This window comes from Falco peregrinus, chromosome W, assembly GCF_023634155.1.
Source record: "Falco peregrinus isolate bFalPer1 chromosome W, bFalPer1.pri, whole genome shotgun sequence".
NCBI classification, from domain to species: Eukaryota; Metazoa; Chordata; class Aves; order Falconiformes; family Falconidae; genus Falco; species Falco peregrinus.
In genome coordinates, this window is record NC_073743.1 from 995,483 (window position 1) to 1,119,348 (window position 123,866).

The window sequence follows — 123,866 nt, forward strand, 5'->3', positions numbered from 1 at the left end:
AGTTTGCATTCCAAGTGCCTGGTCTCATTTAAGTCAAAATTAAAGCAGTCTGTGCCACCAAGCACTGGATTAAAGAACTCTCTATGCCCACGTTAACTCCCACAGGCTTCCACTGGACATGACTAGTTAGCATCAGCCATCCTTCGTCTCAATAAAGTGGGGTCATCATTATCTCCACCCACCCTGACAATTGATCAAAAACAACAAAATGTGAACCCCATTACTTTAGGTATTTCAGCATAATCAGTCTGAAGGTTTTGTAAAGGATACTTTGTTGCTGGAGGTGGCTTTCCCAGCAGTGTCTTCATTCTTAAAGAGACAGATTCTTTACATAGCCAACCACTCTCACAAATTTGGCTGCTGCATAAATTCCAGGGGTTGCCCACAATCATTGGATTTTAAGAGCAATACTTTCTGGCTCTCTCTGAAATCTATCATGCTGCCAGCGAGTGATAGGTAATAAATACCTCTTTGGAAGTAGTGGTTTACTTCCTAATAGCCACTGTCCCTTGCATTGTTCTGCTCCCAGTTTCTCCCAGGTTTGCGTTTCTTCTTTGGGTAGATCTTCGTAGAGACTAGTTACATCTGGGAGTTCAGCCTTATCCTGTTCAGTCAGAATCAAGAGTCACTGCTCAAATCACTTGCCATGCAGCAGCTTTTGCTGCTTGATCAGCCAATGCATTTCCTCAAGATACATTGTCTTGGCAGTTGGTATGAGCCTTTACATAAATCACTGCGAATTTGTGCCCTGGGCACTTGCATTGCCTCTAATAATTCTTCAGTTGAAGTTCCATGTGCTGTGGTCTTACCTGAGGAGGTAAGAAACCCACACTCCTTCCATAGCATACCTGTAGCATGACAAGCTCCAAATGCATACTGAGAGTCTGTGTAAAGGTTAACTTGCAGTCCAAGTGCAAATTTTGCAGCCTCAATGACAGCAAACAACTTCTGCACCTTGTGCACCTAGATTGGGAGGTAAAGGTCCAGCCAATAAAACTTGAATCTCTGTGGTAACTGTGTATCCAGTACAGCACCAGCCGTTTTCACAGTATGATGATCCATCTGTAAAAAAACTCAAATCTGGATTACCTAAAGATTGATTTGTTAAATTGTCTTGCTGCTTACTCATTGCGGTTACCCCTTGTTCACAATCGTGATCATCTTTTTCTCCCTCTGTAGCCAGTGGCATTAAGGTAGCTGGATGAAGGCTATTACATCTTTCAAGTCTCACATTGTCTGCAGGTAAAAGCACTACTTCATATTGATGTGCCCTTTATGGAGAAAGCGCTTTTTCTGTACATTGTTTCAGAAGTATTTTCACTTCATGGGGTACACATACTGTCAGGGGGTGTCACAGGACAGTAGTCTGAGTTCTTTCCACTAACTCAGCAGCAGTTGCTATAGCCTGTATACAAAAGGGGAGTTCCTTTAATTACTGGATCTAGAGTACAAGAACAATAAGCTGTCGTAGACAAAGTTGTCATTTGGATATTGATGCATGGCACTCCTTTTTTGCAAGTCGTATACATAGGTATTCAGTGTCTCTCACACATTCTTCTTCTGTATGACTAGCTAGAAAGATTGTCCACATATTGAACCAAAGTAGAATGTCCCAGAAAAATTAAGTCTTTAAGATCGTTAGAAGGGTTTGCCCATGGTGGTATCTGAGTAAGTATTAAATTAGGCTCTGGAATTATTGGGTGAGGTAACATGCTCATTCACCACACAGAGATCCTAAGCAAATCTATACTCTGGATCCCCATCTTCATCTATTCTGTGCTTACTTACAGGTAAATTTGGGGTATTATAAAGGCTTTGGCATTCTCTGAGAACTCCTCTTTTTTCAGGAAAAATTCAAGTTGTTTTTGAATGCTTGGGATTGTTTCTGCAACAATAGGACACTGTTTAATGGAGGGGGAGTCCCTCCTTTTGTTTTCATTACCACCGGCTCAGCAATAAGCTCACATCCTCACTTGAGGTAATCCACAATTCCCAGGGAAGTGCTTCCAATCCTAATGGTATTTCAAAATGAGGTTTTTTATTTTTTAAAACATGCACAGTTTCAGAACCCATAAGGATTAAGCAAATCCCATCAGGTGCTAGAGATACCAGAGTACTACATTCCTGCAACAGGTCTCTCCCTAATAATGATATAGGTGAATTAGGAGAAATTACGAATCTTCCCCATGCAATTTTCCCAGCTAAAACAATTGGAAGGGGTGTCAAAAAGGTATTTCACCTCCTTGCCTACTACCTCTTTAGCAGTTTTTCTTGTGATAATAAATCAAATAGAATTCCATTTACCTTTGCAGCAGTTTGTCCGTACTCATTTACCTCTATTCCTTCTGGATTCATTCTCTCCTAGGAGCCATCCAGCCCCACCCCACACACACCCCACACACACACAGCGGGACTTTCCCTGGGAGGCCCTTTGGCAAGGCCCACCACTGCCCTGGCACCTCCCCAGCACTGCTCACAGGTGATGACAAGCTCCAGCATGCAGGCAGCCCCACACGTCAGCCTGCAGCCTTCCCACTGTCTCTCTGCATCCACCTTCCCCCATCCCCTCAGGTTCTAGGCCACCTGTAACCCCAACGCCACACACACCCCTTCTCAGCCCTTCCAGGTCCTCCTGGACCCCATTGCTGCGTGCCCAAGCCTCCCGCTTCCCCTCTGTGTCACCTTCCATGGGATGCTTCTGGCTGCATGGACCCCCCTGGCCCTACTGACCCCCACTCACCGCCCCAGTTTCAGCATGTGATGCTCAGCAATGGCCTGGTCTTGCCTTACCCTGTTGGGGTCTGCAGCGGGTCTGCAGACAAGTTAGCTGACTTCAAAGACTTAGCCGTGTACCTTTAAGACAGCCACAGATTGTCAGGTCTGTAAACAGGGTGTGAAGAACCGGAACTTAGAACCGCAGCATACGGGCACCTACAGCAACAGCAAATAGCGAGCAAGAAGGACACAAAAACCTATCAGGGTCTGACACCTGTACTGTCTAAGATATATAAATAGTTTGTATAAACAATAAAGGCCATTTTGCCAGAACCCAGCCACGCAGACATAGTGGTTTTTTCAGTCCGCCTCGACTTGCATCACATTACCCCACTGCAGCAATGTGACTGTCAGGCTTGTGGTGGCTCAGCTTAGCAGCCCCTGGCCCACAGCTGCAGCCCCTGGGACATGGGCATCATCACCAATAGTCCTGCTGGCCACACTCCAGAAACTTGTCAGCCCCAGGCCTTTGGTCCACAGCTGCATCCCACAGAGAACTTGGGCTGCTGGGACAGCAGAGGCATGCCCTGAGGGCATCTTGCCAAAAGCTCAAGGGAGCATTCCAGGATGCACAGGCTGTGAAAAGGCAGGGAGAGCTCTGGAGCACAGCGGTGGTGGCAAGGAGGAAAACACCAGCATGTGACAAGGAAAACGGGATATAGATAGAGATATCAGGATATAGATACAGGTATCTCACCACAACCACTCACTGTTACTGTGATGCAGGGGCTGAGCAGAATACTAGTGTATGCACAGTGCTGGCCCTTTGTAGAACACAGCTGACCCACTTACAAGAAGCAGGGTTGTCTTAATGCCCTAACTTAGCCCTACAAAGACTCCTTCCCTCTTCTTTTCATCTACCTTTAGTTCCCACAGACCTTCATTAGGAAGGTTTCAATCAATTGCTGTTGACATACTTGAATTCAAATATTTGTGCTATTCACAGCAAATGCATGGCCGTTCACTCTTTTGATCAAACTGAATTAAAGATTTGACCAGGTATTCTGCATAGCCCCAGGTCATACAAAGGAGCTCACCAGTGCAGGGACGACATGCAGGATGCAGCATAAATTGTACCCAGGGTTCCAACAGGCAAGAAGGAAGGATTTTGCCAGGGCAGAAATTGATCTGACTTTAGAAGCCTTTAAGGGCACCATCTAAGTAAGTGGAAGGCAGGGAGAGGTAGATGAAATGTATCCAAGCAGAACTGTTCTTATGATCCAGAGAGTGAAAAGCAGACTGCACACAGTTATTCATTCATTGTGGATGTTTGGGTTTTTTCCCCTTTCCTGAGGACCGTACAGAAATTTGGTGGTGTATTGAACTCCCATTGCCCACCGCAGTGGTGAGATACCTCAGTGATAGGATCCCCAGCCGTCCTACACATCACTGTCCTCACAGCTCCTTGCTCCCTTCCCGCAGGGAGCAGCTATCCCTGCCCACTTCCCGACACCTTAATCTGGAGGATGGGGAAGACAAGGAACTGGGCTGTAGAGAGCAGTATGTGCTCCCACAGGCAGAACTGCCAGTTGTCCCATCAGACAGAGTGCCTAGCTTCATCAGACCCAGTGATATTTCTTGCGTTCTTACACTATGCGAGATAAATCTTTCATCTCTTCTCAGACTCTGCTACACCTGAGCAATGCATTACCCTACAGCCTGCTATTACACTTTGGCCATTTTTATGGCCAGAGTAATGCAGAAAGAGGTTCTGCCTGTTCACCTTCCTGTCCTATGGTTGTATGTGTCTCTTGACTATCCTTGGGCTGTTCTTCCAGTGTCAGTGCTTTGTAACTTGCCCTTCTGGCTTCTTCGGCCTCGCCTGCTACATGCCGCTTTTCTCCACTGTAAAAGTCATCTTTCAGTGCTGTGAAGCCTTTCTTCTGTGCACAAGTCCCTTACAGTTCTGAAAGTCTCAGAGCAAAAGGGGGCACTCTTGCACCACAGACTCATCTGCACGAGCTATGCTAGTTCAACAAATACCCGTCTGGAGTTTAAGACCTCTGACCAGTAATCACTCATCAGCAGGTAGTTAATTCTCTGGTTTGCAACTGACTGCCTATGCTAAGAATCCTTCTTGATAAATGGATGGCAAAGACATGCTCCTCGGGTGTGTGTCCTTCCTTAAAGCAGGTTTACACTGTCTCCTACTCAAGGAGAGATTAGCATTTCCATCAATGGCTAAGATGCCTTCAGCCCGTCTCATCCTTCTCTGCCGCTCTTTCTGGTTCCCCCTGCCCAGCCATGCCAGTAAATGGATAGGGGAAAGTGCAATGAACTCCTACAAGGAATTTAAAACTAACCTGTCAATGAAAGGGGGAGTCCGGGGTGCTATTTTTAACCTAACTCATTTCCTGGTCCCACAATCAGTTTAATGCTGCAAAGGTGGTGGGAGCAAATGGCAGCTGTCAAGAAGCATGCCACTGCTGCCAAACACACCATGTCTGTGAAGTGCTGCCTGCACATTTCTCTCAAAGTGTGTGTGCTGTGGGCCACCAAGGACAGGCCCAGGCCAACTCTGCTATGCTTTCATCTCTCCTGGGCAGCGCAAGCTTTCCCAAAGACCCCTGTGCCCAGCCTGTGGCCTGAGAGCTCTGATGGCCTCTTACCCTGTATACACCTCTCCCTCATTTCTCTCCTTAAGTCTGGCCCATAAACCCAGATGCTACTGTTTCTTTTTGTTCCATACTCGCTGAGGAATGAAAATGTGTTTGAACTGTTACCTCAACTGATCCTTGCGGTTTTTTGGTTGTGATTCTTGCTGCTTGTACCTAGTGCTTCCTTTCGTCTACCTAAGCATAAGCACGGGCATCCACCAGAGGTTACACCCCTGTGTCCTACAGTGTCTTCGGGCTAGGGAAAATAAGGCTTGGGATCACCACCCAGACCAAGCCCAGTTTTCCACTGAGCCACTATCTGTAGCCACTCAGTTTTGCCCTGGGTTCACCACATACAACTTGCTCTTTTGGTGAACTGGCTCTCTAATTGCTCTCTACAATCTGATACTCCCCAGAGTAGAAGGAGCAGAAGTTGAGCTCTTTAGTGACTCCTATGATCATGATGCCCTGCAGCAAGGATGGTCACCTTGGAGGACTCCTGGTTCCTTGTCTCTGTTCCCACTACCTTATTAATTTGCTAAATAACCACACAAGCATAGAATACGGGGACAGTTCTTGGAGCAGAGACCAAACACAGCTCTAGCTCCCAGCCTGAGGGTCTTGTCTGCTCTCTCTGATGTTTCTTTTCTGCACAATGCCATGTTTCAGAGGGAAAGAAGTAGACAGCAAGAACTGTTCCTTCCCCTTTCTCCTAGAAAGACATGGTGTTGTGATTTGAAAAGTTCCTACTTCCTGAAGACGAGAGAATTTGGACTGGCTACCTCACTTCTTGAGCATACATTTCAGTCACTGAACTGAGAGGCACCTGGGGAAGAATGCTGTTGGATGTTAGGAGAAGCCCAGGTTTGACAGTGCACATTACACTGAGAAAACTCCCTGGACCAGGCTATGCATATGGCACAAAGAAACAGTTAGTATCCAGATAATGATTGGACTTAAGCCAGCTCTTCACAAGCCACCCACACTATTCTTACCTGACCTAGAACAGAAATAGGACTTTATGGCGTGTTCTCACTGCAAAATAAGCTAAAGCCAGAGAGCTAGCTCAGCATTTGGTCCCCGGTCACTCATACTTGTGTAACTGCTAGCACAGGTTGGCCCCTGCTATGTAGCAATTTATGAGGGCTTTGGCATACCATGGAGCAATAGCACACACTGGGGATCACTGACAACAAACAGGACAGATGAGACAGTATCAGAACTGGTTCCCTGAACCCTTTACAGCCTTCCCTGTGGGTTCTACACTTCAAAACACAGTATACACCCTAACATCATGCTGCGCAACAGGCAACACACACTCTCGAAGCTTACAGTGCTTTCTCCATCTCAGGCGCTCTGAATTGGAAAAACACACATGCAAAAAAAGCTGTGGTGTCTTCCACATCTTAGGGCCAGATGGTCCTCACATGAAACCCAGCAAAACCCAGAGTTAGGAGTCAGATAATGGGGACATGTCCAGTCTGTGCTGCATGGACTCATGGCAAAAAGCAGTTCCTTGCACTGTTCCATTTGGACTACAGATGTAGTCGATCTGAACCAAAAGCTCAAACAATACAATACCAAAGTGCTGCAAAGCATGGCAACAGAAGGGATTTTTTTGCATGACAGTGCAGGGTTCATACCTGTGCTTCCTTTCTCCCTTTCCTGAGCCACCAACAGCCATCCCAGCCATGTCCTCATTCCACACAAGGCGAGACCTGAATATACATACTCTATAAGGAAAGTATAGAGTAACCTGGGAAAGGTAACCTGCACACTCTTATAACAGATTTATAAAATATAATCTTATTGTATTATTTAAGTTAACATAATGAAATAATCACATAAGTGTATAATATATTGTACAAGTATATATAATATGCACTAAATATATAAAATATGTATTGTATAATATGTAATACAAAGTTATGATTTGTTATTTATAAAACATTATCATATCAAATTATCATATTTAATACCTTCATTGAAAATAGAATAATTTCCTTATAATTACATAAGGAAAACATCACCATGGATGTGGGTAAACACTGGAACAGAGGGCAGAGGTTGTGGGATCTCCATCCTTGGAGATGCTCAAAACTTAAATGTCCTGGGCAGCTGGACAAGACTGTGAGCAAGCTGGTGTGAACGTGCCTGCTTTGAGTTGAGGGTTACATTAGAGCCCTCCAGAAGTCCTGTCCCCATGTTATGTGACTGATTTTTGACCTCTGCCAGCACTGCAGCCACACAATAAACTGCAACACGTACATGCCAAGCAGACTAGAGGTTGCTCAAGTCTTCTGACATACATGTTTCTCCACAATACATCTCATATTTTGTGATGTAAGTTGCAAATGAAGGAGAAGAGCAAGAGTTAAATATCAAGGATCAGATGTTAAATCCTGCCTGCTCAGTTGCTGGTATCAGAATGATTTGTAACTGCATATTCACCCTTAACAGCAGACATACTTTGTGCCAGTGTACTCTACAAGCAAATAATCAGCATGGTCAAAAGCAGCTAAGGTTGTTCCCATTTGATAGTAGTAGTTCTTGCAAATAAAAGTCCTTATCCTACTGGTAATACATAGGCAAGTCCCCAGCTAGACTTTGTGAAGTACAAGATGAGACCCTGCGTTAGCGGTACTAACCAGGCAATGAGGTCAATATAGGATAATGGGAAAAAATGAACTCTGCTACAACTAAATGTCATGTTGATAAATGCAACTGCACGGGGTTTATAAACAAAATTAAACTTAATTTGCTTTACAGTAGCTAATGTGCCGTTAATTCAAAACCCACAGAATAACTCACTGGACACAGTTAATAGTCAACAGACCACATAGGCCAGGCTTTGAAAGCATTTAATATTCACTGAAGAGCTGCTTGTATCCAATTATAACTCACTACTTGCCATCTTAATAATTTAAATCTGTCCACTCTTTAGAGAAAAAAAAAAAAAATCACTAATCAAAGACATGAATGCACCTTTTGCTTTTGACAGCATTAAATCAAAACTAAATGGTAGATCTTGAATGAGTTACTCTGCAAGAATAAAGGCATTAATGAGGTAATTTCATTATAGAGGCTCATCCAAGCCTATGTGAAAACAAGGGAAGTAAATGGAGAGGAAAGCCACTGAGGAAATTAGGGTTCCTTCCACACTAATTAATGTTTTGGGGCATTTAGTACAGGCACCAAATTAACTGCTCCAAAGAACTCCATTGAAAAAAAAAAATACATTGTTGCCCTGCCATGTAATTAGAAGACAGTACAAGCAGAACACTTAATGAGTATAAAGCCAGCCTTTAACTTACTCTGCACAGCTTCTGAAAACACGCCATTATGGAGGCCTAAGTTTAAGGAAGCACTAGGCATACAATATAGGATTGTTTAGGTCCTTCTGTTCCGTGAGCTGTAAACAGGTAGCCCTGAATGAGGGACTCTTGAGACTCCTGGGAGGCCCAGCTTCCCAGGAGGGAAAAAGAAGAAGAAGAAAGGGGAGGGGGGAAAACAACAAAAAAAAATGTCTTAAATGCATCCACAGAGAAGAAAAGAAGGTGAATAGGCCCGGCACAGCCAACACAGTAAATGCTCACTGCTGTCTTAAGTGACTACACAGTGTTATGCCACTCCCTCTCATTGAATTATCTTTACACTGCTTTTGTCTCCTCTAATTGGAGCTGATGAGGTGCTAATTGGTTGCTTTTTTAAAAAAGCACTATTTAAGCACTAGCAAACAGAGTAAGACAGCGTGAGTGGAGTTAATGAGGACTTAGGGGGAAGCCTGCCCGTCTTCCCGCCTGCCTCACAAAACCAAACCTAGCCCGCCCACCCGGTGCTGGGTGCGAGCGAAACCGTGAGGGGAGATGGCTGGATGCCGGTGAACGGCAGTGCGGGGCTGAGTTCTGTGACAAGAGGGGCTGCGCCGGGAGTCACGGGGCGTTCTGCTGCGGCCGCTGCCCGCAGCCGTGCTGCCGTACACCGGCAGGGTTAAAGAGCTCTGCGCTCCGCCTGGGCAATGGTGCCTGCCCCCGGCCCGGCCCTCTGCCGGGAAAAGTAGGGGGCGGTGCGGGCGCGAAGCCGGCCCGGCTCCGGTTTCCGCTCCACGCAGAGGCGGCCGAGGCGAGGCCTATGCCCGCTCCCGGGCGCGGGCCCGGGGAGGTGTCTCCTCGCCAGCAATTTAGTACCTTTGCTTTTAAATCGAGGTGCGCGCTGGTCGGACGCAGACTGAGCATGGGCGCCAGTCCCGCAGCCGCCACCCCCGGCGGGAGAAGCGCTGTGCGGCGGCACCGGGCCCTGGCCCGGCCGGCAGCCATCGCCCGCACGCGCGCTCGGTGCAAGGCAGGGGCTGGCACCGGCAGCGCGCCGCGGCGGCGGGGGGGAGCACCGAGACCATCGGTGAGGCGTCTGCCACCGCGCTCCGGCGACTACGGCCATGGCCGGCCTGAAGGTACTGGCGGGTATCGGGGGACGCTCCTCGGTGGCCCCGTTTCCAACACACGGGCCTGCGCTGAAAAACAGACCTGTAAAGCACTGCCTTTGAAAGTGTCAGAATGCTTAGTCTTTTGGTAATTTTGTGTTTTGAAAATGTTCTTAGTATAGATACTTATTTTGGGTATGTAATTAATAACTTTCACAATGTTTTCAATTAGAACTCGGATGCAGAAACACCCTGAATATTTTGAAGCCCATGAAGAAAAGGATGACTGTTTTTAAAATGCTTTCATAGTTCGACTTTTTTTTTTTTGCCAGCTTTTATGCAAATTATTGTGATTAGCGTATATAGCCTTAAACCTGCTGCTACTACAACTGGATCCAGAAGTCCTAGTTTTGCCATACCCGTATCCATTTCCTAAAAAAGGTTTGGAGTGACATCAGGTACTCTCTCTGGACATCACCCACGCTCTGTAGGTGGGCTGCCTCCCTCGCGCATTCCTGCACCACCGCTGAAGTTCCCTGCTATACTGAAAGTACTTAGAGCCCTACTAGGGGGAGTACAGAGAGTATCTGGTCTGTTGTTGATGTTCCCTGGCAATACACAAAAACAGACCTGCAAGCTTTTTGAAAATGACACTACAAATGCCTGTGTTAAACAGTCTCCTGCCGTTTCTGAATTTGTTTATGCATAGTCTACCCAGGCATGTGGGCACAGAATGCTTTTTCAGTACCTGCTAGGCTGCGTGTTTTACAAGTGATACCTTCGTGGCTCCAGGAAGAGCTTGCCCAATGATGACAAATTTGTCTTCTCTGTCACGGACACAGTACTACCAGGCAATACTCAAAATTATTCCAAGACTTCTCTGCTGTGCAGTTTCATAGTGGACAAAAAGAAGAAAGTGGAGCTGAAACTATTAAAATCTACAGTCAGCTCAAAAAGACAATACACCTTTTATCAAAAGAACTCAGATGGTCTGTTGATGCTGAAGAGAAATAGACAGTCCCTCACTTCTGGTTGTGTTTTTTTTTTTCCCTTTCCTTTCTTGACAAAATTTATTAGTTCGCAAACAGCCAATTACTTGGGTATGTGTTTACGCTTGGTAATTTGTACCCCCATTCACATTCTAAACCGGATTCCTTTCACTGTAATGCATGGTCACTTGCTTTCCTTTCCGTTGCCATGAAAACGAGGGATTTCTTGCTGGCTGGTAGAAAGAAATTTCCAAGTTAACATAGTTACAATTAATTCCTCTAAACGTGTTCCGAGAGCCATCCACCCATAAAATAGGCAACAAAGCAGAGCTCCCTGCTTTAAGAAGTCCCAAAAGATGCAGAGCTGAAAAAAAACCCCAACTTTGGATCCCTTAAGGCTAATTGAGCAAATATATATATTTTTTTTTTCCTTTTGTGATTCATGCACTTGAAAATCTTCATGTGTTTTCCAAGGTAGGTATTATTGTGCCCAGAGAGATCTGCACTCCTGTTCCTGCTGCCTGCTATGCTCTTACAGAATGCTTGCAGGAGGTAGTCCCTCGGGTTTCCTTTGTTTCCCATGGGATTAACAGCTTCTGGTTTACCACAAGCCAGCGTGACAAGAGTTGTGAAATTGCATGCCGTGCATGCTCAGATGTAATCCTTAAACAGGTTCTACCCTTTTTCCACTTTCCCCTCCACTTTTTGCCTTGCTGCTGTTGGGAATGATGCTTCCCAGGCTCCCTCCCTTCCTAACGAGCACAGCCAATTGTGCACCAGCTTAAATAGGTGTGACCTTCATTTTCTGAATGTGAAGGTGATACTATTATTAAAGAACAAAGAGGCAAGAGGGCTGGGGTCCTTCCCAGCTCCTTGTGTTCACAGCTGAGTGGTGGCTTCATGATGCTGTCTGCTGCTTCATCAGCTACAGCTTAGGGGCACATGCAGGGAATGAATGCAGCCCTTCCACACCTGAGAAGGGGGGAAGGTAGGAACCAGTTACCTGAGCCCATGGGATGGCATATCTCATCAGCCCTGCTAATAAGAGGACTAAAGGTGCCTTAAACACCCTCCTCATCTCACCTGCAACCTCTGAAAGTGAAAAATTGCTGTTTCCAGAACAAATACCTTAAAAGTATCACTGAAGGCTCTGAAAATACACAAAAGTTGGAAAGAATCCTTCCTGGGGAAGGGTGGACAGGTTTTCACCCCTGTCCTTTCAGGCCCCTGTTCTGTCTAGGCTGCAGGTGCATTAGGCCACCAGCTGCATGCCGCGTGCTGTGGCCCGAGACACCACAAGCACAGCGAGCAACTGGAAAAGCTACAGGACTGATGGCAATGCAGTGAGCCAGACTCACTGGATTTAAAGGAAGGCATAGGGATCGGGTGGCCTGAAATTGATGAAAGCAAGAGAAACAGCATAATGTCAGCAGAGTGCACAAAGCAAAAGACACCTGATTTTTCTGGCCCCACCTGTTCATACTCATTGGCTATGCCCAGCAGGGCTGTACTTCATAAGCTGAGGCAGTGCTTGTGTGTGGGCTACTGCCTTCTCCAGAGTTCAAGTACAGCATCAGGCAGGGCACTACTGTTAGAGCCTACTACACCTTTGGGTTGTGATGGTTGGAAACTAATGTGCATACTACTAATAAGGAACATGCTTGACAGCTTAGGGGTCCAGTTCTATGGGATACTGCAAGTACCACTAGTCACAAGCTTGGCACTCTAGAAGGAGCAAGCAGCATCTGAGAGAAAGGCGAGAAGGGGCTCCTTTGATGCAAGATCAGTTATGTTCACTAAAACGATTCTGGTAACAGAGAATAAAAATGCAATGTTGGGAAATGCGTGTGACCTCTTTCTTTTTTTAATGCTGAAAGAACTAAGACATCTCTCCGTCCTTTAGGCCATACTTGATGCTAAAAATATGAGCTGTGTGAACCCATACTAAAATAGTTGCTATGTAGGCTGAAACAGGCTTTGTAGCTTTCAGTGTGACTGAAGAAAGATCAGGGAGATGTAGCCAAGGTCAGTGGGAATCAGCTGCAAATGGAAGATGTGGGCTTTGAATGCAATCAGGAAAAATACAGCCTGAGTCTAAGTGGGATCAGCTGAGCAGGGGTAGGGTGTACAAGTGTGGCTGGCCAAGGAAAGTTGGGGATGGACTCTGGAATCTTCCTGTGGGGACTCATGTGGCAGGCCAGTGCAGCGATGGGGAAGGCTGGGGCAGCCCAGTCGGCCATGCTGTGTGTTTTCTGGTGTTGGGAGCCCTAACATCCTAAATCCTTGGACCTGGCCAGTCATTTGACCAGGATGGTATGAGTGTGTTTCCCTTGAATTCTGAACATTTCTTCCTTCTATGGGCTATTGTTCCCAATAAAACTAAATTAAAGGGAGCTTTTATCTGACTGGTTATTTCTCTGGGTACTAAAATCATTGAGAACTCCTTCCTGCTGACATATAAAAATTAAATGGGAAAAGCATGCAGTACACATACTTGTGATGAAAATTTTCTGGGTGGTTCTCCATCCATCAGCTGATGCTTTAAGGATCATTCCTTATATTGTCCTCCCCATTGAGACTGACAGTGGTATTGCATTGGAGAAACAATTAAGTATCTGAACACAAGTTCAGCTGCTGAGGGAAGGCCTGTTGTCAGGAGGCAGATAAATACACTGGAGAAAGTAAAAAAGAAAGATAAGGGAGGTAAGGGAAAGCAGATGAGAGAACGGAAGATGTCGCGACGGAGGGAAGACACAGTCACTCAATATGAGTGATCAGCAGACTTCGTTTATTGAACCTTACAGTCACCTTTTATGCCTTGTTATAATTAGCTCATACATATTACAAAAGTTAAGCTCATTATTGGTTAGTTGCCTAAATACCAAGCCCGCCCCTAGTTTCTCTTCTGTAGTTTTCTGTTCCCACCTGCAACATTCTTTTCCCACCGCGATCTTCCTGTTATTAGTAACAAGGACAGCCAAAGACAGTGTATTTTGCTTTACTTCAGATAAGCTGAGAGCGATGTGCATTTTTGTCCAGCCAGCTGGACTATGTCTATGTGACCCTTTTCAGCTAGCCAGTTATCCACAATTCCCCCGTTTTTATTTTGGGCGACATAGGCCTGGTTGACCATTTTCAATAACAGCGTTTTAACACAGGAAAATACACAGCCAACTTATAAAATCTCAGTTCAGAAGTATAATTCCTGAAATACTTGAAAAATAAAGTTAGCTTGACGCTTTAATTTAGATGCTCTTTCTGTTCCAGTGATATAAAAAGTTTAAAAAATTCAAAGGTAATTTTAAAGTTCTGAACATGGACTAATGCAAGCTCAAAACCCCAAAAGAAACCAAACTGATGTTTGACTAGGAATATTTGCAAATATTTTAGTGGAAAATCCCTGACCATTAACAATTTTCTGTCCAAATAACAACTGCCCTTATGCAACCAACCAGTCCATACAGTTTCTGAAGAATACCTCATTGATATCAAAGAATTAACAAAGGGAAAAAATTAGTTCTAAGCTATATACATTCATAAGGGGATTTTTCAATAGTTACATACAGATTTACACACTAAGCCATAATGGCTTGTAGGTGATACACACAAGAAGAGTACGTTGCTTATCTGTCTGAATGTCTATGCTAAATTTGACAACTGTGCCACAAGCCAAGCCTACATGGGTGCTGTGTGTTATGCACGTTCCTTAACAAACAGAAGTATAATAGACAAATTCCCAAGATCTAGTCCCCAACCTAATTATATTATTTTGTAGCCAATTAAGGAAAATAACACAAGTGTGCATATCTACATGTGCACACACCTTTTAGTTCAGAACCGATCTGTGATAAAAGGCCTTAGCCTTATGGCATCATCGAATCTTAACGAGTACAGTAATTAAAAATGCAGTCTTACTGTAAGTGCGATTTATGCTGACATTCCCTCAAATGCTACACGTGAGTATTTCTCACTCAACTGCCTCAAGTTAAAATAGTAGTATTCGTTAATATGTATTAAAAAATCATTAATTCTCTACAATAGCAGTTGACTTCCATAACACTATGTAAGCAAAAGAGGCCTAAGATGGGTTTTCTGAATACTAACAATTTATTTTAGACTGTCTAAACTCAGGTCTTGAAAGATTTCACTCTGCCAGACATAGAAACACTGTTGCACTCCAGTTGTGATATCCCTTTTCCCAAGTTGTCACATGCACATCTCGCTCAAGCAACAGCATTGTTAAAGTTTCTCTCTGCTACATAAAAGCATATTGCACTTGTAGACATAAAAGACAGCACCCTTACTTAGATTATTACCTTATTACCTCATAACTCTTAGTATACCTTGTATCTCTGATTTCATCACTTCAAAAATTCACCAGAAGCAGATAAAACCACAGCCTCAGACTAAACTACACCTTAACTGCTGATTCAAACAAAGGCATTCTCTTCAGATATGCCTAATGCTTACAAATAATTTTGGCTGGTTTTGATCAAAAAACTATTATTACAATAATGATCATAAATAATAATCCCGTTTGCAAAATGCCTTTAAGCCAGCCTCCTAGTCCCAACCAATTTCCACATTCAGAATACAGCATAAATACAGAATACAGAATAAATTATCTCCATCAAGGCAAAAAGGCTTCTCTTTAAGCACAGAGATGTTTGCTAGGTCAAGGCAGAAACCCATTTCTTGTAGGGGACATCTGAAGCACTTTTTTTGGTGGGTTTGTAATCAAGTCCGTATTTTTCCTTGAGAAGCTTAAGCTGTTCCTCTTGTTTCAGGAGTGTTTCCAACTCTGATTTGTCGACTAGGTCCGTATTTCCCAAACATATCATACATTTCCTCCGCTGTGATTTCATACGGCAGGTTCCGAATATAAAGGACCCGACTGACCTCTGGGGGCAGCCGGATGTCAGCTCGCTTGGCCGCTTGCATCGCCATGGCGCCGATCGGAGGGGGGGGATGGTGCCGCCTCGGAGAGAAACCGCGGCCGGGAAGGGGCCTGCCGGGCTGCGCCGCCGCTCGCCGCTGCCGCGGGGGACCCGGATGCTACCCCATACGCTAATAACCCGGGTAATGCCTTTTTACAGTCTATGTCCCGAACGCTCCGCTTTTCTAAAAAGCATATGAGCGAATCGTACGTCGCTTGTCTCTCCGTACCGTCGTCAGCGCTGTTGCAGCCTTTGCGAGACTTCGGCGACGCGTGGCCGGCGGGACCCTCTGTAGGTGCTCCCGGGCGCGGGGACTGTGCCCTTCCGCCTCCTGCGCTGCTTTCAGCACCGGTACCCGAATCTCCGTCGAACCGTGGCTCGCAGGTTCAGCCCTCTCTAGGGTCCCTGTTCGGGCGCCATTTGTCGCGACGGAGGGAAGACGCAGTCGCTCAATATGAGTGATCAGCAGACTTCGTTTATTGTCTCTTACAGTCACCTTTTATGCCTTGTTACAATTAGCTCATACATATTACAAAAGTTAAGCTCATTATTGGTTAGTTGCCTAAATACCAAGCCCGCCCCTAGTTTCTCTTCTGTAGTTTTCTGTTCCCACCTGCAACATTCTTTTCCCACCGCGATCTTCCTGTTATTAGTAACAAGGACAGCCAAAGACAGTGTATTTTGCTTTACTTCAGATAAGCTGAGAGCGATGTGCATTTTTGTCCAGCCAGCTGGACTATGTCTATGTGACCCTTTTCAGCTAGCCAGTTATCCACAGGAAGAGGCAGAGGCAAGGCTCAAAGTCTGGGGTAGATATCTAACAAGCAAAAGGGATTCGTCACACAGACAGAAAGGAGGTAGCAGCGAGAAAATTGGTGGTTTGAGCTGTGCTGTGCTGAGGATCACATGAGCAGTTCCCCCAGAGGCTGCACTCAGGAAGCCAAAGTTCAAAGCCAGGGATGCTTCCATGTTTTTCATGGTTCAGTTCCAGGTTATTTCATTGAAAAGATTCCAAATTTGACAACTTCTAATGTTCAAAGGGGCTCAGACATTTTTAAATCCATTCAGTTCATCCCTGCTTGAGATAAACATGAAAACAATTATTCATTTTAATAAAACTCAGCTCAGAAATAGCCATTCAGAGCCACTGAAGGGTGTTAGCAGGAGGTCTCTCACTAAAGAGGGAAGTGAGGTTCAGTTTTTTAAATGTTTCATAAAATCAGGGAAGAGCTGGCTGAATGTTGTCACTCTGCAGCCCTAGAGCTGAGTAAAGCCTACAAGAAGGTAAGTATGAGACAGAGGATGAATCATAGAGTGACACAATATCTCAAGTTGGAAGGGACCCATACAGATCATCAAGTCCAATTCCCTGCTCCTCACAGGGCTATCTAAAATTAAACCATATGACTAGGAGCATCATCCAGACACTCCTTGAACTCTGACAGGCTTAGTGCCCTGGCCACTTTCCTGGGGAGCCTGTTTCAGGGGCCAACCACTCCCCCAGTGAAGAACTTTTTCCTAATGTTCTGACAGCTTTACACAGGTAGTAACCTCTGCCAGGACTAACCTCAGGAAGAAATGAGTGTCCAGCATGTGTTAGCAATGGCAGTTTACATAAACATTGACAGCTTCACACTGAGAAGCTGTGAAATCCATGAATGATGACTAAAGTAATTTTAGCTTTTAAAAAAAAAAGAGGTTTGTCAAGCGTCATTGTTTTGGACTTCTCCTGACCTCACTTAGCAGAATGGTCCCACTGCCTGTAACCTTTGTCTCCAGTATTTTCAGCGATAACTAGCTTTGTAGGCACTTGTTTTCCATCATCAAATCATTAAATGGTAATGCAATTGTTAGTTTCGTTTTGGTTCTAATACATTTTGCAGCCAGTAACCATTCCCAGTTCATTAACTGACTGACCTCAGCATTAACACCCCCTCTGCTAGGGTTGCCTTGGAAACAAAGCTTCCTGTGCATAATCCAAGCTTATCTAGCTCTTTATCCTACATGTGACCCTTAATTACTTGCTAAATTAGAATGGTTTTCTGAAAATCACAAGAGGAGGTTAATATGTTCTTCCAGAGCTGGTCAAGCTAAGATGACACTAAATTCACAGGGAATTCAAATTACATGATCCCTGAAGGCGTCTCTTTCAGAAGGAAGATGAACTTTCCCAATGGGAGGCAGTGTGCCATGATAATGCTCCTGTCACTCACTTTCCTTGCCCTGCTTGTCCAGCTACAGCTTAATCCAGTATGAACAATGTAGTAAGTAAATATCAGGTTGACTAATTATGGTGCAAGATTCAGTAACCACTTGTCTTCTGCAATTAACATTGTAATTGAAATTAAGTAATACACTTCACAGACAGATTTCTGGACTAGGAGGAACAAGAAAGAATCCTCAAGGCTGGAACAGGGAAATTAAGAAAACAATAACAGGGGTCAAAATATTAATTGTCTCTTTGGAAATTGAGGTACATTTTAAGAAACTCTTCAGCCAAAAAGAAAAATTACTCTATTACTTCCAGATTTCTTGGAGTAGAGATGAAATCACGTTGGTTTGTCAGAATATTGCTTACAATTTCTGAAAATACACCTTTCCTTCACTGCTTTGATAAATGGAAATTGTGAGAAAAGGTGATGCTTTCTAGGATGCCCAGTGGTTTTCCTCTCCATTTTTTCCAGTTTCACATTACTTAAAGGAGACTGCGTCTTTTGCTTGCGAGAACAGCTTTATAATGCTGTGCTAAGGCTAAAATGCTATCACATGGTCTCAGAAAAAAATAAAACCTCCGTGTATCCCAACTGGAGAACATAGGCCAGGCTGAAGAAACTCCTTGGTAGAGCCAAAAACCAGACTAGTCTCCTCACTGTGCGCAGCTGGCCCAGCCCTCGGCACTTCTGCATCAGTCCAAGCTGGACTTAACCACACCATCTTGTTTGCAGAGGTGCTCTGAGGGTGACTTTCCCAGGGGAGGCACTCCGGCGTTACAGACACAGTTTAGGGCATACATCTGTCTTGACAGACCAACACTGAGCCATTCAAAAGCAGCACTTACAAGTTGCTCACTTGTGCTCCATCTTTTATTGACATAGCACAAGGTAAATTTTGTATTTTTTTATACTGTCACCTAAATCTGTAATTGCTCTCTTTACTACCTTACATGCAGGGCACAATCATATTTCTGAAAATAAATAGTCTACGGATGTGTCAGTACTTTATCACTCACCTCTCAATGTGCTCTGGATCTCAACCTGCTCCGAGGACGCAATACTGTTTACTTTGCTGCCTTTACAGTGGTCTGTGTCAAGCTTGCAGCCTGCCCAGGAAATCCTGCAGGCAAGACCCTAGCAGGAATGGATCCTTAATCACCATCTGACGGTAACAGAAATGCGCCCTTCGGACAAACACAGTCTGTGCTGCCTATCTGTGCCTATCTCTGTGGTTCCCCTTCATGCTGTGTATTTGGGCAAACGTGCCTGGTCAGCTGTTCACCACAATCGCCTTGTGGAAATACCTTTCCTTGTGCAGGGCTTCCTTCTCCAGGGAACAGCATTCTGTGTCATAAGTCAGTGGAATGCCACGGTTTCACAAAGCTCACTGGAACAATATGATTTAATGGTTCTTTTCCATCTGACATATATACTGCCTCTCTGCTGAGCTGCAGCACACTTGGGCCCTTGCAGATCCATTTTCCCATACAGATGTCACAGAAAAGGAGGAGAAAGGCAGCTTGAGGTTGGCAAAAACATTAGCCCTGGAACAAGCTGCTGTCTTCCTCAGGTCCTCCAAAAGTTCATGCTTCTGACCTTTTTGGGTAGTGATAGAATCCCTGGGTTCTGTGTTCTGGAGATGTCAACATCTATATCATTACTGATGTAGCATTTTCACCAGGAGCCTAATGTCTGGTTTAGCAGTTAGAGGTTTCTCCTAGCTAGTCACAGTTTCTTTCCATGCAGCGTCTCATTCACTACACAAAAGTTTAAGCACAGCCAATGCAAAAACCACAGTCTGTTTCAGCATGTCCCTATCTACTGTGAAACAAAATAACTTGGGTCTGTGTACAAATGCTTGCTTTCATGGATATACATAAAATGCACAGACTAATCATTAAGGTGGGAAGAGACTAGACAAGTAAGTACAGTCTACCAGCTGTACTGCAGATTTCTCTTGGTATAAGACGTATTTGTATTTTACACTTTAGTTACAGATGTAGTCGCCTCGTTTCTGCCTAGAATTCCTAAGCTCAACACAAGATACCTCAGCAGTTTGACAGCATGATATGCAATGGTTCCCCCACCCTACTGTTTAGAAAGACTTCACTGTGGCCTCATTTGTTTTCTCCCTTTTCTTTCCTCTCTCACCTTTCAATGTGGTCTTGGTTAACGGGTCCAAATGCTCACAGCATTGGAGGCTGAAGGATAGATTTGTAGGTACTGCATACCCACAGGGTCTCTGACTTCCCTGCTGAGACCTCTGGAAAATACGATTTTTCTATGAATAATGACTGAAAAGCAATATATCATTTATTGCTTGGTAGGATATGAGACAGTTAAGGTATTTAATTTGTTATGGTTATACAGAATTCATCATCCTGCCAATGGGTCCCTGCCCAAGGAAGTTATCTTACAAAGATGCATTCTAGATGCATGAGAGATCAGCAAGCGCTAAGCAAGAACATACTCGCATCTTTGGTGTTTCTGCTAAAACTTCCAGCAAATATGATTATACTTTTCTATGTAGCATCTATCCATTGGTAACTGGACTCATGGTGGCAAATACTATCTTGGACAGAGAAAAATGTCAGTCCCTGCTAATTCAGGCCAATAAGCCATTTTCTGTTCTCTCTTTGCTGAACCATCATTTCCCCATTACTGTATTTGACTTCAAATGTAATTTTCAGGACAGAATTCAAGAAAGTTCTTACAAACGAAATGTTTTTTGTTTCCTGTAGTGAGGTCATGTAGTCAAAATAACTTGAAGGAACAGTTCCCTGTCTCAACTGCTAGTTTCTATAATTTGGGAATCTCTGGATGTTTTCCTGTGTCACAGTGGATTGTAAGGCATCTTTCCATGCTTGGAAAGAAGACTTAAAGGAGTGAGTTTCCATTTTCAAATGAGGTTTTAAAAGTCCTCCATGCACAATTGCTAATACAGCCTAGTAACCATGATAAAATCTTTGGATGCCATCCAGATTCCTGAAAGCCACCTAGGTTTTCATGTGAGCAGACATACACAAATAAGCATACACCCTTTCTCCCTCCAGTAGAGTACTAGACTTCATACATTTCAACTTCACTGAGAGAAACACTTTATTATCAGGACTGGTGAGCCCTATGACATCTAGGGTGGGAGGTGGCTTTCCAAGCATTTTGCGTATTTTTTCCAAGAGTTTTGATTTTTGTAAGAACATAGAAAGCATTTTCAGACATTGACCCCAGATATCCACCCTTCCCTTACTTCAGTCTCTACTTTCAAGATACAGGGAATTGCAGGGATGGAAAACAGGATTACTGATGTACAACTGTCTGCCCTCTCCCTTCCAGCCTCCTAGAACACTGGGAACAAGGAGAAGAGCTTCCCTTTTCCAAAGGGTACACTTTGGAGAAGGGTCAGTTTGGAAACATGGGCCTGATCTTCATAGTCATTGTGGGAACCTCATCAATACCATAAGAAATCAGACAAAAAAACAATTAGAAGCGTGCTGAAAAGACAGAGAGAAATGGAGATCATGGTGTCTGGTGGCCAGAGAGGCCTGACACAGATTCCCTTGGGAATGAAGGAAAGAGACAATTATCTTTATCTCTCACTCCAGTGATGTGTCCTCTATTCTTCCTTTGTGTAGGTAGGAGGAGTAGAAAGGGAGAATATTTTACCATCTAAAAGAATGCTAAGCTGCTAGGTTGCAGCAAGCTGTGATTAGTTTCTCTCATAGCAAAACCAAGGGGGGAAATGAAGGCATCTGAATAAGAGACCTCTTCTAAGAAACTGACTTTTTTGTACCATTAGACTGACATTGTCACATGGAATGAAGATAATCAGTTTGAAAACAATTCTGGAGATCCCAAACACTTGAGATTTGTCTCCAGCTGCTCTTGAGCTATTTAATCTTTATCCCTTATTTATTTCTTTGTTTTATATCCTTTTGATCTCTACCTTGGAACAAGAAAAATAAGTAATAGTTTCACAATGAATGCCGTAGTCCGTGGCATATTCCATTTCAGGATCCTAACAAAAGGTAAATAAGAAGATACATAGCAATAGTTTCAGCTCTGGGTTGCGATGGAAAAACTTTTCAGTTTCCTGTGGCAAAAGTTAACAGAATAGTTCAGAAAAGAAAGAATATGAAAACAAGCAGATGTAGCTGTCTAAAAAGTGAGGTGAGATTAATCTACTGTGTAACTACAGACAAGCTACTTGCTACCAATCTTAAGTTATGACCACACTCCAGAACTGCAACACATGATAGGGTTGTGTCCTCAGCAAACGGTTATACTGGCCCACCTTCCCACATATGTGCAATTTTAGCCTGCAAAAACCTCTTTTGGCAAGTTTATATAGTTTACGCTGTTGAAGATGATGGCTTACATGCATTGGTAAGAATCTTCGTGCTGGTATGAACTGTGTGTTGTATTGTTCATTCTATAGAAAAACTGTGAATGCAATAGCAGACTTGATGACAATTAGGTCCACATTAACAGAACATTGCACAAACTGCAGTATATACTCGTCGAGCTAGCCTGCTGAGAGACATCTCTGGCAGAGAGAATCTTTTCTGAGATAGAAGTTACCTCAGTGAGACCACAGTGATCCTGACAGTAGGCACTGCAAACAATGTGGGCTTTAATGAAGATTTTTCATGCAGTTTGCGCTGCTGAGGGAGCTGCATGGTGCATGGGTCAAACTTCCTGCGCACCAAGAGGGATAAGAGTTTGACAGTGTAAGTGCAAGGGCCACAAAGGGAAGAGATGCAGAAAATTGGTCATTTACCATCTTTTAAATTCCAGTATTTTGAAGTTTGATATCCCTAGACTTTCTGCCACTTAGCCAATGTATGTTTAAAATACCTATTTATACATATGCAAGTTTGTATGTGAGCATATACATGGGCATACAGTTTGATTACTTCATTTTCTTCTTCAGCTGAGGGAAACGAGTAGCTGAGATAGTTATTGCAGTATAGAATAGCCATTCAGTACAAAGTGACTATACAAACAAAGTGGAATTTTCCTTTTTGGAAGTATGGTAATCAAGAAATAACCGTATCGTGACCTGGGAAATCATGTTACTTGATTACAGACTGCTGTTAAGTACTCCAGAGTCTTGCATGCTCTGTGACAATTATGAAACAACTATGAAGTATTACATAAAATAAAGGGGCACAATCATCAAATGAAAGAAGAGTTGACAGCAAGAACGACGTAAGCAAAAGTGGCCACAGGATGTTCTACTTTACCTATTAAGTTGAGACAATTTAATATAAAATCATAAAGTTACGCAGTACAGCATCTGTTCTATTTAAATCATTCATTGCTTCTATGCTAGTGCCTCTAAGTGGCAGAATTTCAGACCTGCTTATATGTGTGTGTGGGTAAGAGAGAGATTTGTTTCAAGGCTAGTGCTTTTGGTTTTCTCGTCTCTTTCAGTGTGGTTAAATTATTTTATTGGCATGCTAAGTTCCAAGATTACTGCCAAATGTATGAAGTGGACAGGACAGGGCTTCACGCTGTTCTGTTTGGATTCTGACGCATTTTATCCTCCTGAAGTAACTGCAGCACACTGTATTACTCCAGCATTCTAGAATTTTACTTGAAAAATTACTTTCTGGAGTTTTGAAGAACAGCAAAACAGTTGTGTTTTCTGTGTCTAGTTAGCTGCCATGAAGAGGCTCCCAATTCCCTTGACATCGCCCACAGATGTAGTCTAAAACCCCAAAATATATTCTCCAATTATTTGGAGATATTTTAGAATATAGCTGGGTAGAAGACACTATACAAAACACCAACTACTTCTTCCCCTGTGTTAACAAGTATTAACTTAGCAAGAATAGTCAAGATACTTACAGAAGTTCTTCTAAAATTTATCTCAAAAATATTTTGCTTGCATGTCTCATCCGAACAGTACATTTGTTTAATTTTTTCTGTAACCAAAAGACTGTGCCTCTCCCAGTGAACATGTAAAGGTTTTACTTTCATCGATGCCGGAGTAGATGTGTGCAATCTTAAAAGAAAGAACTTAATGTGCCCTCAGCAGCTCCCAGGATCCTCCCCGTCTTTAGCAGGCTCTGAACCTACTTACTCTTAAATTGCTCATACTGGCAGATTGGTAAGGGAAGGGATGTCATCAATAAATGGGCATGAAAAAAGGTAGCACAAAACACAAGGCGGGAAAGAAACAGAAAAAACCCGCTCTCCTGCTAACTGTTCTCTAGCGTGAGGCGGCCGGAACGGGATAGGTGGCGGTGCGGGCTGCGCGGCCCAGCCGCGGCCTGCGGCGCTGTGAGGACGGCCTGCGCCGGGCCGCGCCCCCGCCCCCGCCCCTGTGGCTGCCGGCCGGCCGCCCCCCCCGGCTCTGCCCGCGCGGGCGGCACCCAGGGTTCGCTCTGCTCCCTTCCGCGGAGGAAGGCTGGTCCCCTGCGCTGCGAGGAACGGCACCGGTGCTGCTGCAGGCTTCCCGACGGACAGAGCCCGCGCAGGGGGTGTCTGCCGAGGGAGGCGGCCGCGCCGATGGGGACCGCAGGCCATCACCCCGCCCCCGGCACTCTGGAGACGGTGGGTGGCACGCAGCCGTGCGAGAGGCCGAGGTACGACAGGCCGCACGGCCGCGAGGGCTCCGCGACGCCCCGGCTGCCGGCGGAGAGGCGCGCCGTCGGCCGAGCCGGCTCCCTGCAGCCGCGGCCCCCGCGTGAACGCCCGAGGGGACGGGCAGCTCTCCCCCGGCAGCGCGCACGCCTCCGTGGCTGCTCGCCACTGCTACCGGCCAGGCTCCCTCACACGCACCACCTCTCGGGCTCCCGGACCCCGCCGCCTGCAGGGCGGGGCCCCCCGGCGCGCCGGAGGGAGGCAGCCTGGCCCGCCCCTTGCCCCGCCTCCGCGCGCGGCCAATCGTGTGGCGCCCTGTTGGCTGTGCCCGGCGTCCCGCGGCACGGGCCAAGATGGCGGTGTGCGCGCAGCGGGGTGGCCTGGCTGCGACCCTCTTCGCCGCTACCCTGCTTGCCCTCGGGCTGGCAGCGGAGCGCCCGGCGGCCCCTGTGCCACACCGCCGCTTCGAGTACAAGTACAGCTTCAAGGGGCCGCACCTAGTGCAGGCGGACGGGACGGTGCCGTTTTGGGTGCATATGGGCAGTAAGTGCTGCGCCGTGGCGGCGGGTGCGCAGCCCTCGTGGCCCGAAGGGAAGGTGCGGGAAGGAGCCGCCCTGGCCGGGAGCCGAGGGGCGCGGCGGCTGGGGCAGGCGCCAGGGGTTCCGGCGGGCGTCTTGCGGGAGGAGGGCCAGGGCGAGCGGGCCCAGCCCGGCGGCGCGCCGCGGGGCACGTACCGCGGTGGCTGTGCGACGCCCCCGAGCCCCCCCCCCCCGGCGCCTCCCGCGCGGCCGTCGTGGCGGCGGCGGTGTGGCGCCGGGCCGGGAAGGAGGGGGTTCGCCGCTGCGGTGCGCCCGGGGCCGGCTGCCGGTCCCCGCGGCACAGCAGCGTGTGGTGCTCGCGCAGCGCGACGTGGCAGACGCGGCTGCGTCGTCCGTGGGCGCCGTGCGGGCCTGGCCTGGCTCGGGAGGCACCGGGTCATCCCTCAGGCCATCCGCCTTTTAAGACGTATGGGTGCTGACCCGTGCACTGGGTTCCGCCGCAGCACAGTTCCTCTGAAGTAACTTATGCCGTGGTTTTATTGTTTGGTGGACTTTAGTTTATATTGGTTAATTCACGAGTACCGACTTTTGACCTTATTTGACATTATGCCACAAGCAATGTGGAGGAAACTGTCTATAGACAGATTTTTCCTGCTTTTTTAATCAGATAATCACAAAAGTAAATGTTATTTAATGTAAGTTAATTAATTTATCTAAATGTGTGACTAATTATTTTAATTAGAGAATCAGAACCTCTGTCTTTAAAAAGCAGAACAAAAATTTGTCACTTGTGAAACGGTATGTGGGATACAGCAGAAAGCTAAGCCTGAGGTTTTTTTGTTGTGTTTGTTTTTTTAATTAATATGTATCTTAACAGCAGGACCAGCATTCTCCTTAAGCTTTATGTTGTGGTCCCAAATCGAAGGTGATTAAGCAGTAGTAAGGAAGTTATTGAAAGTAAAGGTGTGGGGATTTGGGTCCCGTCCCCTCCCCCCCCCCCCCCCCCTCAAAGCAGTTGAGTACTTCACTGAAAAGTTTGTTTTGAAAACTGTTTGCTAATTGAGGAGACCAGAAAATTTGAGTTTTGAAGATTTGTTAATTGGCTAGTTAAGCACTTGCAATACTTTCTCTTTCATATATTCATTGTTGGTTTCTTTCCTTTCTAGATGCTATACCGAGTACAGATCAGATTCGTGTAACGACATCTTTGAAAAGCCAAAGAGGGTCAGCGTGGACAAAAAACAAGTCAATATTTGAATATTGGGAAGTCAAAGTGACCTTTCGAGTTACAGGAAGAGGCCGCATTGGAGCTGATGGATTGGTATTAAAAATTCAAGCTAACAAAAAGAAAAAAATTCGGCATGCTTTAAAAAGTTATTCTTGACTTACAGCTCTTACTTGCTTTCTGTAATAGGCAATCTGGTTTACAGAAGAGCAAGGCTTGGAAGGTCCTGTTTTCGGGGCAGCTGATAAATGGAATGGTGTTGGAATTTTCTTTGATTCCTTTGACAATGATGGAAAGGTTAGTTGGGAGTAAAGGTTATAAATTAATTTCCTGCCTGTTTTGTACATATAACCTCGGGGGGGGGGGGTGGGGGGGGGGGGGGGCAGGGAATGGGGTCGGAGCAGGAGAAGACGTAATTTTCCTCCTTCCCCCTTTTCACTTTGAAGGGATAATTTAAAATAGTCAGGTTTGTCTTGCAGAATTTCTACTAGACTTTTTCACACTCTTTTCTTTTTTCTTTCCTTTTTTTTTTTTAAGCTTGAAACTTGAAGCATAACACAACTAATTGGTTTGTGTGTTAAATTAAATACATACATAAAAGCTGAAATTCAGAATGTCCATACGCAATTTGAAATGTTGATATATCTGAAGATGTGTGGTTTTGAAGAGGCATATTGTACAAAAATATGACACTGTGGGAACACAAATTTCTGTGTTTGTCTTCAGAGATGCTCCTTTTCCTGGAGCAGATCTGCTTTGAGTAGTTCAGCAGCAAAAATTCTGTAGCAGATGGGGGTGGCAGTTGCTGTTTTGAATTTCCAGTTTTCCAGTCCAGAATGATCCTGGGAAACTTTAACAATACATAGTAGGTTTGCTTTGCTTTTTTTTGCAGTTCCTGCACTACTTCAGCTTCCTTTTAGATGTATTTTTGTAGGTGTACAAGCTTTATTCCTACAGATGGCTTTTGATATACAGCAGACTTCTTCATATATCAAAGTTGGAAGGCTGAAGGTGACAATTGTTTCTGATCTTCAAGGACAAGACGTAGAATTAGAGTATTGTTCAAGTAATGAAGAATTTTTTAATCTTTTTTTTTCTTTTTTTTTTCTGACTTCTGGCATACATATGGGCACTTGCAAAGTTTAACTGGCAGAGGATGCCTTCTACCAAAAACTCATGTGGACAACACTGTTCACCAGAACTTTGATAGCACTGGGGCTCTTGATTGTGACAAGTTTAGTTGGTGTGGTGTGAAACTCTTTTTCAGAAAGTGATGATGTGTCACTTCCAGTCAAAATGAAAGTCCTCTGGTCTGACGTGTCTTAAATACTGGAGTTTGTAAGACTCATTTTAATGACAACCTGTTAACTTTCTTCGGTGCCAGTATGGAGTAATTCTTGTTGCTGTTTCAGTGTGTTTGCTGGAAGATGTTTGGTGCTGTAACTGGTCCTCAGCTTAATATGCTAGCATCCAGAACTAGACTTCATCTAGTACTGCCAACTCAAAGCACCCTGCTTATGAAGCTGATTAAAAACTCCAAAGCCTTTTTTTCTCTTCCTTCTAAGACTGTAGATTATACTAGAGTTGATTTTTTTTTTATTTCTCTGTAGAAGTAGTGACAAGAGCTTCTCCAAAAAATAAATACACTTTCATAGCTGTGAACACCTGAAATTGTACAAACCGCACTAAGTATCACAAGAGTTTACAGCACATCTTTCCTGTGACCTTTGGAGGAGGCAAAAAAATTAGAAGTTATTCCCTGCTTTGGATTCTCTACTGTCTTTCAAGTTCTTGTATGTGCTTGCATCTAGACATGATCCCCAGTGGAAATTGGTCTGCCTGTTGACCACTAGGATTGAATACTATACTATATGTACTAACACTATATGCAGATATGCTCTGAACTGATTCAGTATTACTGTTGTTAAACTGAAATAAATGGTAAGATGATTAGACTGAAGTATTCCAGTGGTACTGAATAGGTAATACTAATGATGTAATAATTAAGGTAACCAAACTCCATTGCTTGAGAAGTAGAAACACTGATATATTTCTGTATACCAGTGTTTTGTTCAGTGGTTGCGATCTATGTGATAAAGGAAAAGAAACAGATCATTTGGTGGTTGTGGTTTTCTGTGAAGACAAAGGACCACCTGCCTCACTACTGTGAACTGGGAAGGACATTATTTCTTGAAGTCTTGGAAGTCTTGAGGCTTTTTTTCTTAAGAGCTAACAATCTGTCTAGCAGGACGGTATATTCCTTTATGTTGTGTTTTAACCCTGGTAGGCAGCTGAGCACCGCACAGCTGCTTGCTCACTCCCCCTCATGGGATGGGGGAAAAAATTGGAAGGGTAAAAGTGAGGAAAACTTGTGGGTTGAGATAAACATGGCTTAACAGGTAAAACGGTGTGCTCAAGCAAAGTGAAACAAAGAATTCACTGTTTTCCATCATCAGGCAGGTGTTCGGCTATCTCCAGGACTCCATCATGCATAATGATGACTTACAAAGACAAATGCCGTAATTGTGTCCCCTGCTTCCTCCATCTTCCCCCGCTTTTATGGCTGAGCATGATGCCATATGCTCCAGGTTATCCCTTTGGCCAGTTTGGGTCAGCTGTCCTGGCTGTGGCCCCTCAGAGCTTATGCCCCCAAGCCTGCTTACTGGTGGGGAACTGTGAGAAGCAGAAAAGGCCTTGAGGGCTGTGTAAGCAGTAGCTGAAATGTAGCTGTGTTATCAAGACTGTTTACATCATAAAGCCAAAATGTAGTCCCTTAAAATCTACTAGGAAGAAATTTCACTCTATCCCAGCCAAAACCACTACGCTTGAGGAGACGATGAATTGAAACATTGAAGGGGGAAGGGAGGTTAACTGTTGAAATCTTGTGCTCTTTTAGAAACTGGAGTTTATTCATAAACTCCTGGAAGCCACTGGGATAGCACTGCAAATCTGTTCTGCCCTATGTTAGCTTGTCCTCATCCTGTAGCAATTTAAATAACTGGGGGTGTGTTCAACAGACTTTGTTTAGTCTCTGACAGATAGTTCCTGAGGTTTTTGTCATGACTGTGGCAAGGTCAGCAGGCTGTCAACATAGTGTCTGTTTGGATGGTTTTCCCAGTGTTATGTTGCCAAAGTTGGATGTATAAGTCGCCTATTAGTTTCAAGATCTGTATCTTCACTACATACGAATTTCTACTGTCTGTGGCTTTTGCATTTCTGTATTTGTTAGCATATACAGGAACTTAATTTGTATGAGTTTTTTCACCCCTAACTATTCAAAGAATATAGCAGTCCCTTGCAAAGCTCACAGTGTGATGCTGTGACTCAGTCATTTTGCTTATGTAATCCTGAAGTATAGAAAGAATAAAAACATCTGTGCTTTACTTGTAATGACTTTGTTTCATCACAGAAAGTCTATCAGTGATGTTATTTAAGTTTCACTTCAAATTAAACTATTGTATTTGTTTGCTGGTTTTTTTTTTAGAAAAACAATCCTGCAGTGATCGTTGTAGGCAACAATGGAAAACTTCTGTATGACCATCAGAAGTAAGTTTATTTTCAGTGGTAATGATAAATTTGCATGAAATTCTTTGAGAAACTTTATAAAGGTTTCTTTCACATGAAACTTTGTTGTTTCCTTTACATTTGAATTTTTCTGTTTGCTAAAACACTGTTTTGTTAGTAACAGCACAGAAACTGGCAACTGATGGATATTTAAATGGCCTGTGTCCTTTGGGGTGGGTGAACTCATAAATGGAGGTACAGACTTTTTACCTCTTCATTGCTTAAGGATATTTTCCACACACAGCTAATAACTGACAGAAGTGACTAGCTGAAAGCTAATTGCCTGTTACTGAAATTATTTGATTTCTGTTTGTTTATTGTCAGCAGCACGCGTGCCACCTTTTTGGATTCTCTGAGAAGAGAGGTGTTTAGCTTAGTTGGTTCAGCCTGGACTATAGCTTATTTCCATCTCAGTTCACAGGGATGGCAATATTCCCCATTACTGCATTCTATCTATAATTTGTCCTGTGTAGAGCATCTAGTCCTGTTGACCCCAGGCTTCAAAAAAGCTCAGTGCAGTTGTGGGACAGTTTCTGAAAAACTTGCATATTGAAAAACTATCGTGATGTTGCTTAGTGATACACTGATGCTTTTTTGTCTTAGCTGATAAATCATAAGATATAGTTTTATGCAAGTTGTCTTCTTGCATAGTGATGGTTCCACACAAGCATTGGCATCCTGTCAGAGGGACTTTCGTAACAAGCCCTATCCTGTTCGAGTAAAGATAACATACTACCAAAAAACGTTAACTGTAAGTACTCTGAAATAACATAATTGCTCATGTCTTTCAGGTTAAGTGTGAGATTGTTATGAAAACCCAAAGACCCCGTGTGTTAATTCTAATATTCTTAAAAATGTTGAGCTTGGTAGCAGAAGTTCGAAGGAGGTACAGTATGTTCAAATCCTAGATGAGTTCTTTTAGCTACCTTAGTGCATCTAATTTCCTGAGCTGACTTAGCAGGTATTACTGTTTTTTTCTGATGTTACTTAGGTGTCATCTTGCTGACATACTCGTATCTGCTCACACCCTCCTGTTGCTTTTATTTGCCTGTAGAGGTGTCCAAAAACCAGCATCTGTTCCTCAGCTTCCAAGTGGTTGAGCAGCTCCTTAACTTTGAACGGTATTTCTCAAGCTGATCTGAGAGCTGCAGAGGGCTTCATAGCTGATTGTAAGAGGTTCTTGAAATGTGACTAAAATCTGAGGCTCACTCTTTGACAGTAGATTTAGATTTGCTACTTGAGGCTTCCCACCTTCCAGAAATAACAGGACTTTAAAGAAGATAGAAACCCATTGGTACAAGGGAGCATTCAAGGGTTCTTGAATACTGTTCACATGACTATGAATTCCTTCTAGATAAGGAAAGAAAAACATTGATGTGGTGTTGGTTGCGATGGCTATAAAGCGTGTGTTTCTTGGCTTCTGATTTCTTAAGAAAAGGTGCCGATAGGTATTAGCTGTAAGTCACACAGCTGTCATTTTGTAGTATAACTTTTTCTAAAAGTAAACATGAATGCACCTAAAAGAGGGTAGACCTTGCACTGTGTTGTAATGATAAAGGCCATCTGTTACTCTTCAATGAAAATAAAATTTCAGACTCCAAGGCTGCTTTCTTTTTGAATGTGCCTGGTCCTTTCTTATCTAGGAGCTCCTCTGGCCCAAACTGCTAACATTAGCAGTTCAGTAAATGCATCCATAGAGAAGGAGAGAAACTCCCTAAGCTTAGAGTCAGCCTAAGAACAATAAGGGATGAGTCTTCTAGATCATACCAAAAATCTGTGTTGCCTTTACTGGGATGCATACTTTTGATAGACTGGTCTTTAATGATCCCCAAGGCAGGGATTTCTTGAAACACAGTTGATGTTACTACGCCATGATCAGTTATAGAATAGATTAATTCTGTTTGGAAGGGACTTAGAATGGTCATCTAGCCCAACTGCCTGGCCCCTCCAGGGCTGACCAAAAGTTAAAGCACCTTGTCAAGGGCATTGCCCTTGGGCCTCTTAAATGCTGACAGGTGTGGGGCATCGACCACCTCTCCAGGAAGCCTGTTCCAGGGTTCAAGCACCCTCTTGGTAAAGAAACGCTTCCTCACATCCAGTCTGAACCTCCCCATGCGCAGCTTTGAGCCATTCCCAGGCGCCCTGTCCCTGGATCCCAGGGAGAAGAGCTCAGCACCTCCCTCTCCATGTCCCCTCCTCGGGAAGCTGCAGAGAGCAACGAGGTTGCCCCTCAGCCTCCCTCTCTCCAAACCAGACAAGCCCAGAGTCCTCAGCCTCTCCTCACAGGACATGCCTTCCAGCCCTTCACCAGCTTTGCCCTTCTCTGGAGGCATGTGAGTACCTGAACATTCTTTTAAAATTATGGAGCCCAGAACTGCGCACACTGCTCAAGGTGAGGCCATACTGACAATAAATACAGCTACAGAATCACCCCTCTTGAGCCGCTGGTTCTGCTGTGTTTGGTGCACCCTAAAATGCAGTTTGCCCTCATTGCTGGATCATATTGAGCCTGCCATCATCCAGCACCCCCAGGTCCCTTTCTGTAGGACTGCTCTCCACTCTGGCATTACTCTGTCCCAGGTGCAGGATCCAGTGTTTCTTATTCAGTTTCATGCCATTGATGATGCCCAATGCTCCAGTCTGTCTAGATCCCTCTGCAGGGCCTCTTGTCCCTTGAGTCAACAGCACCTCCCAGTTTAGTATTATCAGAAGACTTGCTAATGGTAATTCAACTCCTACATCCAGATCACTGATAAAATTGCTGAACAGCACTGCCTCTAGAATTGAGCCCTGAGGAACGCAGCTGGTGACTAGTCACCAGCCAGATGTACCCCAGTTCAGGTCAAGCCTTTGAGCCCTGCCATCCAGCCAGTTCTTCACCCAGTGCACCATGAACCTGAGTATCTCACAGCTGGACAGCATGTCCAGAAGGATACTGTGAGCGATAGTATCAAAAGCCTTACTGAAATCCAAAAGAACTACCTCCACCACCTTCCCTTCACCCACTGGGTGGATGGCCTTCCTGTAGGATATCAAAGTAGTTAAGCAGGACTTCCACTTCATGAGCCCGTGTTCACTGTGCCTGGTGATTGCATTGTTCTTTAGATGCTTTTCGGTAGCACTCAGTATGATCTTCTCCATATTTTTCCAGTCACTGAGGTTAATCTAACAAGTGTGTAGTTTCCTGGGTCTTCCCTCATGCCCTTCTTGTAAATTGGAATAATGTTTGCTAGCTTCCAGTCAGTGGGGACCTCCCCAGACTCCTAAGACCTTTGCTAGATGGTTGAGAAGGGTCCTGCTGCAACATCCACTAGCTCCTTCCACACTCTGTGATGAATACCATCTGGCCCTGTGCACTTAGGAACATTCAGCGGGTACATCTGGTCCCTTACAATTTTAATGTCCACAAATGGAAAGGTCACCGCTCCTGCAGCCGTGGTCCTCTGACTTGGAGGACCAGGCAGCCCAAGGTCTATATTGGTACAGACTAAGGCAAAAAGAGTTGAATGCTTCTGTCTCTTGTTCATCCCTGTTTGTCAGGTGACTATCTTCAACAAGTGTTGGTCTAATGTTTTCCTTGAACCTCCTCTTACTATTAACGTACTTCAAAAAGCCTTTCTTGTTGTTTGACAGTTGTGTTGACCAGTCAGTTTCAACCCTTGTTGAGCTTTTGCCTTTTGTGTCTTCTCCCTGCACGTGCAAACCACGACTGTAATCTTCCTGTGAAGTATGAACTTGCTTCCAGAGATCATACAATTTCTTTTTCCTCTTGAGTTCCAAGAGGATTCTGTGTTCAGCCAAGCCCTGCTTGCTTGACTTCTGACACAGTGGGATTGCCTGCTGCTGTGCAAGCAAGGCTCTTAAAAGAAGAGGAAAAGAAAAAAAAAAAAAGTGGCTCTTAAAAACTGACCAACAGTCATGGACCCCTAAGCCCTCAAAAGCAGTTTCTCTGCTAACTACTTCCTGGGTAGCTTAAACTTTGCTCTCTTGAAATCCAGGTTAGCAACTCTGGTGATGTTTTTTCTCATTCCAACAAAAATTTTAAAATCTACCATTTAGTAATTGCTGTGGCTAAGACAGCCATCTACCATCACACCTCCCATGAGTCATCCTGTGTTCACAAATAACAAGTGTAGGAGGGTGCCTTTCCTAGTTGCCTCACTGAGTACATGTGACAAGAAATTATCTTCATCTTCAGGAATTTCCTAGACGTGCGCACCATGGTATTCCAAGTTGATGTCTGGAAAGTTGAAATCTCTCATAAAGACAAGGACTGCTGATCCAGGGATTTCTCCTAATTGCCTATAGTGCTAACATCCTGGCTAGGTGATGAGTAGTGGATGCCCGCAATGACATCTGCTGTTCTCCATCTCTCTAATCCTCACCCAGAGGCTCTCAACCACATCATCTCTTAACTGTAAGGGCTGTACAGTCTAACCTGTCAGTTATGTATATGTGCAGCTTTTCCACCTTGCTTGCCCTGCCTGTGCATCATGAACAGCCTGTGCCCTCCATCCCAGCGCTCCAGCTGTGGGACTCATTCTCCCAAGTCTTACTAATACCAATGACATTGTAGCTCTGGGAACAGACCAGGACTTCCAGTTTGTCCCATTTGTCTCATATTGAGTGTGCTGGTGTATGAGCATCTCAGATGTGCTCCTAAACCCTCAGTGTTCCCTGGTTTAGGAGGACATCTTAAATTGATGGCTTTTTTTTTTAAAAAAAAATAAGATAGTTAACAGCATAAATGTTCCCATTGGCACCCTCAGGCAGTGCTGTGCCACCCCTTGGCTTACGTTCACCTCTCCTGATAGTATCCCTTTCCCCATATGTTCCTTCCCATGCACTAATTTGCCTTGCTGCTTCTTTTAACTGAAATGAATACATTTTTATATGTCTCAATTCTGTGCAGTGTGTCCTCCTAGGTGCTGGATGTTGAATCAGGCCTTTTTTTCCTTTTTAAAGTAGAAAGCTTATGCATTTTCTTTGTATAATGTGTCTTTTCAGAAAAGAAGTAAGTTCTGGTTTCTAGTATCAGCTGCCGAGTTACCTGAAAAGTTGTAGTTATGAGCATTACTGTAATCTGACAAAGCAAGTAACACAGATTTATGTAGTAAACATTGTAAGTGTTTATCCTTTTAGGTATTAATTAACAACGGGTTTACTCCGGATAAAGAAGACTATGAATTTTGTGCAGAAGTGCAAGATATAGTATTGCCGTCACAAGGATATTTTGGAATATCTGCAGCAACAGGGGGCCTTGCAGGTAGCAAATGTTAAAAATTGTGACAAATGATGTGGGAACTTGCAGGGCTGATGAGAGAGGTGGGTTTTTTACTGCTAGTGTTAATCCGTTATACCAGCTTTTTACCACGATGATGTACTTAATCCTCTCCTATTCCCAAATTACTGATATGCGTAGGCCTTTTCCTAGCTGGAGCAGAAGGACTTTCAATGTGTCCCGACAAAGATACTGTGTAGTCTCATTCTCCACTAGATAAACTTTTGGGAGGACTTTGGGAGGATGTTGTTGCCTGAAGATCCTTTGGAAGTGCAGGGTTGACTTGGGAATTTGTAATGTTTAGCAGTAGCAATTAACAGTGGGGTTTTTTGTTCTGTTTGTTGAATACAGATGATCATGATGTCCTGTCTTTTCTGACCTTCCAGTTGACTGAGCCCGGGAAGGCAGTAGTAAGCATTTTTGTGCATAATACAGTGTTATTATATGTGTTTTGTATATAGCACCGTATAACAATATTTTCTTGGAAGTCGTATTTGGCATCCCTGTTTCAGGAATTTTTGCATCTAGTTGTGCTGTCATCTGTTTTAGAAAAATGAGGCTAATGCTGTAATGTTTTGGTAATATTGTAATAGACATTTGCAAGACAAGAATTCTTGAAGCAACACTGAATCAACAAAAATCCTGGTATTTAATCAAAACACGCAGAGAAAACAAACTAAAAAATACACTTTGTTTGAAAGCAGACAAATAATGTTCTTGCTTTCAATTTTGCATACCTCTAGAACAGTTCTGTACTGCTAAACAGGATCTATCCTTGTAAAACTTAGTTTCTTTTTAATCGCAGAAAGTACGAATGTATCAGGGGAAAAAGCTGTGGGTCTCCCTAGGAATGTCTGGTTTCTCACTTCAACTTAATATATTAATGTGCTCCACTAATTGTGTTTCAAATCTGAAATCTGAACAGCCTTGCTGGAGAATAAGTTACATAGGAGTGGTGGAGAACATGAAAAAATATCTCCCCCACCCCTTGATAATGTTTTAAAGTCAACACCAGATGCAGAAATTCCTCAAAAAGATAAAGAGAAGTATCAAGAAGAGTTTGAACACTTTCAACAAGAACTGGATAAAAAGAAAGAAGAGTTTCAAAAGGAACATCCTGATGTGCAAGGGCAGCCAGGCAAGTTATTTGAGCAATTTTTCAGTTGACAAGAAAAATGTTTACTTTCTGGGATATTCAGAGCTAGGGCCTGATACTCTGATCTTACTAAGCTCCTGCTGATCTTACTTACTTTATTTAAGAATCTTTGGTCTCTCGTTTGCAAAGTGTTTTCTGAAATACAAAGTCCCTTTTGTCATGCCTGGATTGAGAACAAAACAAACCACAGAAACATGATGGGAACGATGAGAATCTGTATGGAACAGTGGAAGAGAGAGAAGGTCATGCATCCCTGGCTGTAAAGTGATGATTAAGGAAGCACAGCCTCTTTGGTTATTTGAAAATTTATTTGAAAGGTCATCTTTTTGGTCTGTTTCTGCACATTCATAGCAAAATGGTTTTTTCCATCTTGTTTTATGGATGGTTATTAGAGGTGGGCTAGTGGATATGCTGAAATGTCCTTCCTTGGAAAATCTTAATGTTTGCCTAATACTGGATATATAGTGAGTTCGGTCAATTTCAGGACCACAGCATTAGCTGGAATACAGTGTTTATTCATGTTGGCTAGTAATGAAATTTCAAGCTTGATATTCTTAAAAACTGTGGCTGTTATTTTTACATTTTAAGCTATTGATAAGAAATTTAACGTTGGCTGGGTAAGGCAGAATTGCCCTTTCCACTTGCAGCTCTCAGCAAATACTGGTTTAAAGATATTTCACAGTGGAACACTTTTTTACACTGTTTTCAAATGATACTTAATTTAGGAAGATTGCAATAATGACTCTTGCCCACTTTTTTTGAGTGTTTAGCTAAAGTGCTTTGACTTTGTTCTCCTATGGAACATGGTGGGGGTTTTGTTTGTTTGCTTGGATAGGTTTATTTATATTTTAGAGCTAGGCAAAAAAAATCTACTGATCTGAAAATGTAATGGAAGCTAGTCTGTATCTTGCTTTTGTGGATTGAATTGGCTGTATTTGAATGCATACATATCAGGAATGTACTGTGGGCATCTGGACCTGAAATCTCAGGTTGTCATTTTTTTTTGCACAGTGGTAAGTTGTGACTGTTCCAAGGGTCCTACACCATTTTATCTTCATCTGTGCTTTTGGAATATTGTCCAGCCTTCCATTGAGAAGAACGAACAATCTTTTTGCCACATAGTCTTTTGGCCTTTCTTTCTGGATGTTGAAGCTGTAGAGGAACTTGCTCAAAATGTGCAGTCACTTGTCTATTTCAAGCTACATTTTACACCTTACTTTTTGTAAAAAGTAGCTGTTACTTAATATCTGCAAATCTCCTCTGAAGGGTAGTTGGTAATGCAGTGCTAGCTTATGCAAAAAATTATGCCTCCTAGTAATAACAGCATCTTGTTTCCATTATTCTGCACATTGCCACTGTATTAAAATAGGAACACTGAGATGGAGTCTGGGTTTGAATGTGTGGTTATCTCTGTTCATTTGTTGTGATCCCATTTGGGTATCCTTTGCCGTGGCAATGGTGATAAATAAACATCAAATACATGAAATTATCAGAAAAAAAGTAATCCGTGTGGTAACTTGAAGGGTGCAAGAAAAATGATACAATGCAACTTAAGAGGAATGCATGTATGTTAAGAACTACCTGTACTTTTTCCTTAACAGCAGATGATCTTTTTGAAACTGTAAGTGATCGTGAGCTGAGACAAATCTTTGAGGGGCAGAATCGAATTCATCTTGAAATCAAACAGCTTAATAGGCAATTGGACATGATTCTGGATGAGCAGAGGAGATATGTCTCTGCAGTCACAGATGAGATTGCTAAAAGAGGAGCTGGTTTTCCAGGTCAACAAGGACAGGTAAATTAGAAAAACAACAACAAACAAACAAAAAAACCAAACCCAAAAAACACTGTGATTGACAGCTCAGCCTAATTTCAACAGCATGATTGATTTGCTTTTTCTGAGATATGCTGATCTTTTTCTCACCCACCCTTTACCCCCTCCAGGTTTTGCAGCAAGAGATTGAGACAGTTGTGAAAACTCAAGAAGAGGTCATTAGACAAGTAAATGAAATGAGGTAAATACTTCCTAAATATTAAGGCTGTGTTTTGAATTTTATGTTATTTTCCACCTTTTAAATCCTATTTATTATTTCAGTAGGAGAATACTGACAAACTTCTCTGTGAAATTGAAATTTCTGTCAGTTCTGTAGTGATAAATTTCTGCATACATTTAATTTCTATAACTAAATGAACTCAAATAATATAATTAAGTTCATGTCCCTAGGGTGGCTAAGCCCCCTAATTTGCCTTTTTTAATTATTATTTATTTTTTATTGTGATATTCTAGTTGAACAAGTAAGTCCAGTCCCTCTAAAAAAAATCGATTTCTGCTAATGTGATAACCTGCTACCTCATGAAAGGTTGTTGCTCTGATTTTGAAGTATTGATAACACAATGAGCATAAATGCCTTCAACTTAGAGCTAGTGAACCAGAAAAAAAAAAGTGTATTGGAGTATCTTGTTGATATACTCAATCTACTCCTGATATCCTGATTTTATTTTTTATTATTATATTATTAGTCTATAATATTATACTTGGACAATATTATATGAGATATATTTGAAGTTTTGCTTAATGTAAACAACCTGTAAAGGCATGTAAGTAATTGTGAGAAGTAGTTCTGTACAAATGAAATTGTATATGCATTTAATAAGAATTGTTGAGATTTATTGCTTATTCCTCTAATTACATTTGGGGGGGGGCGTTAAAGTAGTTCTTTCTTCAATATACACATATATTTTGTCTTTGAGTTTTTTCCCTTATTCTGTTGTGACTGCCTAAAGCTCATATATTGATTATTGCTCCATAGGGGTCTCTTAAGTGTTAGTGATTTGTGTATCACAAAAAGTATGTATAGTTTTATGTCGAGTCTCTCAGAATTCCAGTGTGTATAAGCATTGGAGAGGCCTCTTCTTTTTTTTTTTTTTCTTTCTTTTTTTCTTCTTTTTCCTTTCCCTTGTAGATTAACCTTTTTCTATCAGTAGGAGTAGGGCTAGGCCTTGAGAGAGTGTTGCTTCTTGATGGCAGCTGAAACAAGGGTCAGATATGGAAAATATTTAATGTCCTCTCTTGGCCTGAACTTTGAATAATAAAGGGACAAAAAGTGCAGTTTCCACAGTCCTGCACCAGTGAAGGAGTAACTTAGCCCATCAGTACAGTCAGGGGACTGATCAGCAGGAAAGCAGTTTTGCAGAAAAGAACTTGAGAATCCTGGTGGACAAGAAGTTGGATGTTGGGCAGCAATGCACTTGTACAGGAAAGGCAACCAGCAGCATCCTAGGCTGAGTATTGCCGGTGGGTCGAGGGTGATGATTCTTCCTCTCTACTCAGCACTGGTGACACCACATCCGGAGTCCTGTGCCCAGTCCTGGGCACCCCAGTACAGAAGGGACATGGACATACTGGAAGGAGTCAAGTGAAGGATCATGAAAATGATTGAAGGGTTGGAGCATTTGTTGTATAAGGAGAGGCTGAGGGAGCTAGGATTGTATAGCCTGGAGAAAAGGCTTGGGGGTATCTCATCAGTGGGTATAAATACATGACCTTGGATGTGGTGAGGGTGATAGAAACAGACAGACTCTTCTCACTGGTACCCAATGACAGAATGAAAAGCAACAGGCACAAACTCAAATACAGGAAATTCTGTGTAGACCTGAGAAACTTGTGAGAGTGACGGAACACTGGAATAGGTTGGTTGCCCAGAGAGGTTTTGCAGTCTCCATCCCTGTAGATACTGGAAACCCAACTTGACTAAAAATTCTGTGGTTTGTTAGGTGCTAAGACACACTGTCATACAGCACTTAAGGGGAAAAGAAAAAAAAAAAAAAGGACACTAATACTAAATTACTGTAACTTACACTTAGATTGTGTAGTAAACACACAAATGTGTTTTTCACGTCCCAGTGTATTGTGTAGACTGTTTTAGTAATCTTATCCCCATTTCTTGTAGGTTAGAGAAAATTTGAGTGTGTTGATTGGTTCTTTTGTCAGAGGAGTTTCTGCCAGCGAACTTCCTCAGGAAATCCTGTATCTGCAGGGACGCTTGCAAGTTCCCAAGTGATTAATAATGGTGCTTTTTAAGATGCAGTTTTTAAAATTGATGGAGAGGTATGCTGTAGCTTTTCAAACTATGTTACCAAATGAAGTGAAAATCTTATCTTCTAGGTGCTATACTGCTAAAATGTATTTGAGAAAATTCCTGTGTTTGGTAGAGGTGCCTGTGTACTGCTTCTAAGACATTCTACAATTGCTTTCTTTAGCAGGAATGGCTTTAAGTTGGTTTAACTCTTCATTTATAGTAGTTAAAACATTCCTTACCTTGGGCTTAAAAAAAAGAGAAAAACAATTACTACAGTTGTTTTTTTCCTGGGCAGCTCTGAGTGATTTATCTAAGTAGGTCAGGTTTTTTGTAGAATGAAGATTAGAGTGCTTCCATTTTTGCACTTGTTCTTCCATGAAAGCTTTTAATGTTAATATTCTTGACAAATCTTTATGCCTTGCAAGCAAATTAGATTTTCTTGTTAGCATTGGCAGTCTGTCCTTTTAGTGACTTACTAGGTATGAGTTTGCGTAACATCATCTTAATACTTTTCTTAGATTAAAGAAATGTTTTATTTATAGATAAAAACAAACAGCCTGCTGTTGCATTGCTGGTCATCTTGGAAAAGGACTTACTAAGTAATTTTCTTGTCAAGATTTGTGGATTTCTTAATCATCTGATTATAGAAGAATCTTGCATGAAAATAGAGTAGAAGCTATCAGCATGGTATTGTTTGTGCAAATGTAAATGTAAATTAAATTTGATATAGACCACGTCTATTTAAGGAGTTATTTTGCTTTTAACAAACAGTGGATCAGTCTGGGGGAAGGTGGCTGTGCAGATTTCTGTTAATTGCATAGGGTGGTGGTATTAGGAGGGAGAGGAACAAAATGAGTGTCACACATGTTCTAGCACAGAAAATAGCAGGGCAAGATAAACAATATGATGGATGTGGACAGGCAGAATTGGTGTCAGCATTTATTAGGCAGTGGTCATGATGGTGGTTGCATGGGTTTGCATGGGTCTTTTAAGAAAAAAAACCTTCTGGTGAAAAACCTACTTCTAAAATAAGTTATTGTAACACTAATTCCAAGTACAGGTAAATATTAATAAATAATTAATAAAACAACAATACAAAAAATAAAATAATTTCTGGGTAATTTATATGCTAAATTAAGTCGGATACAGAGGAGGGTTTTTTTGAGTTCATTTTGTGTTCCAAACCAGAAATGTAGAATGAGAGGTGAGAGAGCTGCTTTGATTAGTTTTGTTTGAAGAGGCTTACAGAAGCAAACAGCTGGGTTTTGGTAACTTCTTTTGATAACTTTGCAATATTAAAACTGAGCTTATTGAGGCAAACATTGAGAGTTTTGCAGAAGTCCATGGGTAACTCCATCTGGCCTAGAGTGCAGTATATTATCCAGAATACCCAAACACGTAACAGTGGAAAGTGATTGATCTAATGTGTGCTTGGAACTAGGTTTGACAGGAAAGGGTGAATTCTTTGATCTTTTTGTTACTGAAGGTGAAAAGAAAATATTTTTTTGGTTATGTGGGAAGTGTGCAGAATCCTGTTAGTCTAGTATATTAAGTTGATTTGTATGATTAAAGTGATATTTTTAAGAAAAAATGGTAGTCTTTAGTGTGAAGAAAAGTATATTGTTAATCCAGCATTTAGTAGGGGCCATAATTACTAAAAGCCTTATTTTTAAAGTGGTGTATCTCCAACTTGATATAATTGTGTAGATGAATTTAGTGTGTGGCTTTGACTTAGTTATGTGACTGCTTCAATTGATTTAAACAAGCTGCCTAGTTCTTATAATGGAGCAAAAGTTGCTGTAATACTAATACAGTATACCTATGCTTGCAATTTTTACTTCTGGAGAGTTACCATTCTATGGTAAATTGCTGACCACTGTACAGAGGGTTAGGACTGCACCTTGAAGGCATTGAAGTAAGCTCTCATCTGAACAAAATATAAAGTTTTAAGTAAATTAAAAAGAAATCCAAATACATTTTCATTTAGTCTGTTAATAATGGAGAGTTTAACATTAATATGATAAATATTTTAGCTGTAGAATAATCCTCTTTGCTACTGAAAAGAAACATCACTGTAGGGGAAAAATATATAAACATTGATTAGAGATTAAGGGTGGTTTTTTTCTCTCATTGACTAGTTTACCTCAAACAAAATTAGTTATGGAGCCTCAACTTTTTATGGATTTAATTTGATTTGTTGTAGAAGCAAAATTAATTCACATGAACACAATATTAAGTATTATGACAGTGCATATTCAGAAATGAGTTTCTCATATAAATGATAATCATGAAACAAGGATGTATCTAAATCTTTTCTTATCCCTAAAGCCTCTTATTTTTATTTCTTACATGACTGTTTTTATTTATTTATTTTTCAAACAGCTTTTGGTTTTCTTCAAAGATTGCATTAAACTCTGCTTATCCTAAAGCCTTGGCAAGAGCCTCAGATAAAACTACTTGTCTTAGACTTCATCAGTCAGGCAAAGCAGATGTCTAGCAATAGAATATTTGCCAGATCTTGTTTTCAGCATGACTTTGGGAGGTGGTGCACTGTACAAATGGAAACTGTGTGCAGAATTAATTATTTTTTAAAAATAATAGCTTAAGGAATTATTTCTTGAAGGTGTTCTTCGAAGCTAGAAAAAATGTCTTCTGCTTTTTGGGGCAACTATGCATTTCAAACTAATTTTAAAGGACTAAAAGGTGTCCAGAATAATTGCTGTTTGTAGAAAAGCTGTTCTGTGCTGAAAGATGTTTTGTGGTTTGTTTCAGAAATTCCATGGCTGATACTCTGAAGTTGATCAGTGGAGCTCAACATCCTGGCTCAGCTGCAGGAGTCTATGAAACAACTCAGCACTTCAATGACATGAAAGAACACCTCCATGTAGTGAAGAGGGACATTGAGCATTTAGTACAACGAAATATGGTAATTTATGTGCTGGTAGTGTAAAGCGTGACTGTAATGCTTCCTTATTTGGCTGTTAGTGAAAAGCTAAGATGAGCCAGCATGCAATTTACAGAGCAATTAATACTTCATTAAGCTGCTTCGCTAAAACTGCACTGCCTTGACCTACCTGCATGATCTGTGTCTTGATGAGAAGTCTTGCACAAAGAGCATGACTTTTAGTCTAATTTCCTGTGGAAACAAGGTCAAGCAATTAGGTTTTCTGCATGCTCTTTTTTGTGTTTGGCCCCCTATTTTGACAGCTCTGTGCAGAGGAGATTCTATGTTGCTCTTGCACAGAAGGGAGAGCTTTAATCAGGGGAAGCTCTTGCAGATTCTGCTTAAGATCTCAAAGTGTGACAGGTGACTGCATTCATGTTCAGGTGCACCTTAGTCTAGCCTGAGTAGCATTTAAGCTGAATTAGCTTGTGGTCCCATAGAAGGTTCTTGATTTCCGGGTTAATTTACTAATGATTTGTTCTTTCCCCTGTAACCTCAAATTAACATTGGTCAGGTTATCTGAGAAACATAAAGGTGAAAAGGGGAAAATGAGACCAGGAGTAGGTTTGATTTTTCAGAGTAGTGTCATTTCTGTCTTGTTTTCTGCTTGTGTTCCAATTTTTCAATCACGTTGCAAAGGCCTTTTGTTTCATTTCTTACATTTAAGTCTTTTGATGGCATGCATGTCTTGTTTGCTCTTTTCTCAAATACTGTTTTTCCTGGTTTTTAGCCATCTAGTGAGAAATTGAGGTGTCCAGACTTGCCACCTTTTCCATCGTGCTTATCTACAGTGCACTTCCTCATATTTGTAGCAGTGCAAACAGTGTTATTCATTGGTTATATCATGTATAGGTGAGTATGTTTTTGTTTAAAGACAACAGGGCAAATGTTTTTTAAAACTTCTGACTGGAAATGCAATTATGATGATATGTTACATTAATCTTTAAAACATTTAGATTGGAAGAGATTGTGGGAGGTCTGTAGTTCAACCCCTTCCTAGAAGCTGGGTCAGCACTGAATTCAGACTGGGCCACTTAGTGTTTAGACTGGTCAGGCCTTATAAACCTCCCAAGAATGGAAATTTTACCAGTTATGGACCCCATCGGAAATGTTAAATTACCATAGTGAAGTTTTTATTCTCCCCCCACCCCCATGGTTTATCTAGAGTGAACCTGTCTGGTTTCAGTTTGACTGTTGTATCCGTAAAGAAATGGTCCTTGTCTCCTCAGTAGCATCTTGTGGGTATTAGAAAACTGCTGTTAGACCACTTGAAGCTGCCTTCTGTCCAGGATGAACAAGCTCACCCGGTTCCCTCGCTTTTCTTCTCTTTGAGGCATGTTCTTCAGCTCTGGACCAGCATCTTTGTGGTCCTGTGCTGGACTTACTGAAGTTTATTAATAATTCTAACAAAATCTGATGTGATTTTTTTTTTTTTTTTGCTATGTGTATCTACAAGCTATTTATCCCCTCTTACAGATTCCTTAGGGAACTTTTTTTGCGATACATATCCTTTCATCCCTCTCCTACATATGATACTGATAGTGTATGGACTTTTTTTTTTCTTCCTAAACTAAAACTAATTGGGATGTTTGCTCTCTTCCTCCTTCTTGCAGTGGTTGTAGTATTAAAATTAAATTTGTGCTGATGGAAAGGAAACCCTACTGAGAGTAAAGACTTACTTGGTCATCTTCCCTCCTGATTCTTACACACACTATCAGGATAAGGAGTAGGGACCAAAATAGCTGCATTGCCCTTCAAGGAGAAAATGTGGTTTGCTACATCTATGGAAGGATAATTGGTATCAGTATAAGGCCAGTGCTGCTGATTGCACCAACTTCTATTGTGTGTCTGCTTCTCTACGGAGTGGAGAGAGTGCATTTCTTATGTATGTCATATTATGCCATCAACTGGAAAGATGGCTTCTAAGACAAGTGAGGAACTGGTCCTCCAGTTCTTTTTGATGCCCTTGCCACATTAGTGTCTGTGTGCTCAATTCACTATATATATATATATATACACACATAAAGAGAATTAAGTATATTCCATGCCAGAAGGAAAAGGCAATCCCATGTCAAGTAAATTCTTTCACTGCTTGATTGCATGTTTCTTTTTTTAGGCTAATTGGATACTGAGAAGCTGTAGAAAATTAAAAATCAGTTTGTACTTTTTTCTTTTCTTTTCTTTCACATTTTCTGGCTTCTTTCCAGAATGATTTGTTTCCTTCTGTGTCTGTTGCAAAATTGGAACTACAGTGATGCTGCCAATGTCTTTGTAAATAGAAAAAGTTATGTCCTGTTTTTGTGATGTGACTTATATTTGATTTCCCTAAGTGTATGTTGACAAAAGATGGAATATTTTTAATTCCCAAATAAAGGAAATATTTATTTATTTAAATCAGTCAGCTAGTTTTATAGTATAGGTACTTAAGGAACTCTCTTCTGCTTTTTCTTTCAGAAGTCAACAGGAAGCAGCAGCCAAAAAATTCTTTTGATGACCTGTTCCTTTTGTGTGTACATAACAGCAGTATGTATGCACAGAAAATTATACGCTTTTGTAAATGAGGGAAATTTTAGTGTTTGATATACTTCAATATTGTAAATTATTGAATTTTGTTAGTTTAAATGAGAACTCATTTTGTTTGTTCATTCAAAGTTAAAAACAGACTGGGGAGCAGTGGAGCAAACACGAGATAGGATCCACAGTCTTCCCCTATCTAAGTCTGTGTTTTCAGCTAACTTTCTCATAAATACTGGGAGGCAGATGCCATATTCCTCTTTTGTTAAGATTTCAGGGGAAGGAATTGAAACACCCAGATTTGGTGGTAATTAATTATGAGAATTGCAGGTGATGATCTATGCAGAAAGCTTGCCTTTTAAGTGTTGTGACATACCAGTTTAAAAAAAACCAAACAAGCAAACAAACACCACACCACCCCCAAAAAAAAAGCAAACCACCACCTTTAAAAAAAACAAACCAAACCAAAAAGAAAAACAAAACAAAAACATCAGCAAAAAACCCTCCCTCAAAAACTGGTTGTTTGGGGGTTTTTTTGGGATGGGGGTCAGAACCTGTTACAAACATTTCATTTGTTTACCTTGGATTTAGTAAGAATTGGTTAATCCTAACTCTTTGTTAAATATAGATACTTTTAAAAGTGTGGACACAAAGACAGGCCTTTAACAGTCTGACTGCTGATACCTGACATAGAAAACAAACTAGACAGAACCAGCAAACAAAGGCTTATCTCCTTATTTTGGGTTTTGGTTTTGGGCAGTGAGAGAAAACATGATAAAATAGTTCAAGTATATTGTGGAACTGATTTCTTTCTTCTAGCTTCAAGTCTGTCTGTAATTTTCTGTGGATATCTGTGGAACTTTCTGAGCAAAGATATCATTGCTTTGTACCTCTTCAATTCTGATTTTATTAATGATGTATTTAGTGTATTAATATGTCTTTACTTTTATAAAGCTGTCTTGTCTTTCATGTGTCAAATACAGATGCTTTGATTTAAATCTTGACATGGCAAGTATTCTAAACTACAGGTATTGATTGAGTGTTAACCCACTTCTTCACAAGCTGTTGCTTCAGAAGTGTTTGTTAATCTGAAAGCTACTGTAGAACCAATATTGTGTGTCAATTCCTGCTTTAATATCAAAACCATAAGACTGAACATGTGCTTTTGATATTGTTTATCAGGTGAACGTTTGCTTCAGGAAAGAAAGAAAGCAGAGAGCCCAAATTCGGAATGTGAAATTAATTAATTTTGCCTTGTTTATACATCTGTGGTAACTTTGTCCTTGAATGGGGGGTGTGTGTGTAGAGTTAGAATAGGGGGGTTTTGATTTGTTTGGTTGGCTTTTTTAATTCTATGAAATACACAAATGCATCAAGATATTTCACTTCTAATTATTGTTTATCTGAATCTGCAAAAATTATCTGGAATCTAGCATACTGCTACTGTATTCCTACAGTCTACTCCCTTGGAGTGTAACACATACTGCCAAATTCACTGTGATGAAGAACACTTCAGTATTGTGCCTGTCAGTTTGGAGAAATGATAAATCTATGCAATATATATTGTTACTTAAAATACTGTCTCCAAAAAGTGCATGTCTGTGCTATGGCAATAAAATTATACTACCTGCACCACCTATTTACAGGTGTACAGTATGTAGTATACTGTAATTGGTATAGATTCATTTCTAAATTGGAGAAGATTTTGCTGTACTAATTGGAGAAACTACTGCCTCAAGCTAATCTTGCTGGATAAATAGAGTAAAGGGGGGGGGGGGGGGGATGGGGGGGACCCACAAACTTTTCAGATAAGCCAGAATAACAGGAGTAGGAATTTATCCATTCAGTTCTTTCAACACCAGCAAATATTTACAGGTGCCTTGAGTCTAAGCTATTACAACTCTGACTCTTCTATACTAAACTTAATATATTTTCTTAAATTGTTCTGAAAATGTACACTGTTGTTCCTTTCAATTGCAAGCCTTCCTGTGTCAGTGCAACACCTAAACAGAACTCTCTCACAGCAGGTTTTGTGAGACCCTTTATACAGAAAGGCTAACAATTGTATTTTGGTAAGTCGGTGCATATATCTGACGTAATGAGGAACAGCTCTAATGTGTCAGCTGGAGGAAGCCTGTATTTTTTGTTACTGTGAATTTATCCAACCATAATTTTGTTTTAAAGCTGTAGCAGCCCGTATTTTTGTCTGTTTTGTTAGAAGGCTGGGGATGGTGTCTAGGGGAAAACTTGAACCTGCAATTGTATCTTCAGTGTGAGGCTCAGCTTGTGTGTTATGCTGCTAATAGATCTGACATACCTCCCACGTGCAACTAGGAAACTTTTGTATTAGGGAGCAGAAGGTCTAAAGTGTAATATCCCAAAAGTGGTAACTTTGCTTCATGATTCATTTCACAGTCATCTCTCCTTGGAACTTTCATATTGCTTCGTCACTCACTGGATCAAAGGAAAGCTCCCAATTGCCCAGCTTAAATTTTGTCCTGTCTGTTTTGGAAGTGATAGCAACAAATTTGGACTTTAAGAATGTGTCAGTCAGTGTAGCTTCCTGTTACAGCTGGCTACTAGAAGTTTCAACACTGACTGTGTTTGATTCTTATGAACAAAGATTTCAGGACTAGGAGGAGAAGACGCATTGGAATCCGGTTTGATAATACAGGGGAGAACAAGTCTAATAATTGTATTTGAAGTGTGGATGACAAGTAGCAAATATTTGGCAGTGACAAGAGAATCTCATTGTACTCATCAGGGTGTATTAAATACATGGTCATAGCTGAATCTTTCAGAAGTAAAACTTACATTATGGTTTATAAATTAACTAACTTCCTGTTTCAAGAAAAGCTGACATTTATCAATGCATCAATTACTGTAATACCAGACTGTCTACTGTTGGTGGTGGTGGGTTTTTTTAAATTCAAACAGCTGACATTTTCATGTTTGTTTCTGACTAATGTAAATTGACACTTGGGAGTTCAGAGATAACCTTATCTGAATAAAGATGCATATTTTTAGTAAGTTTTTTTCTTTTAATTTGGTACATGTCCATGAAATCCAAGCAAGTGTATTTGAAGCATTCTTTACCCTGTGTTGTTCAGAAAGTTTGAACGCTTTGAGATCTGGGTTCAATCCTACCTGATACTGGAGAGCTGATGGCATTCAGAGGCTGAGGCTGCACCTGTATTGAAGAGACATGACTGCTGATGGTTACAAAGGTATGCTGAATCCAGCCTGGGTTCATTCTGTGTGAAGGGATTATATCCTCTGCATTGCAGTCTAATGCAAGAGTGAATCTAACCTAAAAGATTTGCTGAAAAGCTTGTGTTGAATATTGGACTTGCCTTCAGTAGTAGACACTTGGGTCAAAATGTAAAGTAGTACATTTTCTTCTGTGTCGTAACAGCAAATTGAGTTGCTTGCTGGCTGCTTTGAGAATACAGAGTACCTCATTTTTGTGAATTGAAGACTGCTTGTATCTCTGAAGTTTGTTCTTCAGATTCCCCAAACTGCTCTGCTGTCACCTGGGTGCTCTGCTCCTGTTTGTTGGAATACAGTGTGCCTACCCAAAACAAGTCAGTCTGTCTCCTTGTGGTTGTTTTGTTTTGTGTGTTCTATCCAGTGTGTGTCTGTGGTAACCTCCCCCAGGAAGATTACAAATTCCCTCATGGATCATCACTTTCCCCCAGCCAGGAGCAGTTTCTCTAATAGGTGGAGGAGAGGAGTCTTTAATTGAATCTGTTCAAGGTGAGAAAGCCCTAAAATACTTGCTTCTCTCTTTCTGTGCAAGTGATCTAATGTTCTGACTTAGATAAAAGGTGACATCCTCTTCTAGAGGGGTGAAGCAGTGCGGGAGAGCCTTGGTCCTCTCAAAGAACACTTAGATACTTCTGAATCAATGTGGTTGGAGTTGTCTGCTGTGACTTGTGTTTTGGGAACACAGTCTGTAGAGAAGGCTGGGAGCTGGATGCTTGCCTGCCTGTAACATTTTTGTGCTGGCCTCCCTATGAGGCTTTTAGGTTTTGCTCTTTGTGATTTGCCTGTTACGAGAGTCTGAATTCTGTTCTGGTGTTGGAGATGCCTGCATTCTTCAGGTATGGAATGCAGACTCTTTTCATAGTACCCATGTCCATCAGATAAAACAGAAACTGAGCCTTTAATTTTTATTTCACTTAAGCTAGAGGGAAAGGAGGCTGATTTAAAGCAAAGGAAGCAACAACATGAGTATTTGTTCAGCAGCTGTCTGTATGTTGTCATTAAGCCTGTGATCAGCAAAAAGCAGCAAGTGGTTACTGACTTCAAGGCAACAGGTAAAGCACCTGCCAGGAATGGGAATTATTCTGGAGGTACTAGTCCCTGTTGATACCCAAGGTTTAAAACTTGATGCTTTAGGTAATCTGTAAGCAATTAGTTCCTTATCAGTGTTTATTCATTATTTCTGTACACAGATTTGTGTTAAATATCTAAACCCACAACGAAATGAGCAATTCACTAGCAAGCTATGTGATGTCTTCAGAAGTTCAGTCACTAGGCTTTTTTTTGTGTGTGTGTTTCTCATCAGTTTCTAGTGCCAATAGGGCCAGTAACTTTTCAAGCGTTTTTTGCTGTCTTGAATTTCAAATCTAACATTGAAAAGTCTTTTGCTGTTAGGAATGTTCATAAGACCTCTCAAGACCTGGTAAGCAAGATCTCTCAGGTTCTCAGCAATCCCTTCTCAAGCCAGTTTTCAGCTTTCTTGCCTTCCCAGTCAATTCTGTGAAAGCATCTCTTCTAGGCAGAAGGTGGTGTTAACACTTCTGTAGGGATCAAAGTCTCTACAGCCAAGACTTGTGCCCAAAGTTAGCAAAGCTTCTCTTCAGTAAAGACAAACAGCACAAAGTTTACAGATACACTCCCTGTACTCTTAGAGAAGACTGAAACATAATACTGGAAAAATCAGTGCTGCATGTTGTATTTGTGAAGTGCCCAGTGGTGCTCCCTGTTCCGGTCAGGAGAATTTTACATAAAGATGAGCCAGCTGCTGCAAGTGGACTCAAGGCATTTGGCACTGAGTAGTGATGTCGCAGGACAACATTCTAGCATTTCATCAAGTAGCTGTCAAAACACATTTATTTAGAGGAAATACTAACCATCAAAAGTTAGATTTATCTGCTCTTAAACTTGTGTCATAGCATGCTTTTCTGTGATGTGTCCTGTACTGTTACTGAACTCATCTGTGCTTTAGGATCAGCATGTAAACGGTGGCAATATGTTAGTTTAACCTGTTCAATGGCTTTTGCAAGCTGCTGAAAACCTCTTTGTGATCTGTACATGGTTCATGCAGTGTTTCTTGGCCCCTTTTGTGCCACATACTTGTGTTAAGATACAGCTTGGCTGTGGAGCTGAAGCAGATCGAGAAGATAATCTTCCAGCTGCTGCTGTCTGTGTTGCCAGTTTCTGTTGTTAGCTTTGTGCTGTAAACAGTAGGTGCAAAGGTGAGCAAGACCAAAACTTTTATGCAGCGTTGTGATGCCCTCTTTCTCTAGCCACCATCTGTTTCTAGAGATGCCTGAACTGACCAAGCGCCTTCTTCCCCTCACTTTGCTCAGAGCACAGTGGATCTCAAGAGTGGGAGACAGAAGATCCAGTGTGGGGCAAGTCATTTACATGAGTCAGGCTGTAGTTCAGGAGCTAAGGACCTTTTTTTTTTCAGGGGCTTGCTCTCAGAGCAGTATTTAAAACACCAGTAATTTTCTAGAATTTAAAAGGAAGAAATAAAAACAAAGGGTTAAAGTTGGCTGTGTAACAGAGGTGCTCTTCTGTGCTCTTCTGGCCTTGTTCTGGGTCGTGGGGTTGCCACTACTGCTCAGCTGTCAGTGCTTCATCCAAAGACTGACCCTCCTCCTGAAAGAGATGTTAGGTTAGGCCTGTTTACAGGACTCTCAAATACCAGCAAAGTGAGCAAGGTTTTGGTTTTAGCAGAAGGCAAAAAGGGTTGCCGGTCAGAACCATTCCTGCTTGTCCATATTGTCTTCAGGTTGGGAAAATAACAGAGAAGTACCATTGGGCAGGGTCGGACAGCACTTACCAGGTGATAGAGTTACACAAGGATAAGGGAAGTAGTAATGGCGATGCCACGCTCTGCTGGAGCTGGCATGCCTGCACAGCTACAGCTGTCCTGCAGTGGGCCCACAGCACTAGCTAGCTAGATGTGAGCTCTTGAACAAACACAGCCTTCAAAATGCAGCAGGACTGCCTGTGGGATGCCTCAGCGAGGCAGCGAACTGAACCAGGGAAGTCTTTGGGTGTAACAAAGTCAGAGTAACTTTGCCAGGTCCATTCTGAAGTAACTCTGAAGCAGGAGCAGTGATACCTTGTGTATAAACTTAATGCTGGGGTTGTGGGGTTTACATTTTCCAGATCACAAACTTCACTTGATTTTATGCATTCAACTGCAGACTTAATACATGCTCAAGTTTAGCATTCTCTGCTTAAATTGGGATTAGCTGTCTAATGCCTGCGTTCTCAGTTTTGTTAGCCATTTGGACAAGCGCAGTACAGTTTCAGTAATCAAGGTCAGAGATGGTCAAAGGTAAGAAGCTGATTCTTCCCACAAATTCTTGCAATTTATGCCTAGTTCTGAAAGTGCACAGTGATGGTAAAAATAAAGTTTTATTTAAGGAAAATGCTTTCTAGGTATCTGTAGTGTATCAAAGTAGTTTTGTTGTGATTTGGAATTTGTGCTGCTGAGTGATCCTCTGTTTCAAAAATAGTTTCCTGTATAATCACTAATAATCCAGGATTACAGAACGTCCTGGTTTTTTGGTTTTTTGTTTCTTTTTTAATAGTAACAGGTCTGCTTTAATTAGGCTCTAATACAGATTAAGGCATTAGGCAAAGGGGAATCCTCCCATCTCTCAGTGAAATTGAGTGCTGGGAGAAGCATTTAGATAATCAAAATTACAGAACGTTTCATTAAGGCATGCGCAGCCAGTCATAGTAGGATAAATGCTCACAACCCAAATTCATGAACTTTTAAGATGTAGCAGATTTTCTTTCCCAAAATAGTCTATGATCTAGGTGGCAGATCCCGCAAATCTTCACCTGAATAGACTCAGTGAGGTTAATGATGTGAATAAAAGTTTGAAGGATAAGGACCTACACAAGCAACCCAAACACAACAGATACCAAGGCTGCATTATAGCATACAGAATCAGTCAGATTCATTTCTCTACTAACAAGATTAAAAGCACTAGGTGTTCTCTGCAGCACCAAAGGGTGATCTAGATGGAGAGAGCCTGGGGAAGAGTTTAAACAAACCCTAAGGAATGCAAAATAGCAAGATGGGATTTGCTTTTTTCGTGATTACTTTCTTGAAAAAAATAGTAATGCTAGCAGTAATGACCCATTCATCTGTGAGACAAACCAACCACATGAAAAGTGGATGAAGAAAAATCATTCAATGTACTTTCTGTCCAATGCGATAAAATGTTAATGGATAAAAAGGATTGGGTTTTTTGCTTAATTAAGAATTCCAGTTTTCAAATCTCATTTAATTGTGTAAATCTAAAAGGGTTTTCTGCTCAGTAGCCTCAAATTTACAATTTTATTGTGGCCATTTAGTCAACCAGGTTTTTAATTCAGGTCTATTGTGTTCCAGGGAATGTTTTCACCTCTGTGGAAATGAGAGTTTCAAGACTGAAGTCAAAATGCCTTCGCATACTATAATTGATTTTTTGTGTATGTGTACAATTAGCTTAAGGTATTAATATAAAAAGTAGGTAGGTGCATCTAATGATTTTTTTGGAGTAATCTGAACCATCTGCCTCTAGATATTAAGGAGTCACTCTTTAATCCAGATTATGGCTGACAAACTGATTTTGGCATTCACATTTCACTAGCATTGTGCCCTTGAAGAGCTGATGTAGCTGTAAAAACTCTCTTGCTTACAATTGTTGGTTTTGAAAACATTTTTGGTTTGGTTTGACTTCCTTGTAGTTGTTTGCTTATAGCTCCTTTTTTCTTAAGAAGATGGCCTTTTTAATGAAAAGTATGTTGAGCAACCAGGTAAAGAATTTGGGACTTGGAGGTGGAGGGGAAGAAAGCAAAGAAGAAAGCACTCCTTCTGATCCAGCAGCAGCCGCAGAAATGACCAGAGAGGAGTATGAGGAATATCAAAAGCAAATGGTTGAGGAGAAGTGAGTACCTGTTCCCTTATTATCAGTATGGGGCTGATTCTTGGTAACTTTGTGCAGATAAAAACATCCCAAGAAAAAGCCAAACATCCAGCTCTCCCCTTTTTTCTAAAGCAGACCAATCTTTGCTAGAGAGGCTTTCCAAAATAAAAAGTTCACCAACTGGAAATGATAAAATATTATCCTCCCCCTCCAACCCATCCTACAACTCTCTCTTACACTTTCCTGCGATCTCCACACCTTGACATGCTGAACTCATTCCTAGTTGATGTTACTTTATCTGTCAGTTTTTTCCATGGGTATAAAGCTGTTTGTAATGCAGGGGTTAATTCTAAAATGTATTATGAATTGTTCTCCTAGAACTCCATCTGGAGTACACTTTCAATACATAATCTTTTCTTTGTGCAAGTTTATTACGGCAAAAATGAAAAAGTAATGAGTGCTATGTTAAATGGATGTTTTTCATCTAGAGAAAAGTTTTAAGATGGTTATATTTTGTAGTTGCATTTTCAGTTACTTTTTCTAAAATCTATTAAATAAAGCAGAACTTTTCAGCTGACTAAATCTCACTTTTATTTTTTCTGTAATTTTGATCTTTACCACTTGCTGTGTTTAAATATCAAAACAGAAACAAAATAAAGGACTTAACATGTAGGAGTTCAAATCATGCATAATTATAAATAAAACGATTGACTTCTAAATCTCAAATGCATCTGTTCCTCTAATGGTCAATTACATAATGGTTGTGTAAATCCTTCGTGTAAGATGATTATAGGTGAAAGGTTAATCACTGACGGAATTTGAGGTATCCAGGTCTGTATTTAGCAGTAGCCATTTATATCATAAAACCTTGAACAGGTATCATTTCATTTGGAATAAAATACAGAATGTTTTGCTCTGCAGTTTGTCAAGGGATATTTAAAAGATAAATAACCACCTGCCAGCAGGAGGATGCTTTATTGAGACTGAGAAGCAAAACGGGATTCCTGAGAATAGGGAAAATGCTTGGAAAAATAATTATTTTTACAATGTTTTCCAGTGTGGCATGAGTTCATTACATGCTGAACTGTACTGAGGAATGGGTGCAGGGAATGCTCAGGAAAGTACCATTTGGAACAATAATAGGAGTATCTGATGTACTTTCAGAGAGCAAAAATTAGCTCAGGACAGTGCACACTGGTGCATTGCTGTAAATGTGTGTCAGAAACCTCTGTCATGGGCAGAATGTCTGTTTTCAGGGCACTGGATTTTACCCAGTTTTCAGCTGTACAAGAGTGGAGATCAGAGAAGTGCCTCGGTGGAGTCACACTCGGGCAGGGTTTGGCCTTTGCACAACCATTCAGGCCTTGGGTTCTCCTCAGGTTTGGGTGGGGTTTTTTTGGTGATAAAACACACAAAAATGCACAGATTACTGTTTCTCAGGAAAATGTGTAATACGCAGGAACAAACAAGTGACCTGCACTGGCAGTCTCCAGCACGCTTGCATAGAATTTGCTTCCAGCACTGCAAGAGTTTAAGCAAGAGGGGACCACCAGTTTGTGCTGTATATCACAGGCTCTTGACTGTCACGTAACTACTCCCACATCTGTTCCCTGTTCCCACAAAGCTTCATGTTCCAGGGAATAATTAGATCCTCCAGAACAAAAAGGTGTTAAGATTAGGCCAGACGCTAGGGCCCAGGCAATGGTGGGAGATGGGCTGAGTAAGTTTTGCCATGTCTTCCCATGATGCCAGGACAACTGAAAAGCTCAAATTCACCTGAGCAGAAAATCCCCTCCTGACCCTCAGCCCCACAGGACACCTAAAGGGATGTGTAGTCATGCTGTGCATGCTGCCCTGTGGAAGCATATCCCAGTACCGACTATGGCTGCTAATTGCTTGACTGGAGGAGTGAGCAACAGAAGAGGAAGGTGGAGAAAGAGAGGGGAAATATTCCAGAAAGGCTAAAAAAATCTCTTTCCAAGCTTCCCATCAATGGCTGGCTGAAAGAAGTTTAAGATGGCTTCCAGTTAACGTGAATATGAGAGAGAGAAACCCAGAAACTCATTTGTGATTTGTGGAAGCAAAGAAAAAATAACATTTCATCTTGCATGTAGCTTTTATGTGACAAAATACAGAAGAAAATCAATGTTGTTGTAGAATTTCCATGACAATGCTTCTGGGGAAAAAAACTGAAGGGTGGGGGGGTGGGGGGGGTGGGGAAGGTGAATGTTACCACATGTTACCAAAAATCTTTGAGGAGACACATTTTGCAAATAAATATATAAGTAATCTAACCAAAAAGTGTGCTGAAGAGTTCTTAAATCTAATGAAAGCTTTTTATAAAATCACAAACAAAAGCAGTACTTCTCCATGCAGGGAAGCTGTGGAATTCATTGCCATAGGATTTTCTGAAGGAAAAGACCAGGAAAATTCATAGGTGACAGAGGCCATCCAGGGCTGTGAAGGACAGTGCTGTAGAGCCAATTTCCAGCTCTAGTACCCTACACTACTGATTTTTGGAAGGTGGGCAGTTTTGATACAGGGTGCTTATACTCTTGATTTTCTTCTGTAAGTGTCCACAATTGTCTACTGTTGGCGATTGGACTCTAGAGTAGGTAAATTTTTGGTCTGACCCAGGAAGACCGTTCTGCCATTGTGTGTGTTGTTATGCTATGAGAATGTCACATTCATAGAACAGGAGCATTGGCAGGCAGCCCCATCACTATACGTGCTCTGATGGAATAAGCAAACTTTGTTCTGCTTATTAGAATTGTTCATTGTTATAATGAGCAACCACAGCTAGTACAGGCACAAAGTCCAGACAGGTAGAATTGGCTTATCCTTAGTTCTTCACAGGACTCAAGGGAACTGTTCTGAGAACAGCTTAGGGTACAGGAAGCCTGGCTCCTTAGCATCGCTTCATTGATACTGTTCCTTTTTGTGCCTTTGGACAAGTTACAGCACTCTGGGAACAATACCTGCATGTAGCTTTTTGCAGCCAAGCAACTGGTTCCATGTAAAAGGCTGTATTTTATTAGCATCTTGAAGAAATGTTTTTTCTGATTTCCAGGATGGAAAGAGATGCAGCATTTGCACACAAAAAAGCAGAGCGAGCCTGTCTGAGGGTTCATCTGAGAGAAAAGTACAGACTCCCTAAGGTAAGCCTGTAGTTCACCATGTCATCTGGTGCAGTGGCCAATTTTAAGACAAACTGACTTCCAGTGCAGAGTTCTGAAAATGGCAAATCACCTTCATTAGTGGGAGCTCCACTGCAGCTCAGTACAGAAATGGAGGAGGCAGGAGCTATGGTTTCCTGTAGCGACTGCTTCTTTTAGACCCTTTTTTCTCTGCTCAGTAGATGAATCTAGTGGAAAGATTCTTATAATCCCTCTCTATACTGTCAGATCTGAAACAGATGACTAGGCAAGTTGAGTCATCTGATCTGATCAGGTTTCACAGTTAGTATACGTTCTTAACTTAGCAACATGCAACAGTTTAAAAAAAGCTATAAGCAAATACGCGAAGTCCCTGAAAACTCCTCTACAAGCTGTATGCTTGAGTTTTGCTAAACTTCTGAAGGCTCATTTCTACTATCTTCTTCCAAGAAGCACAAGCAAACTGTCCATTTTTTTTTTCTTTAGTGCTCCTGACACTAGCTGTCAAATGTTCCCAGGAAAACCAAAATATAAACAGAAACTTCAAGCAACAGAGAAATATGGAGGTTTGTTAAAAGCAGGCAGCAGCTGCAATAGTTGCTGGATCATGACAGAAAGCATAGTTAGCATTTAGGTTGATAGTATTTTCCTGACATAAAAACACATGGATACAAACAAGGATAGCTCTCTTCTGTATTTAAAAGTGTTTTCCTGGTTTAGAAGGAAGACTTGCTCCTCTGTTTATTTTCTGATCATCTTCCAGTTTTTCAGGGATTTAACTGTAGAACTCAAAGGTTTATCAAAGTACAGGATTCAGCACTAAGCTTGTAATAAACATCCACAGATCTTGCCTTCTTAAAAAAATTTAAATAAATAAAACTTCAAAAAAAAGATTAGAAACGTGAATATTCTGGAGACAATTTCCTGTCACAAGAAGGTGATGGTTCTGTAATGAAGAAAGCTGGTATCTCTTGTAGGACTGTGGGCTGAAATTGAGGTGAGCTAAGGGAGTGAAAGCCAGAGAAGGATTCTGCAAAAGAATCAAGGAAGATAAGCCCACAGCAGAAAACGTTAAGTGAATACTTGGCACTCATTTTAACTGCAGGGTCACTATGAATGTCCCTAGATAGGTTTCCCTATGACAGTCTCTTTTATGGGGGTGAATCAGAGGAATTTTCTCAGCTCAGTGTTATCAGAGGAGGTTATTGAACGGTGAAGGGCACACCAGAGCCAATGGGTATTTACCCAAGAATTCTAAAAGATTTCAAATTACGAATTGCCAAACTTACCAAGGCATGTAGTCTGTTGTTTAACCTCAAAAGATGGGAAATGTGAATACATTTTCAAAAAAAGGCTCCAAGAGACACATAGGGAACAACAAATCAGTAGTTGACTTCTGTAAGAGAAATGAAGGAAAACTACTAAAGATAGCTAGCAGATATATGGGCAAGAATGATATGATGGGGAAAAGAGAAGTAAGACTTTTGTACCAGACAGCCCAGCCTTTCGAACCTGTTAGCATGCTTTGAAGGGATGACTGATCATAAGGGTGAAAACAATTAGTTCTAGTTTTCAAAAACCAACCAAACAAACAAAAATGTTGGACAATTTCCTTCCCCAAAGACTTGTTAAAAGAAAACAAACTGTTGTAGGGTGTGAATGAAAGTCCATTAAGTATTGAATATTATTTTCCATTCATTCTGAAGAAGTGACTGAAGACTTGTTTGTGCAAATTAGTACCAGGGCCTTTACCACTGTGCATTTAAAGGCTCCCTGAAATTAGAGACTCTGCTCTGGGCCACAGAATTGAAAGGCTTTGTGTCTGTCTGTGACTTTCCAGCACTTGGTTGTGGTATGTGGGTGCAGACCACTTGTGCTTTCCAGTTTTGTCCGGAGTGGGTTGCAGTGTTAGATGCAGCCCAGAGAAAGTAACTCAGGGTTCTGTGCTTGGAAAAGTTGTCATTTTGTAAACTTCTTCCATGGGCAGGAGAGAGGTAATATGGGACAGAGTAGTCTCTGTAGGGGTTTGGATCATGCATCTGCTCTGAACTACTACTACTACCACCACCACCACCTACAGTAAAGATGTTAGCATTTTTTAAGATTTTGTTTATGTTCCACAAGGAAGTATTTGGTGATTCTTAGCAATTTGGGACCTTGTTTATATCACTAGCACTCACCTGCCAGCTCTGAGTCATTACCATTTGTTTTCTGATCGGTACCTTCCAGTGCTTTTCTGATTAATTAAAATGGAGGAAAGTAAAGAATCCATCTTGTGTAAATTTAGCTAATTTAGTTTTTAGAAAAACTGTAGTATTTAACCCAAGCAAGTCATTTAGGGACACTGTCATCAATGGAAAGAGACCAGCACTTCTAGCCTCATCTATCCGAACTTTCACATAAGCATTTAAGGCAGAGTTGGGTCACCTTCCAGTGGCTCATGCCTCTTGCAGAGGGAGGTGAGGTTGCTACCTTAGACCAGACAGCTGAAATCAGGTGACATGTATTCCACTCCCAAGACACTGGTTCTTGCAATGCTGTAGCTAGAATTAGCAGAACAACCTGATCTTTGTTTTTGTGCTCACAAACTTGAACTTGAATCTGAACTCAGCCTTAGGCAGAGTTGCACATAGATCCCAGAGACCTACATAGGTCCAGAGACTGTGTAATATGGTTCAGATCCTTCTGAGAGCAGGATCTGTTTCTTGGACTTACTGGATTATTCTATTATGTATGTGCATAATATTTATTGACTTCATGTTCTGGTCTCTCACGTTTCTTTGGTTTAGCCTAATATGCTGTGTTACTCTGCAGTTAGCATCATGATGCAGGATCTCCTGTTGCTGACTTGGTAGATTTACTGGGAAAGGGGGAAAGCTTAAGAGCTGTTGCTTTCCACCCTGACACACAGAAGTAGAACGTGTGTTCCCATAGCTTATGATACCAATGAGTCTTCCCTCTGCTAAAACCTGGGTTGCATCCATCCCTGAACTTGAGCCTCTATACAGGTAGTGAAAAAAGCTTATTTCTGGAAAGTCTTTGGACTTTGGACAGGTTTACATAGGGACTTTATTCACAGATCATTAAAAGATCACGTGAGTTCTCTCCAAATCTTAGAATGGCGGTAGTTTATATGCTATTAAACTGCACTTAGCCTGGTCACTCCTTCATTGCTTATAAAAGATTTCTAATGAGATTTGTTTTCCCAGCTTCATTTAAGATACCCTTCACATACAGTTATGTCAAATATTACTTCAGTGACTTGCTGCAAATCTAAAATTTGAGCAAATGCCCTGGCAATAATGGCTCTTTTCTGGAGTCCTCTGGTTGCTTTTCCCTCTGCAGACAGTGTTATGACCATGTGATCTGTGCTCTCTGTGTTTCTCATTCCATCTCCTGCAGTCAGCAGAGCTTGGGGCTTGCTGGTTCATTGGTCACATGCAGATATGGACTTCTTCATGTTTTGGTGGCCCGTTTTGTATCACCAGCTTCCAAATAGAATGAACCGAGATATGTTTAACTGAAGCCCCAGGCTCCTGCTCTGCGGCACAGAACCACAAAGGTATTCAGGTGCTGGGCTCCAAGGGATTTCAAGGAAATTAAGAGCCTCCATGCCCCTGTGGGTGCCGGCCCAGGCAGACAGAAGCCTGATTACTGTATCAGTGTGATTAAAATATTCACAAATTCTTTTAGAGAAAAGTTACTGTACAAAGACGCTGGAGTCAAGGCAGTATATGGCTCATGCTTCCAGAACTATCCCTGCCCCTTTTTTAGTCTATATTAATTAAGCAGCAGTAATGAAATTAACTATCGACAGGGAGTTCAACACATTCAAAATACATGCAGCTAACAGGGTACTTCATTCATATGGCTCAGGGTTCTGTCACAGAGATGAGGGAACAACAGGAGCCAGGAATCGGCCCGAGGCCTGCGGGCACCTACCTGGTTAGGGCCCAGCCCGGGGAGAAGCCGAGGGAAAGGCTCTCCCAGCCGCTGCAGAGCCTCCAGGGTTCAGCTCCGAGAAAGCACGAGCACTGCGCGGGGCTGAGGGCACCCGCCCGGGCTGTCCCGCGCCGGGCGCTGTGGGCCGGGGGGCGCAAGGCCGCCGGTCCGGGTAGGCCCGGGGCCCGCCGGCCGCCCCCGCCCTGCCCAGCCGGCGCCCGCCGCCGCCGCGCGGCCGAAGCCCTCCTGCTGCCCGCGCTGCGCGGGCCCCGCCGCCGGAAGGCAGCTGCGCTGCGAAGCCGGCCCTCGGCCGGAGCCCACGGCGGGGCAGCCGGCGCTGAGGGAGAGCTTCGCAGACGTTGCTTTTTTTTGTACTAGTTGGCAGGGTTCAGAAGCAGCCGCCTTTTCTCTTGGATTTCTTTGGGAAGTTATTCAGAATATGTTTAATGAGAAGTTTATAACAAGTCCGTTAAAAAAAAACCCACCGCTTCATAAAAAGGTGTGCTTTTCTGGAAACAAAAATTTCCAGTAGTGAGTGTAAAGACAGAAAAGGAATTATGATTTTAAAATTGTTGGATCTTTTTGATGTTATCAAAATTCTGATGTGCTAAAATGTCGCACAGATGTTTTTGCACAGAAACAGGGTTTTGTGTGTAATGTTTCTATCACACCTGGCTAGCAATACTAGCCTCCCTCGCACAAATGATTTGTGCTTGCCTTTCTGAACTGAGTGGGAAGGATTTAACCTGGCCGAAAGTATTAAAGACACCAGAGATACTTTGCATCCTTTCTTGTCCTTGATCTGAAAGAATTTGAGAAAAGGAGTGGGAATGTCAGCCAAGGGTTCTTAGCAGTCTGTTTTTTGTGGCTTGGTGTTTGCTGTCCAAACGTGCCTCACTGAAGTCTGCCTGCGTTTCAGTGAAACTTAGGTCAATGGCATTCAGTTCAAAAGTATTTCCTTCACAGTGAGGTGACCTACCCCATCTTCTTGTACCTAATTTGCATTTTAGATGAACTGAAATATATTATGTTGGTTGAGGTGGAGTTTTGAGGCTGAGACGAACAGCCCAATGCAACTCTGGAATCGAAGCAGAAAGCCTGGGATGACTTAAGGCCAATGAAAGTTTCACTATGAAAAATGCTTCTGTGATGTTCATTACAAGAGAGCCCTGAAGGCCATTCAAGCAGTGTGTTGGCACCACTCAAATTCATCAAGCCTTGTTCGGAAAATTACATGTATCGGGTTTCCTGGTCTAGCCCTCTGGACTCTTGCCCACAGATACCAGATTCAAGAGCCTGCCAGTCAGCCGGGCTTTCCCAGCAGATTATTTAAACCCATCACATATTCCCACTGTCTCCAAGGACTGATCTTTTACTTTATAGCCACCTCTCTATATATCATCTCCGCTGCCTTCTCCCACAGTGCTGAACTTTTTCAGATGGCTCCACCAGCTGCCATTTTTCCTTCTCCTCAGAGTAAATTACTACCTTAACAGAGGGCTCAGTCAATCACTTTCATCTACCTTCAGATCTGCAGGGACACAAGTCTGTGAGCAGTGGGCCTAATGGTTAAGCTTTTCCCTCCTCCTGTCAGTGGCTACTGGTGGTGCTTTTGGCCAGTGGTTAGTACAATCCTGCTATCCTGACAGAGGAGCCAGATGCGAAGGGTTCCTCGTGGAGGACACATTCCAAGGAAGTCTACCATTTGCCAGTGAGAGGAGTTTTGTAGTTTCCTCAGTGCTCTGTGGATCTCGTGCTAAATCTGCACTCCTAAATGAGTCAGTGCTGGGGCATGCTTTCTGGTGCTCGAGTGCCATTACCCCATTGCTAAGCTACCGGACAGTCCCTAACACAGTTTTGGTCTGAGCCAGCTAGCCCTTTAGGGTCCATCACCTGGCATGAATTGGGAGCAAAGGCAAATGTGACCGAGGAATTTAAAAGCCTGTCTTAGAACCTGCAAGTAATAGGATTGAATGTTTATGCATTTTCTGCGCCAAGCACAACTAAACACTACAACATTTGCAACAGTCACTGAAGTGTTTAAAGACTTGCCCACTGAAACATCAGAAATGCTGGAAGGAGAGGACCCAGCAGTCAAGCAACTACAAATTGACAAGGTCGTCTAGGATCAGAAAGTGATTACACGATGGAAACACGAATTGTAAATCATGCATTCTTTCTGCAGCATCAGTTTGATGCCGCTTCTAGCCCTGAGCCGTCATAGGCCCTCTAGTGTCATGTTCATAAAATTGCACCGCTCTTAAAACAGTTACTCGATTGAACCCTAAGGACAAATTACAGTTTGGCTTAAAAGTGAATCGACCTTGTGACTTAGATACAGTTATATCATCTGTGTTTTCCCAGTCGGGCAAGACTCACCTCATTCATAATCGAGGATGAAAAATTTATTTTTCTCTAACTTTGAAAACATGGGTTTTGCAACCAAAACCTTGCTAACTGACTTTCCAAGAAAGGGAAGTGCTGTCTTAAAAATCTATGGCACAATGTTTTGAGACAGGTACTGGGGCAGAAAAAAGCAAGGGAAAAAATGATGTGAAGAAAGCTCAGTTAAGCTGCCTCTCTATTTGCCCTGCCAATGTGTCGGTGTTGAACAGAGCTTTTGTAAGCAAATTTGAAGTGAATACAGTTCTATTTAACAACTCATTTCAGATCAACAGACTCTCTATAAGGACGTTTGACTTTTAAAATCATCTGAAGGTACAGTTCATCATCTTCAGGAGTGAAGGCATATTGCTGCACCTATAGCTTCTCATTCAAATGATCCCTTTACATGGAAGTGTTATTAGCCTCTCAGTCTTTCGCAGATGGTTATCGAGGTCACACGCTTGCCTGTACCTGAACCTTGATCCCTTTTTCACTCCTAGAGGCGTTGCTATTCCAGCTGCAGGCCTCTCTATAGAAACACAGGTCTGCACTGAGCAGCTGAACATCTCCAGGCGTTACCAAACCTGCGTACCTCCTGCCAACCGCACAGGTCATCTGCAAGGCAACCTGCTGGCCTGGGAGGAATCAACGGTGCTGAGCTCTTTTGGCTCAACATTGCAGTCTCCTGTGAACCAGACAGGCTGTGTGTGCTGCCTGCTTACGGCATAAGGCCCACGCAACCAACAGGGCCTGGTATAAGCACGGGATTTGCTCCACCTGTGTAAAGCTGATATTTGTTACCACAGCAGATGCATTAGGGGATTGTTGGCACTCTCTCATACCTATAGCCTGGCATCAAAAAGGCTAGAGAAATGCACCTCATCTTCAGATTCCCTCCAGACAGAATATCCACCTGGAAGAGAAAGGGATAGGCCTGGAGAAACATGTATATACATTATTGCATGACTGGCGTCATATATAGGGGCAGAAGGAGCAACGGCAGATTATCCGCTATGCTCTTCTGTGTTCATCAGCTGCAATATACCGTTTGTTCTGGGCCGTGAGTGCTCAGCATAGTGACAAGAAAGAGGAAAACATATCCTGAGGGCGAGTTTAATTACAGAAAGATTAATTATGAAAAAAAAAAAAGTACAAGATTTTAAGTGGTTGATTGGATTGTAAGCCTAAATCTCTAAACACCAGCATTTTAATTAGCAGCTGAGTAGTAAAATATCATTAGGCTTTGTTTTCCTTTTGGAGGCATATGCCAAGCCAGCTACTGAACACTTCCCCATGGCTTTACCATGTTCTGAGAGGCCCCAGCTTTAAATCCCAAGAAGGGCTAATTTCAAAGGCTTCAGGATGCTTATGAGCCCGGCTCTCAACTAAAAGTCAGTGGAGCTGGGTGTCTTGCTGTGATTTTGAAAGTCTCCCTTCTGCAGTGTTTATTTCAGTTCTGAGGTGGTGTTCAGGTCTCCACAGCTACCTTTGGCTGACCCCCCATGAACATGCTGCCACCTCATAGCACCCAGGGGCAGGCAATGGTGATCTGCCCCATCTCCAGCAGTATCTTGGCTTTGGTACACATTAGGTGCTCTTTGGGGCCAAATTTCAGTAATAAGAGTAGAAGGCTTGCCTCCAAGGTAGGGCAGGAGCTCTAAGCTGGCAAAGAAGATATTAAGCATGTACTTAGCTTTGCTGATTTGTGGCAGTTGCAAGTAAATTTTGCAGGATATGCTTTTCTGCACTTGTGTCTACCTATTTAGCATTTCTTGGTTGAAGGTCTGCTTTCTTTTCGTCAGCCCTTACGAAAACATATATCAGGAAGAAAATGAAATTATTACATGCACGCTATATGTCCCTGAAAAAGATTCAACTCCATGATACAACATCATGGCAGAAAAATGCTCTCAGACCTGTGATAATGCATTAAGTATTTTGAAAAATGAAAGTCATTTCAGGTAGCCTGTAGTATGGGACAGAAACCCTGAAAATCACCAGTATCAATCACTAGCACATATTGTAAATAAAAGCATGACATTCAGGACCAAGCAGGGCCCCGTTTTCAGTGCAAAATCTAAAGCTCCATGTTATCTGGGCCAGATTTATAAGAGAAAGCAGTCCCTTAATGAACCTAATCCTATTAACAGAATTGTCAACTTAGGTTTGTCACCAGAAAGATGTTTTTAGCCATGAGACATTTGATCTGTGGGCAACTTTTTAATCTTTGGAGTACCCAATGCATTACCTCCATACAAAACAGTTTTTTAAATGAGATATACAGATAAATAAATATATTGATAAAAATAAAACCCACACAAAACCCTTTTATTCACTTACTGCCTTTTTCCTGAACTGGGATACAGTAACCAATTAACTTCTGCAAGGTTTAAACAAAGAGGCTTGAGGTGCTAGTGCCTGTGATGCAGGAGAGGCACATCTGACCAGAGGCACATCCAGCCTGTCCAAAGACCTTGTCTGCAGCACAGCAACCTCTCCCCATGGGCCCCACCGTGCCCTTCACATTGCTGGTCTGCACATATATCCACCATGTCACCTCAAATGCCACTGCTCTCTGTCAGAGTGTTGTCACACAAATGCTGTTCTTCTGTCCACGTGCTGGGGGTTGTGTTGTGCTATGTGAATATATGATGCATGAAAAGCACCTCAGGAAGGGACTATGTCATCTGCCCCAAGCAGGTGGATCCCCTCCCCTCATCAAAGCACTTCTGTGGGCACCGCTCTACAAGATTCTCTGCTACTGAACAGCAGGATGGTTTTTTGTTCACTGATATTTAGAGGGAAAGAGTATTCAGATGCAATCAGGTGTCTTCTCAACAAGTGCTGCTAAAGACATTGAAAAGGAAAGCTTCTCACCATGAAAGGGACATGCAGTCATGTAATCTCAAACAGCTCTTGCTCTATTGTGCTCTGATGGGAATATTGTTAAGACTTGATTTAATGAATAGCGCTGTTCTAGAATTAAGGGATTTTTTACTTGTATGCAGCCATTACATAAGCTCTAGCTGTGCCCCAGGGGATGCACCAGCCAGGCAGAAAGAGAAACTTGTTTCAGGAGAAGATCTTCAGTGCATACAGGCTTTAGACAAGTATCTGAAAACAAGTATTTGCTAAGCTTGAAGAATTCTTTTGCTGATCTGAATGTTTTCTTAATGGGCCAGAGTGAAACAGCTGTGGATCTCCTGTGAGAAAAACGGAGCCACAGTGTGGTTGTCAGAGCAGTGGGATCAGGATTTTGCTCCCCGAGAAGGTTAAGGCCAGGGAGCCAGGGGACCCCAACACAAGCAGTGCCCCTGCCCACTGGCATGGTCCCACAGGCTCCGAATGCAGCGGGAAGAGCTGGGGCTGGCAGCAGGGTCCAGCAAGTGCCCAGTGGCTGTCCAGGAAAAAAGGCATGGTCTCTCCTGGAGAAGCAGTTAAGAGGCCAGGCTCAGCAGGGGACCACTGTGGCATGGGCACAGCTGTGACGTTGCTTAGGGCAGGGCTGGGGGCCAGGCATGAGCTGAAGTGGGGTTTCTAGGCCCCAGGGGTAAGGGGGCTCTCAATGACGTCAGCTTGGGCAACAACACGCTGGTGCCCACAAGGGCCCGACAGCTGGGATGTTGAATAGCCTCCCCCACCCCCCACCCTCGCACTCCAGACTGTGATCCCTGTGTGGGGATGGTGCAAGGGGGTGCTTATGGGGGGGGACAAGGCTGGTGGTTCCAACCCATGTCTCCTTGTCCCTACTTGCAAGGTACCTGCAGCCCTGCTGCATTGCTTATCAAAAAGCCCACTTGCAGGACAAGGCAAGATGAACTCTGGTTTTGTATGTAATTGGTGCAGTCCAGACCTGATGAATCACAGGACCAGGTCTGCCTGCCTAAGGATCTCTGCACATAGGCAGAGCTAAACTTTATGACAGGGTAAGTTAGGCCTAGGGAAAGCAGTACACCACACAGCAATGCTGGAAAAGTGTGGCTCCCCTGTGGATTATTCTGTCTGTGAGCTTTGATCTCTTTTGTTTACAATCAGACTTCGTATAAACAGGTGTTTAGACTGTCTGTTTTCTGTACACCTCTGTACCATGTATGTATAAAGAACTCCGTGTTGCACCTGTAACAAAATGGACCTGAGCCTGACTACGTCAGATGCAAACCCAGGATTACCAGGCACTAAGGCTCTATTGCCTGTGCTGTTGAGTTGTCAGACTAGTGTCTGACCCAGTTCTGGCCTGGGCACTCTCCCAAGCAGTTCCCAGAGCCAGTTTGGGAGTTAGGACTGGCATTCCCAATAGGCAGTTAGATGGGACCACTCTGTCTGGTAGGGCAAGAGAGTTCAATAGCATCACGGTGGGTTGTTCCAGGCCAGCTGGCCTTGGGGCAAGAGACCACTGCCAGGCATATTTAATTTACTAGAATATATGTTGCTTCTGTGTTCTCAGAGATGCTAAAAAGGTGTCTAAGCACTTGCAGAGACCTGGAGACTATGGAGATTAAAAGTCATCAGGAGAGAGGCCATCCCGTCCAGTGCTTGCTTGCCAGGGTCCAGAGGGGCTTTCTGTATAGGTTTGTAGAGCCCATGGCCCCAGCTGTCCTGTCCATGAGGTCTGCCTGTTTTAGGTGCTCTCTGTGGTTCAAGCTGAGTGTATTCTGATGCAGGGTAGTGTATCTGGCCAGGTGACAGTCCCTACGCATGTGCATGCTGGGATAGCAGGGATCTGCACACCCTGCTCATGCTCAGACTGCACGCTGCTGTTTGACAACGACGTGGTGCATTTCCAGCACCACATTTCTGATCCCAGCTTTCAGAAGTGAGTGCTTGGAGCTGCAGGCTCACTGTGTAGTTGGACACTTGCAGCATTAGCCTGACTTTAACAGCATCCTGTGGGAAAAATCTTCGGGTCTCTCCTTGAGAGAAAACAAGCTTTAACCCAATTCCACCAGACTTTTTTAAAAACCAAACAAACAAAACAACAGGTAAAATCAGAAACTTAATCCTACATCTCCATTTCAAACCAAAGTAATGGAATCAGATCTGTCAAATTTTGGAAGAAGGAGAAAAGGCCATACATTTCTTACGTGTTGCTTTGCTTGTTGTTGAGCGACCCTACCCTGCAGAAGCTCATACTAGGTCTGTTCAAGGACAGCGTAAATGCCAAGTGACTAGAGGCAGGTGACTTTGGCAGAATTGTACTGCTTTAGACTACATCTGAATACATTCTTCTTTGGTCAGAGAACACTCTGAATCCCCAGGCTGTGTTGTGCATCACATCTCAGACTTCAGTAGGACAGTGGGCTTTGGTACAAGAAGGCATCAAACAATTGTTCACGTATCATCCTCTACTGCTACTTGGGAGAATTTCAAAAGGGTTAGCTCCTCTGACATCCAGCACTCGCTGATTAAAAGTTTAACACATTTTTTTCCTGCCACACAACCAATAAAGAACACTTCTGCCAATTGGGATATTGTTTCTAGCTCCTACAGATCTGGTAGCAGCAACTCTTACCCAAACAGGTCAAGAAATGTCCTCACCCATTTTAGCCACATGGTAGTAACAATCATGATACACTCTCCATATTTTCCTAAGAGGTATGGGGAGGAATCAGGTTCAAGGGAAGTACAGTTATTGCAAACATCATTTTCCAAATATATGTAACAGTAAATAGTGGCTATGCTGTCAGGCATCCCAGTCTGCCTGTCCTTGCTAAGGCCTGAGACGATGCAGACATTGCTCATATCTGTCCTTCCATTCATTGTTGCATTCATTCATTCATGCAAACCCAAGACCGCTCTCACTCTCAAAAACACCTCCTGCTGACAGTGTTGCTGCTTATTCATATCAGGCCCTTGCTGCTGTCATGCTTCATTTTGGAGATGTAACGAGGCATTAATGCTTATCTTTGATGTGTGAACTGTGTCAAAATACCCTGTTCTTCTGAGCTCTGGATCTATCACAATCCACCATAAAATGTGAACAAAATCACCATTGTTTGAAACATAGACACAGCCCCAGCGTTTCAGCGGGCAGGCAGGAAGCAAGTGTGTGTAGCACTTATGGCATCTCAGTCCTTTTAATTGCTTAACCAGCTCCTTCTCCTGTCTCCTTTTGCTCTCTCAGACTCACACCCAACCTTCTATCCTCTCTTTTGTTGTCCAAGTCCTCCCATTACCCCACTTACCAGCACTGCTCTGATTATGTGTCAGGCAGCCCCTGCTCTTCGTCACAATTCCAAGATGCCAACCAAAGACTTAGATATAGTTTAGACATGGTTCAGGGAAGATGGGGACCTTCTTTCCAGTAATTCTTTACTAAGTTTAATGCATCTTTCTTCAATAAGGTGTCAGTTTAGTGCTGATACCTAAAAATGCCCACCACAAATGAACAGGGGAAGGGTAGCCACACAGTTTTTCTAAAGCTATGGCTTCACCAACCAAATCGCACAACAGCTGATAGCCTAGGCAGTAGATTGCAGCAGGTCTTTGGTGGATACAAGTAACTTGTGGTGGATTTCCTGCAGCATCAGCATGTTACCACAATTAACACATGTGGCAGAAGTTTCTAAAATGCCAAATGACACTGAGGACTTTGGTTTTGACACTACTGAAACCCTTCAAAGAAATATAATTGGCGTTTTCTGAAAAATTCTAGCACTTGTATGGGGGCTGACTGAGTGCCTGAATTCCTAAGTGGCATCTAAAAACTCTGAAAAACCCCTGCATATGTTTCAGTTCTCCCTAAAACAAACAAACAAACAAACAAACAAACAAACAAACAAAAGCAAGACTCATCATAGACCCTGGGATAGCAGACATACTCTCATGTACTGTATCTATTTTCTGCTTCTTGTATCAGAGTGAACTGGATGAGAATCAAATACAGATGGCTGGAGACGATGTGGGTTTGCCAGAAGACCTTCAGAAGATGGTGGCAGAAGATCAGGTGGAGGAAGAGGACAAGGACTCTATCCTGGGACAGCTGCAGAACATCCAGAATATGGACATGGATGCAATCAAAGAAAAGGCACAAGCCACCTTCACCGAAATAAAACAGGCAGCTGAGCAGAAATGTTCTGTGATGTAGAAGAAACACCACTATCCAAGGGCTGTAAATTCAGTCTTGTCTCACATGGGCTGCAGAATGCAGGCAGGCAGAGGAATGCATTTAGCTCTATAGCATTAAATGTAAATATAGAAAAGTGAGAAAGAGAAACTTAAACCCCGAGGGGGGATGTCAAAATTTACATGCTGTGACTGCTTAGTGTGAAGTTAGAACAGATCCTAATTTTTTAACATAACATTTTTCCCCATGGAAAAAAATGGAATTAGAAAAGCTAATATTGGGGGGAAATTGTGCCTTTTCCCATGTTTTCAGAGCCATCAAGATGCTATTAAATGTGTATTTTTTAGCAAAATTGTGCTTCTTATATATAACATATGGGTAACCACTCATTTAATAACCTTTTCAGAAATAAACACATATATTTCTAATAAAAAAATGTCTGTTTCAAAAAATATGAAACAAATCCGGTACTCAAATGTTGATGTTTTCTGCAAAAACTTAAAAAACAAGGCTTTGACCATCTCTGTACTAAATATAGCAAGAAGCTAAAAGCGAAGTGTATGACTTTACAGCTTGGGACAAAAATGTCATCATATACAGAACTAGTGGGGACTTGTAGGGAACCAAGGCTGGGTAGCTATCAGCAATACCTGGTCAGTCCGCAATGCAGACTTCTCCAGGCTGCTCTAAGTTCACAGCCTCGTGGTCTTCAAATGCAGGTCAAACATGAAGTGGCAGCAGTGTCCCTCTGCCTGGCTGCTATGTGTGCCAAATGCTGGGGCCTGCGGTACCAGCAAATAACTTGTATAGGCTAAAACAAGCTAGGAGTTATCTCTATACAAGGCTAAACAGAAATCTGGGCCACCTGAAGGATTTGCCAGGGTAGGTCACCTAAACGCTGAGAAAAAGCACGGCTTTCACTAGTGCTAAATCTGAGTCTGTGGGACAGGCAGGATCTGATTCAACAGCTTTAGATTCAGGACCAAGCAAGATTATCTTTGCTGCTGTGCAGTTTTTTTCTGGGGAGAACCCAAGCAGGTGCTGGCACAACTGCCTCCAGCTCCTCCAGAAGCAGAGCTGATGCCGGTTAGCAGCTGGCGGCTAGTGGAGGGACGGCTCTGTGCTGCAGCCTGCAGCGCTGTTGGGGCTGCCAGCTGGGCCCATGCAGCCTGGGCAGGCCAGGGGGGCTGGCAGAGGTTATGGCCCCCAGCCCCATGGTGGTTAAGGCAGGTGGGAGCACCAGCCTGTCTCTGCACTTGCATAGCCCTGGCAATTATCATGCATGATAACCCATACAAAAGTTGTACGGCCCTTGTACATGGACAGTGTATGCAATGCTGCTCCCAAGGGGCTTGGATATTGTATAAAATTAAGGACTCTGTAAGCTGTCCAAGAGCTAGCCTGTGAATGAAATTTGTGAATGAATATATGTAGCACCTTCCTACAGGTTTATAAGTCTCTCTTTCTCTCTCTCCCCTCCCCTCTCCTCTGTCTCCACCCAATCAAGTAAAAACATTCATTTAAAATGAATAAATGCACAAAGTATGGTTTGTCTCTTCTTTCTTTCTCTCTTTCCCTTCCTTCCTTTCTCCCTCTGTCTTTTCACTTTTGTCTCTCCCTCTCTTCTTTTCTGCCTTTTACCTTCCCTCCCCTCCCCTCTTTTCTCTCTCTCCTTTCCTTAATCCTGGCCTCCCATACTGGTCTGTGAAGTGCTAAAGATAAAATTGCAACACACTCCAGCTGTGATGGCTGCTTTGTACTGAGCCTGCTTTGCTGGGGTTGGCCCACGCCATCCAGCCCCACAGAGCAGTGGTGGCTGCCAAGCCCCAGCAAGTTGCAGTGCTTTGAGAGATGCTGGGCAGTCTGGAGAACTGGCTGTCCGCAAGTTCCATGGCCCTGGGCCTCCAGTTAAGCTCAGGACTGCACCTCCAGCCCCTGCCCAAACCATGCTGTACCTGGTGTCTGTCACCAGCTTGGCCACAGCCACATCTGTGCCTGGCTGCAACACAGTCCCTGCAAACAGGCTTGCCAGCTGGACCCAGGACCTGCCTGGTGATCACTGGGCCAAATCCCGACTTCCCAGCTTGGCCTTGGACCTGCCTCCCTGCCACAGCCCTGCTTGGCCTCCCGGAGCTGCCGGTGTGCCCAGCCACCTGCCTTTGTCCTCCCTTGCACCTCTCTGGGGCAGTGTGGGGCTGAGCCCTGCCCCACTGCCTGGGTACTGTGGCAACCTCACGGCTCCTGGCAGCGATGTGGGAGCTACCGGCTCAGGGACAGGCCGAGGTGGCAGCTGTTGTTCCTGTCCTCTGTGGGACCGCTCTTGGATGCAAGAGATCATCTTAGGAAGGCTCCTTCAGCAATCGCTATTCAAATATAAGTGGCATAGAGTCATTTGAAAAAGTATCAAATATTTTCCCTGTTGTAGTCCCAAGAAAACAGGCCTTTTCTTCTTGCTTACTTCTTTCTTGCTTAAGAATCATACAAGTTGTCAAGTTTACCTTCCTTGTTTTTCCCAGAGGATGCCCTCCTCCACTCAGAAAAGGATGTCAGCCACTCTCCCGTTGTAATAGGTCATTTCTTTAGAGAAGACCTATCTTCAGCACATTCATCAAGCATCAGAGCTAGCAAATACTAACACTGACTCAAACACTGCCTAAAACCAAGAGACTTCTGATCCTATTTCTGTCTCTTGGGATCCTTCTCTCATGTCACCAGAGAATTTCATTATCTGTGTAGAAAGACAAGCGGGCTCTTTTAGGTGGTCTTTATATAAAGTAGTTAAAATAGTTGCCAGCTCAGTTCAAGTGGCCTTTGACTTGTGGGAATCAATCAGTTTCCCTCTGTATTTGTATAAATATTTGTAGGTGTCTCTGTACTGTTCTGTTACTTTACAGACTGCATTGTCTTACCTATAAAACACAAAAGTAAACAAGCCTCAGGCTTTTGACCTTTGAATTAAAATGTGCCTGGGACATCCTGAAAATCTTATTGAAAGCATCTGGTGGTTTAAAGGAGCTAATTAAATTCATCAGCACATATAGGATCAGCATTTTCATGGTTTAAAGGGTCAGAGAAGAAAGTACAGTCAGAATCACCAAACAAGCGATTAATGAGATTCCAAAAACATGTCAGAGCTGGCAGAGGTGAGCGGGGCTGGGAGGTGGCTGCAAGCTGGTGCAGGACGGGGGCCCTCCCCATCCACAGTGTGGGATGCTCCCCAGCCCTGGCACTGGCCACAGCCATGCTGGTCTGCTGCTGGGAGGGGAGCAGGCTGCCCTAGGCACCATTTTTAGAGCCAGAGACTTAAAAGCTCTCGGTCTGGAGTGGCAGAGCTGGGCTACTTTGCACGAGGAGCTGGTTTCTGCCCTGAGCTTGCATACAGTTTCCTTGGCATGCTGCGGCTAGGGCTTGCATCTGCCTTGTGGCTATCATCAGGCTGTGCACAGGAGTGATGGGGCAAAGTGGGTCCTGGCCCCGTGCTGGGGGGGGGGGGGGGGGGGGGGGGGGCAGAACTGTTGCCCCAAACGCCCCTAAGAGCCCCCTGCACAGGGTGCTGTGATTGCCAGGACACAGCTGCCCTCAGCAGGAGTCTGATTCTCACCCCACTGGAGGTGGCTGCCCTGCTCCCTGCCAGCACCAGCAAGGTGCAGCCCCGCAGCCCTGCCTGTCCCTGTCCTCAGACTGCAGCTGCAGGCCTGGGGAGGCATGCTGATAGGAGGTGGTGGAGCCACACGTCACCAGGCATGCACTTCCCTAGATGCTTAGCCCAGGGGACAGACCATGGGGAAGTCTGGAGCAGAGCGGGCCAGGCTGGCAGGCAGTGCACTGACTCCAGTCCAGCTCTTAAGAGAGAGGAAAGTGTTTCTCCAGTGTCTTGCACTAAACAGCCTTCTGCCTAAGGCCGCTGAAATCTTAAGGGGCAGACACTTGCATGCGTGTGCATGTGTGCTGGGCTCTGTGCGTGGGGATGCACTTGCGTGCAGGTGTGCACAAATGCACATGTACATATATGCATATATGCATATGTGTGTGCGCGCTGCACGGAAGAGGAGCAGATTAAGGCATTAGGTCACATGGGAGCTACTGCTGCACAGACCCTACCTGGGATTTGGGTTCTTACAGTTAATAGGATCGCTGGAGCTCAAGGCCATCATCCCATCAAGATAAATGTCTCTAGTGCCCACTTTTAAGCAATCTGAATTCAATTAAGCTAATTGGAAAACAAGTAAAGAAGGATTGCATTAATATAGCCTTATAGCATGAATCTCCACTCCCTCCCTCAGGGGGAATGGCTGAGCGCGGTGAGCCTAACTGTCAGAGTCCACGCACCAGGCCCATGCCGCCCTGCTCCCAGAGCACCCACAGCTGGTCCCACACTCACAGCACCCCAGCTCCACGGCGGCTCAGGCACTGCACTGCACCGGGGGCTGCTCAGTGCTTTCTCTGTGATTCCTGCATGCCACAGAGCACCCTGTAAGTGATGGAGAAAACACAACTGCTCTCCAAGGGGTGGATAAAGAAAAATCTCACCAGAAAAAAAGCAGGAGGTGACTGTCAAGGTACAGCAGCAGCTTCCTCATACATGAAGCTTTCAGAGTTCTTAAACTGCATGCTTAAGAACTTCTTGGGAGAAAAAAAAGCAAAGCCAGTTTTTCCTGGTTTTGACAACATCTGTTGGATGATACAGAGCATGCAAACTGCAGCATGGTACAGGTTCCTGCTGAGTGAGTACTCCCCCTTCCCCTTGACGCACTCCCCACCCCGACCCCACCCCCCGACCCCTTCGATTTGCCGTCTGACCTTGAAAGTCCTGTTTATCTTTCTGTGAGGCACTCCCTGCTGCACATCACTGCTCTGGAGAGCAACGTCCCACCTGCAGAGTGACTTCAGCTTCAAATGTCTGCTCTGCAAGGCAGTAATTATTTCAGCTTGACATAAAGAAAAGACAGGAGGAAAGGAAGCAAGAATCTGTGGCATTTTATGCTGCTGCTTTCATTGTGTAAAGCCACATCCCATACGTATGTCTCAACAGCACCAACAGGATCAAAACTATTCCCATGTAGTCTTCACTGGGCATGCACAGGAAGGAGGTTATAGCACACAGCTGTGCTTTAGAGATTGTCAATCTTGAGAATTTTTGCTACCTTCCAAACGTAAGTTCAGCAGTGATTGTTCTAATAATACATTGCAAAAAAACCTAAAAAAGGTGCTGGAAGAGGGGCTAGCTTTTGGAAAGGCAGGTAAGAAATCCCACTTTTTTCATCCCATACTGAATATTGATCCTGATTGCCCCTGCAAATTTCCAAAGGTAAATGGTCTTTGCAAAGCTGTGATATACCACAGTATCAATTTTTGAGACTACATACTAGTATGACACACATCCCAGGGTCTCTGTGGCAGCGAGGGATTTAGCCAACAGCCAATACATTAGACTCAAAGGGAAATGTTCAGACAGTTACCTTTCTTTGCCATCCTAAACCCTCTGTGTTAGTCTCTCAATTATCAGAGGAACCGTTAAGCCTTCCTCCCCCCCCCCCAAAGCAGCGCGATGCCTCATGTGTGTGTCAGGGCATCACAGTCTGTGCCTGAAACATGGGAAGAGAGAAAAAGAGACATCTGGAGCCAGAAGAGTCAGAGCTGCTCTCTGTTCCACGACAGGATTGTAGGCTTTTTTCAGATTTTTGCAGATTGTGACCAAGGAAGTCGCTTCCTCTTTGTACAACTCCATTCCCCTGCAAGAAGGATGCTATAGTGGTAGATGCAGTTTTGTACAGCAAATACAACTGTAATAATCTACTGCCGAAGAAAGAGGGTTCTTCTCTGTTCGGGAGGAAGGTGTGCCTCATGTACTTTGTGGGTTATGTACCTGGCTTTGGGGCTGGAAGTTTTTTTGCCGTACATTTGCATTGTGATTATAACAGCAAAAAATCTGAGTCTTGTCCCTGCATTTGAAAATTTTGACAGGTGCCCTAAAAGCAGCATCTGTGCCAGGACCCAATGTCCTTTACAGCACTACTGCCAGACCAGAGGCTGGCTAAAGGGTTGTTGCTCCTGTGTCTCACCTTGCTATCATTTTTTTGGCCACAACAAGCAGAAACAATTCCCAAGTTTGCCCAGGGCTTCTGGAGGGACAGGCATGTTTTGTGCTGGTTGTGAGTGCTGTAAAACCCCAGCTCCAAATTAGAAGAAATTAGGGACATTGCACAATTCATTCATCTTCACTAATAGAGTTCTTGGGAAATACACATGTAGATTAAAGGAACACAATGGCCCCTGGCTGACTGCTTTGAGTACCCTCCAATGCCCCTACAATGGTATTGACTTGCTTTTCATATTGTGCACAAAAGCCACGCTAACCTCTTCTTGTCTCTCCTGTCGGCCTCTTCCCCCTTTGCCAATGGATGGCTGAGTTCTTTAGGCCCCAACCCGCTCCCCTGCCTCCTGTCCGAAAGCAGTCAGTGAAAGCAAACCTCACCTGGAGCTAGGAAAAACTGAGCGCTTCTACAGGGGATTAACTTTCGGACATCAGGCCATAAACTTTATAAAGGTGCAGGCACTGGCAGGGGCAAGCACTGCCAATCTTTGTTTTGAAGCGATTCAAATCTACACAAAATATCTCCTGTTGGGGTGGGGGTGGGGGGGGGTAGCAAAAATGAAGATTTGTTGAGGGTGAGGTCGTACCTTTTATTAGAGTAGCTAATATATCTGGAAGAAGCAGCAGCAGTGCTGTTTTTCATTCACATACAGACTCCACAGGCTTGACACGGAAGCATCTTCAAAGCTTAGTGCAGGCTGAAAACCACTCTGGATGTTACTGTGCTCACCACGGCAGCTGGGACGAAGGATGGCTGGTGCCTCAGAGGAACTGGCAAGTGCTAGCATAAAAAGGGACTAAGTGACGGAAAGAGAAAAGCTGGAAAAATACTGATGCAGGGAAGGAGTAAGTTGGAGGCAGAGGACACAATGCCGTTGCCTGGCCAGTACTGCGTCCAGCCCGTGCCCTCCACCAAGCCAAGCCCCCAGCAAGGTGGGGGCTGCCTGCCCTTCCGCAGCATCCCGCAGCTTCCCCCGGGGCCTGGCCCTGCCTCTGGCCGCCCAGCCCCGCTCGCCCCGTGGAGGATCGTGTTCCGGGGCCAGCGCTTCTCCCGGGGCCTGTCCTATAGCAACACCTTGGGCAATTTCCTCAGAAACCATGTCCAGCGCCTTCCCCGGACTTGCGAGGGTCGAGAGGCTGAGCCCCTCCCGCAGAGCTCTGCAGAGCCCGGCCGCCCCCCGGCCCGCAGGTCCGGCCCCGAGGGCAGCCAGACGCAGGGCACCTGGCCCGGCCGGGGACCACGGCCCCGGCGCTGTTACCCCCGCTGCTCTTCACCCTCCGCACGTGACACCGCGCGGCGCCGCGGCACCCTCCTGGCTGTCACCTCTGGAGAGATCACCTGTGTCACCGGCACCTGAAGAACGCCAGGGCCGGCCGACGGCTGGGGCTGCCGAGGGAAGGCGGTTCGGGGAGGCGCGGAGATCCCGCAGCACGGCCCCGGGCACTGCCCCGGACACCCGCTGGCTTGCCGACCAGGCCCCCCCCCCTCCGCGGAGCCCCCGCTCCCGGGCCCGTCCGGCGCGGCCCCGGCCCGCGGCCCCCGCCGGGCCGGCCCGCTCCCCCGCACCCCGCGGCCGCCGGCCCCACGGCGGTTTCCGACGGCGCTCGGCCTGGCCCTGGCCCCGGGGCTCCAATTGCGGGACTCGGCGGGGCGCCCGGCCTGGGCCAGCCCCCGGCAGCAGCGGGGGCCGGCCCGCCCCGCCTCGAGGGCCCCGGATGGCATCGCCCGGCGCCGTCTGGGGCCGGGGCCGGCGGGGCGGGGCGGCCGGCGCGGGGCGGGGGGCGGTGGCGGGCGCTGCCGGCGGGGCCCTGGGGATTCCCAGCCTCCCCCGCCGTGCCGGAGCGGCGAGGGGGCCTCGCCTTCCCCGTCGCCCACCGCCCCCCGGCACTCCTACCCCGCCCCAAGGAGGCCAGCCCGCCGGGCGGTGCCGTGCCAGAGCTGCCCGCGCCGCCCCGGGGCCGGACGAGGACCGCAACGCCGCGCCGGGGCCGGCCGCCCCATGCACCCGCCCGGCGCCCCGCTCGCCATGGCCGAGGGCGCCTTCTCGCTGTCCGCGCAGGCGGCGCGGAGCCCCGGGGGGAACCCGTCGAGGCTGCACAGCATCGAGGCCATCCTGGGGTTCACCAAGGAGGACGGCCTGCTGGGCCCCTTCCCGCCCGACGGCAGCGCCGGCAGCGCCAAGGAGGCGGACAGGCGGGGTCCCCGGCACTGCCTGCCCAAGATGCCCGTCGAGCCGCCGCCAGTCGAGCCCCAGGGTCGCACCGAGCGCTTCCAAGGTGAGCGCGGCGGGCGAGATGCGCCGGGGGGTGGGCGGGCGCCTCTCCTCCGCTCCCTCGGCGGGCCCGGCGGGGAGATCGCGATCCCCGTGACCCGCCCTTCTTTCCCTCGCAGAGCCGTACTGCCCCGGCAGTGCCAGCCCCGAGCTACCCGCCGGCAGCAGCGGCGAGGGGAAGCCGTCGGACAAGGAGCAGCCCAAGAAGAAGCACCGACGGAACCGCACCACCTTCACCACGTACCAGCTCCACGAGCTGGAGCGCGCCTTCGAGAAGTCCCACTACCCCGACGTGTACAGCCGCGAGGAGCTCGCCATGAAGGTCAACCTCCCCGAGGTCCGCGTTCAGGTAACGCCCGCCCCCGCCCCACCGGCGCCGGGAACCCCCGCACAGCCCGGCGCGGCGCCGCGTTTCCGGCGCCGGGAGCCCCCGGCCCGGCGTGGACCCGCAGCCCCGGCGGTCGGAGCGGCGCCGGCCCGCGGGCCCGGTACCCGGCCCGGCACCAGCGCCGCCGGCCGCTTCTGGAGATGGCGCCGTCCTTCGCGGCGGCCGGCGGGAGAGGGGGAGCCCGGGCTCGTTTTCCGTTCGGCGGCCGCGGGGTCGGGCCTCCGCCCGGCCCGCCGCTGCCCTTTGCCTGGCGCGGCCCGGCCTGGGCAGCCGAAGCCGCGGTGCAGCGGGGCAGCAGCTAGCGGTAGGCCAGCGGGTGGCTAGTGGGCAGCCGAGCCGGCTCTGCGGCGGGGCTGTCGCCGGGCTGCTTTCCCGCAACGCTGCTCCCTGCCGAGCGCAGGGCTGCCGGGCCGTGGGGGAACGCGGCAGGACCTCCTGCTGCCCTAGCTCGGCACGGTGGCGCATGCAGCATCTTTGCGTTTCCCTCACTCCGTTGCGTGCTGCTGCACCCTGGGGAGAGCCTCTGCCTCGGCAGGGACAGCCCCGTGGCCTGGCTGATGTGGCTGTGCTTGCAGGTGTGGTTTCAGAACAGACGGGCCAAGTGGAGGCGGCAGGAGAAGCTGGAGGTGACCTCCATGAAGCTGCAGGACTCGCCTATTCTCTCCTTCAACTGCTCCCCCCAGGCGACACCCATGGGTCCTCTCAGCAGCAACCTGCCCCTTGAGACGTGGCTCAGCCCACCTGTGGCCAGCAGCACGGCCCTGCAGACCCTGCCCGGCTTTGTGGCCTCACCGCAGAGCCTGCCTGGCAGCTACACACCACCGCCCTTCCTGAACTCTCCGGCCGTGACCCATGCGCTGCAGCCTCTGGGGGCAATGGGGCCACCGCCGCCTTACCAGTGTGGGGCCACCTTTGTGGACAAGTTCCCCTTGGACGAGGCAGACCCGCGCAACACCAGCATTGCCGCCTTACGGCTGAAGGCCAAGGAGCACATCCAGTCCATCGGCAAACCCTGGCAGACAATCTGAACTCCCTCTTCAGCGCCTGGGACAAGCCCACGGGGAAGACCGGTCCTGGGACAGCCAAGGGATGCCCCTGACCCGTTCTGGCTCCTCCAGACAGCCAGGCAAGGGAGGGCTGTCCTTTGCGCCAGCCTTTCCCCCACACCTTGACTTGCTTTGTATTTTGTGGTCCTTTTACTTCCCTTTTCCAAGTGCCCTGCAGAGTTAGGGGCCTGATCATAGCTTAGGAAAAAAAAAAAAAAAGTCTCTTTTGCTCTCCCTCCTTGGCTGGACGCTTTAGTTGCAATAAAAGCTGCAGTAGGGTGAAGAGCTGTGTAAGTAAGGTGGCTGGGAACCGAGGCCTGCGTTACCAAGGGAGGGTTTTCTGCTTTTGCACCATTAAATGGCATGACCTGCATGAGGGCTGCACATTGTGTTTCTGCACCTGAACAGGCTGCTTGGGCCAGACCCTCCGCTGCCTGTGACGCACAGAGGGGTGGGACAGGCCAGGCGGTGGGCCCTCCTCCCTCCTGCTGTGGCAGCAGGACCCTGCCCCACTGGCTGTGAGTGCTGGGGCCTGCAGACCCGTGGTGGGGAGCGCACCTGGCTCTGGCTGCCTGCTCGACAAGGAGGGGCCAGGGCTCTGGTGGCCCACGGGCCGGGCGCAACACTCCTACAGCTGCCCTACTGGGGCAGCCCTGCGTTTTGGTGGGCTTTGTCCACCCCCACCCCAGCAGGCTGGGGTTGGCGCCAGTCCCCTGGCCCTTGCTGCCTCTTCAGGGAAGGGGACTCATGGGTGCTGCCAGGCCCCATGCCCCCGCAGCCCAGCCGCCCGCAGGGGAAGACAGGCAGTAGCTGACTGGGTGCTGGCTGCCTGGCTGGGTGGCTGGAGCCGCCAGTGGGAACCTGCCAGGTGCGTCCTGCCCAGTGCAGCCCCCGAGGTTGGCACAGCGCAGGGCCATGCTCATTCTCCCACCCACCCAGCGCCCACTGCCAAGCTGCCGAAACTAAAACTGCAGCATCTTTATTTTCCATTATCTCTGTTACTGCCTGTAATGGGGCTGAGAAGCTGTAACGAAACACCCCTTCTCCTCCACTGGGCACGGGGTGCTCTACACACTCTGGAGGTTGTGGCAATTAACATTTCTCATTAGGGAAGAGAGAAGGATGCACAAGTGCCCTCATTGTATCCTGGGATGATTCAATGCAGACTGGGAGACCTCTCCTTTCACCATTTCCCATTCGTTGTGGCCAGACAAAGGCTGGTGTCTAATTATATTTTCACAATCTGTGCGTATCTTTTAAGAGTCCTGTCAGAAACAAGTATGTCAGCTTTGTTCAGCTTCACTTCAGAGAGCTTTTTAACCTTAGACAGCAGTTTCTAAACATCCCTTCACAGCCTTCTCCACAGCAGCCCCCGTCTATTGTCTGGAGAGCTGCTTTTACAGATGATAATGGGAATCCCTCTATTTTGCAATGCCTTTTCCTCTCTCCCTGGCCTCCCTGTGGATCCAATCCACCTCTCCAGACTGGAGTGCATGCTGCACCAGGGCCCCAGGCCTTCCTTCCCTGAGCTGTGTTGGTCCTGGGGGTGCCAGGGAGGCCCAGTGAGTGGTCCCTGCCAAGTTCCAAGGCAATGTGGCCCTACGTGGGCAGGACCTTCCTGCTGGGCTCTGGACCTGTCAGTGTTTGTGTATCCGTGGTGGTGCCCAGCCTCCCCAGCCCACAGCTTGGTGCTGCCTCGTCAAAGAAAGTACCATGCTGTCAAGAAAAGAAAGCGCTGTTGCTGTCGGGACCAAGGAGATATTTTGCTAACTTCTGGTAAGGAGACCTGAGTCAGCTGCTGGGGTGAGGGGAGGAGAGCAGAAGCAGTACCCACTTCAGTTTTCAGGCCTTACTCCAGTGGTCCTTTCACAGGTGAGCTTTGTTTGCATTACCAAGGATGCAGAGTTTGCCAGGCAGTGGCCACAACGGAAGGATGTTTTTTGGTGTGCTTGAGAAGTGCCTGCACACCCTGGGCTGCATCAGTAGTGCACACACACTAACAAACGATGGCACAGGCTGTGCACACTCTTCCTCCCTGGGGGCAGGAACAACTCCACTTATCTTTGTTGGCTGCAGTCCAGCTGTGGCTCTGGTGCTGAAAACCCTCCTGTCTGTGAGTACATCTGACTGTTGCCCAACAGCTTTTACCTGTCCTTACTGCTCGTGATTAACAGGCAATTCCCCAAGATTCCAGTGATGCTTTTCCACATTTTGACACTACTGCCCTCTCTGTTGCCTCCAGTTCTGTATCCTGCAAAGCCATTGGAAAGACGACACCCCCCCACCCCCCCGGGGTTCTGATCAGCGCTGTAACTAGCACTGATGCCTGGTTACTTGAGATCGAAGTTAGTTAGTTAAAAACTAACAGTAGATAGAAACACAGTGACAGGACAGCAGAAACAGCAGCTGAAGAAACCTTTTCACTTCTATTAAGCACCTGATCCAACACCTGCAAGCAAAAAAGAAAGGTTACGCCAGGCTATGGTGTTTGTTGTGTTTGTTCTTTTACTGACACATTAAAGCGGGTCTTTTGTTATATGTGAACATGTGAACCCTGTAATGAATGAACTGTGTGCAGTCATGTCCTTCAAGGAAAGCTATGAGTTTATTGCTAAAAATAAGTATTTTAAGCAGCTAAACATAAGTGAAAAATATTTACCTGTCTGTGCCCAAACAAATAAAGGGACAGAGGCATATGCAAACTCGTATCTTTCCTGTACCCTGTCTAGTTTCCTGTGTTCCTACACTTTCTTTCAAATTGTCCCATTCCATTTTAAAAGCCCATTTGTTCATTTTGTTGTAAATATCTTCTCCTTCTTAATTGGGTGCCGAGTCTAATAATCCTGCCTCGGCTTGTTAAGTGTACAATAGCAGTCAGAGTTAATGACCCATTAGTGATTAATTCCTTAAACAGCATCTAATTGCTCACTGTAAAACCTTTTCTTAAAACTGGATTAAATCATCTAGATCCTTAACCACTTCTTTACTCTAACTTTGCTAAGGCTATTAGCCTGGCCTTTTCTGAGTGATCTTTCTTCTTTTGCTTAAACTGTATTAGCAAGATAGCGGGTTTAGTGCCTATATTTGACTACTTTGCAACATCTGAACTTCTAAGGAAGAAGAATACTGATAAAAGACTGCCAGTGAAAATACTATGAAATTTACTCCTTTGCAATGAGACAGTTGCAGACAGTGAATGTTCTTTCGCAAACCACAGCACACCACCTTTTTGAGGGAGAGGTGGACTCATAGGACAGGGTCTGTCAGCGGTCGTAGCTACTCATGGAAGTGTATAGGCTTTGGCGGGTGAAGCTGTAAATACTTCTTAAGAGTTTTCCCAAAAAAAAATTGGTTTTCACTCAGTGTCCTGGATATGAGGCAGTTGGCAAGGGCTGCCCTGAGAGACTCCTGGGAGGGATTGCTCCATGGCAAGGAATCCTTGCTAGCCTTCCATGGCACAGATCCCTGCTTCTGGGAGTACTGCACCTCCCTTCTCAGCGTGGGGCAAATAACTACTGAGGGGGCACGAACCTCACTGGGAACAGGAGGCAAAACAAGATGTGTCTGCTACTGGTCAGACTGGACTCTTACATTGCCAAAGGGGCCTTGGGGAGGGCAGCTGATGTCAGAAGCCAAGGAGCTCCTTCCCCTTTCCTTTCCTTCCCCATTTGTGTCTCACTGGGTTGAACTTACCTTTCTTCCTTCCCACCCCTGGTCAGAATCTTGTCAGTATTCAAGAAAACTAGCAAAGATACCTGACCTACATAAGACAAGGAGAGTTTTGACATGAAGTTTAGCTCAGTTGCTTTCCAGTGGAGCGAGACCGGTGCTCTGTCCAGGCCTGGTCCTCAATCCCTGCTGGATGGGGTCAGGAGAAGCTGTCATCCCCCCGGAGCAGCAGGCTGGCCATCATGTTTGCTCCTCAGCCACCTTGGGTCACAGCCCCTGTGAGAGGGAAACACACAGAGCTCAGTCACAATTTAAATATCTGTTATGAGCTGTTGGGGTTGAGGGCAATACTGTCCCCCTCCTCTGTTGAGGACATGCCAGTGTCTGCAGGTGAGATGGAGAGTTGGAGGATCTTCTTTCTGTCTGCCTCAGCTGCACCTGACAGGGGTTTCAAGTAAGAACGTTTAGTGACTTACTGTTGAAAAATCTCACTTACCTGTTCAAAGCTCCTGGCTGCACCTTTTATCAGTTCAGTCTGTTGGGACATATGATGAAGTCCAACTCCAACAGGCATTAATTCAAGGGGCTTTCCTTCAGCTACAGTGTTTTTGGGCTGGACACTCAGGTTCTTTCTCCTATGCAGTCAAGCATCTTCCTGTGTCACCAATGCCACGGGTTATAAACCTTGGGACTTCTTTATCAACTTCCTTCAGCAGTTTGTCAATCACAGAGTACCCATTTAAAAAATCCTACCACAGGAGAAAATGTTGGAATGAAACAAACAAAAAGAGAGCAGAGCAAAAAGCTAGTTTGACCAGGACACTGGTGGCTCTGATAACATTACCAGTTTTTCTTGTAGAATAAGTATTTTCTCTCCTCTCTGTGAGCATCTCTGTGTTCCGCCAATGCATGATGTGAAAACTGGCTGACATTTGGCAGTCATCCCTCTGTCATATGACATTTCTGCCCCACTAAGAACTGTGAAATCAGCTCTGAAATGTTTGGTTTTGTGTAGAAATGCAGTTAAAGTCAGCTAGGCAAAACATTCAAAAGAGTTTAAATGGAGGCAGCAGAAATTTGGGTGGAGGCAAGAAGAGGTAAGAACTGAAGCTTTGGCTGCTGATGCAGGAGGGAGTGTTGGAGTAAATAAAGAGGATAGGTGGTGTTCCAGCTGCTGACCAGTGCAGGTACGTCAGATCTCTCTCCTTTGATTCCATCTCAGTGAAGAGGCAGGGGCAGGGAGTATAAGGCGGGCCTCTGGGTGAATCCAGAATGTCAGCAAGGGGGATGCTAGTTTTAAGGAATGCTTTTAAACCAAGGGCTCCTCAGGAAGACTGGCTCACCAGCAGCTTGTTATTGCTCAAAGGCCTCGCTGACTGCAGCATGACTCAAAACCAGGACAGCTTGTATGGCAGGAAAACCTGCTATTGTTCGTGGCTTCACAGTTTATCATGAACTGGTCATGAACACGCTGCTTCCTCATCCCTTCCCCACGACATCCTAAAAAATACCCTTCCAGTTTATTTTATGCTGCATCTGTGGGATAGGGGAGTCCCATTTTACATGCAGAGAAACTGAGGCACAGAGAAACATGATTCAACCAAGCTCAGACAGGGATGGCACGACTGAGTTACCTCATAACTCTAGTGCCATTTGAGGGCTCTTTGAGTATCGTAAGCCTGCCTGGCACTTATGGCACCAGCTCTGCAAGAGACCCCCCTGTTCTTTCAGTTCCATAGCTGGAGGCCAAGGATGCTAACAACAGCAGGTGCCTGTGCTTAGCATCCCACCTGGAGCCTGTACAAAGATCTCTTAAGTCTTCAGACAGTGCTTTGGCTTCTGTGCCAGGCTTCTTCTCTTTAATTTCTTGGGTGTACAACACACACACATATTCACTCCAGTGACCTTGGCCACATGAAGACTAAAGCCAGGTTCCCAAGCACGTTCTTGTGGTGCCCCTCTTATTTTGCTCAACTCCTTCCTCCACTCTGCCTTTATCCCTGCCAAGGCTGGGCAGGGGAAGGTTGGTTGGAACGTGTGACCAAAGCTTTCCAGGGACGGCCTAGCATCCCCAAGGGTACCTGGCACTAGCTAAGCTGCAGCCTGTTTTGTGTAATGTGCGTAGTCGCTAGGGACCCGAGGGCTTGCCCTCCACTGTCCCAGAGCAGGCTGCCTCCTGCTCCTCCTGCTCTGCTAGGGATTCCTCCTACCTCGTGTCTTTCTGAGCAGCGTTCCCTCTGGGTGTCTGGGCAAAGTGTGTAGGCACTGCTGTCCCAATCCGGCCCCGCACGGAGCCAAAATCAAACCGCTTGGCGGCAGAAGCCAGGCTGCAGAGAAGCCTTCTCACAAGTCCTGCCTGCCAGGAGGGCCGGTGGCCTCGGAGGTGGGGGGAGGACAGACCGGCACCCCACATCAGGAAACCTCCCCATGCTGCCGTGTGCCCCTGGCAAGACTTTGCATCGCCTTTGGGCAAGTGGCAACGGGGACAGAGGGAGAAAGACAGCATTTTTAAGTTCCCTTGAAACGGGGAAGCATTTTTAAGTTCTAAAAGGCCCGGGACAGCACTCGAACATGCTGGGTGCTCCCTCTGGCCGGCACAGGCCGGGATGTCCGCCGAGACGACCGAGTGCTGCCCCGGGAGCCGGGGTGTCAGCGCTGAGGCGCGCAGGCAGCCCCGCGGCCTCAGCACCGCCGCGCCCGCCGCCGTTCCGAGGCCCGCGGGGCTGCGCGGCGCGCGCCGGGGCGGGGAAGTGGCCGCCCCCCCCGTCACCGCTCCGGGAGCGCGCCGGCACGGCACCCGCTGCGAGGGGGGCCGCAGGAACACGCGTCACGCACCGGGGCCGCACCGGGCAGCGGCCGCCCGCCAGGCGCTGCCGCCTCGGCCGCGCAAAGACACGAGCGATGGAGTTTGGAACCGTGCCCGCGGCGGCCCCTGGAAAGCAGCCGGACGCCCCGCTCCCCCGCGGCTGGGGTCACCGGCACCGCGCGGGACGCGCCGGGAACCGCAACAAACGGGCGCAGCGTCGGGGCGACCCTGACACCAGAGGCACCGAGATGGTACCGATCTGCCCGGGAAGGCCGCGGAGCCCCGCCCCGCCCCGGCCCCGCCCGGCCCGCCCCGCGCGCCCATCCGTGTGGCTAGGGCGCCGCCTGCTGGAGGCGGTGGGAGCTCCGCCGCCGGTCGGGGTCTCCGGCCGCCCGCCTGCGTCAGCGCAGTCGCTCCGAGCGAAGCCAGGCAGCTGGCGGTTCCGTCCCCGTGCCCTTCCCCCGACGGCGAGGTCGGGGGTCCTGGGGGCGCCCCGCTCAGCGCTGGCTCCTGCAGGCGGCCCGGGAGCGGCTGCCCGGGGCCGTGCCCGAACGCCGTTTGAGCAGCTCCGAGGCTGGAGGCTGCACCGCGCCCCCGGCAGCCTGTGCCCGTGCTTGTGCTCGTGCCCGGCCACCTTCACGGCGAGAACGGGTCCCCTGAAGTTCCAGGATGCCCGCTGCCTCCGGCCCCCTCACCGGGTATGGCGGGGAAGGGCACGGCCCTCTGTACGCCCCTCGGGTATCCCGTGCACACCGGCAGGGCCCCCGAGTCTGCTCCCCTCCGGCCCGCTCGGCCGCAGCCGCTCCTGGCTGAGGGGCTCCAGCCCCGTGACCGCCCCTCTGGCCCTGTGCTGGGCCCTCTCCAGCTCGTCCAGGTCCCTCTTGTACTGGGGCGCTGGGAACCGGACGCGGTGCCGCAGGGGCGGCCTCAGCAGCGTCGGGCAGCGTCACCCCCACCCAGGCTTGCTGCATTCGGACGGCGGTTCCCCGCCGCCCTCACGCTGCGCTGCCGGTGCTGGCCCTGGGGGAGAGGCTCCCCCTCCTCGCCGGGGCCTCCGACGGCGCGGCCGGCCGGGGAGGGACAGGGAGCAGGGGCACCGCTCGGCCGCAGACCCAAACGGTGTCACGCCCGGAGGCAGCATCTTCCTCCGGTCTCACGCGGCCACGCAGTGCCACTGAGCCGCGGACGGCTGGCGGGGGCGGTGTGCAGGGCAGCGGCGGGAGGCCGAGCCCCCCGCAGCCCCAGGGCCGCCCCTCCCGGCGGGCACGGCCCCGCCACCAGCCGGGCAGCAACGCCGGGAGGAGCGGAGCTTCGGTGGAAAAAGGAATCACTCTGTTCTTCCTTCGTTACTAGCTGTAGCACAGCCGACTTCTATTATATTCACTCGAATAAAAGTATAAACTCGGTCTTTTTATTAGTACTATTTATTGCGATTGTTGAAACGTCATGTAGTTTTGAACTAAGAGATGAACTGATTAGGTATGCAAGTCGTGTAATTGATTGGAAGACCCTTCCATGACAATTTTTATATATATATATATATTAAAGCCATTCAAGTGAGAAAATGCAACCTTGAAAATGAAGTAGAGTTTAGTCACTGCTGAAACATACAAGAATACATGTATTTAGGTATTTTACACAAAGGAAATCTTGTCTACAGAAAAGAGACCTTGTTGATTATCTGATACAATCAAGTGCTTGTGAAATGCAGTCTCTTAGGGAAAGTATTCGTTTCTTCATGATTTAGAGACCACCTTTCAGCTTGGAGTGCTCTCTTTCATATTCCCAACTTGAAGCAGATGGTCCATCATCTAATAAAAAGAAAAACGTTATTTATAGACCAGCGCTGAAAAAAGTCATTCACTAAGATAATAAGCCTAATATGTATCTGCTCTGTGTATTCACATAACAAACATATTCCTAATAATCTTTTCAAAACAGACCTCATCTGTCTTGGTTAGCATAATACCCAACTGCCCAAGTAGGAGGAAAGCCATTCTCCCAAATCATTCTGTCTGCCTTCTCATTTATATAGTGTCTCACCAGTGTTGAAAAGCTAAGTCACAGAAATAATTTAAAGCTTCCCCTCACACACACACACTTTACACTTAGGCCAACTTGCAGAAGAGACTTCCCTTCTGATTTTTAACTACTTTAACTGTAATTTATTTACAGAATAGAGAGCAGGCAAGGTCTTCCATTGCCTGGTACTAACTGAAAACAGAAGAAAACAACTCAGTGCACAACCCTAAGTCCAGTTCCTGGGACAATTATGTACAGTGCAGCATGAGCATTAGTGGGGAGTAATGCACAGAATTAATTTGAGCCAATAAGCAAGACCCTGAAATGAGTTACCCAAAGTATGCATCTGTATTTACTTCTGCAGCCTTCAGCTTTGGGGATTTCTGATCTTAAAATTCAAGTTTGAAAGAGTCCATGAAACAAAGTTCTCATAGTATGTTTCTTCCCAACACAGCCTGCCTTCACTTACATTCAGTATATGGGAACATAGAGTTGCACGCACACAGCCACAGACTCCATGGTTAGCATCTCTGCAAGTGCACACTCAGCCTATGAGAATTAATTATAGCCGCCTCGACGGCGACATGGTCTTGGGACAGCTATTCCATCCACTGTCAGTAGGGTTCATGCTTTACCTTTTGTTGGTCACATTTCAATACCTCAGTCCAATGGGCCATTTCACAAGGAACAGTAACCCACCGTAAATATGGTGTCCAGTTCCTCCTTGGATCAGTTTCTATTTCAAACTCCAGCACAGTATGTCTGGAAAAGTATCTAATGTCGAGTACAAGCTTCTCATATGCATTGCACCATGGCTGTCAGCTTACTCTACCTGGCCATCCTCCACCAGGGCAGATAGCTACACTCACCATTCCTGGACACGGACACCTTCATTAGCTGTGGTGCAGCAGCACCTTAAACAAGGGTGTTGTCTAACCAAGGTTTGTGCAACATGGAACCCCTCACATCCAGAAAAATCTACAGAATCAAAATCCAAGGTGGAGACAAAGTAACTGCTGAATGTTGGAAATCAGAGGTTCTAAAACAAAATTAGGTTCTGCAAGTTGTCCTGTATCTTAGCCACATGAAAGATGTGATTATTTTTTACTAATCATTGGAGAAACCTGTATATTTAAGGCAATAATCTCATTATTTCACATATATGTTCAATGTCAGACCACAAAAATGTGGATATTAATTTAGGGTAAAAGTACACACATGTGGATGTGATTCACCTTACCAGAGGCAACTTTCAGCCTTTTAAAGTATGATTTAGTAAATCATTAGATAAAGTAGATACCAGATACTTTTAGAAGCCAAAATATTTCCCTATTTACATAGCATAATGGAATTTCTTTATCAAATTTGATTACAAAGATGCACAATGCAGAGCTGAAGATGAGATAAATAGTTTCCTTTTTAGATAGTATTAATCACCATCATAAAGCCATGGCCAGAAAGAAATCTATGGACAACATTCATACCAGTGGTGTAAGATACTTAAATCATGGCTTAATTTAACAGGTACATTTTAACTTGTATTCAAATCAAAACCTGAAGTATTCACTGACATCCCTGCACCAGTTCAGGAAGGAGACTGGGCTGAAGTTAGCCCAGGAATATTAATTACAACACATTACAGTAAGGAAAAAAAAATATCTTTCCAGTAATGTTTTTAGGAGGTGTGTGCATGAATCTGTTTATTCTGTTTCAATGTCACCCAAAAGAATTCTGCAGCTATGTCAGCAGTGTGCATATATATATATACACACAGAGAGTAATAATGGTATTCCCGTACCTGAACAAAGGAGTTTCCTAGCAAATTCTGCAATTTCCATTGTGTCATTTAGACCCTGGTGACTTTCAGTAAAGCCTTACTGATACCCTCCCAAGTGCATTTTACAGGATTTTCCAGAAGAACAGGGGTGAATCTGTTCCAAAGTCTTGTTATCTTGTGAAATAGTGCTAGTAAGTACATCGACTTGAGGGATGAAGAGGTGGCTCCTAGGCATGTGTTACAGCTTATTAGTAGCCACAGCCTGATTCTGCAAGACCACAAGTGACCCCAGCAGTGACCAGCACCATCGGCTGAGGGAAGAGACTTGCACGAGGCAAAGCCAAAACTGGGAACACAAAAAACTCTCCCACCCAGCCGCTCTATCCACTGACTTGCAGTGCCTCGCGAGCCAGACAAGGTAACAGCCAGAATGGCCACAGAGCCAATACGATGTGGCTTTATATACAGAAGGCTTTGCCCTCTTCCTGCCCTCTGTAGTCACTCCTGTGTTCCATGCTAGCTTGGTTTTGCTGGGTTAGTACAGAATTTGGTGCCACCACAGTCACCTGAGCATGAAGTGCTAAAAAAAAAGAAAAGAATGGAAGGACCAAGGAACTTGAAGGGAATACAGACACTAAAATCTGCTCAATGCTTGCTGATTTCTGACCAGTAGCAAATCAATTCATAAAAAAATACAATCTGTGAGTGACAATCTGTAATCAAAAGTAGAGTCTTACTGTACTGAATGGCTAGTGCCAGAGATGCATTTCTGCTGCTTTCTGGACAACCCACAAGTTAGAAGCAGCTGATATGTTACTGTAAAACAAAATGTGGATATATGGTGGGGTTTTATGGGTTTTATCTTACTTACATCTTTCCAACTGCTATTGTCATCTGTCTCCCAGGTGTTCCTGGCATACCAGGGAAGTCCTCCTTTCAAAAAGTGAGCACTTCTATTTTCATTCCCTTCCAGCAGCCGCAGCAAGTATTTTGAGATTTCTTCCCACTGCAGATAGTCTTCCAGCTGCTTGATATTTTCAGGTAATGCCGAAAACGGTGTCTTGCTTTCTTCTTCATAAACATAAGGAAAATCTCCAGCACTCTTTTTCCCCATTAAATGTCCTGTAACAACAATGTCAGTGGCACGAAATTAACCAAAAGACCTATCGATATGGTTGTTCAAACATCAGCTGGAAGTTGTTATTGACTGGTAGTATGGAGGGAAGGGAAGGGCAACTGGGACGAGATGTTGTCGCAGTGTCACACACAATTAATTTCCTCTGCCTCTTATGCCACGTTGTCAGAGAAGACGCTGCTGAGAACGGGCAGGGATAACCCAGTATTTTGCCTGGAGCTGGGAGGAGGCACCTGGCAAGATTTGCTGGAATGAGAAGTGGATGGAGAAGCTGTAGGACTTGGACTTCTCCTGCCTCAGCACGGGAACTGTAGCGTAAGCCCGCGCTCCAGTGCCCTTCTAGGAGCTAAGCGGAACACACTTCTGGTAACCAGCGCTTTGCTGTCATCGGAGGGAGATCGCAGGTGGCCTCGGGCGGCGAAGGAGGCTGCTGCGGGCAGGGGAGCGGCAGCGCCTGCGAACGCTCCCCCAGGCCGGGCGCCCCGGGATGCCGCCGAGTGCTGGCTGCGCCCCTTGGTGCCGGCGGGTCCCGGCCCGCTGCCCTTGGGCCCGGGTCTGGCCCCGCGCACCTCTGCGGAAAGGCGGCGGCGGGAGACGCAGCGGTCGCAGGGGCGCAGCGGAGAGGGCGGCGCGGCGACGTCCTGGCCGGCCTCCGCGGCAGTGCTGTCCGCTCCCGGCACTCGGCTCTCCGCGGCGGCCGGCCCGCCCTCGCACAGGGGCTGCCGGCCCGGGGCAGCGCGCTGCGCCCCGGTACCGCAGCCGCGCTGGCTCCGCGCTGCCGGGCGGGACGGACTTACCCACAGCCCAGTGGCTGCCGCGGGGGTAGATCTTGGGGAGCGCGGGGGAGCCGCCGGGCTGCAGGGGAGCCGCGCCGCCCTGCGCCGCCAGCAGCGCCAGCAGCAGCAGCGCCCCGGCCCGCCGCGGGCCGCCACCCATCGGGCCGCCGGTGCTGCCGGCCCTCCGCCGCAGGCTGCTGCCGGCTCTGGCTCCGTCTGGGCGAAGCGCTGCCGCCTCCCCCCATTTATACGGACCCGGGACCGGGAGCGAGCGGAGCTCCTGTGCTTGACGCCTCCTCACGGGGCTGGGACTGCGGCCGCCCCCAGCTTCCCGTACCTCCGGCGGGGGTGAGGGCCGTTGCCGGCAACCCCGCCCCCCCCCGGCCGCCTCCCCGCCCCGGCGGGCTCCCGGCAGGGGGAGCCGAGGGCGTGCCTGCCCCGGGGCTCAGTCCCCCCGCTCCGCTCCGCCGCGCCGGGCCGGGCTGAGCCAGGTTCACCGCCGCCGGCGAGCCCCGGGCCGCCATCCGCTGGGCAGGCTCACCCGGGGCCGCGATCCGCTGGGCAGGCTCACCCGGGGCCGCGCTGCTCCCGGCCGGCCGGTGTGGGGCCCCCTTCGCGCCGCCCGGCCCCGCCCGGCGTGCTGCCCCGGGGGGCGTGCGTGGGCCGGCGGCCGGGCCTGCCGGTTCCCGCAGCGGCCGCTTCCAGCCTTGGCAGGGGCCGGCCGACACTCCCTCGGGGCCGTTCCCGCCATTACACTGGAAAACCAGAGGCTCCGCTCCGCACCCGGTCCACCCCTCGCCTCCCGCCGCCGCAGGTGGTCCCGGTGCCCGGGGAGGGCCACGAGGGGCCCCGGAGCGCCCGGGCCGGGTGCTGCCAGCGGCGCCCAGCCCGCCCGGGGCCGTCCCCCGGGCCCCTTTCCGAGGCGACGGCGGGCGCCCCTGGGAGCCGGGGCCAGGGCCGGGGCCGGGAGGTTCCCGCCGCCGCCCGGTCACGCTGCTGCCGCTGGAGCTGTTTGAAGAAGTTTCGTCTAAAGTGAGGCGATCTCCCTGCGGGAAGCAAGGGGCGGCTGGCGGCTCGGGCTGCAGGGACCGAACAGGTTGAAATGTTTTTACGAGAGCTTATGGGGTTGGGGGGAAGCTCCAGCGTTTTTTCGGTGGGAGGAATGTCTGTAAAAAGACCAAACTCAAAGGACAACATCACTTGAAGCTCTTCGAAATAGATCTTGTGCAGAGAGTTTATGTTAATTTCTGACATCACACAAATTCACTGTCACAGGCGTCAGTAATGCGACTCTCGGATGTACAGGACTTTCTCCTTCCCTCGCACAGAGACCCTGTAACCTCCCCAGCACCCGAAGGTGCCTGGAACCAGCCCGGTCTGTGACAGCGGATGACAGGGTGTCTGCCCTGAAGAGACGTGTGAGGAAGGGGCGGATGCGTCACCGAATGAGATGTACGACTGCAAAGGCCTGGAAGCAGCGGAACACTTGAACATGTTCTCAGCTTCGGGCAGGTAAGTAGCATCACCGAAGTCAAGGTGGATGAGTGGCAGAGGGATATCAAGCCCCGGTGTGCTGTGTGTCCTGGAGGAGAACGACAGAGGCAGGGCTGGAGTCGTGTGGAATCAGTACAGTATAGACTCTGATGATTTTGCTGTCTAGAGATCTGTGTCAGGAGGTAGGACACACAGTTAACAGAGCTGACTGTAAGGAACTTGCCAGATCCTTCAGCTAACCCTGCATGACATGGAACCAAACTATACCCAGTGGAAACTACCGTGGAAGTGAATTAACATAATTACTGGGCAAAGTGTCTAGTACAATGTCTTTTGTAGTCAGTTGTGTATCCTACTGTATGAGCTACGTTGTTCCCTTGTTTAGTCTTAGTTTATTGTATCTTCTTTTACTGATTAATGTGATTCATTCTTTTATTTTGGTTATTAATTATGCATTCTTGTTTAATTTGCAATAGTTTTCCCATGCCTCAACAATGAGTTTCACTGTGCAGCCTGCAGTACAGCTACAGCCAATGTGTGCTCTGTGCTGAGTGCAGCTGATCAAATACCATATTGCCATCTGTGAGAAAGCTGTATCATTGCAATTCAGGACAGGAAATTGAAAATTCAGGAAACTGCATTTTCTGGCAAAAAACCCCAACCCAACATACAAAGCGAAATATTTGGCTTTCCTAAGCTGCAGCAGCTGTACTGGAAGCGCTCTGACTGTCCTGGCCTCCACAGGCTGTTGTGCTGGACCTGACTCACCTTGGCCCTGGGCTGCAGCCACCAGCCCTGCTGTGGCCCCTGGGACCATGGTGTCCAGCGCAGCATGCCCTCTGCACAGCGTGGTTCCTGGTACCCCTTGTTTCAGCCCTGGTCAGTTGCTCCATAAGCCACCGACATGGTTCCCTCAGACCCCACTCCACCAGCCTGCTGAGCCAAGGGGAAGCCTGATGGCTCAGGTCTCCCCAGAACTACCACATCTGCACAAATTAACTTAGGAAGTTGGTTGTTTCCTGGTACTAGGCTCAGCACAGTACTTTTGTTGCTTTCAGCTGTTGCCAGTGGTTTTGCCTTTGTTGCTTTACGTAGGGCTCAGTGAGGATTAACAACATAAAGTCAAATTCTGGTCAGTAAGTTGTATATAGCTGCATGTAACACCTGTGCTGTTAGTAAGCTTTGGCTAGTGGTGCCAAACCATGAATTCTTACTCAGTTCCTCATTGCCTGTTAGTCCTAAGTCTCTTTTACCACAAATGCAATGCAAACAAATAAACCCTTCTCATGTTTTGTGTATATACTATGTTTTTCTACACTTCATGTGTTAAAGGCTATGCCTTCACACTAAGTCTCATTTTACACTGTCTTGAGCTGCTTTAATTTGAGATTGTTCCTCATACACTCCCATTTTTTACCTTGTATTATGGACTTAATGAAAGTTTAAGTCAGTTTGCCCTTTTGATGCTTAAAGTTACAGTGAAAAATACTGATTTAGAGAGTTGATCAAATCTGGGTTTAATTTTTTTTTATAATTAAGATTAGGTTTTTGAGTGGAGGATTTTTTTTGCCAGGAAAATCACATTTTCAGGGTTTTGTCATAAGACAAACACAATAATCTGTTTAACTTCTCCAAACAATAAAACTGGGTTATTTGAAGCAAACCACCAACAAAAACTCAGTCCGGGGATTTTCTGTTTTTCTAGAAAAGAAAACCAATAATTTTCCCCAAATTAAAGCAACCCTACAGGCCTATTTGTCTCTTTTAGTTTTACCTTTGCTCTCAGATTGACAGCCATCGTGAGAGCCTTCTCTCTTCATTGAGTATTTCCCATGGAAGTTTAGTCTTACCATTTTCAAAAGAAACAGACCCTAGTAAGATCTTTAATCCCATAATTTGCAGGTGAGTCTTGAGTCATGTGTACACAGAACTGACACCTGCAATAATGGACCTGAAATACTGAGCCCTCAGCAGGCTCCAAAACGTGTCTGTAGGGAGTTTTAGAGGTGAGCTTGTATTTTTCCAGAGCAGCCTAGGCTGTGCGACTTAACACTTTCCCCAAAATACGTTGCTGTATTTTGCTGTAATGTGTGCTGGACCCATCACACACTCTGCTTCACTTATCTGTGAGATACAGCTGGGGCTTTCTTCTGCCTGGTTAAACACTTGTGTGGCTTTTAGGATCAAAATGTCTCTCAGGACATTCTTAGGACCTTCCTCTGTCAGAATGACTGGAAATCAGTTGTGCAATCAAAATTAATGTGTCCAGGGGGCTGCGCTGAACTGACCCACTCTTCCACATCCCATGGTGGCAGAGTGTGCGCAGCAGGCTGAAGGAAAGGTGGTGCTGGAGTGGTTGTACCCAAACCGCAATGCAGAGTCTTGAGGCTGGATGTGCCGAGGCAGGGAGAGGCAGGGGCATCGGCCCAGCCTGCCACCAGGACGCTGCCACAGTCATCACTAGCTATCGCAGACTGCCCGCCACTGTTTGCAGAGGGGGACCGTGCCTGCAGCGTGCACTTGGTCCTGTGCATGATGCTGAGTGCCATCAGCTGCATTGCTGAGAGAAGAGTGCCTTAATTGTGGTGGAGTATGTGCTTGAGCAATGCTTCTCACTCATGGCCTTAAGGAAATCAGGTAGCTATGTTAATTATATGAACTAACTGAATCTCTTCAACAAATACCCTTGTGGCTTGGGACTGCCCCTGCTCCCCCTTTAGGCCCTTGGTGGCTTTTGTTGAGCAGGACAAAACGTGTAATTTGCTTTTTTAATGGGCAGTAGTACAGCCACACTTCTTGGCCTGTGGTGAGGGTGATGGGACCAGGTCTTTGCCCACAGCTCCCCCAGTGAAACCCCTGGGGCCATCTGGTACCGTCCCGACCTCACTGCCTGCCCCACAGGTGTCCCCTGCTTGCTGTGGCCAATGGACCTTGGGAGCAGGTTGAGCTGTGAAGGAAAAAGCCGCTCCTTGATATATTTATTATGCCATGATCACTGGGAATTGGAGGGCTTGATGACTTCATAGGCAGGATTATCATCCGCACAGCATGGCTCATGTCCCCTCCAGCTCCAGGGATTTGCTTGGCCCAGGCTGGCAGTCGCTCTTGTATTGCGTGCCTTTCCCTAAGTGCTAGCACATTTGGGCCAACAGGGCAGGAACTTGTGCATTATGTACCCTGGCATCTCTCTTGTGGGATCACAGCTAGCATGGGCTGCAGACAGTTCAGTAAAGGGAAAACTGACTGGAACACAAATGTGGCACTGAAGCAGCACAACCTTATCCCTAATAAATAAAACCAAGACATCTACTTAAAACTAAGCCAAACCACTGCAAAGGTGCTGAAACATTCCAGTATGTATATGCAGAAAGTATCAAGAGCAGTAAATCTAACACAGTGGTAGCTGACAGCCCCACCGACACAGCAATGAGAAACCAGGGAAAACTGCAACAAACCTCCAGCCAGAACAGAGTGGAGACATGCCACCTGCAATGCCAGGTGCACAGGACCCCAGCTCAGCCTCACTTGCAGTGCAACCACAAGTGTGGCATGCACCAGGCAGGGCAGAGGGCATGAGAAGCAGCATCCCATACCCCGTCCCTTCCCTGGGAACAAAGAGCAAACAAAGCAGGCAGATTGATGCGTGGTCTTGTGCGCCTCCATCAGCAGTGCTCTCTTGGGTGAGGAGGCTCATGCAGGAAAACTTCTGCTAAGGCAGCAGCTGGGCTGCGCTGCACGGAGGGGTCCCAGCCGCCGCTGGGGAGCTGGCGGTACTAAGGTGGATGCGGGCACAGCAGAGGCTGTCAAGGCTCCCAGGACTCAGACCACACACAGGCTGATGAATGCCTGGTCTGTGCTCAGGACATTATCTTGGGTGCTGGGCAGGCAGGTGTGAACAGGCAGGGATAGGCACAAAGACCTATCCTGTCTCTTTGGCCTCATCACCTCTTCCTCAGCCCCGCTGTGGATCCAGCCCACTCTTTGAATACATTTGTGCATTATTAGCATTTCTTTATTTACCTGTTCATAAAGATAAAAAAGGTAATATGGATTTATTCTAGTTCTTAGTTTTATTAACCTTTTCAGAAAAATAATAATTTGATAATGTACAGAAATAACATACTGGACCCCCCCCCAACAGAAAAGAATTCAAGGGCAATAAATGCAAGTTATCGACTGTGACTGACTCACTCATTCAAGACAGTCTTTCTTTCTTAAAGATGAAATCCAGTAACAAATTTGTTTTTGAACATCAAGAAACAGTTCTCTTCATTTTAAAATACCTTTCTAATTTTCATATATCCCATGGCAAAGTGAACTATTGTTGCACTGCAACAATAAGGAAAACATTAATGTTTTTTTCAATGCAATTACCACAATAACACTTTTTAATTTGCTTCCTTTACATTTTAGACAGCTATGATTGTTCTATCATCGAGGCAGATTTTATGGAAATAAAAAGGGATAAAAGAAAAACAGTGTGCCTTTCATAATTTTCTTTGTAATGTAGTGACCCTGACATTAGAGACAGCTATAATATATGTACAGAACAATGGTTTAAGCATTATCAGCAATGTAATTACAAGGCACCATCACTGAGGAAAACTTTGTAAACGTTGAAGATGCTGAACAGACTGATCTGCAGCACTCCAAACCTGTAGTCAGGGCAGGCGTTCTGCAAATAACCTGAAAATTGACTCTCTGCAGTAACAGTTCCCTGAAGAACTGAAGACATTTTTCAGAAAAAGAGCTCCACAACTTTACAGAGGCTGAACAATATGAAAAAATAAACATTTAATAAGGTACAGTTTAAGATATTTAATACTGTTTGCACTGCATTTTAGTAAGTCCTAGACCTAAACAGTTAAAGCTTAACCAATTGCTTATTGCACATTTAGTGTATGTCAGCATGCTGCATTAGGCATCACATTTTTTTTGTTTTGTAATTTTTGTGGTAGAAGGGTCCAATATTTTGAGAATTTAAATGGGAAGCATTTATGTCTCTGAATTCTCAGGAACTATTGCTGGCTGGACAGAGGCAGTCCCAGATGAGCCTTCCTGGAGAATACAAAATGCTTCAAGCGACACTGCTGTGACTGTGGTCCCGGGGAGCACAGAGTGGTGGGGGTGCGAACTCCAGGCAGGGAGCAGCAGGGCTGGGAGAGGTCATCTTCAGAGAGCCATGGATTCATGGAACAATTTGGGTTGGAAGGGACCTTCAAAGGTCATCCAGTGCAACTCCCTGCAGTGGGCCAGGACACCTTCCACTAGACCAGGTTGCTCCAAGCCCCATACAACCTGGCCTTGGGCACAGCCAGTGATGAGGCATCCACAGCCACTGTCCCTTGGAAGCTGGGAGGTGCCAAGGCCAGCCCTGAGCCCCTGGGACACGGTCAGGTGCCCAACACAGCCCTGGCTGTGCTGCGATTGCTGGAGCACTGAGCTGGCTGGGAAGGACAGCCAAGGCTTCAGGCATCCCTGGGGCAGAGATGCACAGTGATCCTTCCCAGAGAACAAAAACTCCAGGCAGCTGCCTCTCCTCCTTGCTTGCACTCCAGCACGCAGCGGAAATGCAGCCCCCATGTCCCACAGGCTTTCAGAGGGCTGGTGCACCAGCACCCTGCTCCCCCGGCCTTCCTGCAGTCAGATGTTTCACATCTACCTTTCATTCTAGTTCTAGCAAACGTGGTCATTGCCACTTGGCACTGATGTCCTAATGTCATTGCAACAGAAGCGAAGCTTTGTCCACAGCTGCTTTATTTGTAAAACTCAAATGCAGACAAGAGGTTCATATTTCAAACAGCTTCAAAATTCAGGTGATGGTCACGTCCATGTCAGATTTCCATATACCAACATATGGACACAGACTACATATAATGTGTGTATATATATGTAATTATATATATATAGTATATATAGTTTTTGCTGATAGCATGTTCACACAGAAATGCTGGAGAAGCAGAGTTGATTCTATATACAAAAGCAGTACACTGGGGCATACATGATGACAGAAGAGATGGAATACACTTATTTAAGCCAAGCTGTGTAGCAGAGAAAGATACTGAATTTTTGCAAAGTAGGTGGCTTACATTTTGTTTGCTTTTGGCCCCCCCCAGATGTCCATGCATGCAGAGCAAAATGTCATTTTCATCACTGTTGCTCACCATCTTGATTAAACAGAGAAATTACTTGCTAAACAAGGCTTCAACTGGAGTTCTCTCTCCAGTTACTCCATGTTCCCATTTTACCCTTACCAACGCAGGCAGCAGTGCAGCCTGGATGCCTGGCAGCCAGGACTCAGATGCCTCCAGCACTGCCCTCCCAGAAGGGCTGTGAGGGGCTGCCCCTCACAGCCCCAGCCTTCGCAACCCCGTCGTCGAACACTGAAGTGGATGAGAAGTGGAGGAGACCGAACACAGCCCAACCTCGCGCTTGGCCATTTCTCACAAGCACAACACTGTTCATGGCCACGGGGACCAGTCATCACCCCAAGGGTCTGTGCTGGTGCCCACCCCTCTTTCATGGCCCCAGCCTAGGGGATCCCACGATGCCCACAGCCCCCAGCCACACACACTGCAGCCTGCACAGCTCTGGGTGCAGGTTTTAGCCAAGCTGTGAAAATGCAGCTACCTAGAAAGAAAAAACAAACAGCTTCAAACCAAAGTTTGAGTTTCTCCTGCTCCCCACTCCTCAGTTAAAAACATAGTACTTGTGCCTGTAGCTTCTTGATCTTCCTCAAAAAAACTCACAAACAAACCCCAAAAAACCCACAGAAAGAATCATCCATTTCTAGTATGGAGGCATTTTGCTTTAAAATGCTCTTTTCTTTTCTCCAGTATCACAAATGCACTGTATTTCACACCAATAGTCAAGCTAGCCCTCCTTCCCAGAGGGTATTGATATCAAAGCAGCATGTGAGCTGAGGTGAACCAGTTACCACAGCTTCAAGGATCAACAGAGCATTCTGCCTCCAGTTAATTGTTGCGATGGAGGGAAGACACAGTCACTCAATATGAGTGATCAGCAGACTTCGTTTATTGTCCCTTACAGTCACCTTTTATGCCTTGTTATAATTAGCTCATACATATTACAAAAGTTAAGCTCATTATTGGTTAGTTGCCTAAATACCAAGCCCGCCCCTAGTTTCTCTTCTGTAGTTTTCTGTTCCCACCTGCAACATTCTTTTCCCACCGCGATCTTCCTGTTACTGTGTAACAAGGACAGCCAAAGACAGTGTATTTTGCTTTACTTCAGATAAGCTGAGAGCGATGTGCATTTTTGTCCAGCCAGCTGGACTATGTCTGTGACCCTTTTCAGCTAGTCAGTTATCCACAGTTAATAAGTCACTAGATCCACCAATTATATCTTGATCTGTCCTGACTTCAAAGGGAATCTGCAGATTAGAAGCAGAGTGGGCAACTGAAGAAAGAAGTTGTATCTGTAGAAAAGGGGAAGTACCTTGATGCATCAAATACATAGGCCCTTAACCCACTTCTTCATATTAGTCAGCCCCATCTATAAGCTGCCAAAACACCTGCACAAACAGTCTGTCCCTTAGTCTGAAGAGTGTATGTAAAATTCTGCTTGAAGCACAAAGAGCAGCAAAATACATACATTTAATTTGGGGCTGGCCTGTGCCCTTGCTGTAAATTACTCTAGAGGTGACAAACAGATGAACAGGATTAGAATAGAATAGCAAAGTTCAGCTGGAAGGGACCTACAACGGTCATCTAGCCCAACTGCCTGGCCCCTCCAGGGCTGACCAAAAGTTAAAGCACCTTGTCAAGGGCATTGCCCTTGGGCCTCTTAAATGCTGACAGGTGTGGGGCATCGACCACCTCTCCAGGAAGCCTGTTCCAGGGTTCAAGCACCCTCTTGGTAAAGAAACGCTTCCTCACATCCAGTCTGAACCTCCCCATGCGCAGCTTTGAGCCATTCCCAGGCGCCCTGTCCCTGGATCCCAGGGAGAAGAGCTCAGCACCTCCCTCTCCATGTCCCCTCCTCGGGAAGCTGCAGAGAGCAACGAGGTTGCCCCTCAGCCTCCCTCTCTCCAAACCAGACAAGCCCAGAGTCCTCAGCCTCTCCTCACAGGACATGCCTTCCAGCCCTTCACCAGCTTTGCCCTTCTCTGGAGGCATCAGAGTGCCTGAACATCCTTCTTAGATTTTAAACATGAAAAATCTAACAGCTCACTGTTCCCAAAGGCTAAATCCATTCCTCCTCCTTTGCCTCTATCATGCTCCTTTTTTTTTTTTCTCCATGTGCTTTGCTGAGCCTGCTCAACTCATAAACCCAGCAGAGAACTACCAAGTTCTTTCTAGGTTTAGAAGTTGCATTGGCCCCACTGAACAAGAAAGCTTACACAAAACCAGATATATGACCATGTTGTCTGCAGCAGGAGAATCATCTGATCTCAGCAACCAGAGCTTATTGGTAAGTTCAGCTGCAATATGTAAAGAAACCTTCAAACTTGTTCTCAGCAAGACTAGCAGGAAAAGCTGGTAACATTAAACTATAAAATAGATCAAAGAGCAAACTGCATTCTCTCTGCTGCAAATGCTATTAATATTTAGCAGACATTAAATCATTCAAGCATCACAAAATGCAATTTACTCACAGTAGAAAGAAAACATCCTCCTGAGATGCATTTCACCATAGAAACTCATTTATCATTGCTTATCAGCTTAAGAACTAAAAGATTCTGTACTGTTATCTAACAGAAGGAAAGGGTTTATACCAGAAATCTAGGTTCTGGGCAAAACTTTTGGCGTTCCTTCCCCTCTGACTTCTACTCTACAGAAATGAATAAGCAGCACTATCTAATATAATCAGAAATGGAAATAGTTTGTTAAAAGTAGCTCAGACAATTACAGGAATGAAAGTCAAGAACAGAATCAAGAGCAACCCAATCCAGTTGGTCAGGAGTAATCTCTAAGCATTCACAGATGCCCAACCAAACCGGCATGAACAAAGTAGCCACCAGTCAACAAACTTACATATTTCTTCAGAGAAATTACATATTTCTTCAAGTGATCAACAGAAATACTGTGAGAATTGTTTTTAGAAATGACCCTGAGATTCCTAAATTTGGAAAAAAAATAAAATCTTTTATCCCACATAAAAGAATAGTTGTACCATGTTTTAGTGGTTTCACCATGTTTTTTAGCCTGTTTTAGTGTTCAACCACCTACACAGTAAACATTTTTAATGTTCAGATGAATTTGCCTCTTGCCTTGTCACCAGGCACCACTGAGAAGTCTAGCTCCATCTTCTTTATACCCTTCCCATGCAAGCAAGAACTTTTCATATTTATATGAGATTTATCATTACAGCATCTGGTCCTACTAGCTGAGAAAAAAACCCTACTGTTTCTCACAAAAGAGAAAGTAGATTGCCCGTATGATTGAACAGGTTATTGTATGTGCTGACCAAAGTGGCTTTGGTGGATGCAGTCAGCAGATCTCCAGGCATCCAGCTAAAGCCAGGAAGATAAACTGGGCCCACACTGTCATCCAGCATTTCACTAAAAGTGCAGATATGGCAACACTGACAACCACATGTCACGCCACTGTGCAAGTCAATCCTGCAGGTTAAGATTTATCAAAAGGAATTCAAACAAGACACAGGATATCATACCCAAGAAATACAGCTTCTTTTTCTGAGCATGAACCCGCATATTTAGATGTTATCCTTGCATCTCTTTTACTAATCCATGTTTCCTCAGCACAAGAATAAATTCCCCCAATAGTGTGTCAAATTTGTCATTTGGGTTATGTCCAAAACCCCACTCTCAAAGTTAGAGCTGACTGTGATTGCATTGGGTTAGGTGGATAGAAATGATTCTAATTTCAGCAATATGGGAGGGGTGGGGTGGGGTAGAAAGGTGGTATATAAAAAAAAATTCTTATTACACACACACTGTCTCCAAAAATTAAGTTTTTTTTCCTGAAGAGTGATAGTAACACTTCCAGGGAGACTGCATTAAAGATACCTAAATTATTCTGACATGCCATTTATTATACTTACTTCTACACAATTTGACACAAAATAACTAATTTTTATAATGCAGTTTGTCATGAAGACTGCTTAGTAGGATACAAAAGAAGTAATATTACTTGGAAAAATTCATCAGTTGTCTGCCTTTCAGCACTGGTTGTTACAACAGAACAGGTGCCATTATTGTATAATAGTATATTTTTGTAGAGGTGAGGGATTAAAGAAACAACAAAACTCCACAGGAAAAAAGCATCATGCTGTTCCTTATCAAAGCTACAAAAACCCAAAGCAAGTGAGGAAAACAAGTTCTGCTTTGTTGAAGGTATAACACTGACATTTGAATCCAAGAAGAGAAAAATCCAGGATTTCATGTAAAACAGTTCTCAAGTAAATTTTCAAGTGAAAAAATCAATTTTATGTTTAACACCATTCAGATGTCATATGATAGAACAATACATTCTCAAAACCAGAATATGAGTTATGTCTCACCCTTATTGGTAATATTACTTAAGTATACTGCTGTGCTATTCATTCAGTAATTTACAAGTGTTGATAAAGCCCCATAAAATCTTTTTGATAGGTTTGTTTTATAGCTAGAAACACAAAGGCAGAACAGTTAACAACCTCAGATCTAGAAACATGAACAGTCCCTAAAAATCAGGCCTCAAAAAAATCAGGCCGTCAGGGTTTTTTGTCCCCTAGACCACAAAGGTGCAAGTTTCAAATCTAAGTGCTGAGGCCTGAGCAACAGGCCTCGAGCCAAAGCTGACCTCTAGATGAACTCACCAGCCGAATGTTATATATATATATTTTACAAATATATATATATATCATTAGCAAAATGCACATAATCATTATTGAACTATGTATGATCCTTAGCAAAAGATGTAGCTTAGATAAAATATAATCAGTAGTGAAGAGACAGCGCAACTTTCCTTGCTTAGAGGCAGGTGGCCGAGGCCGTGGATCCAGCTGTTTGGTCCTGTTTGGAACCGGGTGGTCAAAATGCAGTAGATAAAGGAAACTCCCTCAGGTCCTCCCTGAGCCCTGGCCAGGCTTTGGTGGGATCTGAGAGGCGAGTGAAACCAGATGTTTCCACATTTGCCATTAGGTGAGCTTGTTTATTCCATAGTACAAAAGCTGGACCCTCTTGCAGCAACTTTGGAAACCTCAGCTACGAGGGGATGCCCTGCCATAGCACTTCCCCATTGCCGGGAGAGGCTCTCCAAATCCTCGCCACAAGAGGGGCTCCCCAGCACCTGCACATCTGGAGGATGGTGATGTATCAGGGCAACTGGAATCTCAATCTTTCTTAATCACCATAGCTAACCTGGAGTAGTAATGATTAGGTACATCGCCTTACTTATCTGGTCTACTGCTTGAATCAGGGTATCATAGGCTAATTGTATGGTATGTGCATATTGCCTTATTTTCTGTATTTGAAACAAACAGTAAATCAAGCTTATTTTCTGTATTGGTGTCTGTGTGCTATCCGTTGACCCTGTCAATTGGCAAAACACAAATTCATGAAAAAAGCCCCAAGTTCCATTTCTTTGTTCTTAAATCAGAATGGAAGACCCTTTCTTGCCTATTTTTGTCAGCCATATCTAGACAACTTTTAGATGGAAGTCTGACTAAACTCTTAAAACTCACTACCTGTTCCAATCCATATGCTGTGTCCTTAGAAGTACTGACAAAACCAGTTCATATGGTCATGAAAAGAGAGGGTGCTGACAGAAATTAAAAATGATCAAGAAAAACAATATAAACAAACAGGAGAGAGGGAGTGGGTTCAGACGCAGTACCACTTAAGAAAAACAACGCAGCATATCAAGGAGTGCCATAAGCTGCTTTAGCATGTGACAGTCAGCATCTTCCACACAAGCAAAAGGCTAACTGAAAGCAGCATGGATCCAAGATAGAACAGAAAATATGACACTTCACAATTAAGCAACAGCCAAAAGCTTTAGTCATTAGTTGTGCAGTTTATTTAGACAGACAAAAGCTTGTTCAGTTTTATAACTGTGTACAGAAATGAAAACATCTGAAAAATATACAGGGGAGGAAAACGTAATATATAACTTTGTACTTTGCTCTTGGAAAAATTAATTTTTTTTTTTTAGGATTCACGTTTCAGCAGTACATATGCTCCCATTACTGCCAGAAGAGCATACTGCAAAAGAAAATAAAGACTGATTATAATTTCCCTTCACAGCAGCTCTCAAATTACAAATTGTTCAAAGTATGCCCTCTCTGACATTACACCTTCTAGATGAGTACACAATTATAGAGTTGTGTTCCTATAGAATTACAGGAATATTTTAACTTGATCATATTAATCATAAATAGGCATCACAAACTATATACTTATGAAATTCCTATAAATTATATGTTTTCCAATTACAAATGCTAAGTTCTACTGGATAACAGACCAGCTAAAATAAGCAAGAAAACACAAATCACTTTATGTTAGCTAACAAACCACAGAAACAAATTTATTAACATGTATTCTCATTTGCAAGACACTTACTATCTTTACTTGCTATTTTATAGTTTTAAAGTCAAGCATTTAAAATGTCTGTATACATACCTTAAATTTTGGATAGTCATTCATTATTATAGTTACTATACCAACATAAGGCAAAAATCTAAAATTGACAAAACAGATTAATGTAAAATTAACCCTCAAATATTACATGGAAATGTTTCAATGTTACTCAGTCTTAAATATTTTAACATAAACCAATCACTTATGCCTGTCACTAATGTATATCTGAATGGGATTATTTTTTTCTTCCTCAGATAAAAATCTAATCAACGTACTTGAGAAAATCTTAACAGAGATTTCATTTCAAGTGGGGAAAGGGACAAAGTCAAAAGTCAAACCCTGCATAAAGTTCCTGTGAAATGTGGAAATAATTTTCTAGTAATTTCTAGCAATTTCTAGTTACTTCTGTATTTACTGGTGAATGATATGTTAAATGTGCCATTTAAAAAAAAATAAGTAATTCCACTCTCCACATTAGAGAGCCGACTACAGAAAGCAACTTTTCCAGGTGAAGTTCTTTTAATTACCACTATATTTAAGAAATTTAAAAAATACCACACCAGACCTAGCCTGTACCAACAGCAAACTGATTTAAGTTATACATTTTCTGTTTAATTACAAAGAACACAGATATTTTGCATCACTTACCCTCTTGCTCTTCCAACAACATCTTTCTTCTCTAACCAATTCTGTCCTTCTTTGTACAAGCCTCTATCATCAACTTCATTGTTATCACCTTTAGTCAGAAATTTGATGTTCCCATTTTCTCTAGAAGGCAATGAGGTGATAAACTAAATACCACTTAAAAACTTCAATTAACATCTACAAAGCACAATGAGGATGAAAAGTGCTACAAGATTAGATAACAATGTTTACTTCCAGTCCTGCTTGTCCTGCTTATTTAACAAACACCATTAAATCATTAACATTACAGATTTTACTGACAGAGTCAATAGATTTTAACAATAAGTGTTTTTTAAAACACTCCTAGATTGTAAGTTGATGCAAGCAATTACACAATTGACAAGAAAGGGACATTGTCCATCCAAAGCAGGCACTAAACATCCTCAACAAAAGCAGTATGTGCTTATCTGGGGAAAAAAACCCACCACTCTACCCTCTGCATTTTCAACAGAACAGAAATTTAACTCTGAAATACTGAATACTGCTCTACTTATGTTCTTTTTGTTTGGTCACACACACCCAAATTGTGGAATAAGACCCTGTGAAGTCACCACACATTAGAAAATGAATTTAACTGAATTTAAATCACGAATTTCAGATGAGGTAGATGACCCTAAAAAAAATAATCTTCCCTTAGGAAAGAAAGCAGTATAATACTACAACGCTTTAGGCAATTTTCCTCTAAGTTCTATATACTTGTTTAACTTTTAGTAATCATATTTATGTCCAAATAAAGCTTTGTCCTTCTTTTGATAGAAATAAATATTGAAGATCCTCTAAAGTAGCTGCAAATCTGCATCAAATTCAGTATTTTGTCACTAACACTGCAATACAGTTTTAGCTTACCCATTAATTGTTAAACAATATAGTGAGTTCCAGGCAAAACTTCCCTTATGTTTGCTATTTATTATTGTGGCAAATAAAAAAAATACACATAACCAGTCTTTAAATAATATAATGCAGACAAAACTTTACGTGGGGTTTTTAGGGGACTGCATGGAGAAACCCAGGTGACAGAAACACTGCTGTAGACAGCAGTCTCCCCACCATAGATGAATGCTTGCAGAGCTTTGGAAGCTAGGCTGCTCCCTTGGAGCCAGAGCTGATATCTTGACCTTTTCCAATCATTGAGGAGGCTCAGTCCTTTTGGTAGGAACAGAGCTTTAAAACCCTGAACATGCCCAAGTCATAACCTTTCCCTACTGTTTCAAATGAACAAGGTGTCTTACACTATGTTTTGAACATCCATTAGAAAACCTGCCATGTTCTGCTCCCTTTCAAGCATTAGGCATTATGTGCAGCTGACGAATGCGAGCAGTTCAACACTCCCATTTAAAATAAAGTTATTAAGTTTACAGCCTTCAGAATGATTTTGCTCAAGAAGCTGCTAATTGGAAGTAATGATACCAAGAAACAAGGAGTTTTTATGAAGACAAATTAGGTATTAGAGAAAAAAAAAGGTAATTCTTAGATATACATATTTGTTTCAAAAAAACACTGAAGAACAGGTATTACTGAAAAAAAAAAACCACCTTCAGTTCATGGCCAGGACTTCTGAGGAGAAAATATGACAATGCTTGCCACCTCCAGGTTAGCTTTTCACTGTTGCCTCTCTCTTGTTTGAGAAGGAACTGTTTATCGTATCAGTCATATGCAATAACAGTAAACCCAAGTAATCTACCTGTTGCTTTTCAGCATGAATTTTTGTTGGTATTGTGACTACTAGACACAAAAAGAGTAAGAATCTCTTCTTTCATTAAGAGTCAAATCTCATTTCTGGAAAACTTCAATTAACAAAGATCGCATACTTGTCAGACTTCATCTACAGCTCTGATTCTGAATCTTCACCTTCTTTCAGAGATTTGCTTTTAGAAGTAGTTATTTCTCATAACCAAAATCCCAATTCTGGAACAGTCAGTACAGAAGTGGACTCTACTCCCATACATACTGCTAGTACTTTGCAAAAATAACACGTACAGTTTGCATTATTGGACTCCTCTTTGGCATAGGTCTACCTACTTCAAACCTGAGCAACTTCTGTGAGACCCTGACTCCTGTCCCTCACTGAACTGGGGACAAAAGTGGATCACATCCTAGAGATGATTTTATCTTACAGCATATCCTCACTAGCCTTTTTCATAAAATACTACCAAATTAAAATGTAATTGAAATACACGGTGAAGGAAACTATATTTAGAAACAAGGAAAACACCAAGTTGCATTACTTTTCATGTACTTTGATTACTCTGTGAACTATTGGAATGTCTCTGCCTTCAACTTTAAAAACAACTATTTCACCAGCTCTGATCGGGTCATCATGGAAATTTGTTAAGAACAACAAGTCTCCCCTGTGAAATGCTGGTTCCATGCTGCCACTACAAACAGAAAGAAAAGAGTGTTTATTAACATTACTGTTATCGATTTGTTAATAAGTTAAGATTGATTGATTTTATTTGATTGATTATTGGATTTTATAAAATCATTTTATAAAATTAAAATATAGAAGGATAAGAAATATTTTAAATGAAACTTATAGCTGCACAGTAAAAGCTGCTATGAGATCTTCTGTACATCCTGTACCAGGGCTAGAAGAAGGGGCTGGAACCATTGTTAAAACTTAAGTAATAACTTTAGGGTTGAAAGGTTTCTTTGTATTTGACCAGTCTTCTGTATGTAGAAGTGTACTGAAATGTCAGAATATGAGATGAATGGAAACCGGGGAGAGTCGACTGGAACAGCTTGTAGGTGCCTGCCAAGAAACCGTGAACTTTAGTAAAAGGTAATTCCAGCAGGGGGAGATCGCGACCACCGACTCATATACCACCTACCCAAATCGTACCCCAGACCCATTTCTGGACCTTTCTAAGCTTTACTCTCCTCCTATATCCGATTCTGTGCAGTATGTTAATGATTTACAGGAAATATTATGATTATGCATGAATATTTAATGAATATGTATGAATAAGTTCTATATATGGAGTCTGATTTTGAGACTTGGTGTGCGTTGATCGTGAGAGGAGTCGCTCACGCACCCGGCCGTTAATAAAGAAGTGTCTGCTTATCTACATCACATTGGTGTCGATAAGTTCTTCATTCCGAGATTTCAGTAACATTACAGTAAATGAAAGAACCACCATGAAAACAAAGAACATTTCATTCTTGCAGATAAACTCACAGTTTTAACGGAAATCTATAGCTTCACAAATTCAGTAACGCTACACAGGCATTTAACACAATGCAAACCTCAGTAAGGCCCAGGCTGAGCCAACCTGTAGAAGACCTCCTTACTGCCTCAGTGAAAGAAAGAGGTAAGCTGCATAGGAAAGTAACAGTATTGTAGCTATGAAGAAGGAACAAAATGAGCCACTCTGGTTAACTAATCTATTAGTGAAAAGCCAAAAAACGTTTTCCAGTACAACACAAAGTATGTGGGAAAGTAATCAACATGAGCAAGAGTTATGCTTACATCAGTGATTACCATGAGAAAATTCATGCCTTCTTTCAAAGCCAGACATAGTATCTTTACTATTAGTATCATAACTAATAACATGAACAGACAATTCCTATTAAAATACTGTTATTTACTGCATTCTTTGCTGACACACATTCAATTTCTGTAAGGCTGAATCTTCCATGAACATGTGTTTAACTCCATGTCAAACTCATAAAAGTTTTACTGTAATATAATTTTAAAATAAATATACACATGGTAAAAAACCCCAAATAAATTAACAAATAGACCATAAAGTGTTCAATGGCTTCAAGAAGTGCAACACATTTATGCATTTTCTTCAGAAGATAACAGAGGCTTCATAGGATTACATGTATTTCTATTAAAGCAGTATTAATTTTTTGGAATCCCAACACCTATCCAGGGATTACTATCCCTAGGTAGCAATATATATATATGTAGCCTTGACTAGTTTATCTACTAAATAAGTGAACAAGCCTAGGTTTTCAAAGGTGTCACATGCCTACTACTTCTGCAAACTTCAATGACAACTAGACTGCAATTACAAAAGCAGCCTTTGCTAAGTGTCCAAAAACAGAGTTAGAAGAAAAATAACTGTTTGAATACTCCTTTAAGTAGGTGAGATTTCAAAATCTAAATCTATCCAAGAGGGAAGGGCAGGAGACAAAGAACAAACAATATTCAGACTTTGACAAAAAAGCCTTTACGTTTACTTACCTGAGCACAACAACAATAGGGCTTTCGCTTCCAGTAATGACGATCAGACCTTTCCATATCATAAGGGCAGAAGACACTATCATAGCAAAGTTTAAGACTTGGTAATACAGCTATATGGAACAAGAAAAAGAGCTTTAAAAGTTACTATGTTGTATTTAGAAGCACAACATAGAATTTCAAGCCATAAGCACCAGTGAATCACAATACAGGCACGTGGACTTTTATGATAAAATCACATTCCAAAAGAAGCCTCATGGAACAGATTGCTGTATTGGCAATCCAACTGTACTGCAGCATAAAGATTTAAACCATTGTGCACCTCAATCTTGGCTTATTCTGCCTGTGCAATATTCCCATTTGTTAGTGCTAGGAGCTGGTGAACTCACTAGCAAAGACTTATAAAATATAGGAAGCTACAAGACAAATGATTAAATCTATTTTGATCATACATCCCTGACTCCTACCCAAGCTCTTAAAGTATTCAAAACACACATAAGAAATACTGAAAAATTAATAATTGCTGCCATTGCAGTGTTAACAGTTATTTTTGTTAAAAAGAAAAGTTGTGGGAGCAGAAGAGAGATGACAAGGGATCATTCCCTGCTATTGTCAGACAGAAATTTCTTACATAATCAACTCAATAAAAGATTTTCCATCTGTCCCAAATTCTACTGCTTTGACAGGCATTACAGCAGTGGTTACACTTTCTCCACACTACTTTTTTTTTTTCTTCTTGGCAACACACGAAGATACTGGCGGAAAACGACCCTGTCTCTCCCCACTTACCATGCGGCTTGCTGATGTAAAATATGGAACCAGAAATTCCCAGACCATCGTCCTAGTTTGAAATACACATGCTAGGATTTTCAGGTATGTGACACCCTTAACATAGCATTGGTCAAGCTTCAAAATCTGCTCTGAAATTGCTGGGTTTTAAAATGATTGAGAGATACTAAAGAAAAACAAACCACGTAGCTTTCACAGGCTAGAAGTCAGAAGGTTGGTTTGTCACATTGACCCTTCCAGCCAGGTACCTGCGTAATCACACAGTAAAGATAAAATAAAGCCACCCATCTGGAACTCCGGCAGTTCAAACACACCCATGCGCTTCCACATGCCGTGCCTCCAGAATGAAGCCGAGTACTGACAGGAACGTGAAAATGCGGTTTCTCAGCTGCAAGCCCAAGGCCTAGAAGCCCCCCCCCAGCCGCAGCCCCCCGGCCCCGGTGGCTGCCGCCGAAGACCGGGACCCCGCCGCGGGGCGAAGGGCAGGACCAGACCGGAGCCTGGCCGCGGCCCGGCCCCACTGGCCGGGCGTCGGCAACACTAGGGGAACGGCCGGCTGCCCGGACACCCCAGCCTGCGCCGACCCCGACTCCTGGAACCGCCGAGCGGCCTCCACGGCCCGGGGCGCGGCGCGGCCCGGCCCTCGCCCCGGGCCCGGCGCAGCCCGGCCGGTACCTGCCGCTTGTTCATGCGCCGGAGGTCCCCGAAGAGGTCCATGGCGGGGCCGCTCCCGGCCGGCGGCGGGACGCTAGCGGCACCCTCCCGGGCCCTCCTCCACAGGAGCGCGCTAGCCGGCACTGGCAGCCCGGAGCCCGGCGGGGCCGCTGGCCGCAGTTACGGACGACGCGGGCCAGAGCGGCGCGGGCGCGCGCTCGGCGTCCCGGGAGTCGTAGTCTCCCTCCGCCCCCGCCCCGACCGCGCTCGCGGCCGCCACCGGAACTACGCTTCCCGACACGCACCGCGGCGGCGGGCCCTGGCGCCGAAGCCCCCCGTCCCCCGCCTCCGGCCTCAGGGTGCCTGGCGGTTCGCGGCCCGAGGGGCCTCTCGGCGGACGGTGAGGCCTGGCGGGAGTGGGACGGCGGAAGGAGCCGAACGCCTCTCTGGCGCAGCCGGGCGGCGGCAACGGCCCGCGGCGGCGGTGGCCTCCCGCACCAGGCGGCTGCCGGGGCGCTCCGCGCGGCCGCGCTGCGTGTGCACAGCCCATTGGCAGGCGGGCGGCGCGCGCTGAGGGCGGGGCGGGGCGGGGCGGTGCCCGCACTGAGGCGGTGGCCAAGGGGAGCGGGCCTGGCGGCGCGGGGCGCCCGGCCGCGCACAGGTGTGTGGGAGCGGAGCTCTCTCAGGAAGCCCCCGGAGCCAGGGGACAGCGGCCCGCCTCGCTGGCCGCGGGAGGCATCGCGGTCGTCAAAACTGTGTGACTCCGCACTGAACTGGATTGTCAACGAATCCATGTAAAAATATTTGCAGATTAAAAAGATGGGGATCGCGGAGAGGAGAGCGTTTTTAAACTGCATGATCTCCCAAAGGCAGTTCCTTGCCACAGACAGACCGACGTCTGTGGGAATTAACCGCTTTCCATGCAGAAGGGCTGACCAGGCAATTCTGGAAGGCTCTTCCAGTTCTGCATTTCAGTGATGGCCTAAGCCTGAAGCAGCAACCCGCCACATCGGTGCGGGTCATTGCACAGTGCTTGGTGATTCCCTGGGAATTATGTAAACCAAACTAAGTGAGGTTTTCACCAAGTTCAGAATTAGCTCATGAAGACTGGGAATGACAGTGGAAGAAAAAGAATGCAAGGAAGTGCTGCCAAGGTAAATGGAAGCAAATAGTTTGTCTGAAGGAGCATTGGAAAGGTGTTTACGCAGTTTGCCAGTAATTGCTCCAGACTTGCTGTTAGCAAATGCTTGGAAAAGAGTGACTAACAATGGCAGAACTGGCATTTAATCACAGAGGAATGTGTAATGGCATCGTGGACAGAAACAGCAAATGGACACTGGGAAAAAAAGCTCCAAGGATGCTAGCTAGGCATTACCTCGATAAGATCATCTCACCTGATTATTCTTTCAGTGACACCAGTATTCCTTTACTTACTACACAGGAGTTCCTCTAAGTTTACATGATTTAAGGTTAGTTTTCTATGATATCCTTTAAATACTCAAAAGATAAAATCATACTGAAGTTGATGTTCTGTGTTAACCATGTCCCCAGGGTGCCCATTATAGATTATATGAGGAAATCTGAAGAGGAGAGGCTGAGAGGGCTGAGGTTGTTCATCCTCAGGCTCCAGTGGGATCTTAGCGGTGTATACAGATACCTGATGGGACGGAGTAAACAAAGAGCCAAACTCTTCTTGCTGGTACCCAGTGACAAGGTGGGAGGCAATAGGCACAAACTGAAACACAGCAAATTCCATTTAAACATAAGGAAAACCTTTCTTACTGTAGGGGTGGTCAAACACTGGAACAGGTTCCTGAGAGAGTTTGTGGAGTCTCCTTGGAGATACTCAAAAACTGCCTGGACAAGGCACTGGTTGTGGGTCATGGGGACAGCGGTCAGCAAGAGCCCTTGGCAGCAGTGGATCATAGCAGCTGCATCCTACACTCCTATGTCAAAAGACCCAGGTGATTTTCATTTGCCCAAACTTTGGCAGCATGCTGGTTCTGTAGATAGCATTACCTGGCTGCCTCATCTGCTCAGCCTGAGTCAGCTGTCCTTTCAAACTTTCAAACTAGGAACCTCAGCATTACCACACAACATGGATGTTACACGTCCCTGGAGCCACAACAAAATACATGATATGACTTGTCATTATCCTTCTTTGAGTAGATGTAATATTCAGAAGTAATTACTAAGATTACTAAGTGGAGAAGGAAAATACACAAGAGCAAACTCAAAGGTGGCTAGAAGATTTCTGAATTTTCTTTGTGTAATTAAGATTTTAATTAAAAAGGTGGTGAACAAAGTTATCTATTCTTTAAGAGTGGGATCTGACCACTGAAATGTTTGATAGATTCTTGCCCAGCAAAAGGTTTTCTGCAATTGCCCTGGATTAGATTTTTTCATACAGTGTTACATAGAATAAAAAAAAACAAACAGAAGTTTTCTCTCTTGTGGATAAATCTGCTCACCATTTTCTTTAAAAAATGACAAAGATTAAAATGGTGATTGGGACAAAATGATCAGAAAGTACAGGCACTATAAGGGAGACTAACAAATCACAATCTCTTTGGGGTGACTTGTTAGCCACAAAATCTGGAGCCACATATTGTTTTTCATGTGGATTCTATGACATATTGAGTCCTTTTGCAGAGTTTACAGAGGTGTCCATAGAAGACAGAAAAGGAATGATAAAGGTAATAGTTCAGTGGAGCGGTAGGAAAAGTCCAAGTACCTGTTGGTTACCTTCTGCCCATGACACATATGTGAGAGCTGTTACTGTAAGTAGTCATTCAGGTCTTTTATTTTTCATTTGCTCCTCTAAGAACAGCTAATTGCAGAGTCTCTTAAAAGAACTCAGTGTCTCACAAGTTCTTCTGATTCAAAGGAGTCTCTTCATGAAGAATAAACTGCCAGTTGCATCTGTATTGTTGTTAGATGCATACTGTGGTGATGATTGAGAATCCATGCCCGTTCATGAGCCTGTAAACCTTTTCAGTGCTAGCTAAATCCTACTTTTCAATGGCTGACTGCTACCATTAATGCATTTCCCACATGTCTGATATTTATACAACTAGGAAATGATGACCACAAAACTAATTAAAATATGTAACACATAAGCCACCCATTGTCTGATTGCATTTGGCTCCCATAAAACTGTGCATTTCAAGGCAAAGAGGCCAAATTCTCATTTACACCAGAAATAATAGTACCTGAAACAAATCTAAAAACCTCATTGAATATGCCACTAATTTACCCTAGGGTAGCAGAACTGAGTTTAGACCATAAGCAATCATAAACAATCTGACAATTAAGTCTGTTAAATTTACTTTGCCATTGAAATGAAACCTTTATGTTATTTCTTGTGGTTATAGATGTATGTTTCACTTTGGCTATTAAAAGAATTAGTCATATTAATGCAGAATATCATATTTGCCTTAATATAAAAAACCCTCACAACAAACCAGCTTTTGTTCCAAACTATTGTGTGCCACACCCAAATTCCTATTGAAGTGGAATAGATTTAAACCTTACTTCATATTTAATTATATGTTTACATTCAGCAGTAAATATCTGACACTTTTCTGTTGTCCAGGTCTTCTAAGCAAATTTATAACCTTGTTTGCAAGGTTATTTTATACTGGTTGTAATGTTTGAAGCAGTTTGGGTTGGTTAATATCACTTCCAATAAACTGTTTCAGACTGGTTTTCCTGGTTCAACAGCTGAACAGTGCAGTACTGTGATACCTGATTGTGGCCTAGCTCAGACACTGTAAACACTGCAATCCTCAAATATTGCTACTACAGTATGAAAAATGGACTGGACAGGTACAAGAAGGTACAGCTGATAAGCCTTTGGGCTAGCTGATGCCTTGCTGTGCTCTCTTGTGGCTGCTGCAACCCAGAATAAATCATGAGGATTTTGAGGCTGTTGCAGGATTTTGTTGATGGAAAGGAGCCAGGAAGACTGAGGATGCTAGTGCTCTTCTACATCTTCCTGCAAACACAGCTGTGTACAGTCTCACTGTAGTTAAGAAGTCAGAAAGCAAATGGCTGAAAATAAATGGATGCCGTCGCATCCTGGACTAGAATTGCAATGCTGCAATACACAGAATGAAGGCAAGTGGCTGTGATAGGAGAATGGTCTCTGAGTATTATTTGTAGGTAGTGCTTTAATTCACAAAACAGGCAGAAAATTATTTTTGCCTGTTGTGAAGGAAGGAATACATTGCTTTTGGAGCTGAAAGACAAGCCATCTGTCGGGGAGATGGCAGTATCTAAGAGAAACTAAATGACAAAGACTGGGCAGTGTTAGAACAGTTTCTTGCAGTCATTCCTGATGGAGAAGATTAAAGGTGGACGTTCGGATGATGGAATCTAGTTTTGTAACAAGCGGAGGGAGAAAGCAGAGGTAATGTATGGAGAATTTAGAAAAGCAAGAAGACAACTTTGGGTGGAGACTTGGCAGGATTGAAGTTGCTTAGTTTTTTGTTCACAGAGATGTGACATTCTTTCATCCAAGGCACAAATGCACAGTTAATTCTGAGACAGTAGTATCTTTGCCTGTCAGTTTGCTATTGATTAGAGTTCCAAAGTCCAGAAAACACTTTTACTAGTCCATTTTTCTTGGTGAGTCAAGGGAAACATATTAGGAATGTGCTTTTCTTTCTTTTCCACAGATGCTAGGAGTCACCCACACTTCTGTTGGTGGCTTTTGGTATTTTACCATCTGGATGATTTAGATTATTAAAGGGTACATGTATTTTGAAATCTTCCCATACTTGGGATGTTTGACTTCAATATTTGTACAGTAAATCTTTTGGATCTCTGCAGCTAGAAAATTATGCTAATTTTTTAGTACACAGAAAAATGTAGCTCTTGACATTCTGGCTGATTTGCTAGACCTTTACAAACATCCAGGCGTTAGTGCTACCTGTCTGTATAATATTAGAATTACAGCTCTTTGTTTTCAAAGAGATTGGTCATGGGCACCTTGCACCTTGGCTGAAAAATGTAGGTTAACAGAGAAAGCTATAGAAGTCCATTTGCAGCCACTCAGAGTAAAGCACAGAAGACATGCAATAACTGACTTCCCCAGTGTGCACTCTTTTTTTTCCAAATACATTTGGAACTATTCTGCTTCCTGTTCCTATTGCTCAACAGGCCGTTAGAGCAGCCAGTAATGCACAGTGCTGTCCAGAAGCAACGGGATGCCACTTACACCAATACCACGCTCTCTTCTGGATTCTTCTAATACTTGGAGCACTAAGCCGCTCATATAAGTAATTGCATCTGAGTGCAAGCAAGTGGAAAGCAGCCTCCTTTGCTCTGAAAGAAGCTTCTGCTGTGTCTGCCAAGAAATAGCATTGAAAGGGAAAAGATGTGTCAGAGAAGGGATGTATTTCAGAGGAAAGAGACTGAAGTATGAATGTCAACAGGCAACTTGGGTAGTTACTAAACAGATCTCCTTTGAACCCATTGCTTTGGAAGCAACACTGGCACATGTGCACACAGTAGGCAATACTTCTTGGCCGGCCTCAGTTTGATTTTCTTTTACTGTGTCCGTAAGCAGGATCATGATCCTAATACTTCCTCCTGTTACTTTTAGTTTGTTGCCAGAGGAACTATGGATGACCAGGTGTCCCTGTCTTCAGATCTTGTTCCTCCACATTTTCACCCTGTCTCTTCAGTTTCTCAGAAAAATAAATCTCTGAACATCATACCATTTTCTGAGCCACAAAGCTGAGGGAATGTAACCTTGACTCAGGTGCCTCCTTCTGCATGAAATCACCTTTCTGACAAAGACAGGAATGCTAACAGCTCTCCTGCAGCAGCCAGCAGGGAATCTCAGTTACCTCTTTCCTCCTTGTGTGGTTTACATCTGGCTGCTTTATTTTCAGCACTTCAGTCTCATTCATTTTCACACACACAATATCCACTGATCTGCTGAAGGGTTGCTTTTTTGGTGGGTGAAAAACAGAACAGTGGAATATGTACACACCTTTGCTCTTAAAAGTGGGTTTTGGAAGTAATTTCAGCTGCTCCTGTTAGACCACACACCAAGTAGTCTTAGCCAATACTGCATGCGTGGCCTTTGAAATTCCATTAAGGTTCCTTAAAATTGGGCACCCAACAGACAAGACCTGCAGATCAACTTGTCACTGCGGAAATGTAGGCCTTCATGTTTGGGGTTATTAGTGGGCCTTTGTGGCTTAAGTCTCACTCTTCTGAGAGGCTTTTCTTTCAGTCACTGAAAATCCAAGCACAGACATTTCCCTGGGGCTTTGTGGAGGCTTTAATTTATCTATTGCTTTCAGTGCATGCCTCCAACCAGGATTCTTATTTTGCCATTGTGTCTTTATTTTGGTTAAGTATTTCATTCAAATGTACCTGCTTTTTATCTCAATAAAATTCCTTTCTTTGCTTTAAGGGTGTTAGCTGGACAGCAAGAGTTTATAATTTAAAACATCTCAGCAAGGATTCCTTTGTAAATAGCATTTCAGAACTCCTCTCCCCTTTGGGGCAGGCTATGGCAGATGGCACCTTCCCCTGGAGGGGTGGCTGAGGAAGGGCTGCTGCCTACATCTGCTCTGTCTGCAGCCAAGGAAGGGGTCTCCGTGTTCTCTGAGCAGTCTCAAAAGCACCATTTCCTTACCCAGAGTATGCTGAGAGCAGTGCAAATACTTAATGCCTTCTGAGGGTGATTCCCAAAGTGGGGTCTTATGCTTGTCCTGGGGGTGTGATGGGTTTTTCCCTCAGTGCAGCTTCTGCCTTGCTGTGGCTACTGAGGCTGCCAATGGAAAGGGCTCCTGGTGTCCCCTCTGCATTGCTGGTGGCAGTCCCTAACCTAGAAGTATCTTCTGCAAAAGCAGGCTTGCCATTGTCCACAATAAAAGGGCTTTTGTCTCATGCTATAGTGCCAGGAGACATGTTTCTTTACAGCAGTGTTCTCCAAACATTTCTGATCACACACCTCTATCAGTACAAATTTTTTGACCATGCACCCCCAATATCTGTATATTTATAAATTACATAAATGTACTACTGTGCTAATATATTATGCACATTATAAAACATGCACCAAAGAAAAAAGACAGATGTGAAATAAACATTAGTTTTAAAAATATTTCATTTAATTTCATTTTATTTTTTAATGATACAAAAACCACTTTCTTCCTGCACCCCAATGCATGTGCACACCCCACTTTGAAGACCACTGCTTTAGAGCATGTGTGTCTTGTGTCTTGTGTAACTTCTCTCATGAATCTTTTTATCTGTCTTGGTAGCTGGCAAGGATCTATTCATAGGCACAATTTTCAACCAGAACGTCATTTTGGAGGGTTGTATTTCTAAGTGTATGAGTCAATATTTTTAGTCTGCTCTGCAGCCCAGTATCTGGATAGCTAATTTGATTACAGCTAAGTAGGTTTGTTTTAGGGAGTAGTTTACCTGTGAAAAGAATTTCTTTTTTTGGGGGATAAAAGGGTAAGAGGAGGGAGGGATCAAACTATCTGAACGTTCAATTGAATTTAGCAAATAATGGTTTTTTTCCTTCCCCTTCCCCCAAGGAATAGAAAAAAAATATCAGAAACAACTTGAAAAAAATGTTTGGGCTTTTTAAGTGAAAAAAATGTTTAATTTTTAAAAGTGTCCAAAAGTAAATGAGGGGAACGTAAAAAGGTTTTAAAAAAATTCTAACAAAAGGAAATATTTAATCCTTATTCAAGAACAATCTCTTAGTGAACTAAAAATGTGTGTAATGTGTTAGGTTTTGCTTTTTGCTGGGGGAGAACACTGAACATGGCTTATGGGATTTTTTGTTTCTTTTTTCTGTGAAAACTGCTAAAGCTTTTGCCTAAAACCAGCTTAGCTTGAATCTGAAATGCTTTGAAATGCTCTCTGTGTTCTCCGTGATGGGGAGTGTCCATAAAGTTCACCAGCCTCAGAAAGGTTTCACCCAGCCTCCTTTCCAAAGGTTCTCAGCTCTAGTGACTGGCTTAATTGTCACTTATTTTGTTCTCTCCTCTTGTCATGCCTTGTATCAGCCCACAGACACAGTGTCGGGGCATAATCAGATTCTCAAAGCTGCATTACGTCAAGAGACAGTACAGAAGCGATGCCCCAGTGGCAATACCGTTGTCTGTGCTGGTAGGCTTCCTGCAGAACACTTCTGCAAAACCTGTCTGTCCCTTCAGCTGTCCCCCGCAGCATGTGGCCCCACATACCCAGCAGCACAGCCTCATAGTCCAGAGGCTGGTGGAGAGACAGAGACTTCCAGCAGGCATGGCATGGTACTTGAGCTGTAACTGCCAAATGTCCAACTCCACCGTCCTGCCACCTCTCAGTCAGGTTACACAGTATGGTATTTATAGGGGGTCCTGATGCTAAGTCAAGAGCAGGTCTTTCATCAGCTTCCAGGCTCCAGTGTTGCTCCAATACAGTCCTCTTTAAGGTAGAAGGTGTGTTACGGGAGGCTGCATGCAGATTCCCTTGTGCACTACTCGCTTTTTCTGTGTGATGCAGAGCATTTGTATCGTGGCTGATGGGCTTATGATCACAGCAAAACCAGCCTCTGTTGGAAATACCTGACACAGTTCATCCTAAAGTTGCCTCATTCGTATCTTTCAAGTCCATGATTTGTCATCATTCTGTGGATCTGCTCTCCTTTGAAAGTGGGGAACAACCCATCTCCTCCTCCTTAAGCCATCTGAACAGACCCACAGCACTGGGGCAAGTTTAGGACAGCCACAGCACCATGCAGGGGCTGACCTGAAGGCACTGCTGCAGCCTTCTGCCTCTTCACTTCCTGCCACAGCACGGTGCTACCCCTGGGCTCTGGTGCTGGCTGCATTTGGGGTTTAGACCCTTTGCTGCTTTGTCTTGCCCTGCAAGTGGTTGATGCCCTCCTGTTAGCATTGGCTTCGCAAAGGTCAAGGGCACCAACTGCTGTGGTGGGACCCAAATGTCCCTGCCACCAACCTTGCCTCTGCTTTGCCTCCCAGTGCCTGCAGGCTGCTGGCCAGGCAGCAGCAGGGGTGGGCATGAGGGCAGATACTTTGGGGACAGTAGTAGTTTTTGGCAGTACTCTTTGCTCCCCACCTCTTCCAGCAGCAGCAGCTGGTGTGCCAGTGCCCTCCTCTGTGCCCCTCCAGCTCCCACCTTTCCTGCAGCAGCTCACCTGCCCCGTGGCTCAGCCGGGAAGGGCATGCCGAGCTCCGCTGGTGCTGCCAGCCAGCCTCAAGCCACCTCTGCCCTGTCCCCAGGGCTGCGGGCCATGGCAAGACATGACCACATCTCCCAGAGCACTTGTGAAGATACTGCTCCAGAGAGTCCCTGCTGCCACACCTGGCATGAGAAGGGACTCTGCAGAGCAACACTGAATGAAACACCTGCCATTTATTTGAGTGCATGCTCAGATTACCACTTTTTAATTAATCACAATAGTCATACCTGACGAATCTCCTATGAAGCAGGAAAATAGACTGTCTTGGGGGTTTGTAGTAAGCATTAACAATAAAGGTTAATGTTTCTATTGGCTACACACACAGGCATTGATGTGCTGATGTCTTCTTTGTAACAGGGACCTGGTGCTGTGCAGTATTTGCTGTCATCTCCCCCAGAGCCCAGGGGTAACTCCGTATGGTTGCAAAGAGACAGACTTGATCTGTGGTTAAATCAAGAGCTCTGCTGCTGCCTTCTTGGCCTGTGGTCAGTTCACTTTTAGCACAGCTGAATCTAACATCTTTATAAAATGTTCTGGCCTAAGTGAAACTGCCTCTGGAAGGGTCTGTGAGCTCTCATAAAGCCACCTCCCTCAGCCTTAACTCAGGTGAAGTGAACATGGGAAAGCAGGGGTGAAGATGATGAGGGAGCACAGGAACACCTTAAAAACCTCTGTGTGTTTCCAGATTGAGGTATGACTCTGTTGAGTGCCACATCTGTAAAGTGCTGGAAAGCGTAGAGGCTAACAGTAATTTCTCTGTGGAGGAAAGGTCATGTCGCTTCTGTGTCTTCCCAATGCATTTTAATTCCTAAACGGTTCTGATTTTTTCCCCCCAAAGTTTATCTGCAGCTCTTAATTTCTTGTTACCTCAGTGTCTTGAACTATTTATGATTTTTCTGTGATCTCTTCTCTCTGTAACTGTATAACCTGGGAAGATGAGCATTGTTACATCAGCAGCTGAGCTGGCTGAAAATGATATTTGTTAACTATTTGCTTAACCTGTACCGAAGAACTGAGGCTAAAACACTGCTTAGGAAAACAAAAAAGAAATTATATATGTGATGGCACTTGAAAGCATCAGTCATAGCACCATATAAGACAGCCTGGCCCCTGGTCACTGAGTTCAATAGAGACAAATTTGGGCTCTGGCCATATGCTGTGCTATTGGGTGCTTGTGCCTTGACTTTCATGAGCATTTGGAAAGTGCTCGGCATTACATGAGTGGAGCCCATCATGAGTGGGTGTGAGAAACATCTCAGTAAGGTAAACCATCCAGAGCAATGCTGGTGCTGCTTGATGGAGAGATGGTTCTCTGCATATAAAGGTCTCTGCTCATTTTGCTAACAGTATGTAAATGTAATGACCAAGTCATATTTGGAGACAGTAGCTCCTCCAATTACAGCCTGATTGCATTCACCAGGGACTGCTCTGCATTTTAACTGAGAAAGTGACAGTCACTTAAACCAGGAAATATTGTTGTACTTGACCTTCAACATTAATATGGCACAGAGAGCTATGGCAGTGTTAGCCAAGTGGTGGATGGACTCAGAGAGAGCAATACTTAAAATACAGTGCATCCATATCCCCACCATCATATTAGAATCATTGAATACAAAGTAGGAGAATTTGAGAATATAAAATAAATGAACTGCATAAAGGCTCCTGCCAAATTGCATTAGGGGACATATCTGTGAAGGATTATTTTGCTAATAGTCACATTACTGCTTCAAATACATCTTTTCCTTCTGAGTAGAAACCCGGGGGTCAGAGAAGAA

General features: G+C 44.9%; 5 protein-coding genes and 2 long non-coding RNA genes across 12 annotated transcripts; 4 read left to right on the forward strand and 3 right to left on the reverse strand.

Annotated features, from left to right (window-relative positions):
- The first annotated feature begins 24,835 nt into the window (after positions 1 to 24,835).
- LOC101923961 (protein ERGIC-53) lies at positions 24,836 to 48,851 on the forward strand. Of its 3 annotated transcripts, XM_055792763.1 has the most exons (14): positions 24,836 to 25,062; positions 26,225 to 26,379; positions 26,473 to 26,580; positions 29,768 to 29,829; positions 30,499 to 30,598; positions 34,990 to 35,113; positions 35,480 to 35,538; positions 36,134 to 36,266; positions 37,886 to 38,079; positions 38,229 to 38,299; positions 43,136 to 43,289; positions 44,038 to 44,159; positions 45,762 to 45,830; positions 48,237 to 48,851. In XM_055792763.1, the coding sequence occupies exons 1-13, from the start codon at positions 24,873 to 24,875 to the stop codon at positions 45,796 to 45,798; spliced, it is 1,509 nt and encodes a 502-aa protein (XP_055648738.1). In that variant the 5' UTR covers positions 24,836 to 24,872; the 3' UTR covers positions 45,799 to 45,830; positions 48,237 to 48,851. The 3 variants fall into 3 exon arrangements, with proteins under 3 accessions (XP_055648738.1, XP_055648737.1, XP_055648739.1); XM_055792762.1 differs by having other exon boundaries at positions 45,762 to 48,851; XM_055792764.1 differs by having other exon boundaries at positions 37,889 to 38,079; positions 45,762 to 48,851.
- LOC114013712 (uncharacterized) lies at positions 30,605 to 33,752 on the forward strand. Its single transcript, XR_003556853.2, has 2 exons — positions 30,605 to 30,733; positions 30,839 to 33,752. It is a non-coding gene; the product is annotated as an uncharacterized LOC114013712 (long non-coding RNA).
- Positions 48,852 to 51,597: 2,746 nt separating the features above from the next.
- LOC129783101 (uncharacterized) lies at positions 51,598 to 61,625 on the reverse strand. The gene is made up of 3 exons (XR_008745083.1): positions 61,084 to 61,625; positions 58,431 to 58,537; positions 51,598 to 51,713 (listed from the first exon to the last, which is right to left on the reverse strand). It is a non-coding gene; the product is annotated as an uncharacterized LOC129783101 (long non-coding RNA).
- LOC101920495 (complexin-4) lies at positions 51,707 to 72,078 on the forward strand. The gene is made up of 3 exons (XM_005242899.4): positions 51,707 to 54,007; positions 57,057 to 57,144; positions 70,325 to 72,078. Exons 1-3 carry the CDS (start codon positions 53,841 to 53,843, stop codon positions 70,550 to 70,552), a joined length of 483 nt encoding a protein of 160 aa, XP_005242956.2. The 5' UTR covers positions 51,707 to 53,840; the 3' UTR covers positions 70,553 to 72,078.
- Positions 72,079 to 78,147: 6,069 nt separating this feature from the next.
- Positions 78,148 to 80,705, forward strand: LOC129783096 (retinal homeobox protein Rx2-like). Its single transcript, XM_055792785.1, has 3 exons — positions 78,148 to 78,902; positions 79,018 to 79,247; positions 79,862 to 80,705. Exons 1-3 carry the CDS (start codon positions 78,626 to 78,628, stop codon positions 80,312 to 80,314), a joined length of 960 nt encoding a protein of 319 aa, XP_055648760.1. The 5' UTR covers positions 78,148 to 78,625; the 3' UTR covers positions 80,315 to 80,705.
- A 7,508-nt stretch (positions 80,706 to 88,213) lies between these two features.
- On the reverse strand, positions 88,214 to 92,857 carry LOC101923611 (gastrin-releasing peptide). Its single transcript, XM_055792810.1, has 3 exons — positions 92,539 to 92,857; positions 91,478 to 91,728; positions 88,214 to 88,618 (listed from the first exon to the last, which is right to left on the reverse strand). The coding sequence occupies exons 1-3, from the start codon at positions 92,675 to 92,677 to the stop codon at positions 88,565 to 88,567; spliced, it is 444 nt and encodes a 147-aa protein (XP_055648785.1). The 5' UTR covers positions 92,678 to 92,857; the 3' UTR covers positions 88,214 to 88,564.
- A 13,115-nt stretch (positions 92,858 to 105,972) lies between these two features.
- Positions 105,973 to 113,140, reverse strand: LOC101920318 (signal peptidase complex catalytic subunit SEC11C). Of its 4 annotated transcripts, none has more exons than XM_055792806.1 (7): positions 112,890 to 113,123; positions 112,215 to 112,462; positions 111,429 to 111,538; positions 109,465 to 109,614; positions 107,204 to 107,323; positions 106,598 to 106,655; positions 105,973 to 106,180 (listed from the first exon to the last, which is right to left on the reverse strand). In XM_055792806.1, exons 2-7 carry the CDS (start codon positions 112,260 to 112,262, stop codon positions 106,127 to 106,129), a joined length of 540 nt encoding a protein of 179 aa, XP_055648781.1. In that variant the 5' UTR covers positions 112,263 to 112,462; positions 112,890 to 113,123; the 3' UTR covers positions 105,973 to 106,126. The 4 variants fall into 4 exon arrangements, with proteins under 4 accessions (XP_055648781.1, XP_055648783.1, XP_055648782.1 ...); XM_055792808.1 differs by having other exon boundaries at positions 112,397 to 112,462; positions 112,890 to 113,121; XM_055792807.1 differs by lacking the exon at positions 112,215 to 112,462 and having other exon boundaries at positions 112,890 to 113,122.
- Between the last annotated feature and the right edge of the window lie 10,726 nt (positions 113,141 to 123,866).

Bases quoted from the DNA above. Each gene is read 5' to 3' on its own strand.
- LOC101923961 (XM_055792762.1), top strand. From the start codon at position 24,873: ATGGCGGTGTGCGCGCAGCGGGGTGGCCTGGCTGCGACCCTCTTCGCC. The intron at 26,581-29,767 runs GTTAGTTGGGAG...TTTTTTTTTTAG, and splicing joins CCTTTGACAATGATGGAAAG to AAAAACAATCCTGCAGTGAT. The intron at 38,080-38,228 runs GTAAATTAGAAA...TACCCCCTCCAG, and splicing joins TTCCAGGTCAACAAGGACAG to GTTTTGCAGCAAGAGATTGA.
- LOC101920495 (XM_005242899.4), top strand. From the start codon at position 53,841: ATGGCCTTTTTAATGAAAAGTATGTTGAGCAACCAGGTAAAGAATTTG. The intron at 54,008-57,056 runs GTGAGTACCTGT...TCTGATTTCCAG, and splicing joins AAGCAAATGGTTGAGGAGAA to GATGGAAAGAGATGCAGCAT. The intron at 57,145-70,324 runs GTAAGCCTGTAG...TTCTTGTATCAG, and splicing joins AAAAGTACAGACTCCCTAAG to AGTGAACTGGATGAGAATCA.
- LOC129783096 (XM_055792785.1), top strand. From the start codon at position 78,626: ATGCACCCGCCCGGCGCCCCGCTCGCCATGGCCGAGGGCGCCTTCTCG. The intron at 78,903-79,017 runs GTGAGCGCGGCG...TTTCCCTCGCAG, and splicing joins TCGCACCGAGCGCTTCCAAG to AGCCGTACTGCCCCGGCAGT. The intron at 79,248-79,861 runs GTAACGCCCGCC...CTGTGCTTGCAG, and splicing joins TCCCCGAGGTCCGCGTTCAG to GTGTGGTTTCAGAACAGACG.
- LOC101923611 (XM_055792810.1), bottom strand. From the start codon at position 92,677: ATGGGTGGCGGCCCGCGGCGGGCCGGGGCGCTGCTGCTGCTGGCGCTG. The intron at 91,729-92,538 runs GTAAGTCCGTCC...TTGTTGTTACAG, and splicing joins CGGCAGCCACTGGGCTGTGG to GACATTTAATGGGGAAAAAG. The intron at 88,619-91,477 runs GTAAGTAAGATA...TCTTTTTATTAG, and splicing joins ACAATAGCAGTTGGAAAGAT to ATGATGGACCATCTGCTTCA.
- LOC101920318 (XM_055792806.1), bottom strand. From the start codon at position 112,262: ATGGTCTGGGAATTTCTGGTTCCATATTTTACATCAGCAAGCCGCATG. The intron at 107,324-109,464 runs GTAATGCAACTT...ATTGCCTTCTAG, and splicing joins GTAATCAAAGTACATGAAAA to AGAAAATGGGAACATCAAAT. The intron at 106,181-106,597 runs GTATGTATACAG...TTTCTTTTGCAG, and splicing joins ATGACTATCCAAAATTTAAG to TATGCTCTTCTGGCAGTAAT.